General features: G+C 37.3%; 1 protein-coding gene and 1 pseudogene across 2 annotated transcripts; one reads left to right on the top strand and one right to left on the bottom strand.

The window, feature by feature from the left end:
• Positions 1 to 2340: 2340 nt before the first annotated feature.
• On the top strand, positions 2341 to 95395 carry TXNDC16 (thioredoxin domain containing 16; the record flags this gene model as incomplete). Its single annotated transcript, XM_079699307.1, has 19 exons — positions 2341 to 2518; positions 3515 to 3597; positions 8770 to 8843; positions 9667 to 9741; positions 26832 to 26953; positions 32349 to 32439; positions 36492 to 36642; positions 53090 to 53256; positions 53645 to 53705; positions 58116 to 58239; positions 62305 to 62448; positions 63323 to 63382; positions 73154 to 73322; positions 73667 to 73803; positions 81155 to 81239; positions 82854 to 82992; positions 87788 to 87948; positions 90562 to 90752; positions 95127 to 95395. 19 exons carry the CDS (start codon positions 2341 to 2343, stop codon positions 95393 to 95395), a joined length of 2481 nt encoding a protein of 826 aa, XP_079555433.1.
• Positions 54652 to 55875, bottom strand: LOC307050837 (adiponectin receptor protein 1-like; annotated as a pseudogene). The gene has a single exon. The product of its transcript is annotated as an adiponectin receptor protein 1-like (transcript).
• Positions 95396 to 115727: the final 20332 nt, after the last annotated feature.

Raw genomic sequence — 115727 nt, 5'->3', positions numbered from 1 at the left:
CTGGTTAAATCATTATTCAGTGTGTATCTTATGACCGTGTAAGCTGTGTTTCTAGCTGACCCACGCAGTATTCTCTGCTTTAAGTAATTTTTTAAATAATCAAACTTACCAAAAGATGGAGCAAACTGCAAAGGTTACTACTGAGTACCTACCTCTGAATAATCACCCACATCTCTAATTGGTGAAATGCATAGTACGTTCATATGGAGAATCTAATCTGTCCAATGAGGTGGATGTGGGGAAGTATTCAAGCATTGAATGTGTGTGGTTAGACCTTTGGTTCTACCAAATACATTCTAGGTGAAAAGAGTATGTTAACTTTAGTGTTTAAATGACTGAATTGTAACCACAGGGCCAGGAAAAAAGATATTTATACTTGGATCTTTCATTTGTGCTTTTACTTAAATGTTTAACCTTTTAATTAGGTTGGAGTTATTTCATATAGTAACAAATGTTATATTCTTTCGGCCTCAGAATGCATGCATCTCTCCCTCAGAATATAAGGAAAATATTGGATGACTCATTTTATACCATTTTCATTAATATAAAGTGGCTTTAAAATATGCTGGTTTAAAATGGCTTTACTGTATAATATTTTAGTGTCAAGGATACCTCTTAATTATATTATTAAAATTACTTTTTATATACCTCTCTCAGTCCTCACTCCTCATTCTCCTTGAGTTTTTGAACTCTTGGCTCATTATTAAAAGTTGATGGCAAATTTGTTCACTGCTTGATATAAACTAGTTCTAGTGAAAAGAATTATTAGGAAGTAATCAATGAGTAATTAGCTCCTGTTTTAGGAATACCTGTTCCTTACAGAGAGTTATTATATGCTTACTGATAATATTGAAAGACCAGAGTATATGGAGTTTCAGTTTATCAATTCTATTGTACAATAAATTAAAGAGTAAATTTTTTCTCATTACCCCTGAAATGCTAAATTGAAGAGTTAACGGTCTTTCATGACCATTGAAATGGTAGGTGTCTAATTTAGTATGATTTTTTCCTAAATTTTTTATTCTTTAATCATTTCATTCTTTACTGAAAAGCTCCACTCCTATCCTTATGAGTAATTCTTGCTATTTTCTCCTGTCTCCTGTTTTGACATAGTGATCTTTGTTTAAAAGATAAGGGTTCTGGGCTTCCCTGGTGGCGCAGTGGTTGAGAGTCTGCCTGCCGATGCAGGGGACGCGGGTTCGTGCCCCGGTCTGGGAGGATCCCACATGCCGCGGAGCGGCTTGGCCCATGAGCCATGGCCGTTGAGCCTGCGTGTCCGGAGCCTGTGCTCCGCAATGGGAGAGGCCACAACAGTGAGAGGCCCACATGCCGCAAAAAAAGAAAGAAAGAAAAAAAAAAAGATAAGGGTTCTATTTGAAATTAAAATTAAAACAAAATTCTCACCCATACCTGTGGGTATATCTTTACCTTCTAGAAGTACGATGTTTAATATAAAAACTAATTTTCCTCAACTATCTTCTTTTAAATGTAGATAACATATATCATCAGTAGAAAAGCTTCCTGAAAGAAGAAATGGTTCAAAAGAAATTTGAAAGTAGCAAAAGTATAAGACAAAGATAATTGACAGCAGATACAGAGGACAGCATGGGAGTAAGTACAGCATGAAAGAAGATGAGAGGATGATATCTAGAGCAAATCTGAGTTCAGAAAATAGAATTGAATTAAAATATGAGTTGAAAAAGATATTTGAATTTCTAAACTTTAAATAAATCTAAGTCTTAGGAATTACTAGATGTATATTAAGAAGGAATGTTCTTAAATAGTTTTAATAGATATCTTCTAGGGGATTTAAAGTAAAAAGAATATAAACGTAGTAGACGTATATTTTGGCTCTCATTCCCACGTTAGTGGTTTTAATTGCTATTTGAGTATTAATTGTACATCTACTCTAGGTAGAGAAGGATAAAATACCCAGTTTAAAAAAAATGGATTGGATAATGTTTGAAAATTAATTTTAGAATCCTTAAAAATGATAATTAGCTGAGCATACACCAATAAATATCTATTAAACTTAACATACTTGGTATTGCATTTTCCAGATATCTTTGATATCTTTTGCAAGTATCAAAAATTCATAGTATTATTAAATCAATGTCATTATATATCATCCCCTCTCATGTTTTTACTAGAAGGAAATAGTAAAGTATTAGCAAAATCAAACATGGAAGTAATGCCTTATATTATTCTTTTTGCAGATTTTACTTCATTCATTTATTTAATGAATTCATTCAGAAAAAACTCTGTTGAATGCCTACTCTTGCCAGGTATTGTCCTGGGCAACAGAACACAGCGGTGAACAAAATTGACTCTCCTGCCCATATGCAGCCACAGCTGATGATGTCTTCCAGTTTCAATGTACTTAGAGTTGGCATCTCTTTTGTCATGATGTGCATTTTTTATATGTCAGCAGTAGACTCTCTACCAGAGCTGAGTCCTCAGAAATTCTTCAGTACATTGCAACCAGGAAAAGCTACCTTAGCTTATTTTTGTCAAGCTGGTAAGTATTTTTTATATTCTAATATGATTTTTGTGATGTTTCTATTGCTGTTTAATCAATATGCTAGGGAGAACTTATTATCAGGATTAATAATATGTGCTTTAACACTGCTACTATAATATGCCTGCCTGGGTTTAAATCCTGACTTTGCCACTTGACCTGCTGTGTGACCTTGGTTGAGTCACTTAGCCTCTCCACATGTCTTTTTTGTCATCCATAATGAGGAAATAGTGTGTGCTTTATAAATTTATTGTGAGGATTAAGTGACTTTACTCATGTGCTTAGTCCATAGTAAATACTAGATAAGAATTAGCTGTTAATAATATCTGAATTTCATCATCATTTCTGAAAGTAAACTTTTTGATATTTTTAGCATGTAAATATTTTAAAAGTGTTTTTAAACTTTACATATAGTATTAGTAATGCCTTAGTTTTATAGTCTGCTTTAGCTGTACCATTAATTATACTGAATTAATTAATATAACTATTGAACATAACTTATCATTATCATGGTTCCATTTAAGTTTTTTTGTGCCTTAAAAGTATTCTTGGAATTAGTAAATGAAGTGAATTCATATTTTTGTTGGCTCCCTTATTATAATTGTGATTTGAAAATGGTATTTTAAAATCATTTTGAAAATTTTGTACATGTGTGTTGTGTATATAGTATTAAACTTGGAAAAGTAATGCCAAATGTGCCATTTAAATTAAACATTTATTTATCCAATTTATGTTTAGAAAGCTTTTAAGGTCACTTACAAAGTGAAAATATGTCATGATAAAAATATTAGAAATAAGAGTAATGAGTCAATAGGAAATAAGGGTACAAAAATATGTCACTAGGTTCGTTTAGTTACTTGATTATTTGTTGTTGCATACTAGTTGGGCAAAATAATATATTTCTTTTTCAGTTTGCAGCTTTGGGCTTTAATTTTAAAAATTCATCTTTCCTAAGGGGCAAGTCATAAAACATTCATAAAACGTTTCTTATTTTAGATTCTCCAAGTACCTCTATATTTCTTGAAGAACTGAATGAGGCTGATAAACCTCTCCAGGACTATGGAATTTCAGTCACAAAGGTAGAAAGATATTTATGTTAATACATTACTAATGACAAACATTTTACAACTGTGTGACCTAAGACTGAGTATCTAAAAATACTACGTTGTTTCACATCTTTTTCCAAACTGGAAAAAATTTTTTTCTACCTTTTTTTTCATAAGAATAAATAGAAGTATAGATAATTCCAGATTATTGTATAAATTATAAATACAGGGGAAAAAAAGCTACTTAAAATTCTGGAGCTTGGAACTTTATTTTGTAAAACATTCTGTTGGGGCTGTGGTGTCATTTATTTTTTTCAATCTTCTATTTAAATTTTTTTTTTTTTTGCCTGACAAATATATCATAATAGATGTCCATAATTTAGCTATTAAAATTTTTCTATTAACACAAACTGAGGTACCAAAATTGAAGTAATTCAAGTGTTTTTTTTTCTTTCCTATTCTTCTAAGTCTTTATAATTGCTTATGTTGTGGGTTCTCATATTTATTTTTAGAAAAAAAGTTAAAACAGCCTAATTTGAAATTACATACTTAATTTTTTTCTCAAAAAGTGTTTGAACTTGCCATAGAGTATTATGGAAAATTTCCACATGCATCATGGTTTAGATAGCTACAGGAGCCTTTCATTTAGTTTAAACTTAGAATTTGTACCTCAGAAAATGGAATGATTAGTAACCCAGTGATTATTAAATTCTTTCAGATTAGTGTCTCCCTGACTTTCTGTGTACATTTATTCTTTCTTAGTTCATTAGCCTTCCTCCTTTGAGAGATGGTTACTGTCCCTCTTGGTCCTGAAGCTAGAGTTCCCAGGGCAGTAAGCATGGAAAAGTTAACTGTGACTTTTAAAGGGAAACTGTTCACTCTCACCACAGAACACTTCTGACACCAGATGTGTGAGTTTTTCATACGAAGCAGTTCTGACACTAACAACCCAGAGTTAGCACAGACCCCACAGGTTAAGGGCCCAGTCCTATGAGATTGCCCCTCACTTCAGATGCCAGTCACAAGGAGTGAGTGGGTCCCCAGGCTCCCTATGACTTCTGTAGGACTTGGCTACAAATGGTGGTTCTCACAACCCCCTCCTCTGGTTCCATAATTGCCCATAATGTCTCACAGAACTCAGGGAAAGACTTTACTTACTATTACTGACTTCTTATAAAGGATATGTCAGGAACAGCCAAATGGAAGAGATGTGTGGGGCAACATCTGGAAGAGTCTCAAGTGCAGGAGCTTCTATCCCCGTGTGGTTTGGGGTGTGTCATCCTCCTGTACTTGGATGTGTTCACTGGAAGCTCTCCACACCCTGTAGTTTAGGGTTTTTGTGGAGGTTCTGTTATGTAGGCATGATTGGTCAAATCATTGGCCGTTGCTGATTAACTCCTTCTCCAGCCCTAAGGTGGGGAGGTGGGGCTGAAAGTTCTCACCCTCTGATCTTTCCCTTGTCTTGCTGGTAACCAGCCCCCATCTTGAAGCTGTCTAGGGGCCCCCAGCCACCAGTCATCTCATTAGCATGCAAACAGACACTCTTATCACTCCCAGAGATTCCAAGGGTTTCAGAAGCTTTTATATTTCGCGTTAAAGACAAAATATTAGAAGAAAAGATACTCCTGGCACTCTATCATGCAGGAAATTACAGGGTTTTAGGAGCTCTGTGTTAGGAACAAGGGGCAAAGACCAAATATATATTTCTTAATATATCATGTTTATATACCACAAAAACCTCTTTTTTAATGTCAATTCTGTTTTGTATAGAGGTCTCAGTTAACTTTGAACCACTGTTTATACTCTGGAATGATAATGGCACTCATCTTTAAGGAGCTTTGAATAAAAATCAAAATTGAGATTTAGAAACAAAATGCTAGGTTGGTACGATATTCAAAAAGGATAATCATGCTGTTATCTAGTAACTAATAAACTAGTAACTAGTAACTGTGTGTCTAGTAACTAGAGTAGAATATTAAGGTTCATGCCCAGGGGTTACCTTTATGAACTAACACTTTGTAAAGCTTTTACAGTTGAGGACTCTTAAGCTATGTGGAAAGGAGACTGGGTGAAAGGGATAGACCTATATTGAGCACCTAGCTCAGTCCCTGGTGCATAGTAGATACTCAGTACTGTTGATGAGATTGAAATGAGCTTGCTATATTTTGTCTTTTATTGGATAGCAAAATGGCTAAGACCCCAGTCTCTTTCTTTGGAGAGTATATATCCAAAATGGGGCGATAAAACACATTCACAGACATTTTTTTTTTTTTTGGCCACGCTGTGCAGGTTGTAAGAATCTTAGTTCCCCAACCAGGGGTTGAACCTGGGCCCTTGGCAGTGAAAGTGAGGAGTCCCAGCCACCGGACTGCCAGGGAATTCCCACAGACCATTTTAATAACTAGCAGAACTTGGTCATTATAATAAGAGATACAAATAAAATGCTGTAGAGGTTTAAAAGAGAGAAATCTTACATGATCATCAAGGTGGAAGGTCATATTATGGTATTGGGAAAGACTTCACAAAAAGTAGCATTTTGAGATTGTCTTCAAAAGTTAAGATTTCAGGAGGCAGACATAGATGAAGAAAACACTAAAATATAAATGGACTAAGTGTTCCAGTTAAGAAAAAGATTGTCAGGCTGGGAACAATAATCAAACCTAATTGTAAGCTATTTAGAAATGCATCTTAAAATAAAGGCTTTAGAAATCCTTAAAGCAAATGAAGGAAAAAATATATATCATGCAAATAATAACCAAAAGAAAGCTGGTATGACTATATTACTGTATCAATGTAGATTTTAAAACAAAAAACCTTTGTCATCCTTTCTGTCATAACCAATCCATCATTAAGTCCTTCAAGTTCTGCTATCAAAACTTTGCACATCTGACCACTTCCTGTACCTTCACTTTTACCCCCCTGCCCTTGTCTAAACTGTCCTCACTTCTCCTCTGGGAAACCACAAGCCTCCTATTTGGCCTCTCTCCTTTCACTTTTGTCTCACTGAACCCTTCTCCACATGTCAGTCAGATCACATTGCTGCTCTCTCAGAAAGGCTTCCCATTACAGTTATGCTAACATGGAAACTCCTCTTTGGACATTTAATTCCTCTAATCTCATTTTCTGTTCTTCCACCTTGCTCAGCTTGTTCCTGACACATGCTAGTCATCTTTCTCTTACTTGGACCTTCTAGGTGTGTATTTCGGTAAGGCCTTTGCAGGTATTTTCTCCTCTGCTTAGAACTCATCTCTTCCACATATTTGTATATTTGTATGCATCACTCCATTACTTCGGTTCTTTGTGCAAATGTCACCTCTTCAGAGAAGTCTTCTTTGATGACTTATCTAAAATGTTCGGCCACATACTATCCCTTTAATAGTGTTTTTTTCTTTATAGCCCTTAACATTACATACTAATTAGTTTTTTTTTAATGGTCCGTCTCTACTTTTAGAATGTAAGTTCTAAAGATAAAGATTTTAATTTGGAACTTAACTGTACTCCCAGTGATGAGAACAGTGACTAACATATGGTAGGTGTTCAAATGTGTGTTGAGTGGATGAATGGATAAATCTGTCGTCATAATACCAACCATCCCCTATGCTCTGACATTTAAAAATTAAAAAAAAAACTACATACACTAAAATTCACTGTTTTTGGTTATGACCATAATCTTTTAATTCGAATTCTCTATTCCTCATATCTTGTTTGAGTATCAGTTCTCTTTTAGTAGCTTTTTTCTATAAAACAAATGTAGCTTTCCCACTTGTCACTCTGCTTCCTCAAACTCCGTTAAAATTAACTTGAACAGCAAAAACAAAAAAGCCTCATCTAAAAAAACCCCAAAAAACCCTAACTTAACAAAATCCAAAACAAAATACTAACTGTTCTTCTTCCAGACTTAGTTTTGGTAAGTTATGTCGGTGGCTACCCACTTGCCCCATCTAAAAACCTCTTCATCCTCTTTATCTCTTGCCTTCCCCCATCTATCCCATGTTGCATATTACATGCTCAGTCTTCTCCCTAGTTTTACTTACTGTATTTTTGGAAAGTCGCTTGAATCTCTTCTGTCCTTTTCTCCTTTACTACAGGCCCCAGTCATCCCTGAGCTGTACTGATGGGATACTCTATTAACCGGCTTCCTTGCCTTTGTGCTCTCATGCCTTCCATTGTATCTTCATGTTGCTGCCAGGATTGGCCTTATGTTTTTCACATAGAGTCCTGATTACAAGCTATCAAGGGCTGTTGTGGCTTCTCTAACATCATCAGGGACTCAGGTTCATTCTTTCTGTTGCACCATCCTTAGGAAAGGTTTCTTCTTTAAAGATGCCTTATGGTCCATGATGACTGCTGGTGCCTACCTATCTTGTCATGTTTTTTTGTTTTGTTTTGTTTTGTTTTGTTTTTTGTGGTACACAGGCCTCTCACTGTTGTGGCCTCTCCCGTTGCGGAGCACAGGCTCCGGATGTGCAGGCTCAGCGGCCATGGCTCATGGGCCCAGCCACTCCGCGGCATGTGGGATCTTCCCAGACCGGGGCACGAACCCGTGTCCCCTGCATCGGCAGGCGGACTCTCAACCACTGCACCACCAGGGAAACCCTGTCAGGTTTTTTTTTGTCAGGAAGAAGTGGGAAGAGCAAGAGTATCAGTCAACCCCCTTTTAAGATCCTTCTAGGCATCCCAAACCAGTGACTTCTCCTAACATCATTTAGCCAGGCTTAGCTGTTGGGGGAGTCTGGAAAAGTCTTTTAATGGGGCACTTGCTTTTAATGACGCAAAAGGGTAGGATGGATTTGGGGTTAGGAACCAGCAATATCTGCCATACCTGTGTTCCAGCTACTGGGATGCTTTCGTGGTCCCAGCTTACCATTCACTTCTGTGCTTCCTGGCTTTTGCTCATGATTTTCTTGTCCTGCCTTAATTGTTTCCTTCCTTTCCTACCTCGTTACCTTCTACTTCCTTCATCAGATTGAATTAAATCTTAGGTATAATTAAATATAACTCTTAGGTGTAGGAACAGTTCCTTTCTCTGGGTTACCTCAAGCACTTGAATAAGTGAGCAATTATAGCATACAAATCAGAAAGAAAAGTAAAAAAGAAATTTGATCTGGAGACAAACTGTAATGTTTAATTTTCCTTTCTGTTTCCCTAACCAAGAAACTTGACCTTTTGATATGTACTCTAAACGTTAAATATAATCTTTTAAAGGTTAATTGCGTCACAGAAGAAACATCGAGATACTGTGGAAGCGAAAAGGATTTGATGAAAGCATATTTATTCAGGTAAACTATTTTTAGTTTTTTTGGCTCAGATGGACAAACATAAAGCTATACTTCTAGAATATTCAAGTACACAAAATATCACTAGGCCAGAATAAAGGTGTATGTAGTAGGGGTCATATGAAGCTTAGCAAGAAGTCCAACTAATAGATTTGTTACCTCCACTTTGTTTCCTAATCTGTAAATTGAGGAGATTAATACTTACCTCACAGGATTGTTTTGGATATTATATGAGAATCTTATGTAAGCTCTGATGGCAAATGCCTGGTAAGTAAGCATTTAGCAGATTTAGTGTTCTAAGTAGGTATGTCAGGTCCATATTCAGGTGGGAAATAAATGTACTTTATTTTTGAGGGATCTGCAGATGTCCAGGTTACGGATTCCTCCGTTACTTGGGTCTGCTAATCTGAGTTTTCTCAAAATCCTTTCCTCACACTCTTGGGATTTGGCCTAGGAAGTGGGGAGAGATCCTGTCTCCTCAGGGACCCACTGCTGAGGGCCCTTCTTTCTCTCTCCTGCTTGTCTCCTTCCCAGCCCATTTGGGGAATCTATGTGTGCTGGGAGGAAGCCTTGTTGGGACTCCTGTTGCTTCCCAGTCTTTTTGCCAGACCCAGGGCCTAAGCTTTTCAAAGTCAGTGTATCTATGCCTGTGTGTTCAGTAAATATTTGAGTGTGTATCATGGCCAGCACTCTGGTAGGTGTATCGGCTAGTGGATAAGACACAGGCTCCAAGAACTGCCAGAACTTCCAGCCTAGTGTGTTAGAGAGACAAGTGAATTGAATGCTAAGGAAATATTTCTGTAATGCTTTTTAAAACTTTTTGCAGGGGTCACATATTACTCAGAGAATTCCCAACTGATACCTTGTTCGATGTGGATGCCATCGTTGCTCATGTTCTCTTGTAAGTACAGGGGATACCCATTTACTTACTCACTTGTTAGTTATCTATTGATTTCATTTTAGACAACCACAATCCATTACAATATTTTAGGGTCTTAGCATTATACTTGTAAGCATCAGTTTCACACATATTGCTGGTCTACCTTCCCACATAGAGGATCTAAAATGTCTTGAATGGCAGAGGATACAGAAACATGGAGATATTCTGTATAAAAGTAGGAGGTGGCACAACACGGCCACCTGGCTCATACTATTGCTCTTGCCTTTGATTCTGTCTGTGGAGTGAGGATGTTACCAGGACAGAAGCTCATCTTTGCTATTCTCACTAGGGTTTTGAAGTGTCTAGCCTCCTTTTCACCCCAGCCTGATTTTTTTTTTTTTTTCCCGGAGTCTGTAGCTCCGTGCCTGCTCAGTATGTGCAGAAACATTTCAGGTGTTCCCAGCACGTACTGAATGTTTATTGAAAAGGAGTGAATCTAATTTAACTTGCCTGGCATGGAATCTTTAGGCCTGGGATTCAGTCCTACCTGGGGTCCACTCCTGCAGTCTCTCCTCAAATGAAGTAGTAGTATCTTTGGTAACAGAGCTAGAAGCTATGACTTTTTCAGGACACGAGTTTACAGGGACTTTTCCAATTTAACGTTCGCTGAGACCCTTGCTTACCTTGACTATCTCTGTTTTCTGTGTGGTTCCTGTCTTTCTCCTCTTCTTCTAACTGATTCTCGCAAAAGTGGTGTGAAAGTTAAGTTACAGGAAACTCTAAACTTGATAGGTGAAAAGTTGTGGTTATCACATGCTCCAGTACTAATAATATATTAATAACAGTCTTTAGAAATCCCGGCCAGCCATGGACCCTGAGGCCTGTGGACTGAGCAGCCAGTTGTAAGGGATGAAAGATGGCCTTTTGAAGAAGGAATTCCAAAGACCCGTTGGGCTGCCTTGGAAGCCCTTTCCTGGGATAGAGAAGGGGTGGCTATCTTGAGAGTGGGGGTCATGAAAAGCTCAGCAAAAAGTCCAAGTCATAGATATATTTGTTCTCAGGAAGCTTACTCGTTTATGCTTTTTACAGTGGATACCCGATGACTGTCTTTGACCCAGAAACAAGGGTGAAGAATCAGAGAAAGAAGATTCTTTAAGGGATGGGGGAGGGGATACTAAGGTTGTCTTTGACAAGTCTGACAGCAAATCCTGGAGCGGCAGGTCCACGCTGGGCAACCTGATGACAAGGTGGTTTTGAAATAACTGGGCCTTAGATGTGGAGAGGACGCTGTTACCTGAACTGGGTAGCCTGTGGGGCTTGTGTCATTCAATCCTGCCGTGGTGTCCTGTTCCTTGTGCTGTACTAATGCTGATTTATAGAACACTAATTCCATAAATAGAGTATTCCCCACATTCCTGCTGTGTGCCAGATACTTGTAAGGCACTGGAGATGCCAGACAGCATAAGATGTGGTTCTGTTCTCTAAGAATTTAATGTTTTGTTGCAGAGACAGAGATGTAAACAGAAAATATGTAGGAAGTAAAATAGTAGAAGTATGCCTGCATATGTCCACAGGGTAGTGAATAGTTCCTTGTGTCTAGAATGAGGGTGGATGTTTGTTAAGAAGCCTTCCTGAAGGAGGTGGCACTTGGGATGAGTCTTAAAGGATAAACGGGGGTTTGCCTGGTAAAGGAATGGAAGGTGGAAGAAGCAGGGGAAACTGTGAGCCCAGGCAGGGAGGTTAGGACAGTTTGGAGAGGGTAGTTTTTACTGGAGTCTGAAATGTGAAGCAGGAGGTAAGAGCAGAGAAGTTGGCGTGGGGTCAGAGGAAGGGATCTTTGTTTACCATGTGAAGAAGTTTAGGCTTTTGGGTAGACCCCGAAGGGTGAGGAGGCCAGCTCTGGGCCAGAATCCTTGTGTGATCTTTCAGACCCAACCACAGGCAGGTACAAGCTTTGCCTGGCAGGCCTCATAGGGGGAAGGTGTTTTCCCACACCAGACTGGTGCACAGCCAGAGCATTGCAGTTTTCTAAAGAAAACTGAGGTCCAGGTCTCAGACCCCTCCCCTTCCCAATCCCTCGGACCCCTCCCTCTCCCATCCTTCTGGCCAGACTGGCCTTTAGCCCCAGGTGTCTCCATTTGGAGCCTCATTATCAGGGACGTGGCCTGAGGCACCTTCCAGGTGCTTTGCCAAGACCTCCTTATCACAGGTCTTTGGCTAAACACTTTCTCTGCTTTAACTCTGTACTTTTCTTCTCCTCGCCCTTCCCCCACTCAGTCCCCCCACCATTCCACAGGTCCATAAAGAGGCAGGAGCCTTCTCTTTGCAGCTCCTTGGAATGAGATGATTCCCACGCCCACTGGCCCTGGCCTGGAGCTGTTCAGTGGAGGGGGATGGGAATGGAACATTGTGGAGCCTGTGCCTCTCCTTTTGTCTCTTGCTTGCACTGTTGCAGTAAGTGAATAAAGGCTTGGTTGTTACTTTTAGTTTGGCTCCCTGTCCTAAGTGACCACTTCAACACCTGATTGCTCAACGGAGGGTTGTAGGCAGATAAGTGATGGGATCAGATTAGCACTTGAGGGCTCTTTCTGGTGGGTGAGAGACAAATTTGTGGGATCCAAGCACATGTAGACACCATTGTGTGGCCATTGTGCAATCTAGGGAAGTACAGATAGCAAAGAGGGGGTTTTCTTTTTAATGCTTAGGAGGTGAAATTAACTGGGCTTGGTAACGATTAATTTGATTAATCCCTGCTCTCTTCTTTTCCTTCCTTCCCATCTCACTCTACCCCAAATCTGATCTGATCACCATCTGAAGTAGGCAAGGATGAAGAGCAAATTTACAGGAGAAAATGAGTCTACTTGAACAAGTCGGATGCCCATCTTACCTGAGTCTTGAGTAGGCAGCTGTAGGAATTTGCACCCCTGGGGAGTGTTGTCAACATGTAGGTCATCTAGGGAGCATCCTAGGATGACACCAACATATAAAGGAAGAAGAAACTGAGTAGGAAAACACAAATGTCAAGGAGGTAGAATTCCAAAGAGGCAATGCCCTCATTTTTGTTTAAAATGTAAGAAAACTGACTTGTGGAATACAGTATTTTACAAAAATGTTCAGTAATGATATTTAGAATCTTGAAGAACTGTGCTAAATAGTATGCCATATCATAGCTGTACCTTGCAGATTGCCACAAGGAAAAAAATGCCTCTCATGCCGTCACCCTACTTCTTTGTGCTAAAAGCAGCAGTTTGAAATACCCAGTTCCTGGCAAGCAGTTCCTACCTTGTACTCTTTTCGGTTGTATACTATTCCTAGAAATGGAACTGAACTGTTGCTTGATATCTTTTGCCCACTTTTCTATCATTTTTTTTGTAAAGGGTGATTTTGTCCTAGAGCTGGTTATTTCTTTTATTTATTTATTTATTTATGGCTACGTTGGGTCTTCGTTGCTGTGTGCAGGCTTTCTCTAGTTGTGGGGAGCGGGGGCTTCTCATTGCGGTGGCTTCTCTTGTTGCAGAGCACGGACTCTAGGCACACGGGCTTCAGTAGTTATGGCACTTGGGCTTCAGTAGTTGTGGCTCGCAGGCTCTAGAGCACAGGCTCAGTAGTTGTGGCGCACAGGCTTAGGTGCTCCGCAGCACGTGGGATCTTCCTGGACCAGGGCTCAAACCCATGTCCCCTGCATTGGCAGGCAGATTCTTAACCACTGAGCCACCAGGGAAGTCCTCTATCATGTTTTGAACTTTTATTCTTATTAATTTCTAGGTGCTCTCCTTATATAAAGGAGACACAAATTGTACATTTTCCCGTTTGTCATTTATCTTTTGAATTTCCCTATTTTGTTCTTTTAAATATCATCAGGTCAAATTTATCTTTTCTCTTTTGACTTCTGGATTTTAAGTTGTACCAAGGTCTTCCTATGCTCTTGTGACAAAGGAATTCACTTAAAGAAATTAATAGACTGTTCTATAGAGCAGTTTTAGGATTACAGAAAATTGAACAGATAGTACAGAGAATTCCTCCTTTCTCCTCTGTACTTTTTCCTCTGCTAACATTTTGCATTGGTGTGGTACATTTGTTACAATTGATGAATCAATACTGACACATTATTATTAACCGAAGTGCATAGTTTATGTTAGGGTTCACTCTGTGTTGTACAGTTCTGTGAGTTTTGACAAGTGTATAATGACATGTATCCACCATTATAGTATCAAACAGAATAGTTTCACTGCCCTGAAAATACCCTGTGCTCCACCTATTCATCCTTCCCTTCCACTCCCCAACCACTGATCTTTTCACTGTCTCTATAGTTTTGCTTTTTTGAGTGTCATATAGTTGGAATTGTAACCCAGAAAAAGGGCTTGTGTGTCAGTTTCACAGAAAGCCAAACTCTCACAGCAGGTGTTGGCAGCAAAGTAGGGTTTACTGAATTGAAGGGCACCAAGCAAGGGAGTGGGTGACTCAGATCCACTCCAACTTGGTCTTTGAGTTAGGGGGTTTTTAAAGGGAAAGAACAAAGGAGCTGGGATTAATCATTGTCTAGTGACATTCCTGTGACACTTCCTAATTGTAGTTTCAGGAGTCAGGATACCTATGGTTTACTAGCATCTGGTCTAGTGGTCCATGACCCTGCGGGGGTCTGTTAGCTCATCCTGCCCTGGAGAAGCAACTTGTGTCTGTACATTAACAATAAGTTATCAACCACAGCAATTTTAGTACATTAATGCACTAAATGTTGTCGACAACAGCAGTTTTAGTCATCTGACTCTGGTTGATTACTGTTCAGTTAGCACAGGATTGAGGTCAGAGGGGACAAGAAAGGGAATAAAGTTTTGGAGAGAGAGCTTAATCATCACCTTGGCAGGGGGACTTGGTTTTAGTGGGGGCTCGTTTTCAGAATCATATAGCATGTAGCCTTTTCAGATTGGCTGCTGCTTCTAATTAGCAATATGTTAAGGTTCCTCCATGTCTTTTCATGGTTTGATAGCTCATTTCTTTTTATTGCTGAATAATATTCCATTGTATGGATGTATCACTGTTTGTTTATTCACCTGTTGAAGGACATCTTGGTTGCTTCCAAGTTTTGGCAACCATGATTAAAATTACTATAAAGTTCATGTGTAGGTTTTTTTGTATTGATGTAGTTTTTCAACTCATATGGGCAAATACTTAGGGGTGTGATTTCTGGATCATATGGTAAGACTATGTTTAGCTTTGTAAGAAACTGCTAAACTGTCTTCCAAAGTGGCTGTATCATTTTGCGTTACCACCTACATTGAATGAATTCCTGTTGCTCTACATTCTTGCCAACATTTGTTATTGTTATTTTTTTTTAACTGTAGCTATTCTAATAGGTGTGTAGTGGTATCTCATTGTTTTAATTTACAACTTCCTAAGGACAAAGGATGTTGAGCATCTTTTAGTATGCTTATTTGCTGTTTGTATATTTTCTTTGGTGGGGTACCCGCTCAGATCTTTTGCCCATATTTTAAATGTTTTTTTTTTCTCATTGTTGAGTTTAAGAGTTCTTTTATATATTTTGGATACAAGTCCTTTATCAGATATATGTTTTGCAAATATTTTCTCCCAGTCTGTGGCTTGTTTCTTCATTCTCTTAACAGTGTCTTTTGCAGAGCAGAAGTTTTTAATAATAATAAAATCCAACTTTACAATTTTTTTTCTTTCATGGATCATACTTTTGGTGCTGTATCTAAAATTTCATTGCCAAATCCAAGGTCACCAAGATTTTCTTCTATGTTTTACATTTAGGCCTATGATCCATTTTGAGTTAATTTTTATGAAAGGTGTAAAGTCAGTGTCTCGATTCACTTATTTGCATGTGAATGTCCAGTTGTTTTAGCCCCTTTTTTGAAAAGAGGAGCCTTTCTCCATTAAACTGCTTTTGCTCTTTTGTCAAAGATCAGACTCTATTTATGTGGGTGTATTTCTTCTCAATGTTTTAACTGTTCAATTTAACATTTAAATCTTTTCTTTGTTTGGAATTTAACTAGGTGAATAGTATGAGCAATATATTAGTCAGGTGGCTAAATAATTGTCCCAACACAACTGAAATTAATCTCAGTTTTCAAGGTGTGATTTTTTTATACTAAACGCTCATATATATTTGGGTCTCCTTTGGACTTTCTGTTTCATTAATCTGTCTTTTTTTTTTTTTTTTACTGGTACTGTTGCTTTACTTACTGAGGCTTTATAATATATTGTAATATCTGAAAGGTCCAGGCCCCTTCACGTTTCTGTTTCTAGAATTGCATTTTTGTTCTGTTTACGTGTGACATTTAAAATTAGCTTGTCCAGTTTCTTCCTCTCCCTGATTAAATCCTACTGGCATTAAATTTATAAGTTATTTTAGGGGCACTTGACATCTTTAGAATGAATCTTTAGAATGAATGAACCAGATGTCTTTCCACTTATTCAAGTTTTCTTTTGTGTTCTCTAGTAGTGTTTTAATGCTTTCTTCATATATGCTTGGACACTGAGATTTATTACTGGGTATTTTATATCTTTTGTTTCTATTGTAAATGGGTTCTTTTCTTCCATTATCTTCTAATACACACACAGATAAATTTTTATGTGATCAGAGATCCACAGTTACACTTGAACTTTGCTTCTTTGTAAACAGAAAAGATCAAGTTTTTAGACAATTTCGTAGTCACAGAATATAGAAAAATTGCAATTGGGGAAGAATTAAGTTAGTAAAATCTAAGACTAGAATAACAAGTATAAACTTAGGGTAACCCTATACTAAATATTTACAGAATTGTTTATTTTTGAACCATTATGGCCAATTAAGTAGTGTATTTTTGGAGGACATTTAAAATATTCCTAAAACATCATTGATTAAAAATATTCTGACTGGGCTTCCCTGGTGGCGCAGTGGTTGAGAGTCTGCCTGCCGATGCAGGGGACACGGGTTCGTGCCCCGGTCTGGGAAGATCCCACATGCCGCGTAGCGGCTGGGCCCGTCAGCCATGGCCGCTGAGCCTGCGTGTCCGGAGGCTGTGCTCCGCAACGGGAGAGGCCACAACAGTGAGAGGCCCGCGTACCACAAAAAAAAAAAAAAAAAAATATATATATATATATATGTATATGTATATATATATATATATTCTGACTAAATGGTCTACTAACATTTTTAACACATTGATTTTTCAGGATATTTTAATGAAATAAACCAAGTGTTTAGAGCATAGCATAGTTCTATGTGTGTAAGAAAGGGAGTGTTAAGTCTAAAACTCTGAAGGGTCTTCGATGTTACCCTCCTTGCGTATATACTTGCAGAAACACCAAGCCTCTGAATCAGAAATCAGACACAGCAGTAACAGCAATCACAGTAACATGGTAGTACTGGATTTGCCATACCCAATTCTCCACAGAGCTACAAGGTGAGAGCCATATGCTTACATCTGTACTTACAGCAAGGTTTGGAGAAGGAGAACTTAAATTATGAATCTCTGAGTTTATATAGGAGCTGGCAAATCTGCTTTTTCCTTCTGGAGATCTTTTTCTCTGGAATTTAAACAAATTGCTTGGGGCAGGAGAAAAAGGTCTCTACCCCTAAATATAAGCATTTAGCTCCAGGGAAGATAAGGAAGGTTTTATTACCTTTGAATGGGACCAGGTGGCTCCAGAGAAAAGGAAACAAGATTAGAATGTGAAGAGGAGATGTTTTCCATCTTTGTGTGCTGCCAATTTTCATCTTCAGGAGACATGGACTGTATAGGAACACTGAGAAATCTAGGAGGGATAGTTTTCTAACAGAGACATATATAAATATTTATTCGTGGCATATATGTATTTGGTATAAATATTTCAAAGTTTCACAAGAACGTGATTATTGGTTTACGGGAATGGAATGCGGAAGCTGAGATGGGGGAAGGAGTTGGAGGTGGACTTTTCACTCTTCAACTTTTTGGATACTTTTTGTGTTATGAGTCCTACAAAAGAGTTAAATTTTGCAAAATAAATAAAATTTAAAATAAAGGTAAGATTATAGATTTATAGTCTACAAATTCTCAGCTCTGTTTTCTAAAATATACATAGTCAAAACCGATGGAATTGTGTGGTTTGGTAACTGTGAGGAAGATTTCACTTCCCAGCTTATAGATTGGGTTAAGGAGGGTAATATTTAGAAAAAGAAAGTAAAGTAACAATTACTCTTTATTTGTTGATTGAGAATACCATATGTAACCAGTCTGAGGCAAGTCAGATAGAGGTATAGAAGATTGAGGCACTATAATCTCAAATGTGCTTTGGAATGATATATGAAGAAGTCAGGGTTTATGGAGGGTTTATCCATTGTGTGATCATAGCAGTTTATCTTTTCTGATTGCTAGTTTTCCTCATCTCTTAAATGTTAAAAATTGCACTGTCATTAGATTTTTTTGAAGATCAAATAAAGTAATAATCTGAAAATATGCTTTGTGTTTTACCCAGTGCTCTACAAATGTTAGTCGCTTTTTTCTATATAAATGCAGGAAATCTCATTTTGCAATTAAGAAAAAAAGCAATCCAAATTCAGATATCTACCTGCTGTTCTGTTGCACACACAGTACTAATAGAAGTGAGTTCATGCAAGTCCGTGGTGTGACAGTTGCTGGGAATATTTGCCATGAGGCAGCAGTTGCAAAGAAAGGCCATTTTTCCCCTAGTCATTGTTGACTCCTGGAAATCATCAAATGATATTGATACAAAAAGGAAAGACTGTGCAGTACTGTAAGAAACAATGAAATCTCAATAACTTTTTATTAAGGTGTGCTAATTGATATTCTGTGACAATATTTTGTCAAGTGGAAGATTTCTTTCCTTTTAAGTTAATGTACTACTGACGATAATATGAACTACAAATATTATGGTAATTATTTTCAACTATCATAATTTCTGCTAATATTTTATTTTTAACACATTATTGCAGAGCCTGGGTTTTGAGCTTGGGTAGAACTTCTTGGGAAAGCTCCTCTTGGAGGTGTCTTCCTTTAAAACTCCTGAGCTGTGCTCAAGCTGGTCCCTTCCTAATAGGTTTTGAGCTACTGCTCCTTCCTTTATCTCTATCAGATTTGTTCCTATACAATATTATCAGGTGGGTTCCTGTTTGATAGTGACATACTGGGAAATTGTAATAAAAAATTACTTGCCTTGGATTTGAATTCCTCACAGCGGTATGTTAATTGGTAGTAATGGTTATATCCCCAGACTAACACCTCTTATACAAAGTCCTTCTACCAGTGCATAGCATCGTGTGTGACATGTATTAGGTGTTGAAAATATTGGATTGATGGATGAATGAATTGGGAAGCTTCACTTTTTGGTTGTTAAAAATTGGAGGAGCAGAAATCTTATGTTATAAGCCCATAAGATTGTTTCTGGTGTTAAGAATTTTATAAGTGGCAAGCTAGTAGGAAAATACACAGCGTATGACAAAAAGACTTAGACTGATGCTTTTGAACTTTGTTATTATTTGCACTCTCAATTCAAATTTCAGAGATGGCTTCTGTTTGTTTTTTTAACTGTATTAATTTAGAAAATGCCTAATGAAACATTTTGGGATATTTCATTTTATACATGGATCTGCCTAGAATACTATACAGTCATCCCTCAGTATCCGAGGGGGATTGGTTTCAGCACCTCCCACCCCCCCACCTTCCTCACCCTCCGTGGATACCAGAATCCCCAGATGCTCAATCCCTCATATAAAATGGTGTAGTATTAGCATATAACCTATGAACATCCTCCCGTATACTTATTTTTATTTTTTATTTTTAACATCTTTACTGGAGTATAATTGCTTTACAGTGGTGTGTGAGTTTCTGCTTTATAACAAAGTGAATCAGCTATGCATATACATATATCCCCATATCTCCTCCCTCTTGTGTCTCCTTTCCACCCTCCCTATCCCACCCCTCTAGGTGGTCACAAAGCACTGAGCTGATCTCCCTGTGCTATGTGGCTGCTTCCCACTAGCTATCTATTTTACATTTGGTAGTATATATAAGTCCATGCCACTCTCTGACTTCATCACAGCTTACCCTTCCCCCTCCCCATGTCCTCAAGTCCATTCTCTATGTCTGCGTCTCTATTCCTCTCCTGCCCCTAGGTTCTTCAGAACCTTTTTTTTTTTTAGATTCCATATATATGTGTTAGCGTATGGTATTTGTTTTTCTCTTTCTGACTTACTTCACTTTGTATGACAGACTCTAGGTCCATCCACCTCACTACAAATAACTCAATTTTGTTTCTTTTTATGGTTGTAATATTCCATTGTATATATGTGCCACATCTTATTTATCCATTCATCTGTCGATGGACACTTAGGTTGCTTCCATGGCCTGGCTATTGTAAATAGAGCTGCAATGAACATTGTGGTACATGACTCTTTTTGAATTATGGTTTTCTCAGGGGATATGCCCAGTAGTGGGATTGCTGGGTCGTATGGTAGTTCTATTTTTAATTTTTTAAGGAATCTCCATACTGTTCTCCATAGTGGCTGTATCAATTTACATTCCCACCAACAGTGCAAGAGGGTTCCCTTTTCTCCACAACGTCACCAGCAATTATTGTTTGTAGATTTTTTGATGATAGCCATTCTGACTGGTGTGAGGTGATACCTCATTGTAGTTGTGATTTGCATTTCTCTAATGATTGGTGATGATGAGCATTCTTTCATGTGTTTGTTGGCAATCTGTATATCTTCTTTGCAGAAATGTCTATTTAGGTCTTCTGCCCATTTTTGGATTGGGTTGTTTGTTTTTTTGCTATTGAGCTGCATGAGCTGTTTATAAATTTTGGAGATTAATCCTTTGTCAGTTGCTTCATTTGCAAATATTTTCTCCCATTCTGAGGGTTGTCTTTTCGTCTTATTTATGGTTTCCTTTGCTGTGCAAAAGCTTTTAAGTTTCATTAGGTCCCACTTGTTTATTTTTGTTTTTATTTCCATTTCTCTAGGAGGTGGGTCAAAAAGGATTTTGCTGTGATTTATGTCATAGAGTGTTCTGCCTATGTTTTCCTCTAAGAGTTTTATAGCATCTGGCCTTATATTTAGGTCTTTAATCCATTTTGAGTTTATTTTTGTGTATGGTGTTAGGGAGTGTTCTAATTTCATTCTTTTACATGTAGCTGTCCAGTTTTCCCAGCACCACTTATTGAAGAGGCTGTCTTTTCTCCATTGTATATTCTTGCCTCCTTTATCAAAAATAAGGTGACCATATGTGCGTGGGTTTATCTCTGGGCTTTCTATCTTGTTCCATTGATCTGTCTTTCTGATTTTGTGCCAGTACCATGTTGTCTTGATTACTGTAGCTTTGTAGTATAGTCTGAAGTCTGGGAACCTGATTCCTCCAGCTCTGTTTTTCTTTCTCAGGATTGCTTTGGCTATTCGCGGTCTTTTGTGTTTCCATACAAATTGTGAAATTTTTTGTTGTAGTTCTGTGAAAAATGCCATTGGTAGTTTGATAGGGATTGCATTGAATCTGTAGATTGCTTTGGGTAGTATAGTCATTTTCACAATATTGATTCTTCCAATCCAAGAACATGGTATATCTCTCCATCTGTTTGTATCATCTTTAATTTCTTTCATCAGTGTCTTATAGTTTTCTGCATACAGGTCTTTTGTCTCCTTAGGTAGGTTTATTCCTAGGTATTTTATTCTTTTTGTTGCAATGGTAAATGGGAGTGTTTCCTTAATTTCTCTTTCAGATTTTTCATCATTAGTATATAGGAATGCCAGAGATTTCTGTGCATTAATTTTGTATCCTGCTACTTTACCAAATTCATTGATTAGCTCTAGTAGCTCCCGTATACCTTATTTATGTATTTATTTATTTATGTATGTATTTATTTATGTATTTATCTATTTATGTATGTATTTATGTATTTATTTATGTATGTATTTATATATTTATGTATTTTTGTATTTATTTATTTATTTATGTGTTTATTTATTTATGTATTTATGTATTTATTTTGCTGTACGCGGGCTTCTCACTGTTGTGGTCTCTCCTGTTGCGGAGCACAGGCTCCGTACACGCAGGCTCAGCGGCCATGGCTCACAGGCCCAGCTGCTCCATGGCATGTGGGATCTTCCCGGACCGGGGCACAAACCCATGTCCCCCGCATCGGCAGGTGGACTCTCAACCACTGCGCCACCAGGGAAGCCCCTCCCGTATACTTTAAATCATCTCTAGATTACTTATAATACCTAATACAATGTAAATGCTATGTAAATAGTTGTCAGTATATGACAAATTCAAGTTTTGTTTTTTAGACTTTTCTGGAATTATTTTTTCCAAATATTTTCCACCTGCAGTTGGCTGAACCTGCAAATGTGGAATCCATGGATACTGAGGGTCAACTGTAATTAATTTAGGTAAAAGTAATTTGTCTGTCTCTCTCCTTCATCTCTCCCTCTTTCCCCTCCTCCCTCTTTGTTTTTTTTTTTTTTTCCCTAGGAATTTTGGTAAGGCAAAATAGAAGGTAACTTTTTGTTTTTATTGGGTTTTTTAGAATTTGAATAATGGCAGAAATATGATATAAAAGTGGTCTTTTTTTTTCTGAAAAAAGGCTGAGCAACCTGCTGCTCTAAAAGCAGGGTCAGGTAGACTCCTGATTTCCTTTTTTTTTCTGACACCCATTCAGTTCTTGGCCATATATCTTATCTACCTAATGATTGTGTTGGGAGGGTCTCAGGAAGAGTATGCCAAGGAAAAGGAAGGCCTTACTGAGGCAGGAAGAGCTCCCAGGTCAGAGCAGCCTCAGGCTGTTTTACCCCATCTTTAGAGCAAGTAAATCACAAGACAGACTTTTCCTTTAACCCATTTCTCCACTTTGGAACTGGAGTGAAGGAGCACAGGCTCATGGAATGGATCCTAGAGATCCCTAGATGTCCCCATATTCTGGAAATTAACATTAAAAATATATTAAAATTATGAAGCCATTGGGAACAATCATGGAGATCATGAGATTATGAATGTCATTAGTTTTGGTATTATTACCTCTTGGATAATGCCTCTTTAATGAGCTTTGGGACATTAGGCAAGGTAACCTCTTTAAGGCCCATGACCATATCTGTAAAATGGAGTTAATGATAGTACTGATCTCACATGGTTGCCATGAAAATTAAGCAAGACTGAGTGTACTGTTGGGTGTTCTTAGTATAACATGTACGGGAAACCTAGAGAATGGACACACTGTGAATACGAAAGGTTTCTAAAACTCAACTAATAGTCCCTCTCCTGGTGCTCCGGTTTGACTTTCCAACTGCTTTACTATCAATCTCCCAAATTGGAGAGACAGCCCCTTTAACCTCCTGGCTCGCACAGGTTGCCAATTTGGCAGAGGATGAAAGGGAAGAGGGAGAACCAATGAGAGAGTAGCTGTTAGGCATTTGGACGGGCACATGCCACTCTAATTTCCCGGCAGGAAGAAGAATTAACCAAAGTCTCAGCCACCCGCCAGGAACCAGTATAGGCCCTGAACCAAAAGTTTGGACTTGCGGTCAGCTCACAAAAAACGAGTTGAAAAATGGAGCTCAGGGGCACAGCAATTCACAAACTGGCAGAGTAATAAAGGACAACTATCGTCCAAAAATCTGTTGAGGGAAGGCAACGAGGCGGACTTGAAAGCGAGGCAGAATAGCAGGAAATAGATTTCAAGAGGTACGTTGGAGTCGCCTGTAAAGCACAGGAAGAGGGGCACAACTTCGACAATGATGCACTTGGCCAAAAAGGGCGTATGCGTTTTCTCCTGAATATATTCAGGAGAAAACGCATACGCCCTTTTTGGCCAAGCAAGCAAGCAGGCAATGCAAATCTGCACTACAAAGAAGTATCACTTCCCACCGGTCAAAAGGGACATCCGCCAAATGTGTAAAAACCAGAAAGGCAAGACAGGCCTTATAAGCCCCAGAATCTGGGTCTGACTGGCTTAAGCAGAAAAGGATTTAGAGCAGATGTAGGAAATCTCAGGCTCACTAGAAGGGTTGGAGAACTGGACTCAGGTTTATTTGGCTCTGAATTATTTGGCTCATAATCATGGCACGGAGCTAGTCTCCGGGGGACTGCTGCATTACTTCTGGGCATTGGATGCCACAACTTGCATTGCTAGCACTACAGCTGTCATTAGCACTATTGTCATTCCTGCCTTCAAAGCTGACTGTTGCTGCTGCTGCTACTTCTGGAAATAATTCTGCACTGTTCCTGATTCTTTGCATCACTAGCTCCCAGTCTGGGATGTCAGATAAGTGATTCTGGGTCATATAGCCTAGCAGCAGGGAGCCTGGAAAAGCAATTTACAGTATTAGTAGCTTGTATGTGGGGACTTGGGCTCTGCCCATCATGAAGACTTAGAAAACTGGGAATTCCCAAAGCAGAAGAGTCAGGCAATCTCAAAACTGATAAACTGCTACTACTTATATAGTACTTAGTACTATGCCTGACATGTGGGAAGTGTCCCCCCAAACATTGGCTTTTATCAATTTATATTTGCCGGTCCTTATTGAGAAAAAAGGTTAGGGATATTTCTACTCCTAGGTTAGATTTTTGAAGCAAATGGATTAGAGCTGCTAGAGAAGTAAAGGTAAATGATTGGATGTCATTCCCAAGCCGAGAATTTACATGGCAGTCCAATTACTTCACTAGATGGTGTCTCCCAGCAGTTTTGAAGTAACTCAAGGGTAATTCTGGTCTTGCTAGCCAAAACGTATAAGTAGCCAGTAGCCCAGATCGCCACTGAGACTCTCTGGCTATTCATTAACTGCCTCCCTTTTTACCTGGTTTACCATGTATGAGTGGTCAGTAATAACATAGTTTAGAAAGTTACGGGCAAAGTGTCAGAAGACCTGGATTAGAATCTCAGCTCTATCAGTGACTACTGGTATGACCTGGAGCAGGTTACTTAATCCCTGAGGTTCTTTCCTCTGTGTGTGTGTGTGTAATAAAGAATTTCCCAAGAATATCGTTGAGGATTTAAATGAAAACATGTGAAAATATCTAGCAAATAGTGAGTACTGCCCAGTAAATATTTCTTTTAAAAACAAAACAAGAGCCCTGGGAGGTATAGAAATTCAAGTTTTACATTTCTTTTAAAAAGTTGAAATCTGTAATATATAGGTAAATATTTAAGCAGTGTAATTTGGGGCAGCCATTTCAGGGTGCTCCCAAAGTGACAATATTTTTATAATAATACTAAAATGTTTGCCTTTTTCACTTTCATTCTTTTATGAGTGCATTCTTTTATGAGGCTACATTTTGTGCTGTGTGTGTGATGTCACAACAGAGTGAATGAAGAAGCAGATAAGAGAATCCACCTGTCTTCTGTTTAGTCCAATATTAAAGAGACTTGCAAAAATGTAAAACAAGGCCACTCTTTTCATTAGATTTTTCTTTCCTTTTGGAAATTTAGTTATTTTTAATTAAAAAAAGTGTTATGTTAATATGCAATGGTGTTTATTTTTATTTTTTAAGAGATTAATAAATATTTTTAATTGCTCTTTTAATTTCTATTTTGGCAACTATTGATAAATGTAACCTACATAAACAAAAGCCCTTTGAAGAGCTCAATAATTTTTAAGGGTATAAAAGGATCCTGAGACCAAAAAGTTTGAGAATTGCTATATTAGTGGAAAGTGCTGTGTTTTCCGTAAGAGGAAACTATGATTGACTAATTTATTGGAGTGAACTTTTGCTTACTTAAGTATGAGGAGTTGGAACAACTTTCAAAAATTCGTAAAGTTTAGCTTAACAAAAATACGCACACAAATGCGCACACACACACACACACAGATATGCATGTGGAGATTAAGTGAAATTAGTTCTTAGTGATAGAGAATTTATATAGAAGTAGAAAATTTTTAAATGAAATTCTTTTGGATGAAGAAATATCAGTTATTCTGATCTATACATTAAAAATGATTTGGGGGACTTCCCTGATGGTACAGTGGTTAAGACTCCATGCTCCCAGTGCAGGGGACCCGAGTTTGATCCCTGGTCAGGGAACTAGATCTCACACGCCACAGTGAAGATCCCGTGTGCTGCAACTAAGACCCGGCGCAGCCAAATAAATAAACATAAATAAATAGAGATTATATTAAAAAAAAAGATGATTTGGAAGAATTATGGTCAAGTGGAAAGATCACTAAATTAGGAGTGAGAAGACCTGTTTTATGTTCTGTTCCTGGCTCCTCAGTTCAGTATATGTGTTTTTGAGTAAATAAGCTCTTCAGTGTTTTGATTTGATCTTCTATTTCTTCAAAGGAAGAATGACAATAAATAATTCCTGCCCTATGTTTTCTGTCATTCATTCAACAAATACTTATTGAATACTTACAATGTAACAGGTTCTATTCTAAGTTATTATGGATATAGTGACAAAATATGTAAGGTCCCTGTCACAAGAAGGCAAGAGTTTAATGAGAGAGGCAGAGATAAACAAGTAAAAAAATATATGTGAATAATTATAAATTTGATCTTACAAAGGATTAAATACTGTGAAATTCAAAAGGAAAATGCTACAGACCTACTTACATAGAACCAACAAGGGAGGCTTCTCTTAAGTCAATGATGTTTAGGCTGAGACCAGGTATATGAGAAGGAGCAGAGGGAACAGCTTTCAACAAAGAGAATGGTGTGTGCAAATGCCCTGAGGTGTTGCCTAAAGTAGGGTAGACATGAGGAATGGTAGTACAAAATGATGTTGGAGAAGTAGGCAAGGCTTACCATTCAGGGCCTTATAGGCCATGGAAAGATGGTTTCAGTATAGATGTGTGAAGGGCTGAAATGTGTCCATGGCTGAGAGATTTGTAAGGGATTATTTGTACAGAATAGGATGCTAGTAAATACAGTTTAAATGTATTGAGATGGTTGTGATGGAGGATACGCACACTATTTCTCACAACTGTCCCTGGTTAATGTTCTCAGTGACAGACTAATGATTTAGAGGGTGATTTTAATTCAGACTTGAAATGCTTAGGTTCTTACTATTGAGAGTTTGTTCAAAAGATTAAATTTCTTTTTTGATTAGGTTCTTTAACCTACTCAAAATATGTATTAAATAACTAAGTACATGTCAGATTTTTCTACCAACTACATCTTTATTTATTGCAGTGCTCTTCTTTTTAATGAAGTAAAATATATTACCACTCTGGAAGACCTTCAGAACACAGAAAATGCTCTGAAAGGAAAAGCAAACATTGCATTCTCATATGTCAGAGCCATTGGAACACCAGGTATTTATCAACCTTTACATTAATCTTCGTCATGCCTCTATACATGTGTGTTTATATTGAAGGACTTAACATAGTGTATTTTGACCACAATCTTAATATTTTAAAATAAATTTAAAGCGTCTTTTGCTGTTATATTTTCTTTCTTCAAACAGGCAGCATAGTATAGTGCTTGAACGAGAACTCTGGAGCCAGACACCTAGGTTAGACTCCCTGTTCCACCAACTACTTACAGTATGACCTTGGACAACTTAGTTATTTAGCCTGTTTCCTGATCACTAAGGTGGTGAAAATTATTGTGCCTACCTCTTAGTGTTATTGTGAGGACCAAGTGAATTTGAATAACTAAAAAGTTTCCTGGTGCTCTGTGTCAGCTATTACTGTTTTTATTTCCTTACAGTCCTCGTGGTACCTGATATAGTAGTTTATAGTATTTGATAAATGTTGTTGCCTGTCTTGGCTTCCTTTTTTACCTTGGTATTCGCTGTTTATGACATTTTTCTTGATTTTAAAAAAATCTAATTTTGACAGCATCACCTTGCACATTCATAGGTAATTTTGTCATAAAGAAGTTTATAAATGTTTCATGAACAAATTATAGTTATGCTTTCAGGATTTTTACTTGTTAATGGTTATAACTTGAACATGTTAATACAAAATGTTGTTAAAGACATTTAAAAATTATATGTACTCTATGAAATAAAATCATTTATTGGAAATTTCAATTCTTATACACAAAAAGCTTGATGGCTACACAGTATGCCATTGAACTTAATGTACTCGTAAAATAATGCTCCAAAATCAGCCTGTTTATTGTTTACTTTTCAGGGCCCCTCAGCTTATTGTATTTTGTCCATGGTTTGTAATTGTAATTAATGAGAGGGATGAGCTATACAGGGAGCCAGAAATCCCTGATTTATATTTTAGCAGGGTCAGTCTGACTTCTGGGTTTGGAATAGACTAGAAGGAGCAATAGTAGAATAAGGGAGAAAATCAGGAAGTTACTGCAATCATGCAGGCAAGAGATGGTGGTAGGTGGCTTGGACCGGGGTGTTAGCAGTGGTGGTGGCAATACATTTGAATTCTAGCAGTAGTTTGGATGTAAGACTAACTGAGTTTTCTGACATATTGGTTGTAGAATAAGAGAGGAATAGCAGAGGCCAGGGTGGCTCTGGGATTTTGGCCTGAGCTACGTGAAAAGTGAAATTGCTGATAACTAAGGTGGGGAAGAGTGGAAATAGTTTGGAGAGGAAGCTCTAGAATCCACTTTTGAACATTATACTTGTGGAGTACCCATTAGACAGCCAAGTACAGATATAAACAAGGTAGTGGGATTTTACTAGTCTGCATTTGATAGTGGAGATACAGACTAGGGATATAAATTTGTGACATAAATTTGTGAGGCCAGAGGAGACCATGAAGGTAGTGAGGCTGGATGGAAAAGAGAAGAAGACTGAACTCATTAGATACTTCATCTTCCACAGGTCGGTAAAGGAGGCAGAAAGAATGGCCTGTGTGTAAGCAAAGTGATGATAGGATTTTAGTGATGAGATAGGAGCAATTGTATCAAAGGATACTGAAAGGTTAATTAGGATAAAAACTACCAGTTGACCATTATGCTTAGCAGTATGGAAGTTATCCATGCCCTTGATGCACACAATTTTTTTTTTTTTTTTTTTTTTTTTTTTTGTGGTACGTGGGCCTCTCACTGTTGTGGCCTCTCCCGTTGCAAAGCACAGGCTCTGGATGTGGAGGCTCAGCGGCCATGGCTCACGGGCCCAGCTGCTACGCGGCATGTGGGATCTTCCCGGACCGGGGCACGAACCCGTGTCCCCTGCATTGGCAGGCAGACTCTCAACCACTGTGCCACCAGGGAAGCCCGATGCACACAATTTTTGTAGAGTGGTAGGGGTAAATGCCTGACAGAGGTGTAAGAGAATAGGTAGAGAGCAACTGGAGACTGTGACTAAGACTCATCTGAGAAATTTTCCTTTTAAGAGAAGGAGAAATATGGGGCAGTGGCTGGACGAGTGTGAGGGGTCAAGTGAAGAATTTTTTTAAAAAATTTTCTTCTTTATTTTTGGCTGCATTGGATCTTTGTTGCTGCATGCGGGCTTTCTCTAGTTGCAGTGAACGGGGGCTACTCTTCCTTGCGGTGCATGGGTTTCTCATGGCGGTGGCTTCTCTTGTTGTGGAGCATGGGCTCTAGGTGCACAGGCTTCAGTAGTTGCAGCATGTGGGCTCAGTAGTTGCGGCACATGGGCTCTAGGGTGCGGGCTTCAATAGTTGTGGCTTGTTGGCTCAGGAGTTGTGGCTTGCAGGCTCTAGAGCACGGGCTCAGTAGTTGTGGTGCACGGGCTTAGTTGCTCCGCAGCATGTGGGACCTTCCTGGACCAGGGCTCAAACCTATGTCCCCTGCATTGGCAGGCAGAATCTTAACCACTGCACCACCAGGGAAGTCCTCAATTTTTTAAGAAGCATATTTGTATGTCGACAAGAAAGTTCTTGTAGCAAAAGGAAAATGCATCGTGGAGGAAAAAGAGGGCAGAATTACTGGAGCAACATATTTGAATAGACTAGAGGAGATGGAATCTAGTGAACAGGGGGAGGGGTGGTTCTTTACTGGGAGCACAGAAAATTCGCCTATGGTATTAGGAGGGAAGACAGAGAATATGGACATCAGTTTAGTTAAGGGGGCAGATAGATATGGTGCTGGGAGCTTTTTTGGGTTTTTCTTAATTGGTTCATTTTCTCAATGAAATAGAAATAAAGTGATCAGATAGTTTGAGGAAAGAAGAGATGAAATAGTTGTTTTAGAAGGCCTGAAAATAAAGAATGGTTGCTAGGCAGCAGTAATAGTTGATGCCAGTAATCTAAAGTGAAACTATTGACATGGTGATGCTAGCAGGTTCTTGTTTTCTTTCCTTTTTTTTTTTCCCCAGCCATATTCACTTTCATGGATGTAAGTACAGAATAGGCAGATTATTTGATTTAACTTGGACTGTGTTTTAGCTAGACAGGCGGGGGAGTGATTATAAAGACTGACCATGGAATTTAAGCTGGTTTAGGAGGGAAGAGAGGACCCAAGGTGGATAAAGGACAGTGAAAATGGTAGGACTGTAGGTTCGGGAAGGTTAAAGTTATGTACTAGACAGAGTGACCTGGAGATGGAAGGGTGTGTGTGTGTGTGTGTGTGTGTGTGTGTGTGTGTGTGTGTGTGTGTGTTGGGAGGAGTGCTGGACATTTTGGAGGGATTTGCAGTGATTGGTGATTACAAAGCTTGCAGTGGGACCATGGCAGTGAGTGAGTAAAGCAGGGCTGAAGAGAGATCACTGGAGTCTCCAGAGAAGACCAAGGACTGAAAGGCTAGGATTTTGCGAGGATCATCTATGGGGATAGTAAAATCACCAAGGTTATGATAGGAGTAGTATCGGAGAGTGTGACAGTGTGACAGAAGTGAAATTTTTCATGGAATGAGGGGGATTAACCCTGGCTCGGGTTGTAGATGACTCCAACAAGGCAGAGTGGTGAGTGGAATAATCTGAGGATATGTGATTCAAGTGGTAGAAGATTAGGTCGGGGAGGGGAAGATAACTATTTCCCAGAACTGAGGGATTTTGAGCTTCCAAATTGAAAGGGCCCACTGAATCCTAGCAGAGTGTTTAAATGTAGAGCCACACCAGAGCATTTCATATTGAATTTTCAGAATATTGGGGACAAACGCTATTCTAAAATCTTCAAGAAAGGAAACAATATTGCAGTTAAAGGGTCAAGAATCAGAAGGCGGGACTTCCCTGGTGGCACAGTGGTTAAGAACCCGCCTGCCAATGCAGGGGACATGGGTTCAAGCCCTGGTCCGGGAAGATCCCACATGCCGCGGAGGAACTAAGCCCGTGTGCCGCAACTACTGAGTCTGCGCTCTAGAGCCCGCGAGCCACAACTACAGAGCCCATGTGCCACAACTACTGAAACCCGCGTGCCTAGAGCCCATGCTCCGTGACAAGAGAAGCCACTGCAATGAGAAGCCTGCGCACCACAAGGAAGAGTAGCCCCTGCTTGCCGCAACTAGAGAAAGCCCGTGTGCAGCAATGAAGACCCAATGCAGCCAAAAATAAATAAATAAATAAATTTAAAAAAAAGAATCAGAATGGCTTTGGACTTCTCAGTTGCAGTCCTGGGAACTGAAGACAGTGGAGCTATGCTTTCAAAACTCTCAGGGGAAATGCTAGAATGCTACATGCCGACAATTATAGTTAGTTATGAAAGTAGAATAAAGACACTTTGAGAAGTGTAAGGTTGCAAAAAATGTGTATTCCATATATCCTCTCCCAGGAAAGAGCTAGAGAATGGGAGCAAGGGAACAAATTAGTCAAGAAGATGTGAGTAACAGGCCAAGGACCCAACGTAAGAGTGAGAATCAGAGCATCCCCAGGGTGACAATGAAGTGAGTCCCCAGGATGAAAGTTATGCAGCGGGTAGAGCAGCAGAGTCCACATTGGAGCAGATCAGAAGGCTCTGCAAAAATGTCTGCAACAAGAGGGAATTGATAATATATAACTGATGTATTTGAAGTATTCAGAGCGTTAGACAATTGTGGAAGAATTTAGGAATAAATTAGCAAGAAATCTAAACAAAAATTTAAAAAGATACCTATAACTGTAGTGAAAAAAATTTCAAAAGGAAATAGTATTTACTGAGTCCCAACAGTGTAAATCCTGACTATTGAGCTAATAAAAATTAGGACTATATTGAGCACGTTGAGGGGATAGAATTGTGTATATTTGTGGAGTGGGGTTTTGGAAAGGAGAGCTAATTTATCATCTTCCATAGTGGGAAGTCGATAGAAAATACTAACACTAAAAAAAAAAAAAAATCAGGAAATAAGAGTATAAGAAGGTCATTTAGAGACTTGGAGGTAAATACTGAAAGGAAGAGTAAAAGAGTTGAAAGTAGCTGTCCCTTGGGAGTTGGAAATGGTGGTTGAGGGTAGAGGAACTGTTCATTTTCTTAATACACCTTGTAGAATTGTCTCTTTATATATAAGAATAAGTTTGATTAAAAAAAAACTAAGCCAAAAATAGTGTACACATATTTGTATATAAAATATAACATATGCAAATTGTATGATGAACTCATATTCTCTTCCCTTCTACTGGGAAGAAACTATCACAGATTTGTCATATATTCTCAAGTATAGCTCATTTTCTATTCCCTCTTAGTTCTTCTCTTACCTTGACTAGAACAGACTTTTTATAACTTCTTTAACTGCCTGTGTTTTCCCAACTGGGATCCCTACAAAGGCTTTTTCTTTAAACATAATAGAGCATAAAAGTGTGTAGGAAAGTATTCTGAATAGAATAACTCCTCCTCTCTCCCAACTTCTTTCTCTCTTCTTCAGAGCACAGAGCAGTCATGGAAGCTGCTTTTGTGTACGGGACCACGTACCAATTTGTCTTAACCACAGAAATTGCCCTTTTGGAAAGTATTGGGTATGTATAAGAAACATAAGTTAACAATTTTAAGTTCACTTATTTCACATTACTTATTCAGCATTTCCATTATACTCCCACAATGTGGACTTATCTGAGGGGAATCGTAACCAGTTGTGAATATATAAATGACACCTGAAATCCTCTTCATTGCTATTATCTGCTGTACTAAAATGAACTTAAATATACAGAAGGGATGTTAAACTAAGGTGAACGAAGGCAGTATGGATAAGCCCCAAGATGTGATCCCTTGAGTGGCCACGTGTATTTTATGAATAGATCTGCCTCAGTGATCAGATAGGTGATAAAATAACAGCTTTCATAACTAAGCTCCAGAGATTCTTCCTGAGAGTTCCATAAGTTACTATACCAGAAAAATCTTAAAATATATTTGAGTACAGTTTTGAACAGAATGTTTTAAATGTTTAATTTTCTTGTCTAGTTTCTAGCTTACAATTTTAGGTAGAGACCTTCTTTGGACTGCTTTTGGCTGGGCAACCTAGGGTTAAAGTTTTTCTTCTGTTTAGAACATGGGGACACAAGGAATAACCAGTGCATTTGAAGACTTCTAAGTTTGGCTTCAAAATGCTCTTCAGGAAAATGAATCCAAAGCAGGGCAAAATGGTGATTGTGTGACCTTTTTAAACCATGCAAGAGTTTTTAATGAGCCCTCCTGCTCACCTCTCAGAGAATAGTGATTATTTGATATACCACACACAATTAATTACATCCCAGACATTTTACAACTTTAAACATGGAGGTTAGTACACAGAAAACTGATAAAGTGAAACATTTTTTTTTTTTTTTTTTTTTTTTTTTGCGGGGAGTGGATAGGCAGAGAGTGAAGTGCTTGCAAAGAAAAGTTATGTTTTTATTGCTCTGTATGACATTAACCAGCATTCCTTTTTCTATCTTCTTATTGAACTGCCATTCTGCTGGTTCCCTCAGTGAGTTAAATAAAACTTTGATGCATGTTTGCTATTTGTATAAGAATTAATGTTTTTAACAATTTGAGAATCATGCTGACAGTACCCTAAAACTTTACGGTAAGTAGTCACTGAGTCTTAAGATACTTACAGCGAGCAGTAGTGTAGCCAGCTACTTTGCTACTCCCAATGTAGACTACCAATTTCCCATCTTGGAATGGGGGAACCTTTAGATTTTCAGTCCCATTATGATTCTTTGCTAGTCCCACACTTTCTCTGAGGGTTGTTTATATTTTTTCTTGCATTACTAGCTTCTTTATTTTTCTGTTAATGAATAATTGCAAGTAATGGTGACATGCTTAAAACATAGAGTTTTGGTTATTTATTGGCAAGGTGTAAGTCCTCTCATTTGTTTTACAAGTACTGTTCAGCAAGACAGACTATATATTGATCTATGACTAAACATGGTAATGTTCTGGAAGGATTTATGCTTTCCCCCATTTTTTTTTTTTTTTTCCTGCGGTACACGGGCCTCTCACTGTTGTGGCCTCTCCCGTTGCGGAGCACAGGCTCCGGAGGCGCAGGCTCAGCAGCCATGTCTCACGGGCCAAGCCGCTCCGCAGCATGTGGGATCTTCCTGGACCGGGGCACGTACCCGTGTCCCCTGCATCGACAGGCGGACTCTCAACCACTGCGCCACCAGGGAAGCCCCTGCTTTCCCCCATTTTAAAAATGAGAATTTTAAAATGTACAGTTATTCTGTTTTTCATAAACTTTTGAGTACATGACATATTGGAGAAGTTTTCATTCTCATTTATTCATGGCTACAAAATGGTGAGGAGTCATATCTGGACCTGATGTGATAGGGAAGGACTGTGGATTCAGAATAATGTAGTCCTGGGACATCACTTCTGAGTGAAGTAGTTAGTGATGACTTCGAGTTGTCTCCTAATGGGGAAGAGGTGAATGTATCTCTTCTTTCATTTGTTCTTTTTATTTTTTTCTTTCCTTTGTTCATTCTTTCATTCGACAAATATTTATTGAATGCCTTCTATGTTCTAGGCACTATTCTAGTTGCTGGGGCTATAACATTGAATAATCTAGTATATTAATTGTTATATCATGTTGGGCCTGAGTATGTTTGAAATGTCAGTTAAGAAGGGTATATATGCTCTGTAATGGCCTATATGGGAAAAGAATCTTAAAAAGAGTTGAGATTATATATATATATATATATATATATATATATATATATATATATATCTGATTCACTTTGCTGTACACCTGAAACTAATACAACATTGTAAATCAACTATACTCCAGTATTTTTTTTTAATGGTAAAAAAATAAAAAAAAGAAGGGTATATGTGATAGGTAGTACAAGAGGTAGCATGCTGTAGAGACACCAGTACTTTCTGCTACCTCCCCATATTCCCTTCTTAAAGAATCTGTGTATAGGCCAAGAATGGTGTTACCCCTACCTCATACATATCACAGTCAATTAGGTTGGAGGTGGCCACCTGACCTAGAGTCATCCAATCCATGGACTTACCTGAGCAGATAGGATACCTTTTTCTAGGAACTTGGAATTGGGCATGGAGAAGCTGGACTATACAGCGTTTTGGCTCTCTTGCCTGCAGGAATGTTTTGCCCATGTAGAAATAAAGCAGAGAGAGTGGGGAGGTAAAAAGTGTTGATGGCCAAATGTCCCTGAACTCTTGCTGTTCAGATCTATACATTTATCCTGTGATCCAGTTACTTGAATTTTCCTTGTATTCTGTGAGATGCTCTTCTAAACTACCAGTAAATCCCCCTCACTCCCACCTTTTTGGTGTCTGTTACCTACAACGAAATGATCCCTGATTAAATAACTTTCCAACATTTTATTATTTCAGAGGTTATGATAGGTAGTCCAACCTCAGCTGGGTCCTCTTGCTCTCAACACTTTCCTTTCAGCAATATGTGACTATTTACAGTTCCTCTCAAAAAGTTATACACTTTGTTTGGGTCTTGGCTATATAGTTCCTTTTGTCTGAAATACCCATTAGTCTTATCTTCTTGGAGAAGTCATTCTCTCTTACTGTTTTCAGTCTCTGTGATGATCTCCCTTCCCTTCCCTTCCCTTCCCTTCCCTTCCCTTCCCTTCCCTTCCCTTTCTTCTCTTTCCTGACTTGAGGCAGAATTAAATATTTCTTTGTTTCTCATAGCACTTTGTATATTCTAGCACTTATGAATCACATTTTCATTTTTTTACTGAATATATGTCCTTTAGCCTAAGCCCCTCAAGGATTTGAATCATCTTATTCATCTTATTCTCTTATATTTAGCATAGGGCCTAACAGTGTAGGCATTAAGTAATCTTTGAATGATCATTTCTTTAATCACTGAATCTATTAGAAATTACTTTGCAATTAAATTTGAAATCAGTGAATCTTGGAGCTCAGTTGAAGCATGTATCAAGAATTAAAATAATATTGTAAAAATAAAAATTTGCAGTATTTTGCCAAACTCTACTAATGCCATATGGAGATTTATAAAATGCTATTTTAATTTTGGCAAACCTTACTTACTCACTGTAAGTTTATCTTTGAATTCTTATATTGAAGGGAATGCCAGAACTCAAATTATAAGCCATATTTGCTGAGTTTTGTAATATTTCAGATACAAACTCACTAACTCCCACAAAGTGTCACATGGTTTCTATCTTAAGGCATGTTTTGTCTGAAGGTTATTCAAAACAGATTTGGGTTTAAATTAAACCTAGAAAATTTGTGTTACAAAGCTTTATTTATTTAGCACAGCTATAGAAAAGCTGCTGTATTTTAAGATAATCTCATTTTCCTCAAGGTGACAGTCTTTTATCTAAAAAAAAAGATTGTGTAGACCTGTCTCTAATTTAGAAGCTACCATATGAAAGAGTTCAGGAAAAAAACTGTTTATACAACTCAGAAATTTCTTATATCCTCTTTTTTGCTTAGGTCCATTTTATTTTGTTATACTGTTTTAGGATTTTACCAAAACAGTAATTCAAAAGCATGGACAAAGAGATTTGTTATATCTTTCTGCATGGTAGAAGGATCACACGTTGAACTTCAAGTGGGTTTGTCCCTAATTTTTAATTTACAGCACTGAAGATATAGAATACGCACATCTCTATTTTTTTCATTGTAAACCAGTCTTGGACTTGACCCAGCAATGCAGGAGAACACTAATGGAACAGTCTTTGACTACACTGAACATTCATCGTTTTATTAAGACAATGGAAGCACCTCTGCTGGTATGTGTCTTATTTAAGTATATTAGATAATTCATATATAACATTTATTGTTTTGATTCACAGATATGCATTTTACGTAGATGAGCTATATCTTTTCCCCTTGGACATATTTATTTCATTTAGGCAGATTTAGGAGTAGTACCTTATTAAAGGTAGAATAGAAGATAGACTATGTATTCATAAAATGATATTTTAATGCCTTGAAGTGTTGTTGTTTTGAAAATGCCTTGAAGTGTTGTTGTTTTGAGATCCAATATAGCACTGTAATTATAATGGTAGTTGTAATGAACTGTGGAAATATTCTGTGGTAGTTATAAAGAACTGTGACCATTCTAAGATCACAAAGATTACATCATGGGTTAAGAAAAGACCTCTTTTGTGAATGTTTTGATCCCTGTTTTAAAAGTTCCTAAATATTGGAACTATAGCATTTCCAGTGCCCCACTTTCCTTACTGTCAGCCTGGAAGAATTTTAGAGAGACTCAGTAGATGATCAGCAGACTTTTCTCTCTGAAAGTTCGAAGGGTTGTCCTGAGCATATGTAAAACCTTCAGTAGGACTTCTCACTCACTATGTCCTTTTTAAATAAAAATTGTGCATATGTGCCATAAATAATCCAAACAGTGCAGCAAAGTATGAAGAATAAAAATTTTAAAAGCCACCAGTTCCCATCATTCAAAAATGAACTGTTAGATGCACACCAGTCATCTCTGCATCTGTATAGATACATACAGATAGAGGGATGAATGGATTAATGGACATATATTACATGAGTTACTTTATAGTAAGAAACATTATATTTAATCTTATTTGAATTTAATAGAAGAAAAAGAAACTGATGTGAAACTAGAGGAATTATGGAACTTTTGAGAAATTGTTTCCTCATCAGAGGGCTTTTTAGGAAATATTGTCTTAAGTGTTGAAGTGATTATGAAAAACATTAAGAAATGAAAATCATTATTTAAACAACTACAAATTTCTATTTTAGCTAATACGGATTTACTCCTTGCTGTGAAAGATGAGAATACTAACTTCTTACATTTATTTCCATCTCAGCTCCTCTTACCCTCCAGATTTTAGTTTGGTGTTATTTTACATTAAAGGTTATAATATTTATATTGTGTTCTATAACCATAATTCCCACTTTAAAAAAAAAGGCCTTTCTTCCACATTTAAATAGATTCAGAGCTCACCAGTCCCAATTTTACTGGCTTCATTCCTGAGTTCTTTATTTTGGTCAGTTTTTATTTGGTTAGATTTTGGCTTCATACAACTAAAAAAAAAAAGCAGTATGTAAATCTTTTTTCCTTTCCTTTCACTGGGAGATGAGAGGGGACATTTATCTTATTTCCATGGGGAGAATATCCTCTGAATTTGGTTTGATCTTCCATTTCACCACAAAGCCCAGGTCAGTTCCTTGTACAGTTCTTCACCATTTCTCTCCTCATTTCCTTTTCTTCCAATGTTGAGATATTAAGAATTCTGAGGATTTTATCTATTCACCAGTAGACATTATCTATAAACATTAATAAAAAATGGAAACTGGGATTCAGACTTCTGGTAAACTCTGAATGCATGATCACTGCAATTATATGCATTATTTTACTTCTAAGCATGGGAAAATAGATGCAGGTTGGAGTTTTTGTGTGTGTAGTTGTGTGTGTATATTTGTATCTATTTTAAGTAGATAGGGTACTTGGATGTTTAATTATTGTAGATATGAAAGCACAACTGTGTCTTATAATCAAGATAGGGGCATGTCATTTTAAGTCTTGACAAACTGAAAATAAATCTTAAGCATAGGAATTTTAAGTGATTTCAATCTTAAGTCAATTAAGTGAGATTCTGGCAGGCATGGAGTTACCCTAGATGCCTTCTTAAGATTCCCAGCAATGAAAACAGATGGGAAAATGGTACAATTATTGTGCTGTTGGCTAACACCAAGGACACTTTGGAATGCTGATGATCTTCTCTATGATCAGTTTAATCTGATAGAAAAATTTTTATCTGAATACTAGGAAGATTCTTCAAGTGCAAATACCTGACAAAATATTTTAAAATAGATAAATTATTATATAATCATTTTCCTGTAAATTTTTATTTATTTTTTGTTTGTGTATCTGAGATAGCTCTCTGTCTCAGACAGATCCAAAACACTTGACTTAATTTAAGCCTATTCTTATATAGGTAATTAGAAGGATGCTATTATGGTTTATTCAGTTAGCTTCTATTATTTCTTGCAGGCTCATATGGCAGTGTACAATATTATATAGCAAGGTGTTGGCTCCTGACGTTATTGTCTCATATCTTTTTTTTTTTCATTGTGGCAAAAAATGCAATTTACCCTCTTCACAATTTTTACAAATATACGGTACAGTATTGTTCACTATGTGCATGTTGTTGTACAACAGATCTCTATAACTTTTCCATCTTGAATGACTGAAACTCTGTATCCATTCAGAAACAACTCCCCTATTCTCCTCTCGTCAGCCCTGGCAACCACCATTCTACTTTCTGCTTCTGTGAGTTTGGTTACTTTAGAGACCTCTTATAAATAGAATCACACAGTATGTCTTTTTTTTTTTTTTTTTTGTGGTACGCGGGCCTCTCACTTTTGTGGCCTCTCCCGTTGCGGAGCACAGGCTCCAGACGTGCAGGCTCAGCGGCCATGGCTCACGGGCCCAGCTGCTCTGCGGCATGTGGGATCTTCCCGGACCGGGGCACGAACCCGCGTCCCCTGCATCGGCAGGCAGACCCTCAACCACTGTGCCACCAGGGAAGCCCGCAGTATGTCTTTTTATAATTAGCTTATTTCACTTAGCATGATGTCCTCCAGGTTCATCCATGTTGTAGCATTTGTTAGGATTTCCTTCTTTTTTAAGACCAAATAATATTCCATTGTGTGTGTGTGTGTGTGTGTGTGTGTGTGTGTGTGTGTGTGTACAGACATATATGTATCAATATCACGTTTTACTGATCCATTCATCCATTGATGGATGTTTAAGTTGCTTATACATCTTGACTATTGTGCATAATGCTACAATGAACATGGGTGTGCAAATATCTCTTTGAGATCCTGTTTTCTTTTGGATATATACCCAGAAATAGGATTGCTGGATCATATGGTAGTTCTATTTTTGATTTTTTGAGGAATCTCTGTACTGTTTTCCATAGTAGCTATACCATATTACATTGCTGCCAGCAGTGTGCAAGAGTTCCATTTTTCTCTACATCCTTGCTCATACTTGTTGTTTTCTGTTGTTTTTGTTATTGTATTTTTAATACTAGCCATCCTAATGATTGAGAGGTGACATTTCATTGTTGTTTTGATTTGTGTTTCATTGATGATTAGTGATATGGAGCATTTTTCATATGCTTTTTGGCCATTTATATATCTTCTTTGGAGAAATATCTGTGTAAGTCCTTTGCCCATTTTTTAATTGGTTATTTTTATTATTGTTTTTAAGTTGTAGGAGTTCTTTAAATATTCTGGATATTAACCCCTTATCTGATACATGATTTGCAATATTTTCTCCCATTTCATAGGTTACTTTTCCACTCTGTTTATTGTTCCCATTGCTGTGCAGACATTTTTAAGTTTGATGTAGTTCCATTTGTTTAGTTTTGCTTTTGTTGCCTGTGCTTGTGGTGTCATTTTCAGGAAATCATTTCCATTCCAATGTTATGAAGATTTCCCCCTATGTTTTCTTCCAGGAGTTTTATAGTTTCATGTTCTACATTTAGGTCTCTAATTCATTTTGAGTTAATTTTTGTATATGGTGTAAGATGAGGCTTCCTCTTGATTCTTTTGCATGTGGATATCTAGTTTTCCCAACACCATCTGTTGAAGAGACTATCCTTTCCCCATTATACAGCCTTAGTGCCCTTGCCAAAGATCAGTTGACCATATATGCAAGGGTTTATTTCTGGGCTCTCTATTTTGTTCCATTAGTCTATATGTCTGTCTTTATGCCAGTACTACACTGTTTTGATTACTGTAGCTTTGTAATATGTTTTGAAATCAGGAAGTGTGAGGACCCAGCTTTGTTCTTCTTTCTCAAGATTGTTTTGGCTATTTAAGGTCCCTTGAGATTCCATATGTATTTTAGGATGGCTTTTCTATTTCTGCAAAAATGCCACTGGGATTTTGAGAGGGATTGCATTGAATCTCTAGATGACTGGGTAGTATGGGTAGTATTTTAATAATGTTATATCTAATCCAAGAACATGAACATGAATGGGATGTCTTTCCATTTATTTTTGTCTCCTTTCTTTCAGCAATGTTTTGTAGTTTTCAATGTATAAGTCTTTCACTTCCTTGGTTAAGCTTATTCCTAAGTATTTAATTCTTTTTGATGCTCTTATAAATGGGATTATTTTCTTAGTTTTCTTTTCATATTGTTCATTGTTAGTGTAAGAAACACAACTGATTTTTGAGGGTTTATTTTGTATCCTGCAACTTTGCTGAATTTATTCATTAGTTCAAATAGTATTTTTGTGGAATCTTTAGGGTTTCCTACATATAAGACCATGTCATCTGTGAACAGAGATAATTTTATTTCTACCTTTCCAATTCGAATGCTTATTTCTTTTTCTTGCCTAGTTGTTCTGGGTAGGACTTCCAGTACTATTTTGAATAGAAGTGGCAAGAGTGGACATCCTTGCCTTGTTCCTGATCTTAGAGGAAAAGCATTCAGTTTTTCACCATTGAGTATGTTAGCTGTATGCTTTTCATATATGATATTTATTATGTTGAGGTAATTTCCTTCTCTTCCTAGTTTTTTAATGTTTTTATAATGAAAGGGTGTTGAATTTTGTCAAATGCTTTTTCTGCATCAATTGAGATGATTATGTGATTTTTGACCATTGTTATGTTAATGAGGTGTATTACATTTATTGATTTTCATATTTTTTTATTACATGTGTACATAGTTATTTTACTGTAGTAAGAATATAATATCAAAACAAGGCAAAGATACTACATACACCCACATAGAAAATTAGCTATTGATGGAAAATGTTTACATTTGAATAGCAATCAAAACTAAAATTTAGTTTTTTTCCTCTATTTTTAATTTATTTAAGAGGTTTCTTTTTTTTTTTGGAATTTTCTTTTATTTTATTTTTTTTATACAGCAGGTTCTTATTAGTCATCCATTTTATACACATCGGTGTATACATGTCAATCCCAATCTCTCAATTCATCACACCACCACCACCACCACCCCCGCCGCTTTCCCCCGTTGGTGTCCATAAGTTTGTTCTCTACATCCGTGTCTATTTCTGCCTTGCAAACCGGTAGATCTGTACCATTTTTCTAGGTTCCACGTATATGTGTTAATATACGATATTTGTTTTTCTCTTCCTGACTTACTTCACTCTGTACGACAGTCTGTAGGTCCATCCACGTCTCTACAAATGACCCAATTTCATTCCTTTTTATGGCTGAGTAATATTCCATTGTATATATGTACCACATCTTCTGTATCCATTTGTCTATCAATGGACATTTAGGTTGCTTCCATGACCTGGCTATTATAAATAGTGCTGCAGTGAACATTGGGGTGCATGTGTCTTTTTGAATTATGGTTTTCTCTGGGTATATGCCCAGTAGTGGGATTGCTGGGTCATATGGTAATTCTATTTTTAGTTTTTTAAGGAACCTCCATAGTGGCTGTATCAATTTACATTCCCACCAACAGTGCAAGAGGGTTCCCTTTTTGCCACAACCCCTCCAGCATTTGTTGTTTATAGATATTCTGATGATGCCCATTCTAACTGGTGTGAGGTGATACCTCATTGTAGTTTTGATTTGCATTTCTCTAATAATTAGTGACGTTGAACAGCTTTTCATGTGCTTCTTGGACATCTGTATGTCCTCTTTGGAGAAACATCTATTTAGGTCTTTTGCCCATTTTTGGATTGGGTTATTTGTTTTTTTAATATTGAGCTGCATGAGCTGTTTATATATTTTGGAGATTAATCCTTTGTCCATTGATTTGCTTGCAAATATTTTTTCCCATTCTGAGGGTTGTCTTTTCGTCTTGTTTGTAGTTTTCTTTGCTTTGCAAAAGCTTTTAAGTTTTATTAGGTCCCATTTGTTTATTTTTGTTTTTATTTCCATTACTCTAGGAGGTGGATCAAAGAAAATCTTGCTGTGATTTATGTCAAAGAATGTTCCTCCTAAGTTTTCCTCTAAGAGTTTTATAGTGTCCGGTCTTACATTTATATCTCTAATCCATTTTGAGTTTATTTTTGTGTATGGTGTTAGGGAGTGTTCTTATTTCATCCTTTTACATGTAGCTGTCCAGTTTTCCCAGCACCACTTATTGAAGAGGCTGTCTTTTCTCCATTGTACATCCTTGCCTCCTTTGTCATAGATTAGTTGACCATAGGTGCATGGGTTTATCTTTGGGCTTTCTATCGTGTTCCATTAATCTCTATTTCTGTTTTTGTGCCAGTTCCATATTACGTTGAATACTGTAGCTTTGTAGTATAGTCTGAAGTAAGGGAGTCTGATTCCTCCAGCTCCGTTTTTTTCACTCAAGACTGCTTTGGCTATTTGGGGTCTTTTGTGACTCCATACAAGTTTTAAGATTGTTTGTTCTAGTTCTGTAAAAAAAAAAAAAAAAAAAAAAAGGCGAGTGGTAGTTTGATAGGGATTGCATTGAATCTGTAGATTGCTTTGGGTAGTATAGTCATTTTCACAATATTGATTCTTCCAATCCAAGAACATGGTATATCTCTCCATCTGTTGGTATCATCTTTAATTTTTTTCAACAGTGTCTTATAGTTTTCTACATACAGGTCTTTTGTCTCCCTAGATAGGTTTATTCCTAGGTATTTTATTCTTTTTGTTGCAATAGTAAATGGGAGTGGTTCCTTAATTTCTCTTTCAGATTTTTCATTAGTGTATAGGAATACAAGAGATTTCTGTGCATTAATTTTGTATCCTGCAGCTCTACCAAATTCATTGATTAGCTCTAGTAGTTTTCTGGTGGCATCTTTAGGATTCTCTATGTATAGTATCATGTCATCTGCAAACAGTGAGAGCTTTATTTCTTCTTTTCCAATTTGTATTCCTTTTTTTGTTTTGTTCTGGTTTTTTTTTTGCGGTACTCAGGCCTCTCACTACTGTGGTCTCTCCCGCTGCGGAGCACAGACTCCGGACGCGAAGGCTCAGTGGCCATGGCGCACAGGCCCAGCCGCTCTGCGGCATGTGGTATCCTCCCGGACCGGAGCACGAACCCGCGTCCCCAGCATCAGCAGGAGGACTCTCAACCACTGTGCCATCAGGGAAGCCCCTGTATTCCTTTTATTTCTTTTTCTTCTCTGATTGCTGTGGCTAGGACTTCCAAAACTATGTTCAGTAATAGTGGCGAGAGTGGACATCCTTGTCTTGCTCCTGATCTTAGAGGAAATGCTTTCAGTTTTTCACCATTGAGAATGATGTTTGCTGTGGGTTTGTTGTATATGGCCTTCATTATGTTGAGGTAGGTTCCCTCTATGCCCACCTTCTGGAGAATTTTTATGATAAATGGGTGTTGAATTTTGTCAAAAGCTTTTTCTGCATCTATTGAGATGATCATATGGTTTTTATTCTTCAATTTGTTAATATGGTGTATCACATTGATTGATTTGCATATATTGAAGAATCCTTGCATCCCTGGGGTAAATCCCACTTGATCATGGTGTATAATCCTTTTAATGTGTTGTTGGATTCCGTTTGCTAGTATGTTGTTGAGGGTTTTTGCATCTATATTCATCAGTGATACTGGTCTGTAATTTTCAGTTTTGGTAGTATCTTTGGTTTTGGTATCAGGGTGATGGTGGCCTCGTAGAATGAGTTTGGGAGTGTTCCTTCCTCTGCAGTTTTTTGGAAGAGTTTGAGAAGGATGGGTGTAGCTCTTCTCTAAATGTTTGATAGAGTTCACCTGTGAAACCATCTGGTTCTGGACTTTTGTTTGTTGGAAGTTTTTTTTTTTTTTTTTTTGGTGGTACGCGGGCCTCTCACTGTTGTGGCCTCCCCCTTTGCGGAGCACAGGCTCCGGACGCGCAGGCTCAGCGGACATGGCTCACGGGCCCAGCCGCTCCGCAGCATGTGGGATCCTCCCAGACCGGGGCACGAACCCGTGTCCCCTGCATCGGCACGCGGACTCTCAACAACTGCGCCACCAGGGAAGCCCTGTTGGAAGATTTTTAATCACAGTTTCAATTTCATTACTTGTGATTGGTCTGTTCATATTTTCTATTTCTTCCTGGTTCAGTCTTGGAAGTTTATACCTTTCTAAGAATTTGTCCATTTCTTCCAGGTTGTCCATTTTATTGGCATAGAGTTGCTTGTAGTAGTCTCTTAGGATGCTTTGTATTTCTGCGGTGTCTGTTGTAACTTCTCTTTTTTCATTTCTAACTTTATTGGATCTGAGTCCTCTCCCTCTTTTTCTTGATGAGTCTGGCTAATGGTTTATTAATATTGTTAATCTTCTCAAAGAACCAGCTTTTAGTTTTATTGATCTTTGCTATTGTTTTCTTTGTTTGTATTTCATTTATTTCTGCTCTGATCTTTATGATTTCCTTCCTTCTGCTAGCTTTGTGTTTTGTTTGTTCTTCTTCCTCTAGTTCCTTTAGGTGTAAGGTTAGATTGTTTATGTGAGATTTTTCTTGTTTCTTGAGGTAGGCTTCTATAGCTATAAACTTCCCTCTTAGAACTGCTTTTGCTGCATCCCATAGGTTTTGGATTGTCGTGTTTTCATTATCATTTGTTTGTAGGTATTTTTTGCTTTCTTCTTTGATTTCTTCAGTGATCTAGTGGTTATTTAGTAACGTATTGTTTACTCTCCATGTGTTTGTGTTTTTTACGTTTTTTCCCTGTAATTGATTTCTAATCTCATAGTGTTGTGGTCAGAAAAGATGCTTGATATGATTTCAATTTTCTTAAATTTACTGCGGCTTGATTTGTGACCCAAGATGTGATCTATCCTGGAGAATGTTCCGTGCACACTTGAGAAGAAAGTGTAATCTGCTGTTTTTGGATGGAATGTCCTATAAATATCAATTAAATCTATCTGGTCTATTGTGTCATTTAAAGCTTGTGTTTCCTTATTAATTTTCTGTTTGGATGATCTGTCCATTGGTGTAAGTCAGGTGTTAAAGTCCCCCACTATTATTGTGTTGCTGTCAATTTCCTCTTTTATAGCTGTTAGCAGTTGCCTTATGCATTGAGGTGCTCCTATGTTGAGTGCATATATATTTACAATTGTTATATCTTCTTCTTTGTTTGATCCCTTGATCATTATGTAGTGTCCTTCTTTGTCTCTTATAACATTCTTTAATTTAAAGTCTATTTTATCTGATATGAGTATTGCTACTCCAGCTTTCTTTTGATTTCCATTTCCATGGAATATCTTTTTCCATCCCCTCACTTTCAGTTTGAATGTGTCCCTAGGTCTGCCGTGGATCTGTTGTAGACAGCATAAATATGGGTCTTGTTTTTGTATCCATTCAGGAAACCCGTGTCTTTTTGTTGGAGCATTTAATCCATTCCCGTTTAAGGTAATTATTGATATGTATGTTCCTATGACCATTTCCTTAATTGTTTTGGGTTTGTTTTTGTAGGTCCTTTTCTTGTCTTGTGTTTCCCACTTAGAGGAGTTCCTTTAGCATTTGTTGTAGAGCTGCTTTGGTGGTGCTGAATTCTCTTAGCTTTTGCTTGTCTGTAAAGCTTTTGATTTCTCCATCAAATCTGAATGAGATCCTTGCCAGGTAGAGTAATCTTGGTTGTAGGTTCTTCCCTTTCATCACTTTAAGTATATCTTGCCACTCCCTTCTGGCTTGTAGAGTTTCTGCTGAGAAATCAGTTGTTAACCTTATGGGAGTTCCATTGTATGTTATTTATCATTTTTCCCTTGTTGCTTTCTATAATTTTTCTTTGTCTTTAATTTTTGCCTATTTGATTCCTATGTGTCACAATCGTGTTTCTCCTTGGGTTTATCCTGTATGGGACTCTCTGCACTTCCTGGACTTGGGTGGCTATTTCCTTTCCCATGTTAGGGAAGTTTTTGACTATAATCCCTTCAAACATTTTCTCAGGTCCTTTCTCTCTCTCTTCTCCTTCTGGGACCCCTATAATGCGAATGTTGTTGTGTTTAGTGTTTTCCCGGAAGTCTCTTAGGCTGTCTTCATTTCTTTTCATTCTTTTTCCTTTATTCTGTTCCACAGCAGTGAATTCCACTATTTTGTCTTCCAGGTCACTTATCCTTTCTTCTGCCTCAGTTATTCTGCTATTGATTCCTTCTAGTGTATTTTTCATTTCAGTTATTGTGTTGTTCATCTCTGTTTGTTCGTTCTTTAATTCTTCTAGGTCTTTGTTAAACATTTCTTGCATCTTCTCGATCTTTGCCTCCATTCTTTTTCCGAGGTCCTGGGTCATCTTCACTATCATTCTGAATTCTTTTTCTGGAACGTTGACTATCTCCACTTCATTTAGTTGTTTTTCTGCGGTAGAGAGCAGAACAACTTCATCTGGTAGAGAGCCCTCTGCCTTTTCATTGTGTCTATCTTTCTGTGAATGTGGTTTTTGTTCCACAGGCTGCAGGATTGTAGTTCTTCTTGTTTCTGCTGTCTGCCCTCTGGTGGATGAGGCTATCTAAGAGGCTTGTGCAGGTTTCCTGATGGGAGGGACTGGTGGTGGGTAGAGCTGGCTGTTGCTTTGGTGGGCAGAGCTTAGTAAAACTTAATCCACTTGTCTGCTGATGGGTGGGGCTGGGTTCCCTCCTTGTTGGTTGTTTGGCCTGAGGCGACCCAACTCTGGAGCCTATGTGGGCTCTTTGTGGGGGCTAATGGCGGACTCTGGGAGTTCTCACGCCAAGGAGTACTTCTCAGAACTTCTGCTGCCAGTGTCCTTGTCCTCACGGTGAGACACAGCCACTGCCCGCCTCTGAAAGAGACCCTCCAACACTAGCAGGTAGATCTTATTCAGTCTCCTATGGGGTCACTGCTCCTTTCCCTTGGTCCCAATGCACACACTACTTTGTGTGTGCCCACCAAGAGTAGAGTCTCTGTCTCCCCCAGTCCTGTCAAAGTCCTGCAATCAAATCCCATTAGCCTTCAAAGTCTGATTCTCTAGGAATTCCTCCTTTCGTTGCTGGACCCCCAGATTGGGGAGCCTGACATGGGGCTCAGAACCTTCACTCCAGTGGGTGGACTTCTGTGGTATAAGTGTTCTCCAGTTTGTGAGTCAGCCACGCATCAGTTTTGGGATTTGATTTTATTGTGTTTGCGCTCCTCCGGCCGTTTCAGTGTGGCTTCTCCTTTGTCTTTGGGTGTGGGGTATCTTTTTTGGTGAGTTCCAGTGTCTTCCTGTCGATGATTGTTCAGCAGTTAGTTGTGATTCTGGTGTTCTTGCACGAGGGAGCGAGAGCACATCCCTCTACTCCGCCATCTTGAACCAATCCTGCATCCCAGGAATCAATCCCTCTTGGTCATGGTGTTTAATCCTTTTAAAGTGCTGTTGAATTCATTTTATTAGTATTTTATTGAGGATATTTGCATGAGTTTTCATCAGGGATATTTGTCTGTAGTCTTCTTTTCTTATAGTATCTTTGTCTGGTTTTGGTATGAGAGTAATGTTGGCCTCATACAATAAGGTTGGAAGTGTTCCCTCCTCTTCATTTTTTTGGAAGAGTTTGAGAAGGATTGGCATTAATTCTTTTGAAATGTGTGATAGAATTCTACAGTGAAGTCATCTCTGCCTGCACTTTACTATGTTAGGAGATTTTTGATTGCTGATTCAGTCTCTACTTACTAGTTATATGTTCAGAGTTTCTATTTCTTCTTGATTCAGTCTTTTTTTTGGCCATGCTGTGTGGCATATGGGATCTTAGTTCCCCAACCAGGGGTCAAACCTGTGCCCTCTGCAGTGGGAGCATGGAGTCTTAACCACTGCACCACCAGGGAAGTCCTTGATTCAGTCTTGGTAGGTGTATATATCTAGGAGTTTATCAGTTTCTTCTAGTTTATCTAATTTGGTGGTGTATAATAGTTCATAGCAGTCTCTTATAGTCCTTCATTTTCTTATATCATTTTTTGAAAATTTCTAAGTTGTAATCTCACCCCTGGTGCAAGAGTGCTTCTGTCACTTTTGTATATTTTATACTAATTTATAATTTTAAAAATATACATATTTTTATAGATATATAAAATTATTAGTAATTTTTATGGTACTGCTAGCAATCTTCTTGGTACTACTCTATTACTTTTTCTACCTATCAAGGACATTTGTAATTTTGTCTTTTGTCTAATGGAATGGATTATAACTTTATAATTAAGGAACCACAGGGTTTTAGAAGTATACCAGCTTGTATGGAAAGGGACAGAAACAGCACAAAATGAAAAGAAGTCTTTAGACTCCCCATATTCTATGGACAGGAAATGACTGAGAAATCTGCTCAGCTGCAGACACGGGCTCCTTTTTTTTTAAGCAAGAAAGGATGAGTTGGAGGGCAAGTCAAGAGCCCAAATATGTAAACCAGAGCCTCAGAGAACAAACCCTTAGGGAGTAGGACTGAGCCCTAATCAAGGAACTGGCCCATATGCCTGAATGGGCTTCAGAATCCCTATACACTAATGACCATTTTATGCTTCGCTTTCTCCCCTTTCAAACAGTAATGTATATAGTGGTTATCTTTTGACTGTTCCATCATTGTCTATTGAGAATGGGGAAAAATAATTCATTCATTTCTTCAAATTGAGAGGAACAGTTCTCAAGGAGCTATATCCAAGAGACCACACTGGACCTGAATGTAGATGATGAGATCTTAGAGTTTGCATTGGTCTCAAAGTCTGATGGGATGAGGCTTGGAAATCTTGGAGAGAAGTGTTATTTGCTTGTGATAGGGGTGGAAATTGTAGCCAGAGAGTAGACCATTGACTACAACAATTCATATGTGTCCCACTTGCAAAATATACTCACTTCTCTCTCCAAGCCCCCCAAAGCCTCATCCTATCAGACTTTGATTAAGTTTTCCAAAGATGGCAATAACAACTCTCCCATCTCATAAACTCTTCTTATCATGTGACATTATCAATGTGCCTGTCCAGTGGTAGAGTCTGTCTTCTCTCCTTGGACATGATTGAGCCTTTGTGACTGCCTTGACCAGTAGAATAAGGCTGAAATGATGATATGTGGCTTCTGAGGCTATATGTCATAAAATGCCATGTGCTTCTGCCTTGCTGTCTTTGATTGCTCATTCTTAAAACCCAGCTACTTTTCTGTGAAATTAAGCCTGAGGAGAAGTCATGTGAAGAGGAATTGAGGTCCGCAGCCCACTGTTCTGGCTGAGCTCATAATAGTCAGCAACAGCTTGCTAGCCAGTGAATGAGCCATCTTTAAAGTGGAACCTTCACCCTCCAGTCGAAATGCCCCACTAATGCAATGTGAACCAGAGATGAGCTTGCAGACATATGGTCAAAATAAATGATTCTTGTTATTTTAAGCCATCAGGTGTTGGCGTGCTTTGCTACATACACAGTGATAGATGCTTGGAACACACCCTCATCTGTTTCTATGGCATTAACTACACTGATTCTCAGATTTGAATTTTCAGGTCAGATGTTTCTTCAGAGTTCCTGTCCCATATATTTAACTACTAACTAGATGTCTTTCTCCTAAGCTCTACATGTCCGGCATTAATGTGTTATCCTTTACCATCTGTTCTTGCTCCATTATCTTGGTTAATTTATTGTCCAGTCATTCATGGCAGAAACCTGGAAAACCATTCTCAACTCCTACAACTCTCTGCATGTAATTTTAGATCTTAAATATCTTTTGAATTCTTCATTCTAACAGCCAGCGCTTTAATCCAGGTTCTCCCTCTCTCTCGTGTACTATTTTAGCAATAGCAACTGATCTGGTCTATATTGTATTCCTGTACTTCACTCTCTTTAAGTTTTTGCTCTCTGTTGCTTGCAGAGTGATATGTTTTATTTATTTATTTATTTATTTATTTATTTATTTATTTATTTATTTATAACACATCTTTATTGAGATATAGTTCACATACCATTTAATTCACCCATTTAAATTGTAGGATTCATTGGTTTTTAGTATATGTTTTTTTGTTTCTGTTCTTTGGGTTTTTTTTGGCCACATGGCCTGTGGGATCTTAGTTCCCCAGAGTCTTAACCACTGTACCACCAGGGAAGTCCCTTTTTTCTTTTTTCTTTTAAACAGAGTGATATATTTTAAATACACATATATGATCTTGTTACAATAATTTTTGCAGTTCCTAACTGGCTTCCAATTATTTACAGAATAAAGCCCTACCTTCTTAGGAGGATATATATAGTTTTTAATGATTTGGCCCCTTGCCAGATCTCCAGCCTTACTGTCTGTTCCCCCTTTTTACGTTTTTAATACTAAATTTCTTATAGTCCTCCAAATACACAAAGAAAAAAACCAGGCTTTTCTACTCCTTCAGGCTGTAATACCCATTCAGGTTTTGGCATAATTCAGCTCTGTGTTGTTGTAGCACTGAGGTTCCCACCTTCTCGCTGGCTGATGGCTGGTGTTGCTCTTACCTCCTACAGGCTGTTCTCAGATCCTGACCACGTGGCCCCCTCAAAAAATTGCAGTTTTCTCCCTCAAAGCCAGGAGACAATCTCACTCCTTTGTGCTATGACAGTCTTACATGGTGTGACCTAATCAAGGGAATGACTATGCTATAAGTAGCACCCATACTCAAGGAATTAGGATTATACAAAATGTGTCCACCAGGAATCTTGGGGACCATCTTAGAATTCTGCTTACCACAGGTAAATATAGATTTCTCTGTGAAAACTTTTATGATTAAAAAAACCTCAATAATTAGAAAATTTACAAGAATGCATCTTCCCGTGTATCTGCTTTTATCCACTATGCTGGTTACTCAGTGGGCTCTTTCAGTCTGGCAGCTCATGCTTCTTCAGTTGTGGGAAACTTTTGTGTGTATTTCAGTGATGATTTCTTCCCTCTGTTTTCTCCCTTCTCTCTTTCTGGGACTCCTATTTGAATGTTGGACCTCTTGAACTAGTCCCTCAATTTTATCTCTTCTATTATCCATTTGTCTTTTGCTATACTTTCTGGCAGATTTATTCAACTTTATTTTTCATTTCTTTATGGATAGTCTATCTTCCCATCCTTTTGAGCTTATCAATGGTGGTTTTCTGAACCTTCTTCTGAATAGTCTGTTTCCTCCACGTTACTTGTTTTTCTGTTTGTTCTGGTCTCTGTCTTTCATGTTAGAGGCTTTCCTTAGATGCTTGTTACTCCTTGTTCATGATTTAGAATATGAAACTAAAAAAGCTGATTGGAAATTCTGAGGCTGTAGATCAGACTTGTTAACTCTGAGCTCCATAGGGTGATTGGATCTGGGCTGCTTTCTGGTGAACCTCAATGTCAGTAGCTTTAGACTTTTTCTTGTGGTTACTCAAGATCCCCAGAAAAGGAACTTCCAGTTTTCTGCTGGTGTACAGAAGTCTGGATGCTAGCATACTGGAAACTAACTGGGAAAGGGCTAAAAGAAGTCTCAGCATTTGGGTACTCAATCCCCCTGCTTTGGGTATGGTATTCCCACTCTCAGCTGTTCCTGCAGTCCGGCCAGATTTCTTCTGGTGTGAGGGAGGGACCTAAGTTCATGGAGTTGGGGAGGGAAATCTAGGGATCTAATGCTTCCCCAAAGGTTTTTACCTATTCCTCCTTATTTTGGAGCCTTCCTGCTATTCCCCTTCCAATATTTCTCTCCCAGTTCCAGAGATGCCAGGCAGTGACAGTTCCTGAGCAATTTTAGGATTCTGCAGTTAAAGTGAAATTGTCTCTTAGCTTTTCCTCTCTCATGGCTTTAGGGTTTTGTTCTCCAGCTTCCAAAATTTTGCTGCCTTTTCTCTTTTCCTTTTTTCACATATGTATGTTTATCTCTTTTGAAAAATCCTACTGCTGTAGTTGTGCTGGGATTTCTGGAGGGGGTGAAATCAGATGTGTATATTCAAGCTGATGTCAACTCAGATGTTCCTTATTGTTCTGTAATATGTCATTATATGTTAAATTCTTATGTGGAAGTATTTGTTCCTTAGTTATCTGTTTTGTTTCAAATATCTATCTCTTTATTTATCAGTACCACAGTTTTTTATTATTTTTTTGTTTGTTTCTTTATAATATCCTTATTCTTTATGGTAGTAAATTTGTTTAACTCCTTGTAAAATTTGTTAGTTTCATAATGCTCAAACTATATAGGTACACTGGGAGCATTAAACTTAGAAAATCATGAGACCATTTCTGTTAATGTTAATGGATTTATTTCACAGACTTGTTTTTTCACTCGTCTTTATTGATAAGAATTAGCAGGGTTTAAATCCAAATGTTGGAACATTATTATCATATAGTAAAGACGTTTTGTTCTTTTTCTAAATGAAGACTGAAGTTGCTGAAGATCCTCAACAAGTTTCAACTGTTCATCTTCAACTAGGATTACCACTGGTTTTTATTGTTAGTCAACAAGCTACATATGAAGCTGATAGAACAACTGCAGAATGGGTTGCTTGGCGTCTTCTGGGAAAAGCAGGAGTTCTGCTCTTGTTAAGGTATTTTAAGCATAAAGTAGTCACTATACTGTATTTAGCAGAACACTAATATTTTTCTTATATGGCAATCTGTTCACTTATAAATAAAATCAGATCTCTTATGGACTCTAATATAGTTAAAACCAGTTGCTGAGCTAAAGTCTTTAATTATCAGCTTGATTAATATTTAGACCTTTAAACTTTGCTAAATGAAGCTGTAGATTAAGACAGAGGGTAGAAAATCTGATCTGTATTTATATGTAAAATTTCTCAGACTCACTAAATTGTAATCTTTCTTCATAAACATTTTTTAGTATAAGAACTTACAGCTCTATTTTAGATTGACATCCTGGATGACTATTATTCTTGAGATTAACAACATAAAACATTTATTTCCATTTGGAAAAAGGGACTCTTTGGAAGTGGACATTCCTCAGAATGCTAATGTGGTCTTCAAAAGAGCAGAAGAGGTTAGTCATTTTATGTATTGGTCTACAGTGTCTGCTTATTTAATACACGCGGTCCTAAAGTAACATACACTTACTATAGGAAAATTCTGTGAATTGCCACTATTCAAAGATAATTGCTGTTAACATTTTGGTGTGTTTTTTTTCATCTGTTACTCTGTCTCTCCATGTGTGTGTGTGTGTGTTTATTTAAATATATATGTATTCTTTATTAATTTTGTTTTTGAATGCCAAGTGTCTCCTGTACTCTTTTATTATCATCATAGTCTTTGCATCAAGATACATAGCAATGATAGCAGGTTTCTTTTTAAAGCTTAGTATTAAATATTAAATATCTTTCCCCACTTTAATTTTACATTACTCTGCCAAGAAAAAAATTAAAACTCAAGTTATCTGAAGCCTGGACACATGTCCATGATTAGCCGGGCTGTGTAAAAGTTGGTGGCTTTGTTCTTCCTGCTGTGTGAGCAGGTCCAGGCCCTAAAAAGATGGACGAGGTTATCATTGTTTTTCAAAAGTGTGCTACAAAAACGGATGGCCTGTTATAAGCCAGGTTACAAAGTCAAGACAGGGGTGAGGGAGGGACAGTTTCTTCTAGAAACAGAATTTCTGAAGAGTTCCAGTCCATTTTCCCCAGAATGGTTGGAGGGGGGATAAAATCTCAACATGAGTTTCAAAGCCCCATCTCTGTGAGGGTACAGTAGTTGCCTTACGGAGGAAGGTGTGGCTCAGTGGTGAGGCGGCCACGTCTGCCCATCCCCACTGCTCTCAGCGAGGGAATGGAGAGTTTACTGCCCAGTGAGTGTGAGGTGGGCTGAAGGTCGGTTGGTATTGAATTCTCTAAGAGGTTTCTTCTAGAAACAGACAACTCAGACCCTTGCTCTCACTTCAGCAAAGAAGTTATTTTAAAAGCACTTGGGAAGTTCCTCCTGCGCCCTTGCAGGGTGGCTCAGAGGAGGGAGTCGTCAGTACAGCCCCCTTCCAGGCCATATCGGAACTCCTGAAAGTTGGAGACCCCATAGAAGCGGACGAAGGCAGCTGCCACCACCAGGACATGGAAGATCTGATGAGACTAGAACCATATGTCGGATTTTCCAGGGAAGAAGTGCTCGGGAATCCATGCGGCATAAAGGCCAGCTCTGGTGATGTACATCACAGCCATGAGGAAGAACCAGCCCATCTGGCCCACCGTGGTGGCCTTGATGAAGCCCTCTGCGATTGTAAAGTGTGCAGCATAAAGGCCAGCTCTGGTGACGTACATCACGGCCATGAGGAAGAACCAGCCCATCTGGCTCACCGTGGTGGCCTTGACGAAGCCCTCCGCGATTGTAAAGTGCATGGTGGGCACGATGCCGCTCAAGCCAAGCCCCAGGAGCACCCCTGCTCTTGTCTGCCAGTGCTTAGGAGTGGCAAACTGGTGCCACTGCACCACAATGATGGCAGAGGTGCCCACACTGGAGACGTAGGTGAGCCGTGGCTGTGGGGAGCAGTAGAAGGAGTAACAGAGCTAGGGGACAAAGCTCCCTGTAATCAGCAGGGCAATCCCTGAATAATCCAGTTGGGAAAAGGTCCAAGAGACCTTCTCTGAGTGATAATAGACAGTGTGAAAGAGCCAGGAGAAGCTGAGGCAGAGCACCGCACCCAGGAAGAACATCCCGAACACCACCTTCTCCTGAAGGGGGGCCGTGAAGTACATGTTTGATCTGAGCATGGTCAGGATTCCCAGAAAGAGAAACAGCAAAAAACCAAGCAGGTGGGTCCAGATGTTGCCGGTCTCCGTGTGGATGCGGAAGATGCTCTTGAAGCAGGCCTGGAAGGAGGGCACGGGCGGCCTGTGGCCGTGCAGCAGGTAATCGTCCTTCAGCCAGTCGGGGAGCACGTCGTGCGGGATGACCCTCCAGCGCCCCTCCCAGACCTTATGCACAAACTCCGCCATCTTCTCCATGGCATGGTGGGCTTGCAGGGGAAGTGTCAGCCCCCGCCCCTCCTCCTCCTCTTCCTGAGGCACTGGGCATGCCTGCTCTTCTTCAGCTTTGGTTGGGCTGGCGATGCCCTGCTTGCCTAGCTCCTCTAGCAGGGGGCCCAGCTCAGCCAGCTCTGCTGTGTCAGCCTCCCTGTTCCCGGCAGGAGCCCCATTGCCCTGGGCCACCACAGGTCCTTTGTGAGAAGACATCTGGCTGGTACCTCAATGCCCTGTGGGGAAAGGGTGGGGTCTCTCGGGCCCAGGGAGCAGAGAGTTCCCTGTGATGGAAGACAGGCGGGTGGCGGGCTCTTCTCGGGGCTGCGGACCCCGCCCTACATCCCGCGGCACTGGAGGCAGCCTGTGGCCAAGTGGTGCGAATCTTCTGCCTATCTATATATTGTAAAGAAATTTAGGATCATGCTATATATCCTGCTTTTCATATACAGTTATATTTCATTACTTGCTATTGTGCTGTGATGCCTGCCTTTGTACACTGTTTTGGACATCACTGATTCTTTCCTTTTGCTAAATTTCTGGAAGTAAGTTTTATTAAAGGAAATGGGAATTTGTAAGACTTTTAAAATACATTGTCAAATTTCCCTACAGAAGGGTTATACTTTTACCAGCAGGGTTTGGAATTTCTTGTTTCTCATACATCTTTGCCAGTACTGAACAGTAATCTTAAAAAAAAAATCATTTCTATACACAAAAAAAGTTTCAGTATTAATTTGCATGTCTTTGATAACTTTGACTAGTTAGGTCATTTGTATTTCCTCTGTAAATTTCTGTTAATGTCCCTTTTTCCTTAAATTTTTCTTATTAAGAACTCTTTAATTCTGAACATCTTGTAAATATTATATACATATGCTAAAAAATTATTGATATGTTTATGAACTGCCAGACAGTTTAAACTTAAATTCCCTTGTATAAGTCTATGATAGGAATACTGGGTTAAAGAGTCAGAAGACTTGGATTCTGTTCCTGCTAGTTCTGGGTCCAGATAACTGAATTAACTTCTTCAAGCTCAGATTTCTCATTTGTGAAATAGTCATAAAACCTCCCCTTCTAACTTACAAGAAGTTTTATAAGACCAAATAGGAAAATACTTTGAGAACTGTAGTATTGTTCAGATGTGTACACCGTGGGGCTAGTATGCTTTGCTTTTTGACCAGGTAATGGAAAGAATACTTTCTGAAGCTATTTTTTTTTACTATTAGGTAAAGACCCCTAAGTAGGAAATTACTTTATTTGTTATCGGGAAATAGGTTTTGTAGAAGAATTAAAGTTCATGTTGTTGTCCCAGTGTATACAAAAGTTATATATACACTATACTGTAGTCTAGTAAGTGTGCCATAGCATTATGTCTAAAAAAACAATGTATATGCCTTAATTAAAAAATTCCTTATTGCTAAAAAATGCTAACCATCATCTGAGCCTTCAGTGAGTTGTAATCTTTTTGCTTGTGGGGGGTCCCACCTTGATGTTGATGTGGCTGCTAACCGACCAGGGCAGTGGCTGCGGCAGTTTCTTAAGATCAGACGACAGTGAAGTTTGCCCTGTTGATCGACTCTTCCTTTCATGAATGATTTCTCTGTAGTATGCTACAGAGCGATGCTGCTTGGTAGAATTTTACCCAGAGTAGAACGTCTTTCACAATTGGAATCCATCCTCTCAGACCCTGCTGCTGCTTTATCAACTTAGCTTTTGTAATATTCTCAATCCTTTGCTGTCGTTTCAACAGTCTTCACAGCATCTTCACTAGGAGTGGATTCCATCTCAAGAAACCACTTTCTTTGCTCATCCATAAGAAGCAACTCCTCATCCCTTCAAGTTTTGTCATGAGGTTGCAGCAGGGATAATTTACTAAAATAATCCAGTGGCCTAAAATTTCATGTTTTAAAAATGTTTTGGTTGAGGCTTAGTGAAAGAAATTTTAATGGAATAATTTCAATGGAATAGAATTTGGTATTCTTAAAATACCTAGGGGCAGATAGTATTTTTATGTTTATGGCTAAATAGGCAATTCAAGTTTTTAGTGGAAATTTTTTAGATCAAGTATTATTTTGAATATTTCTATAGAATACAAAATAATTTTGTCTCTGCAATAAAATTGTATATATTTTTATACCTCAATTGTATTGAGGTAGGACTTACTGTTATATGTAAAATGCTTCAGATGTCAGTGTGATGTAATTGTGACAAGAAGCAAGCGAGACTTTCAGTTCTTTTTTGCCCTCTTTTTCAGTAGCGCACACTATCTTTCTATAACATATACTTTGGATGCTTTTGATAGTGATCGTGGAGTTAATTTACCTTTTTAAAAAAAATATTAAAATTGAAGTTCAGAGGTTTAGTTTCATTTCATTTTAGTATCAAACAAGTAAAACATTTTTATATTAAAATGCTTTGTTATATTTTAGTCATATCTTTTAAAATTAATGTATTTCTAGGGAGTGCCAGTGGAATTTTTGGTGTTAAATAATATTGATTTAATCGTATCCCGTGTGGAAAGTAATATGCACATTGAGGAAATGCACGAAGATGAAGACAATGACATTGAAGGTCCAGATATGGGTAATATGTTTTTTTGATGATCATGCTCCCCTCCCATTTATGCCCAGCATCCTTAAGGTCAGTGAAATTTCAGTGAATTAACTGTCACATTCAAGAATGTGAAGAGGCCTGAAGAAATTAATTTTGAATTTCATTTTAGCAAGTTGATGAGGTGTAAAGATATAAGGATGCTCTATTTTGTTTAGTGCGATACCTTTCATTGTTACATGTCAGGCTTCTAGCTTTCCACAAGTGTGCCTTTATCCTCCACATCAGTTCTTTCAGCCCTACTGGTCTACTCCATGTTTAAAAAGGACCCAGGAGCCATAATATGATATTTTATTTTTATTATTCCTATTAGGATATGAAATTCTGATAAATATAGTTGTATTTGTAGTTGTAAATGAATCCGATTGTTAACAGTATAAGGAGTAAATTTTGATAACATTTTAATAATTCTTTTTAACATGTTATTTCTGTTTTTCTTTTTATTGCTCTTATTGCTTACATTTTTGAAGTATTCTATAGTTTTCAAGGCTATTTCCCACACATTATTTACTTTGATAGCTGTCCTCTGAGTTAGCTGAGGTCACCTTCATTTTGTAGAGGAAAAAATCTGTGTTTTAGCTCAGTTAAGTGATCTGCCCAATGTCACACAAATGGCATGTGGAGCATTCTGACTTGAAATCTTACTTATGATCATTATCATTCCTAGTACTTCTTTTATAACATCAGTCCTATTCTGAAATTGCTTATTTACTTTTCTCTCTTCTCTATTGGTCTATAAAATTTCTATAGTATTTAGCAAATACTTGAATTTTTATATAGTACTATTATCATGAGTCCCATTTAGTAAATACTTTTTTTTAAAATTGTTTATTTATTTATTTTTGGCTGCATTGGGTCTTTGTTGCTGTGCGTGGGCTTTCTCTAGTTGCAGCGAGTGGAAGCTACTCTTCGTTGCAGTGCGTGGGTTTCTCATTGTGGTGGCTTCTCTTGTTGTGGACCATGGGTTCTAGGTGTGCAGGCTCAGTAGTTGTGGCTCACAGGCTCTAGAGAACAGGCTCAGTAGTTGTGGCACATGGGCTTAGTTGCTCCACGGCATGTGAGATCTTTCTGGACCAGGGATTGAACCCATGTCCCCTGCATTGGCAGGTGGATTCTTAACCACTGTGCCACCAGGGAAGTCCCGTAAATACTTTTTATATAGTCCTATTATCATGAGTCCCAAGATGGAAGTAATTTACATATTGTTTTCATGAGGTCCCTTTATTATGAGGATCAACATCTATATTATAAATTTAATCAGGGCTCTGAGCTTTAACTGTTACTGGTGACCAGCTTCTTGGTTTGAGCACTGCTCTAGTTTTTTTCTGATATACAGAGGTTAGAATTGCTCGTGATTTAAGCCAGAGTTCTCCTCCATAGCATCGTCATTGTATAGGCAGATCTGTGTTCTGCTCTCTTACTCCCTGCTTTATTCCTATCATGGTTCATATATTCTTCAGAGTCAGAAGAATCATCCGTCAATTTAATAAGATTCCTGTCCTCAGTGGTAGTTGCCTGTTTCAAAATTTCATTGTTGCCATGTCCCCTGTTTTACTTCCTGATTCTCTGGCTTTAGTTTGCCCTCTGGTGCTGCCTTCTCTTTTTTTCTAACTCTCCCCTATCTTCTCTCCTCAGCCCAGTTCTCATGTTTCTTTTACAGCTTTCTTTTTTTGCTTTGTAGTGGAATTTTTTGTTTTGTTTTGTTTTTGGGGGGTTTTTTTTGGTCTTAACTTCCTATGTTTGTAATCCATACTGACCCATAATATAGTTTGATGTCGTGCCCATATACACAGTTTCCCTCTCATTTTCATTTCATTCCCATTTATATGAGACATGGATGAGGGTTTGGAAAGAGTTTGTTACCATGTAAGAGCGGAATATAAAGAAAAATGTCCTTCAAAGGAAATGGGCACAAGATGAATCAGAATTAAATGGACTGAGGTCTCCAAAATGAGACTATGAAAAAAAATAACAAACATGTGTGGCTAAAAAGAGAGTGTGTGTGTATATATATACACACACTATATATATATATGAATTGGTGAAAGTTTGAGCTGAGGAATAAATTTATAAATTATAAATTTATAAATGAGGGTGGCTTATTAAGAGAATAGGGAAGCAAGAAGGAGGTGTTTGGACAAGATAAGAGAAGAAAGGATGGATTAGGAAATAAGAATGGACTGGCAGGAAAATGAAAATACATGAATAATAAGAAAAAAATACAGTAAATGAGAAAATTGGCCTTTATTAATTTTGGTATTGAGGGCATAACTTTTAGTGTCATAGAATGTGGTATTTAAAAGTACCTTAAAATTAATAGTCGAACTCATGTTTCACAGGTTTGAATATTGAGATACAGAGTTATATAACTGACTAGAGTTACACAGCTAAAAATTGCCAATATGGTACTGAAATCCAGACCTAGTATTTTATTTTATAGTATTAGCAATCATATGGAAAGTAATAATTTAGTTTTCTGAATGCATTGCCTTTCTCACTTCCTCCCTTCCTTTCTTTTTAATATGTTGTTACAGAGAATTATAAACTTACCATAAAGTAGACAGCATAATAGAACAAATCTCCAGGTACCTATTACCTGGCCTGGCCCAGCCACCATCAGTTTATGGCTAATCCTATTCCAATCACTGCCCTCCCTTTATTATTTTGCAGCAAATTCCAAACATACAATTTCATCCATAAATATTTCCCTGTGCATTTCAGAAATGTAAGGATTCTCCTTTTATAATTAACATAATTAATGCTATTACTACATCTCCAAAGTTAACAATAATTCTTAATATCAGAGAGTCAGTGTTCAGATTTCAACTTCATCATGATTTTTCATGCCACTGTTGCTTTGTACATGCTGTTCCTTTTACTCCATATGCCTCTACTGCCTGCCTAAGTTTTATTTTTCTTTTAATGTTCAGCTTGTGTCAACTCTTCTAGGAAGCTTGTCTCTCTTATCAAGTTAGATGTCCCTCCAGTGTTACCATACAACCTATATAAATTCCAATAGGATATTTGTGAATTCATAATGTGTTTTTTATTTTTTTACCACATACTTGGATGGATGGATGGATGGATGAATGGGTGGGTGGATGGGTCTATCTGAATGGAAAGTTTTTTTTTAAGATTTAATTGACATGTAACATGTTAGTTTTAGTTGTACACCATAATGATTCAATATTTCTATATATTGTGGTTAATGAAAGTTTTTTACATATTCAGAATCCACCCTTAACTCAATACACTTAGAATAAAATCCAAAATTCTTGGCTTATATGGCCTCTTATAATCCAGCTACTGTCTAGCCTAGAGTTTTCTCATGTTATTTCTTCAGGCCATCTTGTTTTAGTCAAATTTGCCTTCCCTCAGTACCTAGAATATGCTTAGCTCTTATTTCTCAGAGCTTTGCATGTGTTTTCCCTTTGCCTAAAACATCCTTTTATTGATTCTCTATCTGGTGGACTTTGGATCTCCCAATCTAAATCTCCCTGTTAAAATCTCTCACTGTGTATTTTACCGTTCCTCTTAAACTGATCACATTTATAGTTATATATTTATTTAGTGATCAGATTATTGACTGACTTTTCCATAGATAGAGGCTCTGTGTGGTCAGGGACTATGTCTGCTTTGTTTACCACTTTCCTTAGTGTCTTTCACAGTGCTTGGCATGTAGTAGAAGCTAAAGAAACACTGTCAAATATGTATGGTAGGACTTTTTTGGCTTATAAATTAATATGTTGATTAGAAATAAAAGAGCAATATTTATATTATTTCTTGACAAGTTTAATGCCTTTTGGAATTGACTAAAACTTGACAATTTCTGGGTCAGGAAGCATCTGAGAGTCATTTAAGATAGGAAGCCAGACAACTGGAAAGTTTCCTAAATATCATGCATTTTAAATATTAAGATTGTATGAATTCAGAAGTTTTTATAAAATACCAAATTTTCACGTGCTTGACTGGGAGAAGAGCTTAAATTTTTTAAGTTATACATTTATATTTATATTAATTCCTCTTCAAACATTTTAGATATTCAAGATGATGAAGTGGCAGAAACTGTTTACAGAGACAGGAAGAGACAGTTACCTTTGGAACTCACAGTGGAACTAACAGAAGAGACATTTAATGCGACAGTAACAGCTTCTGACAGCATAGTGCTTTTCTATGCTGGTTGTGAGTATGAGCCTTTAGAGATGACTACTATATTGCATATTAGGGCATTTAAAGTAGGCGGATTTTATTTTTGCATTCTGTTATTGCACATTGTAAAGTGACATAATTTTCATATGTTCCACACTTCGAAATATTTACTTCTAGCTGATTCTGGGGCTGTACAACTGATTATATCTGACTTACAAATTGAAGGTTAATGATTAAACTAGATGTTAAGCTTACTAATTTAGAAAAATTATTGTATTCAAGCTAACGACTGATTAACAGTTATTATAGATTTATAGGCACTATATTGCTTTTGTCCTCAAACAATAGCTGTTCAAGTATACTCCTTGCAGTATGAATGTAGAAACCCTCTTAAATGTTTGGACAATATTGACTACTGCATACTAGGATATTTCTTACTAATAAATAACAATTTGGGGAAACCCCATAAATCTATATGTTTGTTATATATAAGTATGGATGCTTTAGAGCAGGGGTCCCCAGCCCCTGGGCCACGGACCAGTACTGGTCTGTGGCCTGTTAGGAACCAGGCCACACAGCAGGAGGTGAGCAGCAGGCAAGCCGGCGAAGCTTCATCTGTATTTATAGCCGCTCCCCATTGCTCACATTACTGCCTGAGCTCTGCCTCCTGTCAGCATTGTGGTGAGTCGTATAATTATTTCATTATATATTACAATGTAATAATAAGGGAAATAAAGTGCACAGTAAGTGTAATGTGCTTGAATCATCCCGAAACCATCCCCTCACCCTCCAGTCCGTGGAAAAATTGTCTTCCACGAAACCGGTCCCTGGTGCCAAAAAGGTTAGGGACCACTGCTTTAGAGATATGTACATTGTAATATCTGTTTAATTTTTTATTTTAATGTAGGGCAAGCAGTATCCATGGCATTTCTGCAGTCCTATATCGATGTGGCAATTAAGTTGAAAGGTATACTGTGGTATGCATGCTTATTTTCCTGATTTTGAGTCATAGCTATTTGTATAACTGTGTCATGCTAAAGATGTAGAAACCCATGTAAAATTTCAGGTTATTATGTTTGTGTCTCCAAGGTTAATAAGTTAATGAACCATGAGTTTCAGCATTCTCAGAAGCATTCACTTTGCTTGTCTTCATAAAACTGTCTTGTAGCTACATAGTTAATCCAGTAATCTTTTTGGCTGAATTCAGTCATTCAGCAAACATTTGTTGAGTGCCTACTCTGTGCCAGTTACTGTTAAATATTATTAAATATATACTAAATACTATATATACTAAATACTATTAAATAAAATTTTGATAGATAAGACCACATCCTAATGAAGGAACTAAGATACCAGTGTTCTTAAAGCTATACAGTTAGGATATTTTAAAATAGCCAGGATCTTTTTATTTTAACTATTCTATGAAACCTGATTCAGTGGTAGACAAATAAGAATCCAAGGAATGAACTCAAAATGTCTATGCCACCATCCCAGCAAAGAATAAAGGAGGAGTAAGGAGGCCTCTTAGCATTAGTAAGAGAGAGATAGTGTTGGCTTAGGTAAGTATAATGTTTTGTAATCATTTGAATAAGACAGAATATATCATGCTTTGTATCTTTAATATGATTTCCTCCTACTCTGCTTTTCTTGTTAATAAAAGCTATTATGGCTAAATAGGCTTTTTCTTGGCTACTCCAGGAATGCATCCACCATTTAGTTTTGAGGTACTAGCTTACAGGCTCTTTAATTATTTAGTAAGTTCCTTATGGGTGGAGAGTGTGTCTTATACTCGGCTCACTGGACTTGGTGCATTGCATTACATTACAGAATATCTGGTGTTTAATAATTGTTGAGTAAATGATTAAGCAAATGTAGTAGAGTTTCATAAATTTTGTTTTATTTAGTGGGAAATGTGTACTGGTATATTGGGGACTTTTGTGAACTCAAGAAATTGATTCCAGAAAGTCAATCCTAAATGCAACATGTTCTACAGTAACAAAAACATCAGAGGTATAAAAAATCATTTTTGAACCATTTCTCTTCCATTCATTTCCCAACCACATTTGATCCGACTTTTGATTATTTCATTCCCCAAGTGAAGAGATGATTAAGTCTATAGATACTATGATCCCTAACTTTTTTTTTTTAAGCCATCTTGTCATTCTCTTTTAGATTCTCCTTTATGGTTGCAATTTATAGACAGATTTAAGTTTCTTCTCTTAGGTTTTCCAGCCTTACTGGTAGATAATTAGAAGAAAGAAAAAGGGGGAAAAATATAAACCACAATGAAATAGTAATTGGATAATGTCCCTGAATAATAGAATTATTCCCCCCTCCCCAGCTCATTTGGTTAGACACCAAATGAAAATGGAAAAAGATTCTCTTACTTTCTTCTCTGCTAATGACCAAATAAAGATGTGACCCCTCAATGCAAGGACTCTTAGTTGTATGTGTTTGTAGAGTAAAAAAGCAGATAATCAACCCAAGGGCTTGATTCCTGTTTTGATTAGTATGTTCTTTATGAATAACAATCCTGTTAGTAATTAGATATCAGATAAATGGATTATTTTGGAGGTTCATGAGGCTTAATATAGAAATGCATACTATATGTAACAACAGTGTTTTGTGTCTGTGGTGAAGCCTATACTGTAATTTTGTAAATTGGGAAAATATTGTAATACTTTGGTCCTTTCATCCTGTAATCTCTCATGTTGACTCGGGAAAAAGCCACTTTTTATCTCAGTACAAGAGGATGGAGACTATTTTACACTCAGTCACAAGGTGGCAGCAAATGTCAAGTTTTTATAATTACATAGTATCTGTAGCTAAGAGAATCTGTTTTGTTTTTCTTTTAAATTAAGACCCCTATTTGGAATTGCTGCATTGATAAAGTATGTGGAATGTAATACTACAGTCATCTTAGAATATTAGACTATTTCCATTTGAAACATGATTAAGTATTGAAACCATTTTACAGGAAAAAATAAAAATGTGATAACTTCAGTATAAGTAGCCTTACAACTTTTAATCATATGTATCAGTATTCTTTTTCCAGTTTTAAAGATAACATCAAAGTTTTCAACTTGGACAAAGGAATAATAACATTTTTAGCAGTAGACCCATTGAGGATGCTTATTGAAGGGAAAGAACTACATTTGTAATAACACCATGTTCCATCCTTGGGTGGCAGTACATAATATGATATTGTCTGAACAAGCACCAGTACAAGCACCACTAGATATTTATTGACTAAATGATTAAAATAAAGGATAAGAAAACCTTATAGAGTAGATCCAACTTTACAAGGAATAAGGATTTATTTTTGTTTATATGTGCATATAATATTCAGGTATTAATATACTTTAGTGTAAACATTGAAAATTTGTTCATGAAGAAATATCAGGGCACATTTCACAAATTTTTATTGGGCACATAATATGTAACAGACATTGTACTAGGCAGCAGGTTTATAGTGGTGAATAAGACAGACTAGACCCTGCCTGTATTATCAAACAGATTGCTAACACTAAATCTAAGGTAATAAGTTATTGCATCTATGAGATATAATCTAGGATCATTTAAAATGTAAGAAAGAATTTTCAGTATTAAAACTTCTGGCAATAAAATATTAAAATACTGCATTTCACAATTTTAGTCATATGGGTAGGTAACATCTTAAAGTAGGATATAACCTATATTGATACACAAAGATTCCTTCTTTGATCTAACATTATATTAAAGTTTCCTTTATTAGAATTTATTCCTTCCTTTCATTAGCTGAGTTGTGTGGTGCTTTGTCATTTGTTTTTTGATATCTCTTCACCTAATTAGTTACACATTTTGGAGGGCCTTGCATATACAGTTGACTTAAACAACACAAGGATGAGGGGTGTTGACCCTCCATGCAGTAGAAAATCCGAGAATAACAGATTTGGCCCTCTGTATACATGGTTGCTCCATATCTGAGGTTCCATATCCATGGATTCATCCAACCTTGGAATGTGTAGTACTGTAGTATTTACTATTGAAAAAAATCCACACATAAGTGGACCTGCACAGTTGAAACCTGTGATATTCAAGGGTCAACTGTATTAGTATAGAACAAGTAGAAATTTCTCTTTGGGATTCCACTATGATGTGTTTTCTTGGGCTGAGAAGAAATTATAATATTTTAAATAAATAAGAAATTATAATATTTAGACAGGGTGGGTATGTGAAGCCCTAGATTAATTCCATGTGTTAGTTCATTCACACACATATTTAAGGTGTTTCATGTTCAAGGACCACTCTAGGTGCTGGAAAACCAGTGACAAGGAAAACAGACACAGTCCCTACTCTCAGGGAGCTCTAATCATACAACAGCACAGATGAGTACATAATTACATGATGAGATAGGGAAAAGAGCTTGGTCCTCTAAGAGCATAGGAATCTGATGCAGATCAGGGTGTCAGAGGAGGCTTCCTTGAAGTGGTCACATGTGCAGAGATCTTAAGGGGTGAAAAGACCTGACTGCAGAAACTGGTGGGTGTGGGCTGGTAGCAAAGTAGATTTGAGTTTTGAAAAGATATCTCTAGCTTCAGTGTAGAGACATATCGAATTCAGGGAGATAAATTAGGAGAAATGATAAATAGTGGCAGTGAAGAGAGAGGGACAGATATAAGAGGTATTTAAAATTCAGGTGGTAAAATTGAAGGGCATGCTGATTGATGTGATTAGACCTGTGGAGTTTAGGAATGGGGAGGCGCAAGAGATGATGCTTTGTTTTCCGAGTTATACAAAGATGGCAACATTCACCACTATTCAGAGGAAAGAAACCATATTTGTTTTAGACATCTTGAGTTTGAGGATGTTTCCGTTCAAAGGGAACTAGAGAAGGCAGTAAGAATACATTGGTCTGGAACTTTATTAAAGGATGAGCCTGGGCCAAAGTTATAAATTTAGGATTCATTAGATTGTCGATGATTATTGAGATTGTCTAGAAGAGAGGGTAGAACAAGAAGAGAAAGCAGCTTAAACTGAGCCTTGGGGGAACTCCTGACTCCACTGGCAGAAGAGCCTGCAAGAGGGACCAAAAAGGAGCAGCTAGAGAGTCGGGGGTGGGCGTGGGAGCCAATAGAGGAAGGTGCTGCAGAAAATCAAGGGAAGAGAGTGTTTCAGCTGGAGTGTTTCATGCTGCTGAGAAGTTGTAATAAGAATGGGATATAGAGGCAGGGTCAAGATGTGTGGGGTGGGAAGATGCAGAGATAGCATCTCCCCACAACTAGGGCGCCTGCTGGCTGCTTGTGGGGGACTCTGATCCCCAAGGAGATGGGAGGAACCCCAAAGTGAACCGGCAGTTTGCAGAATCCTGGTTCACAAGCCCGGGGTCTGGCCGAAGCTCCTGCAGTGGGAACTCCAAGTCCAAACCACTGGACTAACAGAGAACCTCAGATCCCAGGGAATATTCATCAGACTGAGGTCTCAAGGAGGTCCTCATCTCAGCACCAACACCCAGCTCTACACAATAGCCTACAAACTCGTGTTGGAAGCCTCGGGCCAAACAACCAGTAACACAGGAACACAATCCCCCTCATAAAAAAACAAACAAACAATGAGATGGCAAAAAAACATGTCACAGATGAAGAAGCAAGGTAAAAACCTGCAAGACCAAATAAATGAAGAGGAAATAGGCAATCTACCTGAAAAAGAATTTATAGTAATGATAATAAAGATGATCCAGAATCTCGGAAATAGAATGGAGGCATGCATTGAGAAAATACAGGAAATGTTTAACAAAGATCTAGAAGAAGTAAAGAATAAACAACAGAAATGAACAACACAATAATGGAAATGAAAAATACACCAGAAGGAATCAATAACAGAATAATGGAGGCAGAAGAACGAATAAGTGAGCTGGAAGGCAACATGGTGGAAATAACTGCTGAGAAGCAGAAAAAAGAAAAAAGAATGAAAATAATTAAAAACAATCTCAGAGACCTCTGGGACAACACGAGATGCACCAACATTCAAATTACTGGGGTCCCGGAAGAAGAAAAAAAGAAAGGGTCTGAGAAAATACTTGAAGAGATTATAGTTGAAAACTTCCCTAACATGGGAGAGGAAATAGTCAATCAAGTCCAGGAAGCACAGAGAGTCCCATACAGGATAAACTCTAGGAAAAGCACACCAAGACATATATTAAACCAACAAAAATTAAATTCAAAGAAAAAATAATAAAAGCATCAAGGGAAAAACAAAAAACATACAAAGGAATCCCCATAAGGTTATCAGCTGATTTTTCAGTGGAAACTGCAGGCCAGAAGGTAATGGTAGGATATACTTAAAGTGATGAAAGAGAAAAACCTACAACCAAGATTACTCTATCCAGCAAGGATCTCATTCAGATTTGATGGAGAAGTCAGAAGCTTTTCAGATAAAAGCTAAGAGAATTCAGCACCACCAAACCAGCTTTACAATAAATGCTAAAGAAACTTCTCTGAGTAGGAAACACAAGAGAAGAAAAAAACCCACAAAAACAAACCCAAAACAATTAAGAAAATGGTAATAGGAATGTACATATCGATAATAGCCTTGAATGTAAATGGATTAACTGCCCCAACCAAAAGACACAGACTGGCTGAATGGATACAAAAACAAGACCCATATATATGCTGTCTACAAGAGACCCACTTCAGACCTAGAGACACATACAGACTGAAAGTGAAGGGATGGAAAAAGATATTCCATGCAAATGGAAATCAAAAGAAAGCTGGAGTAGCAATACTCATATCAGATAAAATAGACTTTAAAATGAAGACTGTTACAAGAGATAAGGAGGGATACTACATAATGATCAAAGGATCAATCCAAGAAGAACATAAAACAATTATAAATATTTATGTACCCAACATAGGAGCACCTCAATACATAAGGGAAATGCTAACAACCATTAAAGGAGAAATCGACAGTAACACAATAATAGGGGACTTTAACACCCCACTTACACCAATGGATAGATCATTGAGACAGAAAATAAATAATGAAACACAAGCTTTAAATGACACAGTAGACCAGATAGATCTAATTGATATTTATAGAACATTTCACCCAAAAGTGACAGAATACACTTTCTTCTCAAGTGCACATGGAACATTCTCCAGGATAGATCACATCTTGGGTCAAAAATCAAGCCTTGGAAAATTTAAGAAAATTGAAATTGTATTATGCAACTTTTCTGACTACAACGCTATGAGATTGGAAATCAATTACAGGAAAAAAAAACCTGTAAAAAACACAAATACATGGAGGCTAAACAGTGCACTACTAAATAACCAAGAAATCACTGAAGAAATCAAAGAAGAAATAAAAAAATACATAGAAACAAATGATGAAATCACAATGACCCCAAACCTATGAGATGCAGTAAAAGCAGTTCTAAGAGGGAAGTTTATAGCAATACAATCTCACCTCAAGACACAAGAAAATTCTCAAATAAACAATCTAACCCTACACTTAAAACAACTAGAGAAAGGAGAACAAACAGAACCCAAAGTCAGTAGAAGGAAAGAAATCATAAAGATCAGAGCAGAAATAAATGAAATAGAAACAAAGACAACAATAGCAAAGATCAATAAAACTAAAAACTTGTTCTTTGAGAAGATAACAAAATTGATAAACCCTTAGACTCATCAAGAAAAAAAGGGAGAGGACTCAAATCAATAAAATTAGAAATGTAAAAGGAGAAATCACAACTGACATTGCAGAAATACAAAGGATTATAAGAGACTACTACAAACAACTATACGCCAATAAAATGGACAACCACAAAGAAATGGACAAATTCTTGGACAAATGGACAAAACTTTCCAAGACGGAACCAGGAAGAATTAAAAGTATAAACAGACCTATCACAAGTAATGAAATTGAAACCAGAATTAAAAATCTTCCAACAAACAGAAGTCCAGGACCAGATGGCTTCACAGGTGAATTCTATCAAACATTTAGAGAAGAGCTCACACTGATCCTTTTCAAACTCTTCCAAAAAATTGCAGAGGAAGAAACACTCCCAAATTCATTCTACAAAACCACATCACCCTGATACCAAAACCAGAAAAAGATATCACACAAAAAAAGGAAAATTATAGACCAATATCACTGATGAACATAGATGCAAAAATCCTGAACAAAATACTAGCAAACAGAATCCAACAGCACATTAAAAGGATCATACACCATGATCAAGTGGGATTTATCCCAGGGATGCAAGGATTCTTCAATATATGCAAATCAATCAATGTGATACACCACATTAACAAATACAGGAATAAAAACCATATGATTATCTCAATAGATGCAGGAAAAGCTTTTGACAAAATTCAACATCAATTTATGATAAAACTCTCCAGAAAATGGGCATAGAGGGAATCTACCTCAACATAATAAAGGCCATATATGACAAACCCACAGCAAGCATCATACTCAATGGTAAAAAACTGAAAGCATTTCCACTAAGGTCAGGAACAAGACAAGGATGTCCACTCTTGCCACTCTTATTCAACATAGTTTTGGAAGTCCTTGCCACAGCAATCAGAGAAGAAAAAGAAAAGGAATACAAATTGGAAAAGAAGAAGTAAAACTGTCACTGTTTGCCAATGACATGATACTATTCATAGAATATCCTAAAGATGCCACCAGAAAACTACTAGAACTAATCAATGAACTTCATAAGGTTGCAGGATACAAAATTAATGCACAGGAATCTCTGGCATTCCTGTACACCAACAATGAAAAATCAGAAAGAGAAATTAAGGAAACACTCCCATTTACCACTGCAACAAAAAGAATAAAATACCTAGGAATAGACCTGCCTAAGGAGGCGAAAGACTTGTACTCAGAAACTATAAAACAATGCTGAAAGAAGTCAAAGATGACATAAACAGATGGAGAAATATACCATGTTCTTTGATGAGAAGATTCAACATTGTGAAAATGACTATACGACTCAGAGCAATCTACAAATTCAATGCAATCCCTATCAAACTACCAATGGAATCCTTCACAGAATTAGAACAAAAAATTTTACAATTCATATGGAAACGCAAAAGATCCCGAATAGCCAAAGCAATTTGAGAAACAAAAATGGAGTTGGAGGAATCAGGCTCCCTGACTTCAGACTATACCACAAAGCTACAGTAATGAAGACAGTATGGTGCTGGCACAAAAACACAAATATATATATCAATGATACAGGATAGAATGCCCAGAGATAAACCCATGCACATGTGGGGACTTAATTTACGACAAAGGAGGCAAGAACATACAATGGAAAAAAGACAAACTCTTCAATAAGTGCTGGTAAAACTGGACAGCTACACGTAAAAGAATGAAATTAGAACGCTACTTAACACCATACACAAAAATAAACTCCAAATGGATTAAAGACTCAAATGTAAGACCAGACACTATAAAACTCTTAGAGGAAAAACACTCTTTGACATACGATCTTTTTTCTCCCACCTCCTAGAGTAACAGAAATAAAAACAAAAATAAACAAATAGGACTTAATTAAACTTAAAAGCTTTTGCACAGCCAAGGAAACCATAAACAAGACAAAAAAAGACCACTCAGAATGGGAGAAAATATTTGCAAATGAAACAACAGACAGGATTCATCTCCAAAATATACAAACAGCTCATGGAGCTCAATATCAAAAAAAAACAATCCAGTTAAAAAATGGGCGGAAGACCTAAATTGACATTTCACCAAGGAAGGCATACAGATGGCCAAGAGGCACATGAAAAGATGCTCAACGTCACTAATTAGTAGTGAAATGCAAATCAGAACTACAAAGAGGTATCACCTCATGCCAGTCAGAATGGTTATTATCAAAAAATCTAGAAACAATAAATGCTGGAAAGGGCATGGTGAAAAGGGAACCCTTCTGCACTGTTGGTGGGAATGTAAATTAATACAACCACTATGGAAAACAGTATGGAGGTTCCTTAAAAAACTAAACATAGAACTACCATACGACCCAGCAATCCCACTACTGGGCATATACCCTGAGAAAACCATAATTCAAAAAGAGTCATGTACCACAGTGTTCATTGCAGCTCTATTTACAATAGCCAGGCCATGGAAGCAACCTAAGTGTCCATCAACAGATGAATGGATAAAGAAGATGTGACACATATATACAATGGAATATTACTCAGCCATAAAAAGGAACAAAATTGAGTTATTTGTAGTGAGGTGGATGGACCTAGAGTCTGTCATACAGAGTGAAGTAAGAAAAAAATACTATATGCTACCACATATATATGGAATCCCCCTCCCCCCCCAAAAAATGGTACTGATGAACATAGTTGCAGGGCAGGAATAAAGAGGTGGACATAGAAAATGGACTTGTGGACATGGAGTGGGAGGGCGAAGCTGGGGCAAAGTGAGAGTAACATCAACATATATACACTACCGGATATAAAATAGTTGGCTGGTGGGAGGCAGCAACATAGCACAGATCAGCTCGGTGCTTTGCGATGACCTAGAAGGGTGGGAGGGAGGCTCAAGAGGGAGGAGATATGGGGACGTGTATGCATATGGCTGATTGGCTTTGTTGTGCAACAGAAACTGACACTGTAGTGTGAAGCCATACTCCAATAAGCATTAAATAAAAGAATGGGATATAAAAAATATTGACAATTCTGAACAAATGAGTTTTCTACATTAACATTTGTAAAATGTGCGTTTTCCTTTTATTTAGGCACCTCTACTGTGCTGCTTACTAGAGTAAACTGTGCAGATTGGTCTCATGTATGTGCCAAGCAAAATGTTAATGAATTTCCTGTTGTAAAGATGTACAAGGAAGGCGAGAACCCAGTATCTTATGCTGGTATGCTAGGAACTGAAGATCTCCTAAAATTTATCCAGCTGTAAGTATTCAGCTTCACCCTAAGATTTTTAAAATGTTAGGTCTATAAAAGTTCTAATTCCCATACTTTGTTGACACACTTTGGATAGGTTGAGGAGGTATGAATTGAGATCACAGGGAAAACACTAATGAGCAGAGCCTATCTACTACATTCCATCACCTTTAGGGAGATAGAAATTTTGTTTAATGAGGCTAATTTTTTGTTTAGAATAGTATTTAATTGTCTTTATTTTGTCAGATGCTTATCCTGTGGAATATGCTACGTTCAGTATATTTTATTATTTTTTTACAAGCTGAAAAGTATCTTTAATAATTAATTTTGAATATAGTTAAATATTCATCCAGCAACAGGATTTCATGCCCAGTGAACATTACATCTGTCCAAGAAGCAGAAGAATATTTAAGTGGGAAATTACATAAAGACCTGATCTCCTATTCTAGCGTGTCAGTACTCGGGCTGTTTAGTCCAACTATGACAACAGGTAAGTGTAATTGAACATTTGAATTATATAATATATAACTAAAGACTCATTTACTAGGTTTTTTTTTTGAAAGAATATCTTTTTAAATTATAGAGAATTCAATTAGAGAATTTTGAAAATACAGAAAATTTTGAAGAAAAAAATAAAAATCTGTAATTATTTAGAGTTGTTGAACTTTAATGTAATTCCTTCCCTTTTTTTCTGTGTACCGATATATTGCATATTTATATACATTTTAATGTAATTGAGCTAGTACTATGTATTTAGGTTAGTATCTGCTGTTTTTATTTAACATTAAGTGGGTGACTTTTTTCATGTTAATATTCTTCAAAAACATCATGGCTTCAAAACATATAATATTTGATTGGATGAATATATCATAATTTATTTAACCATTTGCCAACAAATAATATTTTTGTTTCCCTTTTTTCTTTTTGCTATATGGAAAGAATATTTTTATTTATGAGTCTTTTTGTAGATTTTAGGATTCTCTATGTACAGTATCATCTCATCTGCAAACAGTGACAGCTTTACTTCCTCTTTTCCGATTTGGATTCCTTTTATTTCTTTTTCTTCTCTAATTGCTGTGGCTAAAACTTCCAAAACTATGTTGAATAAGAGTGGTGAGAGTGGATAACCTTGTCTTGTTCCTGACCTTAGAGGAAATGGGTTCAGTTTTTCACCATTGAGAACGATGTTGGCTGTGGGTTTGTCATATATGTCATATATGTCATATATGGCCTTTATTATGGTGAGGTAAGTTCCCTCTATGCCTACTTTCTGGAGGGTTTTTATCATAAATGGGTGTTGAATTTTCTCGAAAGCTTTTTCTGCATCTATTGAGATGATCATATGGTTTTTATTCTTCAGTTTGTTAATATGGTGTATCACATTGATTGATTTGCGTATATTGAAGAATCCTTGCATTCCTGGGATTAACGCGCTTGATCATGGTGTATGATCGTTTTAATGTGCTGTTGGATTCTGTTTGCTAGTACTTTGTTGAGGATTTTTTCATCTATGTTCATCAGTGGTATTGGCCTGTAGTTTTCTTTCTTTTTGACATCTTTGTCTGGTTTGATGGTGATGGTGGCCTCGTAGAATGAGTTTGGGAGTGTTCCTCCCTCTGCTATATTTTGGAAGAGTTTGAGAAGGATAGGTGTTAGCTCTTCTCTAAATGTTTGATAGAATTCGCCTGTGAAGCCATCTGGTCCTGGGCTTTTGTTTTTTGGAAGATTTTTAATCACAGTCTAAATTTCAGTGCTTGTGATTGGTCTGTTTATATTTTCTATTTCTTACTGGTTTGCTCTCGGAAGGTTGTGCTTTTCTAAGAATTTGTCCATTTCTTCCAGATTGTCCCTTTTATTGACATAGAGTTGCTTGTAGTAATCTCTCATGATCCTTTGTATTTCTGCAGTGTCAGTTGTTACTTCTCCATTTTCACTTCTAATTCTATTAATTTGAGTCTTCTCCCTTTTTTTCTTCATGAGTCTGGCTAATGGTTTATCAATCTTGTTTATCTTCTCAAAGAACTAGCTTTTACTTTTATTGATCTTTGCTATTGTTTCCTTCATTTCTTTTTCATTTATTTCTGATCTCATCTTTATTATTTCTTTCCTTCTGCTAACTTTGAGGTTGTTTTGTTCTTCTTTCTCTAATTGCTTTAGGTATAAGGTTAGGTTGTTTACTTGAGTTGTTTCTTGAGGTACAACTGTATTGCTATATACTTCCCTCTTATAGAACTGATTTTGCTGCATCCCATACATTTTGGGTTGTCGTTTTTTTCACTGGCATTTGTTTCTAGGTATTTTTTGATTTCCTCTTTGATTTCTTCAGTAATCTCTTGGTTATTTAGTGTATTGTTTAGCCTCCATGTGTTTGTAATGTTTACAGATTTTTTCCTGTAATTGATATCTAGTCTCATAGCGTTGTGGTTGGAAAAGATACCTGATACGATTTCAGTTTTCTTAAATTTACCGAGGCTTGATTTGCAACCCAAGATATGATCTATCCTGGAGAATGTTCCATGAGCACTTGAGAAGAAAGTGTATTCTGTTGTTTTTGGATGGAATGTCCTATAAATATCAATTAAGTCCATCTTGTTTAATGTATCACTTAAAGCTTGTGTTTCCTTATTTATTTTCATTTTGGATGATCTGTCCATTGGTGAAAGTGGGCTGTTAAGGTCCCCTACTATGATTGTGTTACTGTCAATTTCCCCTTTTATGGCTGTTAGCATTTGCCTTACATATTGAGGTGCTCCTATGTTGGGTGCATAAATATTTACAATTGTTATATCTTCTTCTTGGATTGATCCCTTGATCATTATGTAGTGTCCTTCTTTGTTTCTTGTAATAGTCTTTATTTTAAAGTCTATTTTGTCTGATATGAGAATTGCTACTCCAGCTTTCCTTTGGTATCCATTTGCATGGAATATCTTTTTCCATCCCCTCACTTTCAGTCTGTATGTATCCCTAGGTCTGAAGTGGGTCTCTTGTAGACAGCATATATACGGGTTTTGTTTTTGTATCCATTCAGCCATGTATGTCTTTTGGTTGGAGCATTTAATCCATTTACACTTAAGGTAATTATCTATATATATGTTCCTATTACCGTTTTCTTCATTGTTTTGCATTTGTTATTGTAGGTGTTTTCCTTCTCTTGTGTTTCCTGCCTAAAGAAGTTCCTTTATCATTTTTTGTAAAGCTGGTTTGGTGGTGCTGAATTCTCTTAGCTTTTGCTTGTCTGTAAAGTTTTTAATTTCTCCATCGAATCTGAATGAGATCCTTTCTGGGTAGAGTAATCGTGGTTGTAAGTTTTTCCCTTTCATCACTTTAAATATGTCCTGCCACTCAGTTCTGGCTTGCAGAGTTTCTGCTGAAAGATCAGCTGTTAACCTTATGGGGATTCTCTGTATGTTATTTGCTGTTTTTCCCCTGCTGCTTTTAATATGTTTTCTTTGTATTTAAGTTTTGATAGTTTGATTAATATGTGTCTTGGCATGTTTCTCCTTGGAGTTATCCTGTATGGGACTCTCTGTGCTTCCTGGACTTGATTAACTATTTCCTTTCCCATATTAGGGAAGTTTTCAACTATCATCTCTTCAAATATTTTCTCAGCCCCTTTCTTTTTCTCTTCTTCTTCTGGGACCCCTATAATTTGAATGTTGGTGCATTTAATGTTATCCCAGAGGTCTCTGAGACTGTCCTCAATTCTTTTCATTCTTTATTGTGCTCTGCAGTAATTAATTTTCACTATTTTATCTTCCAGGTCACTTATCCATTCTTCTGCCTCAGTTATTCTGCTGTTGATTCCTTCTAGAGAATTTTTAATTTCATTTATTGTGTTGTTCATCATTGTTTGTTTGCTCCTTAGTTCTTCTAGGTCCTTGTTAAACATTTCTTGTATTTTCTCCATCCTATTTCCAGGATTTTGGATCATCTTTACTATCATTATTCTGCATTCTTTTTCAGGTAGATTGCCTATTTCCTCTTCATTTGTTTGGGCTGGTGGGTTTTTGCCTTGTTCCTTCATCTGCTCTTTGTTTCTCTGTCTTCTCATTTTGCATAACTTACTGTGTTTGGGGTCTCCTTTTTGCAGGCTGCAGCTTCGTAGATCCTGTTGTTTTTGGTTTCTGCTCCCAGTGGCTAAGGTTTGTTCAGTGGGTTGTGTAGGCTTCCTGGTGGAGGGGACTAGTGCCTGTGTTCCGGTGGATGAGGCTGGGTCTTGTCTTTCTGGTGGGTAGGTCCCCATCTGGTGTTGTGTTTTGGGGTGTCTGTGACCTTAATATTATTTTAGGCAGCCTGTCTGCTAATAGGTGGGGTTGTGTTCCTGTCTTTCTAGTTGTTTGTCATAGGGTGTCCAGCACTGGAGCTTGCTGGTCGTTGAGTGGAGCTGGGTCTTGGCATTGAGATGGAGATCTCTGGGAGCTTTTCGCTGTTTGATATTACATGGAGCTGGGAGGCCTCTGGTGGACCAGTGTCCTCAACTCGGCTTCCCCACCTCAGAGGCACAGGCCTGACGTCCTGTAAGAGAACCAAGACCCTGTCATCCACACGAAAAAGAGAAAAAGGGAAAAATATATATATATGTCGTCGCTCCCAAAGTCTGCCTCCTCAATTTGGGATGCTTCGTTGTCTATTCAGGTATTCCACAGATGCAGGGTACATCAAGTTGATTGTGGAGATTTAATCCTCTGCTCCTGAGGCTGCTGAGAGACATTTCCCTTTCTCTTCTTTGTTCACACAGCTCCTGGGGTTCAGCTTTGGATTTGGCCCTGCCTCTGTGTGTGGGTCGCCTGAGAGCTTCTGTTCCCACTCAGAGAGGTCGGGTTTAAAGTAGCAGGTGATTAGGTGGCTCTGGCTCACTCAGGCCGGGGGGAGGGAGGGGTACAGATGCTGGGCGAGCCTGCGGCGGCAGAGACCGGCGTGACGTTGCACCAGCCTGAGGCGTGCCATGTGTTCTCCCGGGGAAGTTGTCCCTGGATCCCGGGACCCTGGCAGTGGCGGGCTGCACAGGCTCCCAGGAGCGGAGGTGTGCATAGTGACCTGTGCTTGCACACAGGCTTCTTGGTGGCGGCAGCAGCAGCCCTAGCATCTCATGCCCGTCTCTGGGGTCCACGCTGATAGCTGCGGCTCGCGCCCGTCTCTGGAGCTCATTTAGGTGGCACCCTTAATCCCCTCACCTCACACACCATGCAACAAAGAGGCAAGAAAAAGTCTCTTACCTCTTAGGTAGGTCCAGACCTTTTCCCGGACTCCCTCCCGGCTAGCCGTGGCGCACTAGCCCCCTTCAGGCTGTGTTCACGCAGCCAACCCCAGTCCTCTCCCTGGGATCTAAGCTCCAGAGCCCAAGCCTCAGCTCCCAGTCCCCGCCCATCCCGGCGGGTGAGCAGATGAGCCTCTCGGGCTGGTGAGTGCCAGTCGGCACCGATCCTCTGTGCGGGAATCTCTCCACTTTGCCCTCCACATCCCTGTTGCTGTTCTCTCCTCCGCGGCTCCGAAGTTTCCCCCCTCCACCACCTGCAGTCTCTGCCCGCGAAGGGGCTTCCTAGTGTGTAGAAACCTTGCCTCCTTCACAGCTCCCTCCCAGAGGTGCAGGTCCTGTCCCTTTTCTTTCGTCTCTGTTTTTTCTTTTCTCTTTTGCCCTACCCAGGTACGTGGGGGAGTTTCTTGCCTTTTGGGAGGTCTGAGGTCTTCTGCCAGCGTTCAGTAGGTGTTCTATAGGAGTTGTTCCACGTGTAGATGTATTTCTGGTGTATCTGTGGGGAGGAAGGTGATCTCCTCGTCTTACTCTTGCGCCATCTTGAAGCTCCTAATGTATTTATTTTATGCAATTAAAATATGTTTAAAGTTAAAACAACTAAATATTGTATGTCACCATTAATATTACACCTCAAGTATATTTATAGTGGTTAAAAAAACTTTTTATTTAGATAACTGATTATTTCCTTATATTTGGGTTGCCATATATTCTGACATATATGCAGTTTTCACCAAGGAGGAGAATGTGCCTTGTTTCAAATATTCAAAGGAGAATTTACACTTTGATTTAGTGGGAATGGATATGCAACTGAGGTCTACAGTCTTAAATGCTCCCATTCCCCAAGGAACTTAGGATTTATGTACAAGTGGTTTCATGCAGAGGCTTGCAAGAAACATATTCATGAGTTTAGAGTCTTCTTCATGAGGAAATTATATGGGAATATTAGTGTAATTTTCTTATCAAAGAACGCTGAAACAGATTCCATTATGTCATTGCTTTAGATAACAATCATCAATTATTGATCAGAATTTAGAGAAATTTCTCTTAGAAATGAAATACAGCACTCAGTTCTTTCTAGTTGCCTAGTTTTCTTATGAGTCTTTTCTACTTTGGTATAGCACCGGCTAAAAAAATATTTTCATGGGTTACTCGTTTCTCATTAAATTTATGATTATAAATGAGCTCTCAATGCTGCCTGCTGGTGGATTTTGCCACTCTAGTAAGCTGGCTTTCCTACAGTGTTTCTCAGTCTTGTGGAAAGTATGCATCTTTTTTAAAGAAAACAATCTTGTGGTTACCCAGTGTTAACAGTGTTGATGCTCACATCACAAATATAGTGCTGACTACTAAGGCACAGATCTTTTGGGTTCAGCATACCCAGACCTCTAGGTGCTTTATGATTTCAATTCTTCCATCATAGTTTTTCTATTTCAACTGCTATGAACCTTTTGTGCAGCAAGCTGAGCTATCATCTGGCCTTCAATTGTCAAGAATACATCATTTATATCAGTCTACCTTTGCTCTTTTCTCATTAGTCTACAACTGTTTAATTCAGACTTGCTTCTTGGTTATAAGGTCCAGAATATGCTGTTATTTATGAAAATGTATTCAGAAACCTACAGAGATAATAGTTCTTATTTTGAATATGTATATCATAACAAATGGGAAAAGACTGATACACAAATTAATCAAAGTTTAAAAGTAACAAAAACACATTACAAAAAATACAGGAAATAAAAGAAGAAGATACAAATCCCTCATAATTATAGAACGCTAACAGAGACACTGTTAGAGGACTAGAATCTCCAGTCTTCTATTTTTTCTATGCATATGAGCACTTTTAGATTTTGTGGTTATAATGTATGTATCATTTCACATACCTGCTTTTCTTTCCAGGCTACATATAGGACAGCTGTCTCCATTTACCTTGCCTTAGGAGTAGATTAAAAAGCAACCAATATTTATTTACTAAAGCTGTATGATTAGAATCCTATAAATCTTATAAATTACAGTTGACCCTTGAAAATGAGGGGGTTAGGTGTGTTGACCCCCTGCACAGTTGAAAATCCCCAGACTGCTCTCTCTGCCTCAAAAATAAAGGAATTGATAAATGACCCACCCAAGGGCAGGAAGCTCAGTTTGGATAGAATTAGGACTCAAACTCTACTTCTTTTGATTCCACATATTGTGATCTCTTGAACGCAGTTGAACACATACTTTTCCCCACACTTAGTTAGTTTAAAGGTCTGTTAAATGAAAATATAGGTACTATATTTATTGAAAAAATTCATGTATAAAGTGGACCCATGCAGGTCAAACTCGTGTTGTTCAAGGATAATCTGTACATTTGGAGTACATTTATTTACAGAACCATAGTTGTGTTACATCAATGTACATTTCTGTAGTAATCAAATGTTATAAAAAGAACACAGATATATTTTAGAACCAATAAGGTATGTAAGGTCTGCACTTAAACATCTTTATAATTAATTAATAATTAAGCACTATCATCTGTAAACATGTTTGTCAGTTGAATAGCATACATAACGAAAGGTTTCAGATTTTTAACTTGTTTGTGTATTTATAGAAAAAGAAGAGTTCACTGAAGCAGGAAACTACCTAAAAGGATGTGTTATCACAGGAATTTATTCTGAAGAAGATGTTTTGACACTGTAAGTCTGTTGGTCTTCTAATTTTAGGGAGGAAGAAGTTTGCAAAATAATATATTGTTTGTCTTTACACAGTTGATGAAGGAAAATAGGGCAGCAACATAACTAAATTTTAAATTTCCTTCTGGGAAGATCTGGGAAGTACTACCTGGCTATTTAGAATTTTTAGATATTCAAAATTCTTCTTTAGGCTAAATGCCCTTATGGGGCAACATTGGATTCATACTACTTCATCTTCCCATAAAAGTTTTCCTCTTTGGATTCTGTTACCTGCGATAAATTCTTTTCAGTTGTCATAGTTTTTTGAGGAATTTTATTTCTTGAGTGTCTGGGTTTTGATTTGCCACCAAGGTCTACATAAAAATCAGTTTTTCTATATTTCTCGCAGAGTTTTAGGTGACAAACCGATAGTTCTACTTAATTTTGTTATTGCAGACATACACTTAAGCAGTGCTTTTTTTAGCCCCTAAAGTTGCTTTATTTGTAGAATTCGGGGCTCCTGTGAACTATCAAATATTTCAGTTGCTGCGGAATGAAGGACTGAACTGAAAATTTGGAAATTATGAATACATATCACATTCTACACTTATGACTCATCTTCAGATGCACGTGGAGTTAATAAGCCCCAGTTTGTGTTTATTACCCTCTGACTATATTATTCCTCATTGTCATTTCTGAGCTTAAATCTTTCATCCTGAATACTGGTGACACATGCTTTTGATGATTGAGCTCCATGAAATCAGTGATTTTTTAAAAGTGAATACAGAACTCCAGATCTTTAGGGAATATGAGACCTGTTCACCTGACACATGGACAGTCACCCACTCTCTTCTAGACCAGTAGTTTTCAAAGTATGTTTCGTTTATAACCAACTGGTTATATTACCAACAGGTAATCTGAAGACTGGGCTTTCTACTAATGTTTAGAATATTATAATGTCTATACTTTTGTTTTAGCATGAATTAAGTTTTTACATGATATAAATGTGACTACATCACTGGTAATTTCACACAAGACATTTTTTTCCTATTTAGTGATTTTCTTTTAAGTTTAGTTAGCAAAAGTAGTGGTAGGAGGGAGCAGATTTGGGCTCTGTTTCAGTGGAGAGATCACAGACTCTGTATCTGTAATACCTCAGCGTGAATTCTGTCTCTGCTGTTTACCGCTCTTTCATCATCAGTAAACAGAGGGTTATAGGGCTGTTCTGACGGTTAAAGACTTAACTAGAAGCACCTGGTATAGTGCCTGGCAAATAACAGGCCCATTCTCATAAATGCCTGCCTCCTTGGCTCAGCAGTTTGGTGAGTAGCCCAAAAAGTGGAGAACTATTTGGTGTGTTCCTAATCCTATTTGGACATTTTCTTGATGAATAAATTGTCTAGAAAAACAAATCTGGCTAGATTACTATCTGTTGCTTTCTTCTAATCTAGATTGTCAAGGTTCTTGAACTTGCTCAGATAGCCTCACATAGAAGATAAGTTTGTCTGGAAATCGAGTTCTTTTTTCCTTAGTAGGGCTTCCCATTTGCTGCCTCCATTGTGACTTCTTGGCCTAACTGTTCATATTTTTGATTTGCTATATTTTGGTTGGAAATTTTAATACTACATTTCTCCATAGGTCAAATAAATATGCTGTAACTCTTCCAGCCCTGCTGCTTGCCAGACACAAAGAAGGCAAAATTGAGAGCATTTCATTAGCTAATGTCCATGCTCAAGAAATAGTTCAAATAATAACAAATGCATCACTGGAAACATTTGTGAGTATATTTTATAATAAGAATGTTATTTGAAATAAGAAAATCTAGACCAGTTAAAGACAGTGTGTTTTAATACATGATTTTCCAGCTTTTGTTAGCACAGGGCATGATGTGTTGTGATGTCAAGATTCATTGGGTTGCTCTGTTTTATTATTCACCTGTTATGCATACAGCTTCTTTAGTCCACTGCCAAAAGTTTACATGTCTTTGGATTATTTTCATTGCTGAGATGCTTGGGGCTGATGGCCAGTTGAAGTACTCAATCTAGGCTGAAACTTGGCATAAAGCACATAGATTCCAGAGAGCAGACTTCTGGGCTTCAGATCCTTGCTTGTCTCCCTACTGGCTGTATGTAAGCATCTCTGTGCCTCAGTTTCCACATGTGTAAAATGTAGGTGATAGTAGCCCCTACTGCAGAGCGTTATTGTAAGGACTAAACGAGATAGGTGTTCAGTGCTCTGTGTACAGTGTTTGGCCCCTGGTAAACACTCAACAAACGTTAGCTGGTATTATTACTTATACCATTTTAGAGCAAAATACTGTCTTACAAAAGTCCTTTTCCGATGCTTACTTTGTGTAATAATGGATTCAGGGGCCCAGCAGATGTAACCTGAATTTCTTGATTTTGGTTGTTTTGCATTAATATTAACTGTAGCTAGAATATTATAAACTTATGCTTTTCTACCTTTCTAAAGTGCCTTGGGGCACTATTATCAACTATAAATACTGAACGAATATCCTCCTGTTACTGTTTTTTGTCATGCTGATCTAAATGATATTACATTTTAGGCTCAAAGAAATGAATGTATTCTTTAAGTTTTTTGTGACCTCAGTTCTATTGCCTCCCCCTCCCAATTAAAGTTACAGTTTATATTAATCAAATCATTAATATTTTCAGGATATGGTTTTCTAAATTATTTATAAAGTAACATTTTTGTCTTTAATGACATTATTAAATGACTTTCTTTATCTTATACATAGTGTAATATGTATGGAATTATTATAAGACTTTAGCTTTTTTTTCCGAGATAATACAGGAAACTATAAAGAAGAAAATCAGAATAAACCATAACTTCTTTAACCAAGTTTAAATTTGGGGATATATTTTCCTGAACTTAAAAAAAAAATTCCATGTGTATATATGTGTTTATCTTTTTATATTAAGGGATATTTCCACCAAGAAATAAAGATTTGCGTATTCGTTTTTAAATATTGGCATAATATTCTGTTGTACTAATAAACCACAATTTATCTAATTTCCTGTTGGTTAATATTTAAGATGTCTTTAGTTTGTTTTGTTTTGTTTTATTCTGGGACCATCCTTGTAGATAATCTTTGGGTGTTGCTATGACTATATACTTATAGTAAGTTCATAGAATTTGAATTGCTAGTCCAAAGGGTAGGCACATTTTGAAGGCTTCTGACATTTATTCCTGTTTCACCCAACAGAAGATTTGTATCATTTTACTCTTTAATCTTTGCCTAACTGCTAGATAAAAATAGGTATCTAATTTTTTTCTTTAAGATTATATTCTTTAAGGCTGAGAAACTGTGGGCAAGCTTAACAATTATCAATGTTTATAGTTAAGGCAAATTTACAACGTTTTGGTTTGCAGTGTTCAACTAAATAATGAACAGCTGTAATAAAATTTATTTTGCTTTTAGTTACAATCTTTTCATAAATTCTAAAACCTTCAAGTGGTTATTAAATTTCTCAGTGCTGCTTTGTGTTGGAGCTTTAAGTCTAGAGCATCAGTGACTGTGTACAGTAGCCAGCTAGCAGTAATCTGTCTCCTGGCCTACACCTAGTTACCAGAAGGACTTTGGATCCTTCCTCTGGATAGGAAAGAGGAGTGGATGGCCGGATGGTTAACATTTTTTATATAACATCGAACTTTTATTTTAATGAACCTGATGACAAATTAGTCCAGGTAAATAGTGCCCAAATCTGAAATACATGATGATTTACTATGTAAATATCATAAGTAAGCAATGATATATCCAAGGCTGTCACACTTAGAACTATTTGTTAGGTAATATGTTTAGCACTTTTCTCCGATACATGGAGTTCCTTTTTATGTTATTATGAATAAGTTAAGAATATCAGAACCCACACAATTATAGTCTCTTACATACTCAAATAGCCAAAGGTCACCTTCCAGCGACCACATTTGATGACCTTTTCTGTTTCTCCTTAACCTCTGAATAGCAATCAAAACTCTTGATTGTGCTTTTCCTTCTTAAAATTCTCTCTTCCCTTGGCTTTTGCAATTCAATCCTCTCTAGGTACACTTTCAACCCTCTGGCCACTCTAGAATTACATCTTCAATGCTTTTTTCTTTTTTTGCTGTGTTTTTCTTTGGGAGACTTTATCTATACCCATAACTTCTACTGTCATACCAGCTGATGATTCCTAACTCTGTTTCTAATCATAACTTCTAAACTCACACAACTCTTAGTCTTTCTTTCCTGACATAGGAAAGAGCAGTGCCTGTCACTAGCCTGTCTTTCCACAAGTTCATATTCCAGTTAGTCATCTAAAACAGGCCTAACCATGTCACTCATTTGATACAAAATCTCAGTATTCCTGAGAGCTAGAAAGCCTGTGGAGTCATTTTCCCATCTGGTTTGACAGTCTCATTTACCTCTTGCCTGCCTGAGTCTGGTACGCTTCACTCTCACTGTTCCCCAGATACTCTGCGTGCCTTAACACCTGTCTGCACCCTCATGATGCTCCCTATATCTGGAATCCCCACTCTAGCACACACCTCTGTCTATCAAGGTCTTATTCCTTATGCAAGGGCCAGATCAAATACCATTTCCTAAAATCACCCATGAGCTCCCCTAACTTGTTTTTTAGTTTTAATTTAGAGCCAATAGGTTTCCTTCGTGTCACACATTAAGTTTTTTCTTGGATCACAGCAGTTTGTATACTTCTTTCCTTCTCTAAACTATGAACTCTTTGAGGGCAGGGTAAGCATCTTACTTCTTTTTGATTCAGTACCCAGAATAAGATCTTGAAGTTCTGAATAAATTTTTGAATTGAGCAGTGATGGCTCCATTGCACCAGATTCATCAAATCCGTTCTGCTGGCTTGATGAGATCTGTCAATTTTAGGAAGGGGACGTAACTCATGTAGAAGAGAAAAGATGATAGTTAATACAAGAACACAACACAGGGGAGTTTGGAGAAGAAGGGATCTAAGATTTAAATCATGAAAGAGGAAGGTGTGAAAAGAGGGTTTTTAGTGTGAAAGAGAAAGAATTTAAAGAAAAATGAGAATTGGCAGAGGAAAGTGGTTTTGAGAACTAAGTACAGAAAAGTATGTATCAGAGTTTGGTGTTTGGGGATGAATCGGAGGTGCAACCACCATGAAAAAAACTGTTCATTTGGATTTCTAGTGTGATCCAATGAAATGGGAAGCTGGTGAACAGGATGCCTGAGTGCTAGTTTCATTCAACTCTTCCTCCTACTTAACTGTGTGACTTCAGCAAGTCAGCTTCTTGTCTTTGGTTTCCTTATCTGTCAGCAGGGGATTAGTTTTATGATATAGGAAGATTTAATCCAGCTCATAAGTACATCCAGAAGATGAATTAATAGATGTGGTACTAAAACTGGAAAATGGTAGAAGCCTTTAATATTCTAAGTCACTGCTATTTTCTTTTTTTAACTTTTATTGGAATATAGTTAATTTACAATGTTGTGTTAGTTTCAGGTATACAGCAAAGTGAATCAGTTATACATATACATATATCCACTCTTTTAGATTCTTTTCCCATATAGGCCATTACAGAGTATTGAGTAGAGTTCCCTGTCCTATACAGTAGGTCCTTATTAGTTATCTATTTTATATACAGTGTCACTGCTATTTTTAATCCTGAATATGTTAACTTTGTTTGTTACTCTTTTCAATTCTTGTTAATAACAGCCTAGACAAGTTGTCTTCTACAAATATATAAAAAACGTTGTTCTCTTTTAATTAAAAAAAGAATAAAAGGGTAAGATTTCTTATTTCTTACTAAATTTTTTCATTGTTATTTTAAACCCCAAAGAAATAAGAGACTTTTAAAATTTGTTTTAGCATATTATTGAATTACTTATGCTAAAAACTCATAATTTTGAAACAAAGTAAGATTTTATTATTTTTTAAGTAATCATAGATGTTAAAAGATTATATCTTTAAAGCTCAGCTTATGTTTTTTTTCAAAAATTTTATAAAGATATAACAAGAGGGGCTTCCCTGGTGGCGCAGTGGTTGAGAGTCCACCTGCCGATGCAGGAGACACGGGTTTGTGCCCCGGTCCGGGAGGATCCCAAATGCCGCAGAGCGGCTGGGCCCGTGAGCCATGGCCGCTGAGCCTGCGCATCCGGAGCCTGTGCTCCACGGCGGGAGAGGCCACAACAGTGAGAGGCCCGCATACCGCAAAAAAAAAAAAAAGATATAACAAGAATTTTATTTGTCATGTGTATGTTGGCTACTCTGATCCAGATTTTAGCATAAGAAATTATTAGAAGTGCTACATCCTTGTAAATCAGGGAGCTCCTTTAATTTATTTTCAAATTCTATTGGTAGTTTTATTTTGAAAATAACTCATTCTTAAGACAAAATGGGTTTAAATAAAAAAAAAACTCTTGAGATTCATAGTTATTAATCAGTATAGCAAAATTTCCACTTAAATGAAAATGTTTGAAATACATTTTACACACTAAAATTGCAAGAGTGATTTGAACATTATTTTCTACTTTATACACTATAATTCCCCGTTTTTCTTGGTTTGTTTTTTGTTTTAAACAGCCAGAAATCACTGTGGAAAATCTTCCCACTTATTTAAGACTTCAGAAACCATTACTCATTTTATTCAGTGATGGCAGCATAAATCCTCAGCATAAAAAAGCAATATTGACGCTGGTAAAAGAGAAACACTTGGATTCACTTACCCCTTGCTGGTTAAATCTGTAAGTATATATATTTTTATTTTTTAATATGTAAAAGGTAAAGAAAGTATAATTATTATTAAATTTTCATTAGGGAATGAAACTCTACCTGTGGAGTTATATATTATGGAACCAATGTGTATGTTATCATGATATTTTAGTAACTAAACTCCCTCAGATTGTCTAAGATGACATTGTTTTAGATTGAATTCTGTTTTACAGTAAATTCTTTTTTTTTTTTTGCTCTGTGATTTTTTTTCCAGCTTTATTGAGGTATAAATGACAAATAAAATTCTACGATATTTTAAATATACATTGTGATAATTTGATATATGTATACATTGTGAAAAGATTCTTCCATCTAGTTAATTAACACATCCATCACCTCACATATTTGTTTTATATATATAAACTTTTGGGGGGCAGTGAGAACATATAAGTTCTACTCTCTTAGCAAATTTCAATGATACAGTACAGTATTATCAACTATAGTCATCATGTTATACATTAAATCCTCAGACCTTATTCATCTTGCAACTGAAAGGTCTGTATTCTTTTACAAATCTCTCCTTATTTCCCCCACCCTGCAGTCCCTGACAACTTGTCTACTCTGTTTTTATGAATTTGACTTTTTTTTAAGATTCCACATATAAGTGATACTACTATGTAGTATTTGTCTTTCTCTGTCTGGCTTATTTCACTTAGTATAATGCCCTCAAATTCCATCCATGTTGTAGCAAATAGCAGGATTTCCTTCTTTCTCATGGCTGAATAATATTCCATTCTCTAAGTCTGTTTCTGTTTTATAAATAAGTTCATTTGTATCATTTTTTTTAGATTCCGCATGTAAGTGATATCATATGATATGATATTTGTCTTTCTCTGACTTCTTCCCTTACTGTGATAATCTCCAGAGCCATACAAGTTGCTGCAAATGGCATTATTTCATTTTTTTAATGGCTGAGTAATATTCCATTGTATATATGTGCCACATCTTCTTTATCCACTCCTCTGTTGATGGACATTTAGGTTGCTTCAATGTCTTGACTATTGTAAACTGTGCTGCAGTGAACGTTGGGAGTGCATGTATCTTTTTGAACCATGTTTTTCTCCAGATATAATATGCCCAGGAGTGGGATTGCTGGATCATATAGTAGCTCTATTTTTAGTTTCTTAAGGAACCTCCATACTGGCTGTAACAATTTACATTCCCACCAACAGTGCACAAGGGTTCCAGTTTTTCCACATCCTCCCTAGTGCTTGTTATTTTGTGGTCTTTTGTTGATAGCCATTCTGACAGGTGTAAGGTGATATCTCATTGTGTTTTTGATTTGCATTTCCCTGATGATTAGTGATGTTAAGCATCTTTTTATGTACCTTTTGGTCATTTGTATGTTTTCTTTGCAAAAATGTTTATTCAGTTATGTCCATTATTTAATTGAATTGTTGTTTTGTGATTGAGTTGTGTGAGTTCTTTAGTTATTTTGAATATTAATCCCCTATCAGATATATGATTTGCAAATATTTTCTCCCCTTCTGAAGGTTGCCTTTTCATTTTGTTGGTTTCCTTTGCTGTGCAGAAGTTTTTTAGTTTGATATAGTCCCACTTGTTTATTTTTACTTTTGTTGCCTTTGTTTTTGGTGTCATACAATAAATTTTTAAAGATAATAATTTTTCTGATTTTAAAAGTAATGGATGTTCATTGAGGGAAATTTGGCAAATACAGAAAAATAAACTGTGTTATTTTGGCATTTTTCTTTAATTCCTTTTTCTGTATTTCTGTATTTTTAAAATGCAGCCTAAAACTTTACAGAAAATTATCAGTGCATTTACCAACAATATTTCCTGGTATATTTTCTAGATGTGTGGCTTGTGTTATTACATTTAATGTCTCTGAACACAGTTCACATATTTAGATACACTATCCATTGTTCAAAGTCATCAGATGAAAGACATTTCATTTTTAACTCATTGGAAAAATTACAAAAATGGGGCAGTGTACACTTTTGTTGTGAAGAGTTCACTAACAGTACAGCCTACTACCTGAAACAAAATTTTCCCAGGTAATTATCCTTGTAGCTATCTCAGAGTGAAATAGTCCTTTCCATAATGTGGAATGTGCTGTATTAGGAAAAATAGGTGTCTTAAACTTGTGGTTTCCTTGTATGAATACTTTAAAAAATCTTTTTAATTTGAAATTAATCCTGAGGAAAGAGACTATTTTATTTGGAAAAGGGGTATTTATTATGAGTATCTTGGTATTTTATAGTTTTGTAGCCATTTAATTTTTGAGCTGACATGTGATCAGATACTTGATTAAACTTTGGAAGGAACGTATTGATTGTATTGAGACAAAATTGACAAGCCTTTAGACTATATTTTAAAACTCATTGGTTGCCTTTTTTCTCCTAAGAGAAATACAGTAAGTACCCTATGTTAAAAGAAACTTTTTATGACTCTGATTACTAATAACATAGTTACAGACCTCTTGATTTTTAGGACATATTTTCATAAAATAAACTTCCTGGCATGATACTATATTTAAAGGTTAATGTGTTTTACAAACTGTTGTTCTTGTTATTTTGTTATAGAAAGAAATATTAATTAACGTGTTCAGTTGCTCCCTTTTATAGGAAGAATACTCCCGTGGGGAGAGGAATCTTGCAGGCATATTTTGATATCCTACCTCCCCTTCCTCTTCTTGCTGTGGTAAATCTGCATTCAGGCGGCCAAGTATTTGCATTTCCTTCAGACCAAGCTATCACTGAACAGAACCTTTTATTGTGGCTGAAAAAATTAGAAGCAGGACTAGAAAGTCATATCAGTAAGTTTCCTGTTTTAATGTGCACAATTCTATATTTTGTTTCATGGATTTTTTTAAACTTGAATTATCGCTCATGGATGCTAGAATGAGTTGAATTGTAATGTTTGTAAGTATTCTAAATATTAGTACACTGATAGCATTGTCCATGGGACAGTCTCCTATATGGTAGGTGTTACTACCCACAGAAAATAAGTGTTGTATGAAATTTAATAATAATAGCTAACATTTATTGAATGCTCAGTAGGTGTCTGGCTCAAAGCTACGTGATTCACATGCATTATCTCATTTATTCTCACAAGAGTCATAGGAACTATCATTACCTGTAGAAGAGTTAAGTAACTAGTTCAAAGTCATATAATTAACCAGTAAATGAGGAAGCTTGGATTTAAACATGGCTCTGTTGTACTCCAGAGCCAGAATTTTGAACCACAAGAAAATAGATCTTGACCCAGAATTTATAATGCTGGCTTATGACATGCCATAGTCCCTATTTTTCTAAAACCTATGTGGATTTATACCTGTGGTATAGATGTGTATGTTAGTTTATATACAATTGTGACAACAACAGACCTGTTGATATAATTTAAATTAGTTAACATGTAATAATCTAGATCATTAGTCTGTTGAGGAAATAGTGTGAAATTTGATGTAATGAAAAGTTTCCTAAGGTACTTCTGAGGATTTTGTTATTGGAAACCAAATGAACTACATTATAATAACATTTTGACACTGTTCATGACGGAGTTCTGAAATAAGGATGTGTGTGTGAATTTATATGTATACACACTGTGAATATGTATGTATATACACACACAGTTCTGGTATATAAACTCCAATTCAGTGTTACACTGTCTCTCAGCCAGCATGCATTGTGTGAGTCTGTCATTATGTATATTTATGTATATTTAATCAGATTCTTGAATTTATTTGTTTTAAGTGCCAATCATTGCAGCACACCTGTTCTTCCCAGGAGGTCTATCTACTTCATTTCTGTTAAGTTAGGCAGCTTTAACTAAATTATTGTGTTTAAATAGTCTATAAAAGGCATTTGTATATTGAAATGTAATTCACATACCGTAAAATGCACCCTTTTAAAGTATACAATTTGATGGTTTTTTTGTATATTCACAAGGCTGTGCAAGCATTACCACTACTGAATTTTAAAACATTTTTATCACCACAAAAAGAAACCCTATACCCATTAGCACTCACTCCCCATTCTCCCCTCCCTTCATTCCCTGACAACCGCTCATGTACCTTCCGTCTTTATGGATTTGCCTAATCTGGACATTTTGTATAAATGGAATCATACAACATGAAGCCTTTTGGGTCTGGCTTCTTTCCCTTAGCATAGGCTTTCAAGGACCACCCATGTTATAGCATCAATCGGTAGTTCATTCCTTTCTATGGATGAATAATATTCTATTGGATAGATATACCCCATTTTGTTTCTCCATTCAGCAGTTGATGGACATTTGCATTGTCTCCACTTTTTGCTATTATGAATAATGCTGCTATGAACATTCATGTACATGTTTTTCTATCACGTACACAGATAGCATATGGCAGCTGCCCCACTCTCTTGAATACAGCATCTTTGTAACAGGTTTTAAATTGGGAAATTTACATCCTCCAACCCTGTTCTTCATGTGCAGGATTATTTTGGCTTTTCTGGGTCCTTTTAGATGTATATATTTTTAAGTCTTAATTTTCTGAGATAATTTATTAGTTTTAACATTTTCCTAGGATATGTAAAAAAGTAATTAAATTGACTATTTTGTCTTCCATAATCTGAAAGAAGCCTCTCTATGGTTGTTATCACTCAATGTTGGCTTCTTCATTCTAGCCACACAACATAGGGGTCCTTTCGGTTGTAGCTCTTGAACTCTTCAGATAGTCTACGTTCTCTTCTCTATCTGCATTGCTATTTTATAGAAGCAGTTGAGTGTTGTCATTTTGCAGTTGCTGTGACACAGAGGCCTCGGGGACTCTAAGTCAGATAGGATTATATGTAAGTCAGGCCAGAGTACCTCTCCAACTGAATTGCTTTTAAAAAGGTCGTGTGATGTTCAAAGACACAGAAACCTGAGCTTCTGACCCAGCCTCCTTGATTACTAACTGTGGTTTTAGGCAAGTTTTTTCTTTGTTTCCTCCTTTACAACTATAAAAGGAGATTAATAGTTCCTACTCTGACTACGTCACAGTTATTTTAAAAATCAAAATTAAGTATGCAAAGGCATACATTTTAAAGTGTAAAACCTAAAGTGTTATTATTCTTCATGTAAAGATCCTTTCCTACAAGGAGCATCCTTGGGGGCTTTGATTCCTCAACTCAAACCATTACTAGAGGAAAGAATCAGAATTATTCTTCTGAGTTTCCTGAGAGACTGGTATTTCTTCCATTGCAATTGTTAATACCTCTGGTTTCCATTACTTCTTTGTGTCACTGCTCCTGATCTTAAGTTATTCCTGCAGCCTCTGGGAATAGGGAAGAAGCAAAGGTCCAAGCAGGACTTTTCTGTATTGGGGCTTGTCTTCTGTGCTGCCAGGACCTGCTCTCACCACACCTTGGGAGACAGATCTGAGACAGGGATGTTTCAGCTACTCTTAGAATAGCCTGAATCTGTAACATGGTGCCACCAGTCCCTGCCTCACCTTGCTTGCTGCACATCTTAATTTCTGTGAAATTGTCACCACTGGCTATTCTTACTTGAGACTTACACTTAATTTTGGTCAAGTTCTCTGACCTTTCTAGGCCTTGGTTTTCTCACCTATAAAATTGGGATAATGTACTTTCCTCATAGGGTTGTAAGGATTAAATACATAATGCCTGATATATAGTAAAGCCTCAATCAATGTTGGCGATTATTATTATTATCATTACTAATTTTATAATAATGTCTTTATTTTCCATATGTGATGAGAGTACAGTTTTATTTGTAACTGAAAACATTAAGATCTTTATAGAGTTCCTTTAGGAATTAGCAGAATTAGGATGTCCAGTTTCAGGCATTTTGTCATCATCTCAGACCACTAGGCTGCAGTGTTTACCTTAAAAAATAAATACTGCTAAATCTTTGCTGTGCTTTAAATTGGACTTTGCTTAAAGGTACTTTATCTGCATATTACAAAGTATAGTTATTCTTACTTCTTACCTAGTCATTATATTCAAGAAACTATTTTATCCGTTTGTCACTTTTGAGTCGGCTAACCTGGCAACACTGTAATTTGAAACATCAATTACAAGGGTAGCCTAAATTTAATACCCTGCTGATGTACCATGGATTTCATATAATTGAGTCTGAGTGAAGAAATCATATATCAATAAGTAGAGTATAGATATACATATATATTGATGCAGATTTTCGCTTGTGCTTTAATCTACTCTAGGAAATTAAAGTTTCCTAGAATGTCCTAAGCTTTTATTTGATTTATGAGAGATGCTAAAGTTTTTATTTTTGAGCATTACTTTCTTTTCATGTACCAGTGCATAGATTCTTTCACTGGAATTTATTTCTTAAATGTTTACTTTGCACATTTCCTTATATATAGTTTATTTCTCAAATAGTATTTCAAATAGGCAACTAAACTCTGAAATTGTGTGAAATCTGTTTACTAAATGGAGAAAAGCTAGTTTATCTCATATATATATGTTGTCAGCATAAATTCATTTTCTTTTTTTAATGACCAATGCTTTAAAATAATGTTAAGATTCACTGCCATGATTCCAATCACTGTCTCTTTATAGTACAGTTGATTCCATACCAATTTTTAATGATTTCTTGCCTATAATTATTTTTATAAAATGTACTTTTTTTCATCAAGTATGTGCAAAGGATGTTAAATCTTCCAAACAGAAAATGCTTTAAAATGTAAGGAAATATTTGTCTAAATAATAAACCTCTATGTATGTTCCAAAATTTTTTTGGGGAATGTTTCATAGTTATAGTTGTTTGGGATAAAGACAGGGATAGGGAGGGAAGCAAGAGACTTCTTCATTTTAACTTGTCCCTGCTGTGTGTAATCTCATTACACATATTGCTATTTTTTAAAACCTCAACAAGGGTTAACAGGCAGTGAGATTATGGACCTTTTTTGTTTTGCCTATTAATACTTATCTTTATTTAAAATAGAATAGCATTTAAAATAGAATAGCTTGTAAATGTAATATATGAAAAATGTCTAATAATGACAAAGGTATCAAGCTTCTTAGACAATGATGATAATAAAATATAGCTTTGCTCAGATAAGGAAAACTGATAAGGCCTTTACTCCTACAAATATATTTTGCAAAATAAAACATTTTCTAGTATATTCATGTGATGAGATTTTATATCTGTTCATCGTTAATGCTTGATTCTGCCTTTCTTCCAGAAATTTTACCTGCTCAGAAATGGAAACCTCCTCTGCCTGCTTATGATTTTCTAAGTATGATGGATGCTGCAACATCTCAGCATCCTACTAGGAAAGTTCCTGAGTGTACAAAAGAAACTGCTGTGCAGGAAAATGATAAAGAACAGCCTGAAGATAAATCAGCAGTCAGAAATGAACCTACTGGCACACTGAGAACAAAGCATTGGAATAGAAGTAATTGGTTTGAAGAAGCCAAAAAACAATACAGGCATGATAATAAAGAATTATGATGCTCAAAAGTCAGCTAATTTCATAGGGCTGTGGAAAGCTTTCTGAAGTCTTTTTGGCTTACTTGATAGACTTAAGAATTTATTTCATTAAAAAGTAATACTATCTCACCACTATTATTCAACATAGTTTTGGAAGTTTTAGCCACAGCAATCAGAGAAGAAAAAGAAAGAAAAGGAAGCCAAATTGGAAAAGAAGAAGTAAAGCTGTCACTGTTTGCAGATGACATGATACTATACATAGAGAATCCTAAAGATGCTACCAGAAAACTACTAGAGCTAATCAACGAATTTGATAAAGTAGCAGGATACAAAATTAATGCACAGAATCTCTTGCATTCCTATACACTAATGATGAAAAATCTGAAAGTGAAATTAAGAAAACATTCCTATTTACCACTGCAACAAAAAGAATAAAATATCTAGAAATAAACCTATCTACAGAGACAAAAGACCTGAAGGAAGAAAATTATAAGACACTGATGAAAGAAATTAAAGATGATACACATAGGGCTTCCCTGGTGGCGCAGTGGTTGAGAGTCCGCCTGCTAATGCAGGGGACACGGGTTCGAGCCCTGGTCTGGGAGGATCCCACATGCCGCGGAGCAGCTAGGCCCGTGAGCCACAACTACTGAGCCTGCACGTCTGGAGCCTGTGCTCCTGCAACAAGAGAGGCCGCAATAGTGAGAGGCCTGCGCACCGTGATGAAGAGTGGCCCCCACTTGCCACAACTAGAGAAAGCCCTCGCACAGAAACAAAGACCCAACACAGCAAAAATAAATAAATAAATAAACTCCTACCAACAACATCTTCTTTAAAAAAAAAAAAAAGATGATACACATAGATGGAGAGATATACCATGTTCTTGGATTGGAAAAATCAACATTGTGAAAATGACTCTACGACCCAAAGCAATCTACAGATTCAATGCAATCCCTATCAAACTACCACTGGCATTTTTCACAGAACTAGAACAAACAATTTCACAATTTGTATGGAAACACAAAGACCCCAAATAGCCGAAGCAATCTTGAGAAAGAAAAATGGAGCAGGAGGAATCAGGCTCCCTGATTGCAGACTATTCTACAAAGCTACAGTAATCAAGACAGTATGGTCCTGGCACAAAAACAGAAATATAGATTAATGGAACTGATAGAAAGACCAGAGATAAACCCACACACATATGGTTACCTTATTTTTTATAAAGAAGGCAAGAATATACAATGGAGAAAAGTCCGCCTCTTCAATAAGTGGTGCTGGGAAAACTGGACAGCTACATGTAAAAGAATGAAATTAGAACACTCCCTAACACCATACACAAAAATAAACTCAAAATGGATTAAAGACCTAAATGTAAGGCCAGACACTATAAAACTCAGAGGAAAACATAGGCAGAACATTCTGTAACATAAATCACAGCATGATCCCTTTTGACCCACCTCCTAGAGAAATGGAAATAAAAACAAAAATAAACAAATGGGACCTAATGAAAATTAAAAGCTTTTGCACAGCAAAGGAAACCATAAGACGAAAAGACAACCCTCAGAATGGGAGAAAATATTTGCAAATGAAGCAACTGACAAAGGATTGATCTCCAAAATTTACAAGCAGCTCAATATCAAAAAAACGACCCAATCCAAAAATGGTCAGAAGACCTAAATAGACATTTCTCCAAAGAAGATATACAGATTGCCAACAAACACATGAAAGAATGCTCAACATCATTAATCATTAGAAAAATGCAAATCAAAACTACAATGAGATATCATCTCACACCAGTCAGAATGGCCATCATCAAAAAATCTAGAAACAATAAATGCTGGAGAGGGTGTGGAGAAAAGGGAATCCTCTTGCACTGTTGGTGGGAATGTAAACTGATACAGCCACTATGGAGAACAGTATGGAGGTTCCTTAAAAAACTAAAAATAGAACTACCATACAACCCAGGAATCCCACTACTGAGCATATACCCTGAGAAAACCATAATTCAAGAAGAGTCATGTACCAAAATGTTCATTGCAGCTCTATTTACAATAGTCAGGACGTGGAAGCAACCTAAGTGTCCATCGCCAGATGAATGGATAAAGAAGATGTGACACATATACAATGGAATATTACCCAGCCATAAAAAGAAACGAAATTGAGTTATTTGTAGTGAGGTGGATGGACCTAGAGTCTGTTATACAGAGTGAAGTAAGTCAGAAAGAGAAAAACAAATATCGTATGCTAACACATATATATGGAATCTAAGAGAAAAAAAAAGGTCATGAAGAACCTAGGGGCAAGATGGGAATAAAGACACCTACTAGAGGGTGGGCTTGAGGATACGGGGAGGGGGAAGGGTAAGCTGGGACAAAGTGAGAGAGTGGCATGGACATATATATACTATCAAATGTAAAATAGATAGTGGTAAGCAGCCGCATAGCACAGGGAGATCAGCTCAGTGCTTTGTGACCACCTAGATGGGTGGGATAGGGAGGGTGGGAGGGAGGGAGACACAAGAGGGAAGAGATAATGGGGATATAGGTATATATATAACTGATTTATTTTGTTATTAAGCAGAAACTAACAACATTGTAAAGCAATTATACTCCAATAAAGAAGTTTAAAAAAAAAAAGAAGATACAAATTACTAATATCCAAAATGGAAGAGGAAACATCACTACAGATCCCATGGATTATAATAGTATATTAAAGGACACTATGAACAGCTCTATGTCCACAAATTTAATTACCTAGATGAAATGGACCAATTCCTTTAAAGACAATCTGCCAATACTCACACAAGAAGAAGTAGGCCATCTGAATAGGCCTACAGCTAATAAAGAAGTTGAGTCAATCATTAATAACCTTTTAAAACAGAAAGCACCATGCCCAGATGTGTTCACTGGGGAATTTTATCCAACATTTAAAGAACAAATTATACCAATTCTTTGCAACTTATTCCAAAAGATAGAAGCCAATAAAATACTTCTAAACTCATTGTATGAGGCCAGCATTACTCTAATATCAAAACCAGTCAAAGATAGTACAAGAAAACTATAGACCAACAATGGGCCATGAACATAGAATCAAAAATAGCCAACAAATTGAATCCAACAATGTACAAAAAAAATTATGTACCATGACCAAGTGGGATTTATCCTTGGTAGGCAAGGATACATCAACACTTGAAAATCAATTAATGTAACACATCACATCAACCGTCTAAAAGAGAAGAATCATGTGAACATGTGAATAGATGCAGGAAAATATTTCATAAAATTCAGCACCAATTCATGATTGAAAACTCAGTGTCAGAGACTGGACATGTGGAAGACAAGGATTATATGGGAACTCTCTGTACTTTCTGCTCAGTTTTGCTGGAAATCTAAACTTGCTCTAAAAAATAAAGTTTGTTAATAAATAATTTTTTTTAAAAAAGTAATAATAAATCCTTTCAAGTTTCTAGACCAGTGAGGTCCAATAGAAATATAATGCACCATTTCATGTAATTTAAAATTTTCTGTAGCCCCATTAGAAAAGTAGAACTGAGCAGGTGAAATTAATTTTAATATATTTCACCCAGTAAGTATATCCAAAATTGTTCAGTTAACATAAAAATGATGTTACTTTACATTCTTTTTTTCATATCAAGTCTTCAAAATCCAGTGCATATTTTACACTTACTACACATCTCACTTCAGAGTAGCTACATTTCAAGTGCTTGTTAGCCACATGTGGCTGGTGACTACGGTATTAAGACAGCTCAGCTCTAAACAATAACTGGCATAATTAACTTAGTTCTAGCCACAATACATTTTAAACTAAAAGATAAATGTAACTCTAGTTTAATCACAATTGATTCCACAATGGAATCATAGAGCTGGCAGTTGTATTTGTCTTATTGTAGTCATGATGTTAAAACCAGTGTTTCTTAATCAGGGAAAAATTCTGCCCCCTCCCCTCCCCCCCAGAGGACATTTGGCAATGTCAAGAGACATTTTTTATTTATTTTATTTATTTTAAAATCCTTATTGGAGTATAACTGCTTTACAATGGTGTGTTAGTTTCTGCTGTATAACAAAGTGAATCAGCTATACATATACATATATCCCCATATCTCCTCCCTCTTGCATCTCCCTCCCACCCTCCCTATCCCACCCCTCTAGATGACACAAAGCACTGAGCTGATCTCCCTGTGCTATGCAACTGCTTCCTACTACCTATTTTACATTTGATAGTGTGTATATGTCCTTGCCACTCTCTCACTTCATCCCAGCTTACCCTTCCCCCTCCCCGGGTCCTCAAGTCCGTTCTCAAGAGACATTTTTTGATTGGCATTATAGGGGTGTTACTGGCATATAGTGGGGCTAGTAGAGGCCAGGGATTCTAGTAAACACCTTACAATACATTGGACAGCTCCCCTGCCCCCCCAACAAAGAATTATCCTGCCCAAATATCAGTAGTGCCAAGGTTGAATAACCCTGTGTTAAACTAGTCTGTGGCAAAATGGTAAATTTACTTTTATAATATTTTCAAAAAGTAATGAACTAACCCTAAAAAGGATGCAGAGTAAGATATATATATTATATTATTATATATATTATTATATATAAGGGAATCATATATATAACAGAATATATATTATGTATATATTATATATATAATATATACATAATATATATTCTGTTATATATATGATTCCCTTATATATAATAATATATATAATTCTCATATATAGTTGCCCCTTGAAAACACAGGTTTGAACTGTGTGGTTCTACTTATATGTAGATTTCTTTCACTACATTCTACAGTACTGCAGGATCTGTTGTTTGTTGAATCTGTAGATGTGGAACTGTGGTTATGGAGGGCTAATTGTAAAGTTGTTTGACTGTTCAGGGGTTGGCTCCCCTAAACCCTGCATTGTTCAAGGGTCGACTGTATATTTCATTGTAACATAGATCATTGCTCCTCCCAGCACCCCTTCCTAGATGTTTTTCTTAGAGCATGTAATGTGTATTATTTCAGTTCATTCTCATTTGTTTTTATTTCTTACTTTGGAGATATGAGAGTGAACTCTATAGTTTTTAGTAAAAAAACATCATCAGCCTAACCATTAATTACAAGCATGTAGAAACATGAAATCAATTAGTCATTGTACCATAGCCAGCAATTCTGACAGTTATTAATATGTGTTCTTTTAATAATTTCAAATAAAGTATCTGGATTTCAGGCTACCTTTTTTTTTTTTTTTTTTTTTTTGCGGTACACGGGCCTCTCACTGTTGTGGCCCCTCCTGTTGTGGAGCACAGACTCTGGATGTGCAGGCTCAGCAACCATGGCTCACGGGCCCAGCCGCTCCACGGCATGTGGGATCTTCCCGGACTGGGGCACGAACCCGTGTCCCCTGCATTAGCAGGCAGACTCTTAACCACTGTGCCACCAGGGAAGCCCTCAGGCTACCTTTAAAAGCTTCTTTTGGCCTCTATCCTGCCCTCTATTGGACCACCTTCCCTGTATCAGTTGAAGTTCTTTGGTTGCAAGCAAGAGAAATTCAACTTTGGTTAACTTAAGCAAAATGAGAATATTGGGTAATTCACAGAGTTAAGCTATGCTTTGAAAAGCTAGGAACCAAAGCTGTTTGGGGATCTATGTAGCAGGAACTAACAGATTAGTAATGGATCAGTTCCAGCTGTTTTTCTGTCTTTCATGACTCAGGGAGTCCTGAGAATGTTGGCTAGGTGAACACTAGGCACTTTAAATGGCAGCCCTAACCAGACTTGCACAATACAGAAGAGGCGAACCTCACAAGAGAAATCTAGATTCTGTTTATTAGGAAAAGGGAGAGTGAATGTAGAGAGGGAAAAAAACAACAAAGAAATAGAAAATCTATGAATCCTCAAGACTCCACTTTCTGTTCTTCTACCTAGCCTTTGTATCCTTTTCAGGATACATCCTCCTGTCCATTTTTAAGAGCTTCAAAAGCCCTCTCTCTACCCCTAAGTGGTTGTAATTTTCCTATATATCTCCCTGATTCTCTATAAGAGTTGGTGGCCAGTGCATATGTACATTCTGTATAATATCTCATTCATCATGAATCAGATTCTTTTACCCCTTCATGACTCACCTATGCTGGAACGTAAACATCCTTGGTCCACTGTTTCCAGCCCTTGTGATGAAATATTCCATGAGCCATTTTTCAGAATTCCTAGAGTTCATTACCCAAGCTTATGCTTCTTTTAAAAACTAAGCATGTATAAGCAGAACATTAAATTCGAAGATCAATAAGTGTCTATCTTTGATAATAGAAAGTAATCAAATAGGTATACCTTGGGAGTTGTGCTTCCATTTAAGATATAGAAAGCTGCAAGAGAATGTTCCTCCCATCCTAAGAAGAAGAAAAAAATCATAACTTTTCTATTACACATCAGAGAAGGCAGCCAAAGGAACTGAATTTCAGAGTGACAAGCCCCTGAGACAGAATACATGGACTGTTTCACCTTTGGCAGAGAATAGGAGGTTGCCAGTAAAGAAGAAACTTGGAAAGTTCTAAGATTTCACGCTATCTGCAAGTTATAAGTTAGCTTGCCACAGTTTCTTATATCAGAGACAAGGGACTTTATTACTTGCCCAAACAGTATCAATCAGAGTTTTAGTATCTGTGCTGGTTCCCTGATCCCCAATCCTATAGGGCAATGAGTAGAGGCCAGGTAACACCTATAAATGCAGTGGGTTGCATTTCAGGAAGGTACCCTGAGCTCAAGGAACCTAAATATTTTATAATGGGTATTAAGCATGCCTCCCCTTGGCTCTGGAAGGAGACATCTTCACTATAGTAGACAGTAATCAAAAGTGTCTCTCTTCCAGAGGGAAATGCTTTCTCTGTTTTCCGAGGCTGAGAAGGTAGTCCAGACAGAACAAAGGCAGTCAGTGTCTCTTCACAGATCATGCACAAACATGAGAGACCCATGAAGAAGTGTCTCCCAACAGAAATCAGCTAAAATTTTAAAGAATTCTTTAAGGGCCAAGTATGGACTAAAGTATTAGCTTAGAGGAAGTAGGAGCCTTGACATGACAGTAGTTCACATTCACCTGGGAGCTCCTTTCCACCAGCCTCCACTGGGTACTAATGAGAACGACTGGGACAGGAGCCTGGTGAGAAGACATACCTCAGTGACACAGGCTTGCAGGTAGTGGTTCATCTAATAATCTTGGGTAACAGACATGAAACACTGCCCACTTCCTCAGACCTTTCTCTTGTATGAGTAAAAAAAACATTAACCACTGCTGGAGAGAGAGCATACCTTCCTGCCTTCAGGTCCCAGGCAAAGATACACTGCCTCTGAGGGAGAGGTAAATGCAAAAAACCTTTGGCCCAACCCACCAAAGGGCAGAGAGCAGAAGCAAGAAGAGCTACAATCCTGCAGCTTGCAGAACAAAAACCACAATCACAGAAAGACAGCCAAAATGAAAAGGCAGAAGACTATGTCCCAGATGAAGGAACAAGATAAAACCCCAGAAAAGCAACCAAATGAAGTGGAGATAGGCAACCTTCCAGAAAAAGAACTCAGAATAATGGTAGTGAAGATGATCCAGGACCTCACAAAAAGAATGGAGGCAAGGATCAAGAAGATGCAAGAAATGTTTTACAAAGACCTGGAAGAATTAAAGAACAAACAAACAGAGATGAACAATACAATAACTGAAATGAAAAATACACTAGAAGGAATCAATAGCAGAATAACTCAGGCAGAAGAATGGATAAATGACCTGGAGGACAGAATGGTGGAAATCACTGCTGCAGAACAGAATAAAGAAAAAAGAAAGAAAAGAAACTAGGATAGCCTAAGAGACCTCTGGGGCAACATTAAACACATCAACATTCACATTATAGAGGACCCGGAAGGAGAAGAGAGAGAGAGAGAGAAAGGACCCGAGAAAATATTTGAAGAGATTATAGTAGAAAAGTTCCCTAACATGGGAAAGGAAATAGCCACCCAAGTCCAGGAAGTCCAGAGAGTCCCAGGCAGGATAAACCCAAGGAGAAACATGACGAGATACACAGTAATCTAACTGACAAAAATTAAAGGCAAAAATTATTAAAAGCAACAAGGGAAAAATAACAAATAACATACAAGGGAATCCCCATAATGTTAACAGCTGATTTATTAGCAGAAACTCTGCAAGCCAAAAGGGAGCGGCACTATATATTTAAAGTGATGAAAGGGAAGAACCTACAACAAAGAATACCCAGGAAGGATCTCATTCACATTCGATGGAGAAATTAAAACCTTTACAAACAAGCAAAAGCTAAGAGAATTCAGCACCACAAAACCAGCTCTATGACAAATGCTAAAGGAACTTCTCTAAGTGGGAAACACAAGAGAAGAAAAGGACCCACAAAAACAAACCCAAAACAATTAAGAAAATAGTAATAGGAACATACATATTGATAATTACCTTAAATGTGAATGGATTAAATGCTCCAAACAAAAGACTGGCTGAATGGATACAAAAACAAGACCCATATATATGCTGTCTACAAGAGACCCACTTCAGACCTAGGGACACATACAGACTGAAAGTGAGGGGATGGAAAATGATACTCCATGCAAATGGAAATCAAAAGAAAGCTGGAGTAGCAATATTCATATCAGATAAAATAGACGTTAAAAAAAGGAATGTTACAAGAGTCAAGGAAGGACACTACATAATGATCAAGGGATCAATCCAAAAAGAAGATACAACAATTATATATGCACCCAACATAGGAGCACCGCAATACATAAGGCAAATGCTAACAGCTATAAAAGAGGAAATCAACAGCAACACAATAATAGTGGGAGATATTGACACCTCACATACACCAATGGACAGAATATCCAGACAGAAAATTAATATGGAAAAACAAGTTTTAAATGACACAATAGACCAGATAGATTTAATTGATATTCACAGGACATCCCATCCGAAAACAGCAGATTACAGTTTCTTCTCAAGTGTACATGGAACATTCTCCAGCACAGATCACATCTTGGGTCACAAATGAAGCCTCAGTAAATTTAAGAAAATTGAAATCGTATCAAGCATCTTTTCTGACCACAATGCTATGAGATTAGAAATAAATTACAGGAGAAAAACCATAAAGAACACAAACACATGGAGGTTAAACAATACGCTACTAAATAAACAAGAGATCACTGAAGAAATCAAAGAGGAAATCAAAAAATACCTACAGAGAAATGACAACAAAAATACAACTATCCCAAACCTATGGGATGCAGCAAAAGCAGTTCTAAGAGGGAAGTTTATAGCAATACAATCCTACCTCAAGAAACAAGAAAAATCTCAAACAATCTAACCTTACACCTAAAGGAACTAGAGAAAGAAGAACAAACAAAACCCAAAGTTAGTAGAAGGAAAGAAATCATAAAGATCAGAGCAGAAATAAATGAAATAGAAACAAAGGAAACAATAGCAAAGATCAACAAAACTAAAAACTGGTGCTTTGAGCAGATAAACAAAATTGATAAACCTTTAGCCAGACTCACCAAGAACAGGAGGAAGAGTACTAAAATCAATAAAATTAGAAATGAAAAAGGAGAAGTTACAATGGACACTGCAGAAATACAGAGCATCATAAAAGGCTATTACAAGCAAATATATGCCAATAAAACGGACAACCTAGAAGAAATGGACAAATTCTTAGAAAAGTATAACTTTCCAAGGCTGAACCAGGAAAAACAGAAAATATGAACAGACCAATCACAAGCAATGAAATTGAAACTGTGATTAAAAATCTTCCAACAAACAAAAGTCAAGGACCAGATGGCTTCACGGGTGAATTCTATCGAACATTTAGAGAAGAGCTAACACCCATCCTTCTCAAACTCTTCCAAAAAACTGCAGAGGAATACCCCCAAACTCATTCTATGAGTCCACCATCACCCTGATACCAAAACCAGACAAAGATACTACAAAAAAGAAAATTACAGACCAGTATCACTGATGAATATAGATGCAAAAATCCTCAACAAAATACTAGCAAATAGAATCCAACAAAACATTAAAAGGATCATACACCATGATCAAGTGGGATTTATCCCAGGGATGCAAGAAATCTTCAATATATGCAAGTCAATCAATGTGATACACCATAATAACAAATTGAAGGATAAAAACCATATGATAATCTCAATAGATGTAGAAAAAGCTTTTGACAAAATTCAACACCCATTTATGATAAAAACTCCAGAAAGTGGGCATAGAGGGAAGCTACCTCAACATAATAAAGGCCATGTATGAAAAACCTACAGCAAACATCATTCTCAATGGTGAAAAATTGAAAGCATTTCCTCTAAGATCAGGAACAAGACAAGGATGTCCACTCTCACCACTAATATTCAACATAGTTTTGAAAGTCCTAGCCATGGCAATCAGAGAAGAAAAAGAAATAAAAGGAATATAAATTGGAAAAGAAGAAGTAAAACTGTCACTGTTCACAAATGACATGATACTATACATAGAGAATCGTAAAGATGCCCCCAGAAAACTACTAGAGCTAATTAATGAATTTGGTAAAGTAGCAGGATACAAAATTAATGCACAGAAATCACTTGCATTCCTATACACTAACAACGAAAATCAGAAAGAGAACTTAAGGAAACAATCCCATTCTCCATTGCAAAAAAAAGAATAAAATACCTAGGAATAAACCTACCTTAGGAGGTAAAAGACCTCTACTCAGAAAACTATAAGACACTGATGAAAGAAATCAAAGATGATACAAACAGATGGAGAGATATACCATGTTCTTGGATTGGAAGAATCAGCATTGTGAAAATGACTATACTACCCAAAGCAATCTACAGATTCAATGCAATCCCTATCAAACTATCAATGGCATTTTTCACAGAACTAGAACAAAAAATCTTAAAATCTGTATGTAGAAACAAAAGACCCCAAATAGCCAAAGCACTCTTGAGGGAAAAAAAAAAGGAGCTGGAGGAATCAGACTCCCTGACTTCAACTATACTACAAAGTTACAGTCATCAAGACAATATGGTACTGGCACAAAAACAGAAATATAGATCAATGGAACAGGATAGAAAGCCCAGAGATAAACCCACGCACCTATGGTCAACTAATCTATGACAAAGTAGGCAAGAATACACAATGGAGAAAAGAAGCCCTCTTCAATAAGTGGTGCTGGGAAAACTGGACAGCTACACTCCCTAACACCATACATAAAAATAACCAAAATGGATTAAAGACCTAAATGTAAGACCAGACACTATAAAACTCTTAGAGGAAAACGTAGGCAGAACTCTTTGACATAAACCACAGCAAGATCTTTTTTGACCCACCTCCTAGAGAAATAGAAATAAAAACTAAAATAAACAAATGGGACCTAATGAAACTTAAAACCTTTTGCACAGCAGATGAAACCATAAACAAGATGAAAAGACAACCCTCAGAATGGGAGAAAAAATCAACACACAAAGGATTAATCTCCAAAATATATAAACAGCTCATGCAGCTGAATATCAAAAAAACAAACAACCCAATCCAAAAATAGGTGGAAGAGCTAAATAGACATTTCAACAAAGAAGACATACAGATGGCCAACAAACACATGAAAAGATGCTCAACATCACTAATTATTAGAGAAATGCAAATTGAAACTACAGTGAGGTATCACCTCACACCAGTCAGAATGGCATTATCAGAAAATCTACAAACAATAAATGCTGGAGAGGGTGTGGAGAAAATGGAACCCTCTTGCAATGTTGGTGGGAATGGAAATTGATACAGCCACTATGGAGAACAGTATGGAGGTTCCTTCAAGAACTAAAAATAGAATTACCATATGACTCAGCAATCTCACTACTGGGCATATACCGAGAGAAAACCATAATTCAAAAAAACACATGCACATCAGTGTTCATTGCAGCACTATTTACAATAGCCAGGTCATGGAAGCAACCTAAGTGTCCATCAACAGACAAATGGATAGAGAAGATGTGGTACATATATACAATGGTGTATTAGTCAGCCATAAAAAGGAACGAAATTGGGTCATTTGTAGAGATGTGGATGGACCTAGAGATTGTTGTACAGAATGAAGTAAATCAGAAAGAGAAAAATATTGTATATTAACACATATATGTGGAACCTAGAAATATGGTACAGATGCACTGGTTTGCAAGGCAGAAATAGAGACACGATGTAGAGAACAAATGTATGGACACCAAGGGGGGAAAGTGGGGTTGGGGGTGGGATGAACTGGGAGACTGGGATTGGCATATATGTATATAAAGTAGATAACTATATATGTATAATGTAGATAACTAATAACCTGTTGTATAGCACAGGGAACTCCACTTCGCTGTACAGTAGAAACTAACACAACATTGTAAAACAACTATACCCCAATTAAAAAAACAAAAACACCTTTGGTCCCTGGGGAGAGGTAGAAAACCTCTTGGGCCCAGGATCCTGTGCCAATACCAAGCAGAGATCTGCTATCAGTGTGAGAAGAGCAGTTTACCACTTTGGGAGGCATAAGTTTGTCAGGTGACACAGGTAAGCAGGACTTGCTCAAAGCTGAGGGTGGAGCAGGAAAACAGATCTTCTGGCACCCATGTCTAACTCAAGTACAAGCTGAGTGTAGCCCATCCCTGGAGGAACATGCAGACTGTAGTATACAAAGGTAAAATAATAAAATCCAAACCCGTTTTGACTGACTTGATTCACTCAGTCCCCCAGACTAATGGCCATGTGTAAATATTATTTATCTCTCTCGACTATTCTCCACAAGATGTGTGGCATTCAGTCAAAAATTCTAAGGCCTAAAAAAAAAAAATAAGAGAAACAATCCATTGTCAAGAGATGAAACAAATGACAGAACTAAACTGAGAGATGGCCCAGATATTGGAATTGTGAGACAGAGACTTTAACTATGATGAACGTGTTAAAGGATTTACTGGAAAAATAAAAGGCAAGCTTGAACATATCTGCAGAAAACAGGCAACTATAAAAGTTACCAGAGCTGATTTGAAGAAGAAACAAATAGAACTTTTAGAAATAAAAATACAATAACTATGGTTAAAAATTCAAATAAGACAGCTGAAAAAAGAGTAGTAACTAGAAGACAGATGATAAAAATTATTCAGTATATACCACAGAGAGACAAAAAGCTGAAATATATAGAAAAGAGATTAAAAGTCCAGGGTGATGGAATGATAAAGATTAATATCTGTTAATGATTAATAGGAGTTCCAGAAGGAGAGGAAAGAGAGAATGGGGGCAGAGATGCCAAATAAGAAGACAATTACTGAGGATTTTCCAGGATGATGAAAGATAACAATTCACAAATTCAGAAGCTTATAAATCCCTAAGTGGATTAAATAAAAAGAAACCCACACTAGACACACAGTGAAACTACAGAACATCAGAGGCAAAGAAAATCTTAAAAGATGTCAGAGGAAAAGACAGATTATATCCACAGCATTGGTGGTTAGACAACAGTTGAACCAAAGACTGGCATGATATTTTCAAAAGGCTGAAGGAGCAATAATTGCTAACCCAGAATTTTATATCCAGTGAAAATATTTTTTGAAAGAAAGGAGTAAGTTAAAGACATTTCAGAATAGCAGAGACAGAGTGTCCATCAAGAAAAATAGGGAGATTCAGGATATTTACTTTGTGTGGAAGGAAAGAGATCCCAGATGGGAAGGCAGAGAAGCAAAAAGGCATGAGGAGCAAAGTGATAAATTCATGGGTGAATCTAAATGAGCACTGAGAGTATAAAACACTCATAAATGTGAAATTTAAAAGAGCAAACTTGATGGAATTAACATATTAACCAACAATATATGAGTAGGGAAAGGAGTCAGTAGAGTTAATGTATACTAAGTTCCCTGGGAAATGGCTAAAGTTACTGATTAATTTTAGCTTATAACAGACAGTAAGTATGCATTTTGTAATTTTTAGAGTATCCACTAAAAGGCTAGAAAACTTTCTCACTATGAGAGGGGGAAAATATAGCTATCAAAAATAATCAAAAGAAAGCAAGAAAGGAAAATAAATGAAACATAGAACAGGTGGGATAAATAGCACAAAGTAAGACAGCAATTTAAACTGAAATGCTAGTAAACAAAATGCAAATGGACCAAATATTCCAACTAAAAGATTGTCAGGGGCTTCCCAGGTGGCGCAGTGGTTGAGAGTCCGCCTGCCGATGCAGGGGACACGGGTTCGTGCCCCGATCCGGGAAGATCCCACATGCCCCGGAGAGGCTGGGCCCATGAGCCATGGCCGCTGAGCCTGCGTGTCCGGAGCCTGTGCTCCGCAGCGGGAGAGGCCACAGCAGTGAGAGGCCCGCGTACCGCAAAAAAAAAAAGATTGTCAGGCACGATCAAAAGGTCAATTATACAAAGTTTATAAGAGATACACGTTAAACTTAAATATACAGAAAAGTTAAAGGTAACAGGACAGAAAAAGATATACCATTCAATTCTAGGTAAGGGGAAGTTGGTCAGATAAGATAGCCTTAATATCAGATAGGAAAGACATTAAGGTAAAAAGCATTACTGAAGATAAAGGGTCACTTCATAATGATAAAACATTCAATTTGCCAGTAAGTTATAACAATTGTAAATCTGTAATCACCTAATAACAGTTTCAAATTATATGACACAAAGCTAATAGAAGTTCACATTTTTGCCATCAGATGAGATTTTTGAGCACCTAAGTAATTAATAGAGCCAGCAGAAGAAAATTTATCAACGATTTAAACTGTCATTTAATAAACTTAATCTAACTTTACCTGATTGCAGAATATACATTCTTTTCAAGCACATATGGAACGTTTATAAAAACTGACATGTGCTGGGGCTTCCCTGGTGGCGCAGTGGTTGAGAGTCCACCTGCCAATGCAGGACACACGGGTTCGAGCCCTGGTCTGGGAAGATCCCGCGTGCCACGGAGCAGCTGGCCCCGTGAGCCACAATTACTGAGCCTGCGCATCTGGAGCCTGTGCTCCGCAACAAGAGAGGCTGCGATAGTGAGAGGCCCGCGCACCGCGATGAGGAGTGGCCCCCACTTGTCACAACTAGAGAAAGCCCTCGCACAGAAACGAAGACCCAACACAGCCATAAATTTAAAAAAAAAAAACGTGCTGAGCTGTAAAGCAAGTCTCAATAATCGCTAAAGGGCTAAAATGATACAGAACATGCTCTCTGACCACAGTACAATTAATCTAGGGAAAAAAATGACCAAATGATAACTAGATATGTAGAGTTAAGGAGCTGGGTGTGCAAGTCTGAGCTTTAGATAAAAATCTGGGAGTCATATAGTTTATTAATGGCAAAACTTGGAATTAAACCTGAGTCTCTTTCACATTCATTTAGTGGGATGATACCATGTAAAGGCTTTTCTGTCCATAATATTTTTGTATTGAAAATTAAATATATACAATATGTAAAAATAATACTAAAATTACCTATTACTGGATCATTGAATAAGCAGTGAATTCAAACCTATCTCCCACTTAGAGTTGATTCACGTTCTAACACTTTATGGTTGTAGGTTGTAATTTCATAGTCCTTTAAAATATGCCTTATTCTTTTTTACTAAGATACGTTAATGGAAGCTTATCCAAGATTTAGTTTGGATAACCCCAGGGTCAAGTTCTTATATAGGCCTCAAGAGCTATAAAAAAAACATGCAGAATCTGGAGTCTTGTGAAATATTCCAGACAGACCTTCTGACTTACAGTAGGCGATATTTCACGCCAGCCTTTTATTCAAATAAAGCATTAATTTCCTCTGACATTAGGTACAGTCTAAATTTTCTGTTTCTTACGTTGATACTTTATATAGTTATGAAGCCTATTTTTGAAGAATTAATTTTCCTCACATTTAAACGTATTTCCTCATTAGAGGAACAACATAACCTGCTGCCCAGTTCTTTGTGCCATGAAACTCCTGAGTGCCTGGTGTCTTGTACTGAGAGTAACTAATGCATTTAAATCTCTTCCCCAAAGTTACCAGGATGGGACTCTAAGGATACACCAGCCTTAGATGGTCTTGACAAGTGTGAATGGTAAGTAAATCCCTAATGAGACACTAAAAGAAGGTAGGATCATTCTTGTTTCTAAAGATATTGATACTTATACTCGAGGGAAGGAGAGAGGGGAGGAAGCTATTGGAAGACAGTTTCCTTAAAAAGAGTCTAATGAACACGTCATTCAAAGAAACTCTCAGGCTTGGTAAAGAGAATTAAGAACACCTACCTATCCAGAAACATCTGGGAGAGGCAGTATTGCACTGTGCTTAGAGAATGGGCTTTGGATTTGGACTGAAGAATCTTCGAGTCCTTATTCTTCCAATCACTAGCTGTGTGATATTGTCAAGTTACTTAAAATCTTTACATCTTAGTTTCTTTATTGGTGAACATAATGCCCGTCACATAGTGTTGAGGATTAAACAGGAAAATGCATAGTAAGCATCTGATAAATGCATTCTTAGAGGTGGGTTTATTTATCAGAATTTTTTTCCCATTAGCAAATTAATACATTCTTGTAGCAAAAATTCAAAGAATACAGAAATATAAAAAAATGCAATAGCTGTCTCACTTCCCTCCAACTCTAATTACAGAACCAAGTGGTAACCCCTACTAACCATTTGGTATTTGACCTAAATATTTCACTTCTTATTTTTAGAGTTTGAGATGCCTGTGCTAGAACATGATTTTTATTCAATTTACTTTTTCTTTCCATATACAACACTAAAAAATTGTTTTCTTTCATTCTCTGGTTAAATCCATATTTAGTGTCCACACAGAGGTCTGGAAGAATCATTTGATCATAAATGTGGTCCATAGTTGCTTTAGTATTGGGGTTTGCTCTTCCAATCTTAACTTTAAAAATTAGCATACTTATACCTACGGTATCCTTTGGCTGAAAAGAACACCCTCCTGGCATCCCAGAGTACAATGCCTAAGAGCACCATTCTGTACTGAGTAGCACGCCACCAGATGTCCTGCTAAGGGTGACCTCCTCCATGCGTCTATGTATCACTTGTGGTTACTAGTGTCTGATGAATACAGCTGGGGGTGTGAATATTGTATCAATTAAGAATGCTTTAACTGCATATAATGATAATCTGACAGTAGCTTAAACATGTAGAGTTTTATTTTACCTATTTGACAAGAAGTCTGTAGATACAACGACTCCATGGTAGTACTAGGTTCTGTTTTTTGCTTTGTTATCCATAATGTAATGGCTTGTTTCCCCTTCACTGCAAGATGCTTGCTGAGGCTCAAACATCTAGCAATGTATTCAGGCAGGAAAAGAGGAGGGAGGGCAGTGCCAGATACGTCTTTCTCTTTTATATGGAAAACAAAATCTTAATCAGAAGTCGCCTGGGAGACTTCTGCTTGTGTATCATGCTTGGGCCAGTGCTGGGCCACACAGCCACTCCTACCTGCAAAAGAGCTGGGAAGCAAGACATGTATTTGGTTTCCCAAGGTCTATAGTGGGAAACAGCAATGGAAATTAGTGTAACCAATCCACAGTCTCTGGCACAGGAGGGAAAGTGGGAGATGAGGGGGTGGGTTATGACTATTCTGCTTTGTTCTTCTTGTTGGTGCTGGTCTGAAGACACACCCCAGTCAAAGTGAAGATGACCCACAAGCTCTTCAATGAGAAACTCCATGCCAAGGGAAGGCCTGGGTCCCCCAATTGTTACATCTCTTAATGACCAGCTCCCGTTGTTCATACATAGCTTCTTGCCCAGGGTGCAAATGCCCCCTGAGGCTGGGTTGAGGCAGTTCTGACATCTGCCATCTCTTGAGACCCAGGATTCCTGTTGCTCTTCTCTATCAGCTCAGCCCTGTGTTCAGCCAAAAATTATCAGAACTTTCTACCCTCAAGGTTTATTTTGGGGACACTTCCCTGTTTTTCCCTGCTCCTGAGCGTTGTTCAGGGACACTCTGGCCCACTGGGAAGGTCTCTCAAAGTCCAGGAAGCCCTATGCAAATAAGTTCACTGCTTCTTGAATTTTGCATACCAAAGGGGACTGGACTTCATATGCGCTTTTCTATAGCCAGAGGATCTTGGCTTACACTTGCTTAATATGTAAGAAGGATTCAAATGACTCTCCGAAGAACAAGGAATGTCATGCAAGGGACTCCCTGGATTACCTCCTTGCTTACCAGAGAAGTGGAGTTCACCTTCTCCCACCTAAAAAAAAAAAAAGCTGGCTACATAAAAAATTAGAAAATATGTAGTAATTGCAATACTTGCAAGTGGTAAAGATTCTGAGGTTTCATGCAACATTTCTTTAGATCACATCATTCGTTCATTCAACCATCAAACATCTGTGGTGCCCACTAAGTGCCAGACCCTGAGCCAAGTACTATGGATATAAAGACAAATCAGGCACTCTCCTTTACCCAAAAAACCTTAGCATCCAGCGTGGGGGAGACATGTGGAAATCTTTTTTACCTGTTGTCTTACGAGTGCTAGGGCAGAGGGGTACCTAGGATGATAAGGAATCCCAGAGGATCCCAGGGCAGCTAAATAGGCTAAGGACCAGAAAACTTTCAAGGGGACAGGATGCTTAAGCTGAATTCTGAAGTATAAGTAGAAGTTGCTACGGGAATTTCCAGGGAGAGGAAAGAGCATGGGTGATGACATGGTGCCCACGGTATTGTTTCTGCATGCATCAGGTCATTTCTGCATAAACCAGCTCATTATACACCCGGTGCATGAAACAAGAGAAGGAGTTCCATATGGAGAGAAGGGTATTTGGTGAAATGGAATCTAGGAAGCCAGAGAGAAACAGGAGCCAGATACTACAAAGTGTTGTTGAACTAATAAGCTTGAACTCTGGATCATAGGTCATAAATTTAGGTTACAAGCTTATTAGGTGATTTTTCCCTGCAAGAATGAAAAAGTGAACTTCAAATATTTCTATTTTGATGAAAGGGAAAAGTTAAACATCTATTGTGGATTGAGTGCAAAGTCCATGGTCTTCCCAAATGGATAATTACAATTATTTTAGAGTAATAGCCCCTTTCTGCCAGCCTGTTTGCTTGCATTAGCTTCAGTAGATTAAACCCTCTGGGGACTTAAAAGTTGTAGGTGAATGTTTTATCCTGGAAATTATAATGAATTAGAAACTCTCTAGGGCTGAAGTCATTTCCTGCAGTATTTTTTCCAGGCTATCAGAGTATAGTTTATTCCCCTGTAGTATAAATGCAAAAAAATGGGGACCGAGTTAGTAAACCTCCCTTGGCATTTCAATTACTACAGTTCCAGGAAACGACCGACTTACGTACGGGAAGAACAGAGACCAATATTTGCACATCAACTTTCTTTATTTCGGCTTCAAAGTGTTCCAATATTTCTCTAGTTTCCTAGAAGATCGGGACTTTGAGAGGCAGATTCCCACAATGAAGTCAATGTAATTCAAGTCAGACAGAGTGAATTTTATTTTTAGATTTTTAAAAAATTTTAAATTGCAGTAAAAGCATTTTGTTTGTTGGCTTTAAAACCTCTTTATGCATTTTTAAGGTGGTGTTCTGACCTACCCTGAGATTTTATACTGTGAGAATTTCAGAAGATTGTCAGTATTGATGCTTGTTTCTAATCCTCTGTGTGTGACAGTTGCTGCAGAAGTGATTGACAATGAACTTATTCTACTCTTATCCCCACAGAAACATTGACTCATAATACCTTGTTTTGTATTCAGTTTTCCAGTTTATAACACTCTTTCCCATATATTGCCTTGTTTTTTTTTGTTTTTCTTTTTCGGTACGCGGGCCTCTCACTGTTGTGGCCTCTCCCGTTGCGGAGCACAGGCTCCGGATGCGCAGGCTCAGCGGCCATGGCTCACGGGCCCAGCCACTCCGCGGCATATGGGATCCTCCCGGACCGGGGCATGAACCCGTATCCCCTGCATCGGCAGGCGGACTCTCAACCACTGCGCCACCAGGGAGGCCCTATATTGCCTTGTTTAACCTTCATGATATCACTATAAAATAGATTTGGCATTTTATAAGCTAGGAAAATAATTCAGAGGTTCTGGCAAGTAGATCTCATACTTAAGTCCTTATTTGCATCACCTACAGGAGCTTTTCATAAAGTAGACTCATGTGTTTACTCTCCCACTCAACCTCCAAGACTGCTCTAACAGGTAAAAAGCTGCCCAGATGATGCTGATAGGGAACCCAGTTGGGAACCCCTGTTTAAGAGGACTTTTCTAGAGCTCTTAAGGAATGGAACCAGAACTCAAACTAGAGTTGCTGACTGTAAGTCAACAGTTTTCCCCATAGATCACAAGTC

Source organism: Hyperoodon ampullatus (genome assembly GCF_949752795.1).
Source record: "Hyperoodon ampullatus genome assembly, chromosome: 3".
NCBI lineage: Eukaryota > Metazoa > Chordata > Mammalia > Artiodactyla > Ziphiidae > Hyperoodon > Hyperoodon ampullatus.
This window is presented reverse-complemented; position numbering and strand designations above follow the sequence as displayed.